General features: G+C 42.7%; 1 protein-coding gene and 1 long non-coding RNA gene across 7 annotated transcripts; one reads left to right on the top strand and one right to left on the bottom strand.

Moving 5' to 3' along the window:
- Positions 1-29,827: 29,827 nt before the first annotated feature.
- On the bottom strand, positions 29,828-64,283 carry LOC146174001 (venom metalloproteinase Antarease-like). The gene is made up of 14 exons (XM_084583581.1): positions 64,108-64,283; positions 61,500-61,672; positions 56,212-56,301; positions 50,080-50,203; positions 47,132-47,176; positions 46,951-47,069; positions 46,678-46,749; positions 46,458-46,591; positions 46,339-46,388; positions 43,862-43,970; positions 41,055-41,207; positions 36,834-36,984; positions 33,497-33,616; positions 29,828-29,948 (listed from the first exon to the last, which is right to left on the bottom strand). The coding sequence occupies exons 1-14, from the start codon at positions 64,190-64,192 to the stop codon at positions 29,880-29,882; spliced, it is 1,494 nt and encodes a 497-aa protein (XP_084439707.1). The 5' UTR covers positions 64,193-64,283; the 3' UTR covers positions 29,828-29,879.
- On the top strand, positions 40,927-118,746 carry LOC146174000 (uncharacterized). Of its 6 annotated transcripts, none has more exons than XR_014701827.1 (6): positions 40,927-41,045; positions 41,127-41,215; positions 58,836-58,920; positions 65,723-65,882; positions 66,419-66,507; positions 118,599-118,745. It is a non-coding gene; the product is annotated as an uncharacterized LOC146174000 (long non-coding RNA). The 6 variants fall into 6 exon arrangements; XR_014701828.1 differs by lacking the exon at positions 118,599-118,745 and adding an exon at positions 76,602-77,373; XR_014701831.1 differs by lacking the exon at positions 118,599-118,745 and adding an exon at positions 68,887-70,410.
- The last annotated feature ends 14,818 nt before the right edge of the window (positions 118,747-133,564 follow it).

Here is a 133,564-nt window from a genome sequence, read left to right as displayed (position 1 = left end):
GTCATACCATCTGAGTAATAGCGGGGCTCAACTCGCACCGTCGCCTTGCGCGGTGGCAGTTACCGCCTGACGTCTGCTCCTCTCACCAGTGGCGCTGCGCTCTGCGTGACGTCATACCATCTATGTAAGAGCGGGGGCTCACCGTCGCCTTCTGCTCCTCTCGTCAAGCCATGAGATGCCGCCATGTGATGCCATGAGATGCCGCCATGAGATGCCGCAAAGCGCTTAGGCAGGCTGCAAAGAGGAAGCAAAAGCGAGCCACAGACACAGAAGAGCGAGAAGAACGGCTTTCCAAGCGACGAGCGCAAGAAGCAGCTAGGTTTGAATAAACGATGAAACGAGAAACCTGTGTGCATTGTCATTCTGTCTGTGTGTGTTTATCTAAATAAAACCATACCTAAACATAGTACAGTCAAGCGTCACCATAGCCATAACAGCAAACATAACAGGAGCATCACCATGGCGAATATAGCACAGCCAAGCATCACCACAAGCGGTACAATAGTAGTGCCACGTATTGCTTTGCAATCACCAGGCTTAACTAAGCTAAGCCACAGCCATTTTTTGTTTACCTATTCTTATTTGCTATTGTGATAGAAGTGCCCTCGCATGGTACTATTTACTTGCTGTAAAAGGGATGTAACTCGTTCAATCGTTATTGGACTTTACTTTCACTGTATCCCTTAACTTATGGTGAGAAAAATAGAAAATGTTATAATTACTATCAATTATACTGATCATGTGGAAAAGACAAAGCCCGTTCAGTTGTTAGCTGCATTAGTAGCAGCGTACGGATACAGCTTAGGTGCACTCAGCACATAAAAATGACGACTTCCCTTTAGACGCCGTTTGTCTGTCCCTGATTAGCACCCCTTGGACATTGTGTGGGAGTGTATTGCGTTCCATGAAAAATATCTACACAACCACAGCTCCTCATTTCAGAGGTTGTTTGATTTGGCGGAGAATGTCAAATCGTAAGGCGCCAGAAAGACCCAATTGTTTCGAAATCACGACTCTGGTAAAGGCCTAAGAGCATGCGCGCATGTCATCGGGTTGTAAGGTACGTTATATTAGTTTTGCAGTGTTCAGTAGTTGTTTTGAAAGGGCCTGTAACCCCAACAATATCAAAGCGCCTGGTGTTACATAATGTTCAACATAAATGCCCTGTCGCGTATCTGGCATGTTGCGAGAAGCTTGCGCACACCTCCGCGAGAAAGGCACCCTTTTCGTGCCCTGGCCCTTTACCAACGCCGCAATGAAGTTGACGTAGCTGAAGATTTTGTAAAATGGTTGTGGGCCCAAACCAGGCACAGTTACCAATTTCAGAGGTTTTTGCACCACCTTCGCCCAATGATCAATACGACGTGCCCTTTACAATAACTGAATTAGACGCCGCTCTTGCTTCCTGTCGGCATTCATCTGCACCTGGTACTGACGGGATTACTTATTCAACCTTATCGAACCTAGGCAAGGATGGCAGAACTGCACTACTTAATTATTTTAATGATATATGGGCTTCCAGTACTGTTCCTGAACACTGGAAAATTAGCCGCCTGGTTGCTCTTTTGAAGCCTGGAAAGCCTCCTCTCGAACTTACCTCATACCGGCCAGTTGCCCTAGCAAGCTGTGTTGGAAAAGTTATGGAGCGCATGGTGCTGGCAAGACTTGAGTGGTATCTAGAAAGTAATGATCTTTATCCGAATATGATGACTAGATTTCGCCGCGGACGCTCTTCCATTGACAGCGTCATCGACCTTGTGGCGACAGTAGAACACGAAAAGCGTCACCGTCGACTAGTAGCTGCTGCATATTTAGATATAAAGGGAGCTTACGACAACGTCCTCCATGAAGCTATTCTTGATGGACTTGACGACGTGGGAGTTGGTGGCCGGCTGTACTTGTGGATTGTAAGCTATCTCAGCGGCCGCTCTGTTTACATGACTACGCCTGAAGGAGATATTACCCACTTTCAGGTCGGTCGTGGAGTTCCACAGAGAGGAGTTCTCAGCCCAACTTTATTTAACGTTGCGCTAATTGGCCTGGTGAGTGAACTGCCAACTAACATCCACATAAGTGCATATGCTGACGACATCTGCATCTGGGCCTCTGGTTCGACGTGCCCACAACTACGTGCGAGACTGCAACGAGCTGTGTCATCAACATCGATGTACTTACGGCGTCAGGGTTTATTTTTAGCGGCAGAAAAGTGTGCAGTGATCGCGTTTACGGGAAAATATGTCAGCCGCTACCCGATTACCCTTCATGGAGTCGTAATACCATACGTCTCCAGGCACAGATTCTTGGGAGTAATTATTGACCACCGACTATCTTGGTTAAAACATATTGCTATGGTGAAGTAGAGGCTAATTAATTTTTGCCATGTACTTCGTTACATAGCTGGCATAAAATGGGGTCCAACTGAGCGCTCCTTAATACGGCTTTACGAGGCTCTGTTTGTTGGCTACATCCGGTACAGTCTCCCAGTACTCTCTAGTATGAGCATTTCCTGCTTGCGGACTTTAGAGAGCGTGCAATCGCAGGCACTGAAAATATGCCTTGGACTGCCCAGATGCACCTCTAACAAAGGTACAATTGAAGAGGCACACGCTCTCCCAATGTCCATATACTTGTCACACGAACCACTTCGTGTATATTTACGAGCACTTACAAGACACCGTTTTCACCCACTCAGCAAGATTCTGGATGAGAGGCCGGACTGCAGTTTTACAAGTGCACTCCGCTGCCATCAGTCGCAAGTACCGACAGGATATGCCCTCCCATATCGTCCCACCCAACCACCATGGACGATGGATAAACCTTTGGTGCACCTTCGTGTTCCCGGCATACTAAAGAAATGAATGGTACCAATTAGTGGACTCAAACAACTTACTCTGGCACACATCTGGTCAGAATATTCCAGTTATATTCACGTATACACCGATGGATCTGTGTCAGCCCAGGCATCCGCTGCAGCTGTGGTCATACCAGCTCAGAAAACGACTCCGCATTTCCTTTTGGGACATACCTCTACATCAACCGCTGCCGAACTTGTAGCCATTCGGGAATCCATTCGCTATATATGTGGGGACCCACCTCAAAAATGGTGTATATTCACGGACTCGAAGACTGCATTACAAATTTTGGAAAACTTCTTACGCCACACTGCCTATCAGTCCCTGGCTCTAAACATTATGGAGCTCATCACATCTGCCCAGCTGCAAGGCCACATGATAATGTTTCAATGGATTCCTGCCCACTGCGGCCTCCATGGGAATGAGCAGGCCGATGTTGAAGCGAAAATCGCACTCATCAATGGCTTCCAAGCAGCTGTGCCTTTTTCAATAGCGGATATGACGTGTCTTCTAAAGAGTTATATGATTATTGCTACAGCAGCTTACTGGGCTCAACCAGACGCCCGACACATCCGTCTAAGAAGGCTCGATCGAACATTTAAATTTAATGTTCCGCGTGATATTCCGCGTCATCAGACATGCTTGATACATTGACTTCGTTTAAACGTGGCTTTCACGCGCAAGTACTTACATTTAATTGGACAGATGGACTCACCGGAATGTTTAGCTTGTGGCGTCCCAGAGACTGTGGACCATGTATTATTGGTGTGCCCAGAGTATGCGAACGAAAGAAATGTGCTAGCTGCTTCCTTGAAGCGTTTAGACAAGAGGCCTCTGTCGCAGGAACTGCTGCTGGGCGCTTGGCAGGACAATGGCAAGGGCGTCCAGGCAGTGCGCGCTCTTTGCCGTTATTTGAGCGCCAGCGGACTTGATTCACGTTTGTAAAGCAAGCTATATATATATTTCATATGCCTTCTCCCACATCGTCACCCATCATGACCTTCTTTCTTCTCTCCTTCCCCTTCCCCAGTGCAGAGTAGCAGGCCAGATTTGAATTATTCGGGCCAACCTCTCTGCCTTTTCCTTTCAATAAATCCATCTATCTAACATAAATGCATGGGCGAGACTGACGATACTCGTTTTGAAATTAGTGCACAGTGCGCCAAACTTCACGGCATTCAGCATTTGGTCCGTCGCTTAAAGCACGTAAAATGTGTATACCTACGGACAAGCAGGAAGATGCCACAAGGTATGAGATTTTAATTTTTGTGAATTTGTTCACGAGAAGGGGCATTCTTACTAGCGTTAAAGGAAAGTATTCCTCCCCAGAAGGGTGCTGCAGGCAAAGAAATTTTCCTTCCAGGTATTTGAGCACATGTGCTTTACTTAAAATTTAGAGAGAGAGAGAGAGAGAGAGCGAAACGACTTTTACTGCCAAAAGAGTGGGATCATTAAAGCATGTCGGCCTGGCGTGGCCTCGCGTTGGTGCAGGCCAAAAACGATTGGTGAAATCTCATCTGAGGAATGCATCTGCAGGAAATACAGTGCCGTAAGAAGGGCCGCACGAACACATGTAAGGAAATTTGAAGTGAAAATTTGTCCAAAGATTCGGCGAAGAAAGCCTCCTGTGAGGTCGTTCCCTTCAGCAAGCCACCACAGCGCATGGTGGTCACTGATTGTACGCATTAGTTGGGTTATGATGGCCGGAGTGGCGCAAATTTTATTTTACCTAACTGATTCACACACTTTTTTCCTGTCAATGCCAATTAGCCTCTTCCTTCGAGAGGAAGCAGCCTGCGTAATCGCTGACTCACTCCGTTTCATTCTTATTGGGCGATGAAGCTGTCTGAACCCAGGCAGCCTTCGCCAATATGGATCTCCGAATGAGTGTCCTTCTCGAAGACAGCGAGGACAGCTATTGGATGCACACAGCGTGGAAGTTCCGTCAAATCTTCAGTTTGCGGCATTCCGCTAAGGTAGCTAACGTTTTCTGATATCTCGTTAATCATCAGCTCGCGATTGCGAGAGAAATCCACGGAATTTTGATACAAGACGCAGACATCTATAATCCCCAGGCCGCTTTCATGTAATCAGGTTGCGTAAATAATACAATATAGAGAATTGTTTTGCAAACAAAATTCCTCGAGAAACGTGGCGCGTGTCCCAGCATTGTAGCGGTGGTCTTGAAGTATTTCTATATTAGCCTGCTTGGCGTGTTAGAGACTTGTGATCACTCTTGATTGCAGCAGATATGATGTTCTTTTACCATGATAAACATTTGCATGCATGTCACGCACGTTGTGGGAATGTTTTCTTTACATGTACTGCTTGTTCATTTGGTGACACGATGATCATGAATATAGGATGGAGAAAAGCGTTCTGCGTAATGAAAGTGACCAGAGTAAATATAGAGAATACTGACAACTCACAAGCATGGATTTCAGAAAGCAAATATAAAATAACAGAGGTGTCGTCGCCTAAGTCACAGTATATTTGTTTGCCACCTTGTCGCAAAGCCGATTTTGTTCACAGGTAGCTACAAAGAAGAAAAGGTACGGGTTCAGGCCCCCAAAACTTCCAGGAATGACGCTAAAATGTCATGTCCACAATAGGTCGGAATTATGGCGCTGCCAAAGACCTCCATTATGAGGCATACTTTTCGATACAGTACTACCAAATAGCTTTGTTATATTTTGTATGGAAATGGTGACGAGAATTCTCTAACCTTTCAATAAATAAACAAACTGCTGGTTGAAGAACATCCTGTGCGTGTATCGAAAGCTAAATGTGCCGTAGGATGCCAACAGGTTGTGTTTTTCAATAAAGATAGCTTAAAATCACAAGCTTTACAAAAACACACTCGCGGTTATACTGCTTGTTAAGGGGCAATTCATTCTTCTTCAGAACAATTCTGATTAAACTTTTACCTGTGTATAAATGCACTTGTGAAGAAACGCGATATTAACACAATATTCTGGACAACATCATGTCGCAGTATCTTGAGAGCCACCGATGTAGGTCTGCATGAGACATATCATGCAACGACAAGAAGGGGTGAGGCTCAACAGTCGCTTTAAGGGATAGCCACATGTAGCAAAGTTAAGTGCAGTTTAAGTAATAGAATGGTCCTTTTATGCCAGCGCCAATATCGAGAAACGTTGAGGGAGTAGGAAAACATGACGGCTGTTTGTCACGACTATAATTAAGCTACTACTCTGTGTTCGCTTCCTCATATATCCTCTCACAACAAAACGGACAGGTACACCCTTACTCTGTTTGACATTATTTGGCATGAGATGCATTTGCGCCATTAAAACCTACCATCATCATCGTTAAAGTAACATCTTACTTGCGGTCTTTTTCCTCAGAGGAGATCAATGGCCAAAGCCAATATAAAAGGTCGTAATAAACCTGGTTAATCCTTGACATATGTCGAATTTGCTATGCTTTGTCATACCAGTGAAGCTGAGTCCCCACGAAACGTCGAAGTACTATTCTTACCTTGCGAGGCTTTGAAAGTCTTTCACCTATACCCAGAGAACTCGGGAGTTTTGGTCAGTTCAGTACAGCGTCGGCTCAACTAACCGCACGTGTTCATTCAGTTCAGTCGTTCAGTCGTGTCCGACTCTTCGTGACCCTATAGACCATGTCACGCCACGCACGGATCACTGCCTTGTCGTGGCGGAGGGGATTGCGAAACTCGATGAAGTCGTGAGCTCTGCTGTGTAGGGCCACCCAAGATAGACAGGTCACGGCAGAGAGTTCTGACAAAATGTGATTCACTGGAGAAGGTAATGGCAACCCACTCCAGTATTTCCTGCCAAGAAAACCCTATGGCCAGACACGTGTTCATTACGCTTCATAAAAATAGCTGCAGGCTAAGATGCGATAATCCGCGATAGTTCATGTCTCATGACTCGCATCCAAACATGCCTAATTTCAACTGCGCCAAATAAAGCTATAATCATCGCAAACTTCAACTTCAACTCATTCATGCCATCACAATGTGAAGCTTTATTAGATAACCCAAACTTCAGTGCAGTAGTTAGCCGTAATATTTTAATTCCGCACAAATTGTAATCTTCAAAATTTGTTTAGATCTTTATTATTCGTTCGCTCGCAAACCTGGAGAGGTAAACTATATTTCACGCTCATGCTAGGCCAGCTGGGCGCATTTCAGCAACTGGCCTCTAGCATCAGATGCTTCACCGACATTCCCAGATAGATGGCGAAGTATACACATATCATGAGCACGTGATTCGCAGCTGTGTCTTATTAGTTACAGTGCGCATCTTATCAGTTCCAAGTGGGCGCAGCACGCGGCTGCCTGTTTCAACCCAGTCGAAGCGCTAAAACGGTATACTCTACGACTTCAGTACATAACAAGGAAGCCAAGTAGACATAATTGAATCCAGAGCTCTCTAGTTAATAGTTCAACGGAAAAGGTATTGCTGTGTGCTAAACTCCATACGCAAAAATACCTACGAAGAGTTTGTTCTGTACTTTACAGCAACACGTGCCGACGGTACCCCAGCTAGTGGCCACCGCTGAATTAGAATTGCTGAAGAAGATAAAGGGCCTGCTTAAACTACGAGCCAAAGTACTTGTTTGTGTTTATTACGTTGATGGTCGGGACGTTTACTCTAGTTTAGGAGAAACTACTGCGGCACCGCCATCTGGATTCTATCATTGTTTCCTCCTCTACGCGTGGGTCGAGAACACTCAGATTATTTGTCAAGATTTTACTTTGTCAACACTGTTTTGGTTCTCACGCCTACCTTCAGCTCCGTAAAGCATGATACGTTAAAAAAGCGTAGCACAGTGAGCACTTTTGGAGTTCATCCAGAGATCTTTGTTGCTAGCAAAGTATTGCAGCCCTAGTGGTGCTTTTGTGTGCGGCGATTCGACTGAAAAACAATAAGTTATAATTACGTTGTTTTTGCTTGCCAGAATCCCAAAGAGAAGGCAGTAGTGGGTAAAAAAAACCTGCAAATGGGGGTAGTCGCTACGTCATTGGTCATGTGTTGCCTGAATTTTCGGGATGACTAGCTCTTTTTTACATATAGGGACTTATTTGCCTTTGCGCTTCGCTTAATGTTTCAGCAAACCCCTAGAGTGACGATCGTGAACATTAAAATCGTTGCCGTGATGACCATGTTAGATAGCAAAACTGTAATGCGCTCTAATATAAGCTGCAATGAAAACGCAGGCATGTTGTTATTTTAGATGTGTTGTATACGCCCAGGATGGTAGAGTGTTCTCAATCCGTCTTTTTCACTATTCGAAAGGTAACTAAGGAATTGAAGAGATCACAGCGAAATAGATGAATGTATTTGAAACCGTAGTAGCTTACATGAGAGACAATTGATCGAAGAACACTCTAAAATAACCGATGAAGGTCATCTTTATCGGCTTCACCCGGTGGGCATATTTCAGTTCAGGAAGCTGACGAAGAGAATCGGCGAATAACGATGAGCGTTAAACCGACAGGACATAGCTCGCGTGTGCTATATAGCGCTCTATGGCGCGTCCGTGAAGGCGCCTTGATTCGATATGTCCAGTCCACGCCCCAACCTAGAGGCGCGACCCGACTTATCTCAAAACGGTCTAGAGGTCATTGCAAAACAAACAGAATGAACTTTTGCACCGAATCCTGCAGCTAAGGCTCACTGCCTTCGATCATGGCCAGCTGCATTAAAATAAAAGCAAGCAACAAGAACATGCCCTACACACCATGGTTGTCCTCTGTGATCTTTCTACAGCACAACGCCCCAAAGCTGTCAACTGGCCTACTAATGAACTTACACTTAGGATATTGCTTGAGCGGCCGGGCCGTAGTGATGGCGAAATGTTAAGGGTACAGAAGTTCACATTCGCGATCTGAAACCCAACAAGTCGACGGCCGAATGCCAACACGAGACGAGCAGGCCTAGCGTTCGGCGGCGTACAGGGATTTTGCAGAAGTCCTGCGTACGTCGACCAGCAACGCTCAGCGCTTGTGATATATATTCTGCAACTTTATCGAACCTCGGTTTGAAAAATTATCACACCTCAACAGGAGGCTCATATGCGCTGAAACTGCGCAGAAAACTTGCGCGTTGTTGTCCTCTTCTTTACCGGGTAAGTTTGACCATGGTGCTTACTTGGATTGGCCGCGCATGATGAGAAACCAGAACCATCTGCGACGAGTCTGAGGAGCAAAAGACACAAACATCAATTTTCTGCCGAAGGGCAGCGTAGGAGCCATCTAGCACCATTGCAAGAATGTGCAATGCTTGACTCGGCGCTTTTGAACCTCAGTGCTTTCCTCCGGCGACGCCAGATGACACCACAGCTGCCTTTTGCTAGAAAACCTGCGCTGGCGTTTTTTTTTTTTGCTATTCAGTCTCGTCGCAGACGGTTCTGGTTTCCCATCATGCGCGGCAAACCCAAGCAAGCACCATGGTCATTGTGTAGAACAGCGCGAAAAACACGACAGGGACGAACGAAGACAACAAGACGAGCGCTGACTTTCAACTGACAAGTTTATTGCATGCCTGCATCCATATATATGAACACGTTCACACAATAAAAGAAACAAGAACAACTAAACAAACACCGAAAAGTGTAAGAATGCAATCGAACCATGTGTCATCCAGATTTTCACAACGCATCATTTTCTCGTGTTCATAAACCTTACTTCACGTTCCGATAAAGCTATAGACGGGCTGCTGATACAAGTTTCCTTTATCCTGTTGATTTCTTTTGCTTCTAAAATCTCCCGTACTGTCTGGTCATTATGCCGATTGATTATTTTTGCTTCCTGTAGAAATGGCTTGCAAGCGTCGCTTTTACAGTCCCTGTAGTGTATGCCCATAGTTTCTTTTACCGTACCAAAAACATTATTGTGATGCTCCATTAGTCTTTCGTTAATACAACGCCCCGTCTGTCCGATATAATGTTTTCCACAAGACAGTGGAACAGAGTATACAACCCCCTTCTGGCAACCCACATAAGGGTCTTTGTGTTTTATGGTACAGCCCTGACCTATGCCTCTCGTGCCATTAACTTTTTTACACATTTTCCCTAATTTATCTGGAGCCGAAAGGACAACTTTTACACCTGCCCGATTTCCTATACGTTTGAGTCTATTCGAGAGGTTATGGATATACGGAATGACCGCTATCTTTTCTTTCGTCCGCTGATTCGTGGATACGCTCTCCAGGCTCGCCTGAGAAGATTTTATACTTGATAAAATAGTCTCCGCTACCGATACCAATAGCTGCTTGGGATATCCTGCGTTTTGACACACGTAATTCATTGTGTTCTACACAATGAATTACCAACATGCCCAAGCTTCTGTTTTAACACCATGGTCAAACTTACCTCGTAAAAAAGGGGACAAGAACTCGCCAAGCATTGTGCGCAGGTTCCGCGCAAATGAGCCTCCGGTTGAGGCTGGAGAATGTTTCAAACGGGAGTCCGATAAAGTTGCAGAAGACTGTAATATATATATACATTTATCTACAAAGCACTCAGACAAAACTAGGTGCTGATCTGCTACGCGACGATGCAATTCGCTCGAGCAACGAAGAAAACCAGCCTCAGTTCTTAAACAGCTCATCGTGAATTGGCGATTGCTTGTATAGTTCTTAAAATTCGATAAAATGAAATGTTTGAACCTTTTTACGATATATAACACTCCGAGTTTAACAGGTAACAGAGTGGGAGAAACTATATATTTTCCCTCATTTGTAGGAAACAAAAGCTGCAGTATGGCTGCTAAAGGAGCCTAGAAAAGTTTGACGCTCTAATTAGAAGCAATATACACAGCCCGAGGAATGTGCCAACAGATAGTTTGAGCACCGACAAGAAACAAACAAGTGTCAAGCACCTTTCAGTGAATAATGCGCTTAAAACGAAAATGCGCGCTTTATTATTATCACATAGAAAATCTGAGTGCCTGCCACCATTTTCTCTGTCCTGATTGAATACTCAATTAGTGAATAAGAGGTTCTCGATACATTTGGGTCTTGTGAATTCAGTATGAGACAGAAAACGGTGGAGTGTGTACGTTCAAGACAAATCATGCTTAGTACTTAATGCCCACGGTAACAGTCGCGTGGCGCATGATGTGCTTTAACTCGGCGTCGTTTTGGGTGCCCCATCCAGTACAAATTCGGGCGCCAGCGTTCTTAGTAGGAGAGATGCAAGTAATTAATTTGGTAGTTTGCCTTGGTCGCATCACCATACCCGCTGACCTGGACATGTCGTGATCGGCCATATCGGGTGCCTCCTCTCGGGTAATTAATTTGGTAGTGGGCGTTGGTTACGTCACCATACCCGCTGACCTGGACATGTCGTGATCGGCCATATCGGGTTCCTCCTTTCGGGTGATAATTAGGCTCGGTAGTCTTGGATGCTGAGTCTGACACACGTCATATTTTATCCCATAGGAACACACTCCTATGGCTTCAACAAAGCTGAGGTTTGTATCGATGTCTGGTGAACTGGCATATTTTGTGTTATCTTTCGGCTGTAGGCTAGGATGTATTTGTGAAGATAATGCAGGCACAAATAAGTGATTAGCGATTAATGGTGATGCAAAGTGTGTTAACGTGAACAAGGATCCGCAATAACCGATCATTACGTTTTCGCCAAGGTCGCCGACGCTGTCGATCGCCCACGCAGCGGCAGCGGATTGAAGTTCACCGTTCTGTCCAACGGGAGATTGCATTTAGGCAGCTGATTGGCGGTTGGGGGAAGTCCTTTCAATGGTGGAAAAGTAACACCTATCAATAATAGCCTTATATAAGCCCGTATCTTCGTTATTATAGATAGTTGCGTTCGTATTGAACACATAAAAGTCTTGAGCCAATTACCACGGTATGTTTATTTGGAGGGTCATGTAGAACCATTTATTTTTGTTATTGTTTTTCAATAGATACGGATAATTGTATTAGAATGGTGTACAGAACCAACAACAATGTTGTAGAGAGAGCATAAAAACGAACGACGGAAAAACCGGAGGAAAACCAGGCGAAATAAAGTTTTGCTACCGTACCGGTGGAATGGGAAACAATTGTATGACCGCAGTGGCGCCCGTAAAAATAGCAAGCTAAGGCTATCACCCGATGTTAACTGCGCCCTTGTGTTCAAAAGAATGTTCCTGAATTTTTAAATCTTCTACAAGTATTATGCAATGCATCCAAGATTTTTTGTACAATCGAAAGATATGGTATCGTATACACAAATGATTCTAGTTTAACAGATTCCAACACTACGGGGTCAAGAATTTGGCGTCCGGTTAATTTAATGCGTACCATTTTCGATAAATCCGTTTTATTTATGAAGAAAAATTTAAGCTGTGCCGTAAGCCCTTCGGGCTTGTTGTTCAAGCCACATAAATTGAACTTTCCTGACGCAAATCAATCAAATTGCTGTGTTTAAAATTGTTTTTTTCTTTATTGCTTGGTCTTGACAAATTGCATTTCACGGGAAAAAAAATCAACAGAAGTCACTCAAATGTTATTTACATAAGCTATTTACATATGACACACTAAAATTTACGCATACACAACAATGGCTCTATAGCCTTGAGAGCCACTGGGGAGGTTCTGCTACAGATTTCTGGATTGCCAAACACCTGTCCACGCTTTACCGACAATACGTTCTGGCAGGCCCTGCATCTTTATCGCAGTGGTAACCCACCATTCTGGAGCGCCATATACAGTGGAGGCCCATGAGCATAATTAAATCAAATGGTACCCCATCCTCACTTTCTACGCATAAGTACCGAATGCCATGCGGGTCTAGCGGAAAATCGTTCATTAGCGTTCTTTGCAATGCATCCCAAAAATGCAGTCCTTCCCAACTGAGTAAAAAAAACATGATATATGGCTTCTGGCTTCCTGCACATTAAACAGTGTGATCGCCAGGGTAGGAATAATCCCTTTTTCTCCAAAAATGTTTTTACCGGCAAGGCTCTGGTGTGCAATTCAAAAAGAAGGTTTTTACTCCTGGCATCGCCTGGAACCTTTTATTCTTTTTAAACATCTGCACTTGTTGGGCCTCCATCGTACAAAGCCCTGTAAAAAGGCACAGGGAACATAATGTAATATAATGCATGATACAATTTCTTTCGTTTTACTGTAGTCAAATAATCACTTGAAGATCGCGCTGAAAGGAACCGAACACTTGCTACGACTTCTCTATAAAATCCCTTAATCCCTGCGGAAAAATCTTCAGTTAAAACAACGTACTCCGGTAGCTGCCGCCTCAGTCTGACTCGGCATACGGTGTGTAAGAAAGGGTCGGTCGTGTCTCTAAAAAAAAAAAAAAAAAAAAAAAAAACGGATGACCAGCTGTTCCAAAAACAGGTTGCCCAATCCTAGCCCACCATCTTTTACTCGTCTGAACAAGTTAGTCTGGCTGCAGCGCTCCCAGTGTTGAAAATTGTACAAAACGAAATCTTTCTTTTTCTCTCTTTGATGCTTTCCTTTCTTTTGCTGCTTATTTTTTCTTTCATGTTGGCGCCCCAAAAACCCACTTGAACCACTTGATACAACCCACTTGGCTTTCCTTTAGGAGACGTCATTCCCGTTTCTAGATTGTAAAACAAAAGCATTTAAAGGCTATAAAAAAAAAATTTTGAAAATAGCGCTTTGTATCAGAACCTGTGCAGAAGGCATTCTCTGTGCAATATTCATCATGATAAGATTCTCGAATACATTAAATCCTTGAACATTGTTAAACTCCACTTCTTTCCGAATATGACTCGACTTCACCATAGAGAAACGCAAGACAAAAAGAAAAATAGCTAAGGAGAACTAAATTGATTGTGCCTAATAATTATTAAAAAGTTTATTTACCACGAGACGATTTGCCACATGTAATGCCCGCCAAGAGAACCTAGACGCATAATGGCTGATCATGAAATTAAAATCTTTCTTTAACAAGAACCTCTTCCGCTGGTAATATCCGTCTTGCACACGGTTGTGATGATGACTAGTCCGTACCTGAGGTTAACCACATTCATAGCGAAAAGACTTTCGTAGTATGCTTCTTGTTCAGAACCATTATTTTATACAATCAATTAGTGCGTAGCAATTACAGGACAACCTTATTGATCTTCTTGTTTTCCCATGCCCCTTTCAAAACTCTCAAAGTAGCTCAGGTAGAGTGCTGACATCTTAACGATTCCAATAAACGTTCGAGATAAGCGAATCCGAAATTGATGATCTCATAACTAGCTCATTTTCTGTGCATATTGTTAAATGAGGAATGTGGCTTCACTACCTCATTCATGGTAAAAATAAGATAATTAAGCACTTTTCAATAGGCACTAAACTGCGGTGTGACACCGTTGTAGATGAGTACGTGGAATTCCGATTATACAACGTCAGGTGAGCGGTAGTATTCCAAACTCAAAGCTAACAATAGCATTGTTTTAATTAATGTCCTCGGCTGCAATTCAATACCGCGGTTCAATTTTTGACTCCACTACCGCCCAACAACAGCCAAGCCGATTCACGTGTCATAACATCACAAACAAAATTCACCACCGAAATAAACTTGCGACTATAATGTGTTATGCAATTAATGTGATAGTTTACAGGAAAACATTAACAGACGGAAGAAAGCAGCATTGTACGATAAGAAAAGTATCAGCTAATTCCCTATGATATTGACTTCAGTTCGACTAACTATTCGTTTTTTTTTTTTACATTCCAGCAGACCTTGCACATTAGAAATTCTCTGCCATGTCTTCAAAATTTTGGTTCTGCATCTTTCACAGAACACATTTTGGTCCTACAGCCCTTTTCTGATATGTGCGCGTTCTTGCTGAAAAGAATACAGCACCTTTGGGCAAAGATCGTAACACATGAATTACTGAGAGAAAACATTTGCGATATATATTGATATCAGACATTCCGAGCCCTAGTTACTCGACTTGAAATTTAAAATTAAGAAAACAGAGGCCGCGTGATATATCTTCATTTGTTTAATAAGGAATGAAAACAATATAGAAGAGAAAGATGTTTTGCGAACAACAATACACATGATGACCCTTAATAGTAAATGTATGAGCTCATGTTCAAGTGGTCGTGAGAGGCCTGCATTTTCTGAAAGCAGAAAGTAATTCGATCAGTTTTGATATTTATTAAATGTTTACCCCAGTTAAGTTATTCAAACCTGCCTGAGGCGCACTGTAGAAGCAATTTCTCGAATATTTGCAACGTTAAGTCTACAAACGTAGCGTAACTTTTCGCTGCGCCGCTAGTCTTGACTTCTTTGGTTCTCGTTATTGTTTTTTTTTCTATTATGTCTAGCTAATACTCATGGCTCTGTCAGATAAGGCATGGTTGCTTTGCAGAATAATGTCTGTTCATAACGTTTGCTATATCTATTCGTGTGTATGACAAAATGGGGGGACATTTTTTGTGAAGCGCTATATTTATATAACGCTCTTTGGGACCGGCGTGCTGTCACTTGCTTAACGCAGCTGATCCTAATATTTTTTTTTTTTCAATAGGCATGTTTCAGATATTTTATCTGAATCAGAGCACAAAGAATATGTACTACTATACGGGGCACAAAATATACTTTCATTTTCTGCTTAATAGGCCCTGGGCGAAGAAACCGGAGAGTAAAAAAAAACAACTGCATATGAACGTTACGAATCTTTATGTGTATAGACTCGTACTTTTCATGAAGTTAAATAGATACTGCTTCAATTTTAACTTTATGATCAATATCACCCTCCTCTTGATTATCCCATTGAAGGAAAATGATCTCCCATATCGCTCCAATGGAAGCAAGTCATCTTGGACGCGCAGAAACCTATTCCGCTCAACACATATACCCTCGTAGCTTAAATTGTACTGTCCCCTACAACGTGTGCCTCCTCTTGGAACTCAGTCGGTTACCTATACTCTAAATGTCATTCGAAAATCCCCACCACCTTTTACTGAGGAGGCCATAACATAGCGTCTCGTAATATTTTTATCCTAGTGTAATTGCAGACTTCTTCAGCCTATAGGAAATGCGCCCGTCCACAAAGACATTCAGTAAGACGGTGTTCATGCCGCTTTCGCCGGTCAATCTCTGGGGAGTGTATAGCAAAAATAGGAAGTTACTTTTTGTTTCATCTTTTTGTGAGCCTATTTTTTTTTTTGCTAAAAAAAGAAATGTACTGTTCCCACAAAATAATTTTACAAGAACCAGACGTGGTGACTTTTTTCTGTATCATTTAATAACGTCTGTCTTTTATAGGTTATAAAGGCGACCAATGTCCTTTCGGGCAACAAACCCTGGTACCAGACTTCGCGGGGCATTTCGCCTCGTAGATTTTAAGCTGGACAATTCGAGAGCAAAGTTCACTTGCCCGCCACTAGGAACAGCCATTGATATTTTCCAATGAGGTCATTCCTTTGACCAGTCGTTTATTTCTCATTCTGATCTCTATTTCCAATGAACTTTCACGTCACTAAATGTTCTTATAAAAAGACAGCTAACTTTCTACGTCAGTATATTGCCGTTGCCTTTTTGCGCCTGAAGCACTTGAAAATGATAGGTTTCGGCGCTCTTTTTTTTTTCGTACATCCTGCGACACTCTCAGTGTTAGGCTTAGAGCATCCACTGTGCAGTGAATTTGTACATTTTATTAAAAAAGTGCAATTTCTTGTAAGACTAGTAAAATTCTTCATCGAATATTGTCTTATTTGACACAGCCGAAAGTGTGCCCAGGTAATGATGGCGTTAATTCTTGGTCTTCAGGCATTCATTCAGGTGTTCCAATGTTGTACCTAAACTACCTATGCCTTCCTTCAAAAACTAAAAAAAGAAAATGGCTTGATGCACAGGAGTTATAAATACTGGAAAGGGTAGAAGAGCGTGCAAACCAATAAACCCTGTGATTTTTTTCTTCAACTGCTAATAGTCGCTCAGCCTCTGATCATAACCTCGGTAATTCAGATTTGAACCAGATAGGTTCTCGATTGTAAATAATCAAAATCGATGGCAAAAGCAGTTAAGTGTTTGGCTTATGCAGGCTGTGACTAAAAACATTCCGACAAAGATGCAGCAGTATTACTCTTGCCTCGGGAACAGATCCCACGCTCCGGCAATATCTAAAAAGGCTGGAGACAATAGTAAAGTTAGGAGGAAAAAGCCTCTTGGACTTGGTGAGGGCGAGACCTTATCTTTACAGCCGAACAAGGATTGTGCTTATACTAGTACTAATAATACAGACACAATATCCTCGCCGCTAGCGCAGCTTGGTCTCCAACCGTTCGCTTTAATCACCAAACGAGTTGGCTAAAGCGATTTTAATAGAAAGCTTCAGACTCGAAAAGAGGCATGTGTGCCAAGAATTGTCGTACCTTAAAAGCATGGCCGCCAAGCTTTTCTTCCTCCGCGCCATCACTTCGATAAGTTCTACGTATTTCCAGCGGTACATGGCAAAGTTAATGAAGAGTAAAAATTTGCTTAACATTGCATACATTACAAAAAATATCTCGTTAGGTATCGAGAAGGTGCCTGCTACTGTATGATAAAGCAACCGAGGAGACACAGCAGAAGTTGCAGTTACCTGGCCTCTTATTTAGAATAAGCTAGCTTTTAGATTTCGCGGTGGCGTCAGCGCCGTCGGCCTCGTAATCAGTTCCGCCCCCTTTCAGCCCCCCCAGCTCGAGCCGGGACTTTGGCAACCTGAGCATCGCGGGAAGAGGTAGGGGGGAGGGGACACTCAGCGACGACAATGGGGGCAGGAGCGCGCGCCACAACCGAAGAACACGAACACGAAGAACAACCGATTATATTCTTTGCCGGCAGAGGCGGAGAAGCGCTATACAAGCAGCAAAAACAAGGCCTGGGGCCAATTGTGGCACCGATCATCAGCTTCTTGTTGCCAAAATTAAGCTTCGATTGAGGAAAACGCAGAAAACTAGAAGGCCTTTCAGGTATGATCTGGATCAAATTCCATTAGAATATGCTGTGGAAGTGAGGAATCGATTTCAAGAATTAGATCTAGAAGACAGAAAACCTGAAGAGATGTGGACTGATGTTCGTGATATAATACAAGACGTTGCTACTAAGGTAGTTGCAAAGCAAAATAAATGCAAGAAAGCAAACTGGTTATCTGAAGAGGTTTGGAAATAGCTGAGGAAAGGAAGATGGCAAACGTTATGGGGGAAAGAAGAAGATACAAGGTCCTCAATGCGCATTTTCAGAAAATAGCAAGGAGAGATAAGAATGCCTTCCAGAACATACAGTGCCAAGCAGTTGAGGACAACAGCCAATTAGGGAACACAATAGCTCTGTAAAAGACAATCAAAGATATCAAAGGAAGCTTGTGTGCTAAGCTGAGCGTGATAAAGGACAAAAGAGGCGAGGACCTCACTGAAGCCTCAGAGATAAAGAAGAGGTGGCAGGAATACACAGAAGAACTGGGCAAGAAGGACCCGGATGTGTAAACCCAACATAAGATGGTTGTGAGTACTGATCTCGAGCCGGGCATCCTGAGGAGTGAAGTTGAATGGGCCTTAGCCAGCCTTGCTAAGAACAAAGCCAGCGGAATTGATTGCATTCCAGCTGAGTTGCTTCAAAAACCTCCACCATGGCGCTGTTAACATTCTGAATACATGATGTCAGAAGATTTGGACAACTCTGCAGTAGCCACAGTATTCGAGGAGGTCAGTTTACCTCTCCATTCCAAAGAAAGACAGTGGCAAAGATTGTTCCAACTACCGCACGATCACGCTTATTTCACATGCTAGCAAGGTGATGTTGAAAATTCTCACAGGTAGGCTGCAGCCGTATGTGGATCGGGAGCTTCAGGACGTGCAAGCTGGGTTTCGCAAGGGCAGTGAAACTAGAGCCCAAATTGCCAACGTTCGCTGGATCATGGAAAAGCAAGTTACAGAAACCCATCTACTTCTGCTTTATTTATTATGCGAAAGCGTTTCACTGCATAGATCACAGCAGATTGTGGCAAGCTCTCCAAGAGATGGGAGTTCCAATTTACCTCATCTGTCTCCTCAGGAACCTGTATGAAGGGCAAGAGGCCACAGTTCGAACTGGGCACGGTCTTACTGATTGGTTTCCGATTGAGAAAGGAGTGAGGCAAGGCTGCATACTGTCGCCCTGCCTATTTAACCTATATGCAGTGTGCATCATGAGGAAGGCCGGTCTGGACGAGTCTTCAGCTGGAGTGAAGTATGCTGGAAAACTTATCAACAACCTTAGATATGCGAATGATACCACTTTATTGGCAAAACGTGAAGTGGAACTCAAGAGGCATCTGATGTGCGTACAAGAAGAGAGTGAGAAGTTAGGGCTTAAACTGAACCTTAAAAAGACAAAGATCATGGCGTCTTGCCATATCAAGTCCTGGAGCACCAAGGGACAAGAAGTGGAAGCTGTAATAGATTTTCTCTTCTTGGGCTCCAAGATTACCCCGGAAGACGACTGCAGCCATAAAATTGGGAGACGCCTGCTTATGGGAAAGAGAGCCATGGTTAGCCTTGACCGCCTAGTAAAGAGCAGAGACATTAGTCTGCGAACCACGATCCGTATAACCCGTGCTATGGTCTTTCCAGTTGTGATGTATGGATGCGAGAGTCGGACTGTGAAGAAGGCTGACCGCCGAAGAATTGACGCGCTAGAATTGTGGTGCTGGCGGAGACTCTTGAGAGTTTCTCGGACTGTTAGAAGATCAAATCAGTCGATATTGTCGACCATAAACCCTGACTGCTCAATGGAGGGTCAAATTCTAAATTTAATGCTCAGCCACTTTGGTCATCTGATGAGAAGAGAGGAGTTGCTGGAGAAAGATTTGATGTTGGGAAAGGTTGAGGATCGCCGGAGAAGGGGTAGGCAGCGAACGCGATGGTTAGATAGCATCCTGGATGCGCTGCAGATGAAGTTATGTTGGGCTAGGAAGATAGAGACCGGAAAGCGTGGCGTGACATTTAAAATGCATCCTTGAGGCACACCATTCTCTTTAGTGAAAGGCCTCGAGAGGGTTGAGCCCAGACGTACATTGAACGAGCGGTTTGACAGGAAATCGTTTAGACAGTCAACATTTTGACGCGGATCCTAAATCTGCTAGGTCACGCAGAATACCAAACCTCCAAGTTGTATCATATGCCTTCTCTATGTCTAAAAAAACGGTGAGGCAATGCTGTTTGTGTATAAATGCTTCTCGAATTGTATTTTCAAGCCCAACGAGATGATCTGTTGTTGAGCAGGCTTTTTTACACCCACACTGATTAATGTCGAGAAGTTTTGCGTGATTCCAGAATAAAAGTTAGCCTAATGTTTAATATACTCTCAAAAGATTTAGGAAGTAAGGGCTATGGCCCTGTAGCTAGAAGGGGGGGTAGGCGGCTTTCCTAGTTTAAGGAATGGAACTATAACGGCTCTCTTTCAAGCATCGGGTAGCTTTCGTAGTGCTAATATTTTGTTAAAAAATTTCAAATGTGCTTCTACTGCGGAATCAGAAAGGTGCGCCAGCATTTCATAGTGTATTTTGTCAGGTCCTGGGGCTGTCTTTTTTCCAGCAGAGAGTACTGTACTTATTTCATTGGCTGTAAATTTTCTCTTATAAGGTTCTTTTGTGCCACCACTTGTTGGGAATCTATATTTATCGGCCATACTTTTATATTTTAAGAACGCTGTGTATAGTGGGATGAACTAGAATAGTAGCAAAGTGTTCCCCCAGTATATTTGCTTGTTCCATTAGAGTGGTTCGAATACCAGGTGTTGTTAGTAGGGGGATTGTAAAAGGTGAAAATTTGCCATTTAGTTTCTGAACCTGCACCCACTTTTTTTTTATGTAGTTGAACTGTTTATGGAGGTTACATATCTTTGCCACGAGTCCTTTTCAGCATTTCGTTGGATGTAGCCTGCTTTTGCTCTTGCTTTTTTAAAATTGACAAAGCTTTCATAGGTTGAGTATCTGCGGAACACTCCCCAGGCTTTATTTTGTTGTTGTTTTGCTTTCCTACAATGTGAAGAATACCAGACCTTATAGCCTTGATGTACTATTCCCGAGGACTGTGGGATTGCAAATCCTGCGGCCGTAAGTATACGATCTGTAAACTTTAAATTTTATTCATCAATTGACAGATTTTCGGAAAATGCTTCATGTAACCCGGCGTTTTCTCTGAGCATTGCCGAATCGGCTAGATGTAGCCTCCAGCGCTGTGGTTTTGATGGCATGACTGCAGGTGATGATGATAGGTTAATTACTAATTGTAGATGATCACTCCTGTAAGGATTATTTAAAATATCCCAATTAAAATCGTTAAAACCTGAGGGTGAACAAAAACATAAATCTAAAACACTCATTTTTCCTGTGCTCGGTAAACAGTAGGTCGGTTTGCCGGTGTTTAATAAACAGACAATGTTATATAACATAGCATCTTCTATAATCTGTCCTCATGGATCACTTTTCTGACTTCCCCAAAAGGGGGAATGCGCGTTAAAATGTCCAACTAACACGTATGGCTCTGGTAGTTGATTAAGGAGATCTTCAAGGTCATTAAGAGTTACAGTCCGGTGTGGCTCAATATAAACACAGCATACCGTTATTGCTTTGAAAGCAAGTAAGATGTCTGCCACCACTTCAAACCGAGTGTTACGTTTGTGTTCGTTTGTTGGAACCTTATTTTTTTCAATGATTGCAACAGCACCTGAGAGCTCGCTGGCTTGCTCTCGGTCCCGGTGAAAAACTATATTTGTTCAGTATATTTGAATGTTTTGACCGAAATTGGTTTCCTGTAGACACTGCGCTACAGGCGAGAGTGAAGCGAGAATATCTTTTATATTGCTGTATCTTTTTAGAAGTCCTCTACAGTTCCATTGGACAAGGAACGCCATCTTTAGAGGAATGTAACGAGACTAGGTATTCTCTGGCCTGGTGATTCGGGCCTTTTCCTTTGTACTTTGCTCCGAGGAGCTCCGACGCCTGTCTGATCTTGACGGCCCCGAATGATCACTGTTCGCTGTGTCCATTGCGTCCTCGGACGTGCTGGACGATTTTGCTGAACGCACAGACACATTTGAGTTAGGCCTCGCCATGATTGGAGAGACCTTGAGGCCGGCTGACCTAGAGGTCTGCGCAGCCTTCTTTGGGGGTGGTGGAGTAGCACTAGCTCCTTCACTTGGGGGCAGACGGCCCTGTCCAAGGCTCACCGTGCGTGGCCTGGGCAGGTGTCAAAGGCTACTGCGATGCGGCCCCCTGTTGCGTCACCGCACAGTATGAAGGATTCTGAGAAGAGGTGCGCTTGTTTCGCGCTTCCCTGTAAAGAAGGTTTTCTTCGACTTTCAATGTGAGAATATCCTTTTCTTGTTTCCAGGTAGGGCAGAGTAAGCTACATGGCTGCCCTCACAGTGTATGCAACGAGGTGTTTCAACTTCACAGTTTTCTGCACGATGCTCGCGTGAAGCACACTTAACGCAGGTGAGTTGGCCTCGGCAGGTCTGCGAGCCATGGCCATACTTCTGACACTTAAAACAGATACGGGGGTTTAGTATGTATGGTTTTAGTTTTATATTTGTTTAGCCCACCTGTACATCTTAGACTGCAATCAAGCAAAGGATCAAGCAGGGTTTCGGAAACGGTACTCTACTATCGATCATATCCATACCATCAATCAGGTGATAGAAAAATGCGCGGAATATAACCAGCCCTTATACATAGCATTCATTGATTACGAAAAAGCATTTGACTCAGTTGAAACCTCGGCGGTGATGCAGGCATTGCGAAATCAGGGGGTAGACGAGCCGTACGTGAATGTGCTGGAAGATATATATAGTGGCTGCACAGCAACCATAGTTCTGCATAAAGAAAGTAACAAAATTTTCATAAAGAAAGGTGTTAGGCAAGGAGACACAATCTCCCCAGTACTATTCACAGCTTGTTTAGAGGAAGTATTCAGAGACTTGGAATGGGAGCAATTAGGGATAAGGCTAGATGGAGAATACCTCAGTAATCTGCGATTTGCTGATGACATTGCCTTGCTAAGCAACTCGGGAGATGAACTGCAAATAATGATTGATGACCAAGACAGGAAAAGTAGAAAGGTAGGCTTGAAAATCAATATGCAGAAGACTAAGGTAATGTTCAACAGCCTCGGGAAGGAACAGGAGTTTACATTAGGTAGCGAAATACTGGAAGTAGTAGGCGAATATATCTACTTAGGACAGGTAGTAACCGCAGATCCGGACCATGAAAAGGAAATAACAAGAAGAATAAGATTGGGATGGAGCGCATTTGGCAAGCACTCGCAGATTATGACTAGCAGCTTACCGGTATCGCTCAAGAGGAAAGTATACAACAGTTGCATCTTGCCTGTACTCACCTATGGGGCTGAAACGTGGAGGCTAACCAAGAGAGTTCTACTTAAGTTGAGGACAACCCAGAGGGCTATGGAACGAAAAATGGTAGGGGTAACATTAAGAGATAGAAAGCGTGCAGAGTGGGTCAGAGAAATAACTCAAGTTAACGACATTCTAGTGGAAATTAAGAAGAAGAAATGGACATGGGCAGGACATGTAGTGCGAAGAGAGGATAACCGATGGTCGCTGAGGGTAACAAACTGGATTCCAAGGGAAGGAAAGCGTAGCAGGGGGCGGCAGAAAGTTAGGTGGGCGGATGAGATTAAGAAGTTCGCAGGGGTCAAGTGGATGCAGCTAGCACAGAACCGGGTTAAGTGGAGAGATATGGGAGAGGCCTTCGCCCTGCAGTGGGTATAATCAGGCTGATGATGATGATGATGACATCTTGGGGCAGTGGGCTCGATGAGAAGGTAAGGACTATGTGCTTGGTCGTTGTCTCTTTGTTATCTCGTCTGATTTTGATTCTATAAACCTGAGTGACATTCTGGTCTTTTAGTCCTTCAAGCAGTTCTTCTTCGCTCAAGTATCTTAGGTCATAGTCAAAAATGACTCCACGCACTGTGTTCATTGGACGGTGTTGGGAGATTGTTACTGGGCAGTTTTCAAAGGATGTCACTTTTGAGAGTTTCTCGAACTGATGAATATACAGAACTTCCAAAGGAGGTCGCCGTTCGGTAGATTTTTCACTTTGTACCCTTGGCCAATTGCCTCGGTGCCAATTGCCTCGGTTAGTGTCTTGGTGACCAGAAATGGTGAAATTAGTCTAGCTGATTTTTTGTTGTCTGCACTATGGATAACGTGGAAACGTGGAAAGTTGGTGGCATTTTTTGGGAAAAACTTCGCTGTTTCACTGGTGCGCCCCAGTTTTCGGGAGCGATCATTTGAAGGTAGAGGAGAAGCCATAAAAATAATGTCTGTTCGGCCAGGGTGGCGGCCACCCACCTTAGAGCCCAACAAGGGGACGGAACAGGAGCTTGTAAGGTCCTGCTCACGCCAGCCGTACACCCCGACTATAACCAAATATGGCGTAGCTCAGGGTGGTTAGGCACACAAGGGTAACCCTCGCCGCCTGGAAGTAGGAAGAAACGAAGAAGGTAAGAGAAGACAGGACAGTTGTAAGAAAGGGGATAGGAAGGTGAAACATGGAGGGGAGGACAGAGAAAGGCGACTGCCGATTTCCCCCGGATGGGTCAGCCTGGAGGTGTCGTCTGTGGGAAGCGTGGGCCGAAGTGGTGTGTTACCTCCACCGAGGGGCCTAAAAGTCCAAGCACTCGGAATCGGCTCAACCACCAGGATCCCCTTTTCCCCAGACACGACGATGCCACGCACGGCTAAGCGTGGGTGCCCGGGGTCCGTGATGTCGCACAAAACGCACAAACACCTGCTTTAACAGATGCCCCCTGCGGGGGATTTTCGCGTTGAGTTGGCGAAGCCGTTCAATGCATTTTAGGCAACCTGGTTACTTGCGTCGTAGGAACTGATCCTTGCAATTGCGCACATACGCAGGACAATGAGACAACTTTTGTACGTGAAATCACAAAAGTCGAAATAGTATAGGTGTCAAGAAATAAGCACAAGCAGTACCTTGTATGTTGATGTTTAAATATACGGAGCCAAGCCTGTATTTTTTTGCATCTGTACTTGCTTACTTCTTAGTACGTAATGAATGACTCGATGCGGACTTGAAAATACGGTTAGCGATTTTTCTGATCAAAAAGGATGACACGAAATGCCCTTGGTAACTTTACACCGATGGCGATTCTACCAGCTGTCTCAACGTGAAAAATGTTCTTTGTTAGGATGCGAAGTTTCCTCAATAAGGCTAATGTTTTGACACTGATAGGAATTGGCTTCTGCAAAAGCACTAAGGATGCCGTGTAATAACCCCCTAAAATTTGTGTTGTAGGTTCAACGCTGTATTCATCAAGACAGCGCCTGCTGCACCTCCTACTATTAGGGTGGTTGGACAAGAAAATCTGATCTCACCCGCCCCAAAATGTTGTAGGCTTGTAGTCCCTTTTTAAATTCCTACAAACTCTGGGGATTCATTCTCGTACCCCTTACGTCCATCACATTCGTCTTTTTGGAGTACAACTCCCGCGCCGATTAACATTTATTCTCGTCTATGTCTGGTAAAATAATATTATCTGGTTCTTGTTTCGCTATCACTTTCCAATATTTACTTATATAAAGGCACAAATGTTTTGTTTTTTTCACACTTTACTGCGTTGTCGTATATTTTCTCAAATACTCATATAATTGGAACATTTTGTTATTTTTCACTGTTCTTGCTCTCAAGGAAGTGCTGATAGGACTGAGCTCTTGTCCAACTTACTCTGGATAGATACTGCTAAAAAGCCATCCTTTCTTGCATTTCACTTCTATCACTGCTTAATGAACTAATTCACCCAAATGTAAACATAGAGAGTACAAGCTACAATAGCTTACTTCATTACTTCGCGAAGCTTCCCTCTATTTGTTGTTTATGCATCATGCATGTGTAATCGTATGCTTAAAAATAGATGCTTTACAACTGGGGTTTTGTTGCTCGTAATGTTATTTAATACTTTTTCTGAGCGAACTTCGTTTTCTTGTATACGTTTTGTCACGTTTGCCGCTTCCTTTTTTTTTTACATATTTTGCCTTTGATATCGAGATACACACACCATCAAATGCCACTGTTCATTTGCTTTCAAGCTGTTCAGAACTTTTCTCCATCGTTAATCGACTTTATTCCCCCCCCCCCCCTTTCATCAGCGCGCGGGGAGGAAAATAAACGATGGTATTCTTAATATTTATATTATGTGCGAGAGCCTGCCAATACGATTATTTAATTATTCTTCTTTTATATAGTTACTACTTAGTTGTGGTTGGGATCCGCGGTTACGTGCCATAACTGGATATATTTAGCACTTCGACAGTGGTGGAACATCGCTTAGGGCTGAAGACTATTGAGCCGGGAAATCCGGCTTGAATCCAGGCTGCGTGGCCATCCTTATTAGAGCTCTCGTCACTTCAAGAACTGTGTTCACCCAGTTGACGAACCATTTTGAGGCGACCACTGCAATGCCACTCATGAGCCTGATTCCTTTTGAGACTTCGAGTCTCCTAAAATGATCACACCTTTACCTCTGTCAACACTTCACCAGCTGTCATCAACTATTACTCCTTTGGAAACTACTCATCAATATTTATAGAAAACAATCTTAAGCCTACATTCACTTTGCCTCTACACGTATTTCTACATGCATCGCAGTTTAGCTCTACCGTTCCTTAAAAACCACATTTTCGGATAACCGCAGATTACTAAGGTGTTCCTTATTGCGTGTGGTCCTCAACGGTTCCCAGTAAATGTGCTGTATAAAATATTCAAACATTTTTGAATAACACCATTTATACCGCATATCGCTTTGTATATATTGAAGGAGAGATAAAGCAATATGTGTCAATCACCATACCATTTTATCGTTCCTTTACTGAAGTATTCCAAGAGTGCCACTGTATTATTAAACTGTGCTATGAAAGCGCTTTATTAGTCTGTTTCATCAACACAGCAGTATTTTCCCTATAAATCTCATTGCTAGTCGTGCATCTTAGAAAATTTTTCAGCTCCACATGGCAACGTGTACAGACGGTGTTTTACAAGTTTATCTTAATATCTCATAATACATATCCTGGACTTCAACACTGAAACTATGGTGGGATTGTCATGCGAGAAGCCGCAGTACCTTCAACTTATCATGCGACCGGCAGAGAAACAGAAAGAGGTGGTTGAAAGAGAGTTAAGTGGCTAAGGTGCAGAAAGAACACAAGAAAGAAAACGAAAACATATGAACACTCCCAAACACGAGCGTTGAGTCGCAACTAGTTGCTACCAGTGCTTGTTTGTGAGAATTTAATTCTATTCATTATGTTTAATCACCAACTTAGCTAACAACTCTCATATGCGAGCCACCTTTTATCGGATCAAAGTCAGCAGATAACGATATCGTACCTCTGCTACTCAACATGCAAACAAGCGGTCGAGTGTTATCAGCCTGGCACTAGGAGTGTGTAAAATGAATTCAGGCATGCACCAGTCGTATGAAAAGAGAGTTATTTCGGAAAATACTGATTGTCCTTGAAGCTCACTATTCATAGTCACATGAGCTACATGTACTAAGTTAGTAATCTTTTTTAGACCCGCTCCACTGCAAAAAGAAATTAACAGAGTAAGGTGTTCATGACAGCCTTAAAATGTACAGATTTGTTTTTGTTTGAGACCTGTTTTGTGTCGCTGTATCTCGAGCCGACTCCGATACAACTTAGTATTATTACCGATTACATCGCATATGAAGTTCTCCCTCTTCTCAATTGTTGGAGTAAAAATTCAGATACCGATTACATCCCATATGAAGTTCTCCCATTTCTCAATTGTCGGAGTGAAAACTCAGATATTCGTTATGCTGTATCCTGAAAATACAAAAATATCAAATGATACCATGTAATAATATATCGAATGATATAGATACTTTTTTCAGCCTACCTAGCATTCAGCCATGTAGTGGTCTCTACATAATATGCTAATATTTCGGATCGAAGCATGCGTTTATTTGTGACACATGAACTGCAATTTCCTGTTCTTTATTGAGGTTCCAGATAGTTTTCCGAAGAACAACTTGATTCTTACAAAGGTAATTATGACATGGATGCCCAGATTCGTCCCCCGGTTTTTAGTTTATATCCCCTCTTGCCCTTGCTATGTCGCACACCATAAGAGGATTCTCTTCTCAATGCCCAATGCCTCGCTGGTCAGTGGCGCTGTTCACAAATAGCGGGAGTAACCTATTTCAATGAAACTGAGTGCCTTTGCCCAACCGAAAATCTGTAAAAGTGCATCAGGAATACCAAAATGTTTTGTTCTTTTTCTTTTTGCAGTCAACTTTTAAATAGTTACCATTGCCACGTCACCAGTTCCTTCTGCAGTGTTTTTCCACAGTCTCTCGTTCTGTACTGCTCTTCTGTTGTAACTACACAAACGCGTAGTGATACTACAAGGCTTTCTGCACTCACAATAGGTTTACGACAAAGAAGCGCACAGAAATGTCGTTGTCTCAACAGAAACTCTCCAGCACAATTTTGTCTTTCAGTACGGAGTTTCGTACAAAGCTACAAAGCTTTCTTTTGTAGCGACACGGCCGTGCTTAAGAGGATGCCAGTGAGTAATCACCCTACTTTTCGAACTCTGTGTAGTATTTTGGTTTGGTTCGTGTTATGCAGGCCAACATTCTAAAGCACCTCAGGCTATGAGAGGTGGTGCATTGGAGTTTCAGGAAATTTCCACCATGTAGAGCCTTTAACGTTCACTTAGATCACGCACTCTCTTTGTGGAATTCTGACCAGCTTGCGAACTACCGCTTAAAATCCCTGGACCCTGACCTGAAGTTACGTCTTCCACCTGGCCTACCCCGACGCGAAGAAACTTTGCTTTGCCGCCTGTGGGTTGGTGTAGCATTCACAAACTCGTATTCTTTAATGAGAGGCATGGCAACAAACAGCACTGCGTGTACAAACTGTAGATGCCACGAGTCTATAGGCCACATTCTTTGTGAGTGCCCCACATACCGTGAGGAAATACAGTGTCTGTGCCGTACGCTGGAGCATCTAGATGGACACCCAGTGAGTGAAATTAAGATTTTAGGTCCCTGGCCACGGCGATCGTCCGCGGTGAAGGCCTCCCAGGCACTGCTCCGCTTTATGAAAAGCACAGGCCTAATCGAAAGGCTATGAGTTTGCTGTTATGTTAAGCATATGACTGTGACGTAATGTGATGTGGCATGTCTGTGATGTGACTGTACTAACTTCAACCATCCCTGTCTCACATCCACTCACCCGCTTCCCCCATTGCAGGGTAGCAAACCGGTTGTTTTACGAGTTAACCTCCGTTACATTCTTCCTCATCTTCCTCCTCCTCCTGCTTCACACACCATACAGCCACCTTGTTTTTCACCTCTATCGAAAAGCGGCTGCCACTGCCACGATTCAATCCCGCGTCTTCGGGCAGAGCATTCTAGCACAATAACCACTGCGCCACTACGGTGGTGTGTAGTCATTTTGTTTTGGAACTTCACACCTCCATCAGATGGCTCATTTTTGGCAGCCATTTTTCCTCTTAAAATCAATATTCTCAAATAACCGTTCTTCATGAAGTGTTATTTGTGGTCTCATACCGTTTCGACACCTAATCAACATTCGGCAGCTATATTAATTCCAGGAATGGCATTCGAGCCGAAGTGGGCCTCTAATTGCTTTCCCCAAACGCAGGATACAGCCCGTAAGCTAAGCAGGCACGCGTCATTTTCTCAAAATTTTGAGATCGACAAATAAACATTTTTAATTTCAAATATTCAACAGCTGGATCTGCAGTAAATTATACCGTGTGATTCGGAAACATAGGCCTGTAAGTATAAGAAATATGCACATGATTAGAAAGAAATATTTATGAGCACTGACATACACGGACCATTTGAGATACACATTTTAATTTTATTCATGAAATATGTAACCATACTATATACATATATATATATATATATATATATATATATATATATATATATATATATATATATATATATATTTGAAAAGGCGTTTATATCAGCCCTATTTTCGCGGCTTGTAACTCGAGTATCTCAGCCTGTTAGCCACGCAGTCTCCATTCAGGCATCGTTTCTGAAACACAATTAGAAACAAGTTTTGTTGAAGCAAAACTAGAAACGCTTACAATGCCGCAAATATACAAATATTGTAAATACTAAATTTCTTTAAATGCCTGTTAAGTGATGGAAATTGGTCCAGACTTTATGGATGTATTGCAACAAAAGGACTGGATTCCTTGCTATAAACAGTGGAAGAACTATAAAGTTATCATAAATGAAACGCACGTGAGGAAACAATATTATGATTTCAAATTTCAACCATAAAACCGCCATTTACAAATGCAAGAAAACATAACAAGCGCTTGAAACGTTTTGCTATGCAACGACTAAGTGTCATATAATATTAAGTGGTATATCAGTGACCAGTAGTTCGGATCCGCTAAAGTTTTCTTTGTGCCGAAAATGGATTTTTGCTATCTATCTAACGCACTGTCACAAAGTGTGGTAATAATTTCATAATTTAAACTTAGTATTTAATGATGGCATGTTAGACCTTGCTTTGTTGCTTCTTTGGTACAGTACTAAAATCTCATTGCTTCGGTATGGCAGTTACAAATAGTCTGCTCCAGCGAGTTCATCTTTGCAACTGAGACACTAAGCAGCATTCTTAATTCGTTTATGACTGGCTTTTATTGGTTCACGCCCTTCCTATAAACCTAGAAGGATATTACACTGTTTCTATTTTCGCTAAAATGTTAGGACAGGTTTATCAGGCTTTTCCTTGTTATTTCGAAACAAATCTTGACACACAGCACAAAACCTATAATCCCAACAGCTGTAAGCTTTAAATACATATTATGCTATTCACATGAAGAGTAACCGCTCCGCGCTTTGATCATATAAGTTATATGCCAATCCCTGCTTTTGATGTAAAGATTAGTTTCGAGTAACCATTATGGAACATGAAAATGTGTGCGTAGCAAAGTTTAATGAAAGGTCGAACAAGTGGTAGTATTTATTAAAATCCAATTTCTTTCTTACTTTGAACCTAAAGATGCTAATTTCGTATGCATTAAATATGAGGAACACTTAAGCACCGCCTTTTGAAGGGTATCGCGTGATAGCGTAGGCTACCAGCCCTCATATAAAGCTCCGCTTTAACCAAGCCGTATGAAATTGCCTGCGTGGCCTGGAGGTGATGTGATTACAATGGCCCTGGCATGCTGATTCTGATGTTCACCCTCTCACATGAAAGGAGAGAACCGAGTTGGCAGCTCTTGCAAAGATAATGTCCACAACCGTACGTCCAGCCGCGGCCATGAGAACTGCCAGCTTCTACCTGCCAGCGCTATGCTTATGGTTTTTCGCTGACAACACCAACGCTGGCAGGCGGCCGCCGACGTCGGAGTTTGGTGAACAGGTTCTTCATCGCTATCACGTTAAGAAGTGTCATGAAATATGCGTATGCATACTAAATAGCAATGGTTGTGTAACACTAGCTATGTGTAACACGCACGTAATGAAACACTGTTATATTTGAAATCTCAACCATAAAACCGCTGTGTACAAATGCTAGAAAACGCAACAAGCGCTCGAAACGTTTTGCTATGCAACGATTGAGTGTCATGTAATATTAAGTGGTATATCAGTGACCAGTAGTTGGGATCCGTTGAAGTTTTCTTTGTGCTGAAAAAGATTTCTGCTATATTTACATTTAAATCACATCAGGCAACAAAATACATGTTATTCACTTCTTGTGTATTCGAACCCGCAAGTGTGATACGAGAGGACTCGCTACTAGAAACATATTTCGTTAATGTATCTTTAACGTTAATGTATCTTTAAAGAGGGTGTCGGGCTTTGTCAAGTCGTACCTAAGCGGCCTTTACCCGTCACTCCCTTTTCTCCTTGAGAGAACAAATCAAATTTTGATTGATTGATTGACTAATTGATTGATTGATTGATTGATTGATTGATTGAAGTTCTAGCTTTCCCTCATTTATTCTGATATGGCCCTTAGTTTGAACGTTGTAATGTAGGCAAACAAGCTTAACCAGTTCGCTTCCTTCCTACGCTGAAAAATATCCTTAGCAAGGGTGATGTGGCAAACCTCAGGTCATCAACTATATCCTGAGCAATCAGTCGCCAAATATGAGATTTTATGTTAGGCATTTTCTCAGTTCTACGCCTTTGAGCGTTTATAGCATTACTGTCGCAATCAATTCCGTAACGCCTAAATACTTAAAATTGGTTCGGTTTAGCTGGTTTAGCGTCCCAAAGAGGCTCATGCGTGACAGATGCCGTAGTGGAGCGCTCCTGAAATTTCTTCAATGTGAGGTTCTTTAACGTGCGCTGACAGCTCCTCGCTGCTTAGAAAGCCGCCGCCGAGGCCTGTATGCTTCGATTATTTATTTATTTATTGTGGAACAGATGATTCTCATAGATATAGAGCGCCTTCACCGAATGTCATCTGAATTCCCACTTGCGAAAGACACAGTCATGGCGTCTGCTCTCTAACATCAGTAAATAAACCAGCGTTACTTGTACCTTGATGCCAACGTTTCAACTAGTTTATTTCAAAAGCGATTTAAATCTTCTTCACTGACTTATTCGAAAAAAATATTTCAGGAATATTTTTTCCAATCAAATATCTCTGAGAGCTTGAGAAATACTGCATATTGGTCTACTGGAATGGGAACGTGAATTCTTATTTTTGAAGAAATTGAACGCTTTATATTTCTAAACGCCAAGTTTTTGCTGAGATAATAGCATTCCAAATTTTTTACTTCTTTGGTCTTATCCTTGTCTTGGGTCTATTATTATCCACGTAGGGAGTCGTTTTGCTTAAAGCAATGGAAATTCGCCTGTTCAGGCTTCCATTCCCACGTGGTGCTCCACTGGAGAGCAGGGCGGGAGCGGGGAGGGGTAAATATCAACACAGAACAGACCAGTTGGGTAGACTCGTGGCAGTGGGGATCGAACGCTCGACATCCTGATGCCGCTTAGAGCATTTCAAATCAACACAAACTTGGTTATACATCTGGACCCTTTCTCACCGGAAGAGTAAGCCCTCCATTCACCTTCACAGTATTTCCGTTCTACCGAAGAAATTATTGCATCTGATACTTAGCTGTAATTTGTTTTCATATGAGCTTCTCTGAAGTGGGGTTAATAGGTACGTAGCATAGGCAGCATTCGAAACCAATCGATAGTCTTTTTGGACTTACATTGATACAACGCATTCTTGTGGCCTTGTGGTAGAGCATCCGCCTCGCATTCGGGAGGTACGGGGTTCGATCCCCAGTACCGCCGGGTACCCACCGGTTTCCAATGGGTACAAGATTTCCCCCGGCCTGGTGCTCGGCTCTTCTGGGGTGAAATGCTTGGGAAAAGGGGCCATGAACCAAACATGTTGGTTCCATTCTCTAAATGCCATTCTCTAAATATTTTTTATTCTTCTTGCTTGTGGGCGCCTAGGCGACAATTTTGTTTTCCTTCAAATCATACCGCCTTCGTGTTTTACGTAGTATTAGTGTTAAGAAAAAGGACCTCACTTCCGCGGCAATCGGTCCTGCGGTCTGGATAAAACTGAAACAGAAAGAAGGCTTTCAAGCAACTTACTCCGCCATTGGCTTTGCATGGAGAATTGTCTGGCATCAGAGCCGGCAGTGAAGTATTATAGCCGTAAACGCTTGCTGGCATGAAACATTGAGCGAGGCACCTTTCTTCGCCGTTGGCTTCCTGAAACAAATAACACCACTCTTGCTGCTAGCAATAGGAATAAAATATTTCAACACCTCCGGATATAGGAAAGAAATCATATTTCCGTAATTTACGGTTAATTTGAGACCCATTTACTTCGGGAACGTGCTACCTGTAAATAAGTATGAGCCTTATCTACTACGAAAACGATGCGGTTATGTGTGATATATTAACTTTTATGCTGCTCATAGAAGAGAAAGGCGTGAGCGTTATGTACAAATATAGTTGCAAAGCTTAGTCACTAGAAGCCGAGGGTTGTATTGGTGTGCGGTCGCATTGACAGCAACAATTGGAAAGCTACTTCAGTGAAAGAGAGCATAAAACTAGGCAGAGGGTTTGATGTGTAAAGCACTGCCTGTATTCAGAGCCAACAACTCAGTGCACTTCATTCTAATATAAGATTGGTTGTGCTTGCTACTAATGGAATACAGAAATTTGTTTTTATTCCAAATGCATACATTATGGAATAAAAACTCTTCAGTGCATCTTACTAAAGGCCTTGAAATGCCTGACAAGCTTATATCATCCTGCGAAAGCTAAGCTAAGTGCAAGTGACTATCATTTTCTCGCTTTTATGACAGATTTTTAACGGTATTCAACAGGGTATGCACTGAAACCTCTTTACGCTTCTCTCCTTCGGCAGTCGTTCAAACCAGACTCAAACAATTATGCGTCTACACGATAAAAATCAATGAACACCTTTAAAAATCTTCCAAACTGCAGATAGTGTTGTTGGGCAGTCAGCATGCATTGTTATGCGAATGGCTTTTTATTAATAGAGTTTTTTATGGCAGATAGCTGTGCAGCCCATTTATTCCTGCCAGCGTTCAAAACCAAAGCGTCAACTACCGCTACCTAGCTCACCTGTGGATAAATGGAAGTGCCACAGATAATATTGTGATCGGTAATGATTCATCTTAAATATGAACAGACCTGGCAGTAGTCGATGTCTGGATTAGAAAAAAAATTATAATCGTGATTGCAAGGATGTGCGATGATGACCAAAAGTCTCCCGTGTAATTCATATCAGCCACGTGAAAGGACACAATATACACCATGACTTATTGCGTGCATAGGTGGCTGGACGATTGCTCGTGCTGCTGATAATGTATTAAAAAAAAAGAAGAAATAAATTTTAGACCCGATGAATCAGGTGTGATGGACACTACAACCTCTTCTCTGCGCTAAAATGATCGTGTAAAATCTACTTTGGTTGCAATATGTACTCTAATGCATCAAGCATCAGAGCACATATGAAGAGCAGAAAGACATGATATAGTAAATAATATTTTGATGAAACTTTAGAAGTTTTGGAAGTTAATACTAATTGAAGGGAAGCAAGAAAATAAGAGGACATTATATGTATTATTGATTGCCGATAGAAAAACCACGATGTCCCATGGTACATAGACGCAAATTAATACAGTAGCAGGTAAGCTAGCTTTTTGCTCCAGTAATACGCACTCCTGACACAAATTTATATTTGTAGATCCAATCATTCATATGTTATCAATTGCTCATGGCGACGGCCATCACTAATATTATTTTTCAAAATGTATCAGTTATTTATTTAAAATCATTTTCTCCCAATATGTGCCCGGCATAAACAAAAAAGCCCTAATATTTTGCAATCACGGCAGCTATTTGTACTACCATCAAAAGGAGTAATCACCGGACTTAAGTCAAATGAGATACAAAGCAGCGGCATCTTTATATCGCCGATTCCTTTCCAAACTACCGCCAGCATTACAGTGTTATTTCGCTATGATAAATGGCGATCGAATTGAATTAAAATAGTTTTTTTCGTAGTCTCAGTTAGTCTGAACATAAAGAACACTTGCGGCGAAGGGCAATACAATGTGTACCGTACCCCTCTGGTACATTCAGATACAAGACTGCTCCTTTGCGGAGGAAATCGCAAGCTTTCTCTGCCAGATTAAATTTTTTTCAGGATTTTCTGCCTGCTTATTCGCAACTCTTGGCTTTCAGCAAATTCCTCAAGCGCCGTCCATCAGTCTATCATCTGTATGCTGGTTAGAGAGCTCGGAGCCTCTCGCAGCGTTTACCGCTTGCTGTATATGGAGCCGATTTCGCCATTTATTTTGAAGCGAAAGCTTCACTACGCTAGCTGCTGCACGTTTCACGTACGGCTCAGTTTGGCCTTGAGCCGACTTTGAGCACCCTGTTTTGCGGTGCGCGGACTGCTCGCTGCCCGGTTTTTCGCAGGTGTGATGTACGGAGTGGGCGCCGCTCCATTCTCCTGCTGCTGTTTTGCTTCTTCTCCTGCATAGCACACCTGCTTCTTCGCACACCTGTCAAACTTCATTCTCACCAGTACATCAGCACTTAGCGTGCTTCACCGCGAATGCGCTGTACTCTTCCGCTCATCCTCCGCAACGGGAGATATAAGCCGAAAAGGACGTGCTTGCTTGTGAATGAGTATATACATTCAAAAAATTGCGGCGATCTTTTCGTGATATGCCATGGGTGCCTTCTGTCCTCACTTGACGCTATGTAAGCAGTCGGCGCATGCCATCGCAAGAACTATTTGGCAAATTTTCACTCAATGAATGGAAAAAAGCATAACGCATTCTGGTAGTACTGCTGGGAGCGAAATCTTGGCGTGGAAATTGACAGGTAAATGAAAGCTACGACTTTCACAGTACTGAAAAAGGGGAGGGGGGCGGAATCTCCTCTTTCGAGCGTGGCTTGAGAGTAACGTAATTACCGAATGATCCGCGGTAATAAAATTGTTTTTTTTTTTTATTTCAAATTTCTAGCGCAGTCAGCTTGCGTCACTCATCAGAGCCTAGTAAGGAAATGGATTTTTCACACTGGAGGCGCTGACATTAGCAGAGTACCAGTGTTGTTTTTTTTGTTATATAATTTTCGGTCACTCGTTTTGTGTATACAATTATTGCGATTAATGCAAGTGGTCGGTCTATATTTGCGTTATAATACACTGTGATATTTTATTTGATACGGATTTTGATATTATGCCATAACATTTTATGGTCCACATTTTCTAATATATGACACATAAGGCACGTAAGCTTTTTGGCAGGTTTAGCAATAGGTTATGCCTGGAAATTGAGCGCAATTTTGATTATTGAGTGTACGATTCACACTAAATCTGCCCAAAATATAAGATAAGATAAAAACATAACAGCCTATTTTTGTCCTAACAAATACTTACTGCCATAAAACGTGTGCCCGAGACTGTGGGAAATGCCAGCTTACAAACTCTGTCTCTGCTGAGCATATCACCAGGAAATTTCTTATCGAAGTATTTCGATCGTATTTTCCTTTTCGTGGTCTTGATGCGTAGGCATGCTCCTTGAGTAGACCTACGAAAGTACAGTACACTTCTATTAACAGACGCCGGGAAATATACATTATAGGGCACAACCCTCTTTGCGAAGCTATACAGCCCATTCAATTCATTGCATCATAACAGCAGTGAAAAAAATGAATTCACTTCATCAAACGGAAGACCCTTTCGTTGCCACAAAGTAGCCATAAATCTCTCTGAATGAACCTGGATGAAGGTCAGCCTTAGCCAGCAGCTTGGCGATTGAACAGACGCTTCCCACGCACTCTTCCCATCTAGGGCGTATTATACCATCTATCATGCTTTCACTCGACAAAAATGCGAGACTTTGTCTGCGGCGACAGTGAGCTCACCACGTCCTACACGATTGCGTAATGCTGAACACCGGTATCAAGACCGTAATACAATCGAAGCGGTATTCATGCACATCGTTCAGCTTTTCTCTCCGGGTGCACACAGGCTGAACCTTGGCTTGGATCACTACGTCAAGCACTTTCGCTTCCGATTGCAGCCATTTTCCTGAGCGATGAGTTTAGGAGAAATCCAGAAGTGTATTAGAAAGAGCCGGTAGCAATAAATAAATCTCGATACTCCTTCCGAGAGAAACATTCATTGCAAACCCGAAAAGATGTTCAAAAAAAGGAGGGAAGCAACTACATTAGAATGTGTTTTTTTTTTCCTTTCTGACTCTCTGTCGGAAACCATGTCCATTAATTTCTACTTCTACTTTTTCTATATATTTGCATTTAAGTCCATGTCTAATCTCTTGTCTTTCTTCCTAGTAGCCTTGATAACTGACCGTGCAAGGACTCAAACCTTGCGACAGTTAGGGCCTTCTCTGTATAACATCTATCACAATATAGCATATTTTATTATTGCTGTGTTTGCAATTTAATTCGGTCAAAAGGGATGGTATGTTTTGTTTCTCAGCCGGAAACTGATGTGAATTTTTTTTTTTTGCCACAGGAATACTATATAGAGCAGGAATTAGAAATCCCAAAGGAATATCAATAAACAATACGCACTTATTTCTGTATTTGCCACTAGAGTAATCAGATTACTGGAGCCGTTTCTAAGACATACACAGTTATACTATTGGCTGTGGTTTAGCTCTGGGTACATCTAGTTGAATTGCGAAATTAACGGCTTCATGACTGCGCTTGTTTTTGCAGCTCGTGGTTAAGCGTTTGGTTTAGCCCTGTTGTAAGACAAGAGAAGGAGGAGGAGGAGGAAGATGAGGAGGAAAGGCAGGGAGGTTAACCAATAAAAGAAACCGGTTTGCTACCCTGCACTGGGGGAGAGGGGATGAGTGGATATAAGAGTTGAGAGAGGGATAGTTGAAGTTAGTACAGTCACATAACAGACACACCACATCACGTGACGTCACAGTCATGTCATAGCACACTCATAGTCTTTCGATTAGGCCTGTGGTTCTCATAAAGCGGAGCAGAAAACAAGACAAATTGTTCAGGTAAAGACTATGTTTTTATCCTTTACACCGATGATGACGCTGCTATGATCAGTGAAGTAGTGAGACCTCGTTTCACTCTTCTGACGACGTGCTTTGTATCTGCCGAGGCTCTCTGTAAAACCAAGTATAAACTGCTTCCCTAATATGAGGTTGTTTCAGATTGGTGCTGGCTCAACTCGAGTAGAAACCGCTCCTCTGCCGCTTGAACGAAGGTGGAGTTCTTTCCTTTAATAAAGTATCCCGTCGCGATAACTAACTCTTTTTCAGTTCGGTTAGGCATTCAGGTAGCCAGAATATCCAACGCAGTTTCAACGCTGGCCTGGGGAGATATGTGCACCCTGGTTACTACGATGAGCTGAAAGAACCAGCCCACATATAAATCTCCGCTTAAGGAAGCCGTATTAACGAGCCTTAGCGTTCTATAGGGGTAACGCGAATACCCCGGTCATGGCAGGCCAATTCTGACACAACCGTCCCATGTGAAACGAGGGACCCAAGTTGGCAGCTCCTGCCTTTAGCGGCTACGGCATACGAGCATACGCGACGAGCCGGGCTGGCTAGCGTATTGTTCCTTTCTCAACAATATTTGTTTCACAAGGAATAAAAAGGCATATATATTATGCCAGCGTCTGACATTTTAGAACACTCTAACCTCTTTAAGCCCTTGCGGTAAATGCTTCATTGCTAAATTTTGAATGAAACTGAGCAGCAAAACGTAAAAACAAAGAAGCTAAACGAGTGCTTACATAGGTATATCCGTATAATCGTTTACAGTTCCGTAACTGAACACTGTTGACAGGTTTGTTCTGTAGCGAGAACTATACTACGCCAGCCACTTCGCCGTGGTCGCACTGACCATGAGCCGTTGCCTAGCAACCGCCTCAGCTGGCGGTGCCGCTGGGCGTGGCCTAAGGACAACGTGAATGTAAGGGTCTTGGCAGGCTCATTGTGATATCACTCTCCCTTATGAAAGGAAGGAGAGGCCCGAGTTAGCAGTTCGTGCCAAACGTAATGTCAGTGCTCAGCGATGTCAGCTGCCAGCTACCGCCTCCCACGTAACGAAAGGTTTAAGAACCGCTTACTTCCATGATTACCCAAAAGCTAAACGACAGCTAATTTCAAACTAAACTAGTCACGAACTAGTACTAATTAGTCATTAGTGAAAACTAGTAATGAGTAATGACTAGTCATTACACATGACATCCTTATATGGTTGCGTCATCGGATGTTACGTCATCGTGTAGTTCATGCGTGCATGGCTAATAATCATAAGTGACATCATTATAACACGTCATATTCGGTCATGACGTCACGACTGGTGATGACGTCCCCTAGCGAAGTTTAACCCCGCCGGGCGTTCGACCCAGAAGTCTGGGCGGCACCAATCAATTGGCACTTCCTCTAACGCCGTGCCACACAGCATATAGAAGCAGACTCAGAGCGGCAGACATCAGCGGCGTTTCAAATTCGTTTACAGGAAAGCAAAGGCGCAGTATCGGTCACAATTGTCCCCGAACCCTTTAAGGGAAAGGAAAAGGAGAAAGTTGGGATAACAGACGCTTTCGTCTCATAGCACTGTAAAGGTGAAAAATTCCATTTATGGCATAAATAAGGGTGGAATCGTAATAATAATAATAATAATAATAATAATAATAATAATAATAATAATAATAATAATAATAATAATAATAATAATAATAATAATAATAATAATAATAATAATAATAATATGTGCAAAGGCCACGTACGTTTTCAGGCCAAACCTAAGCGTAGCCATGCAGACAGCTCTCGCGTAACTCCAGGTTTAACCACGAGCTAAACCACAACTAATATTTGTTTCTTTTTTATCATCTGCCTCTTCCAGTCAGTCGTCCACCGACTTTAGTGGTGTTCCTTCTTTCTGCCTCTATTATCATTGGTCCGAAGTAAATTCTGCAATATTATATGTTTAACAGATTATCTCTCGGGAGAAGGGGAAGATGTATACTAGCCTTGTTTTCTGATATTGATCACTGGGAAACCCCCAGACCAGTTCGCAAGAGGTCAAGCACTCATTAAAAGCAGAGTGGGCATGCAACAACATCCGGAATCCAATATAGCACCTCCTAAAGGACAGGTGAATGCTCTACCACAAATCTACCGCTTTGCTTTGGTACTTGAACATGAGGGGCGCCTTTTGGAAAAATCTGAACGAAGGCAAGGGTTTCACAGATCTATCTACATCCTTCTAACGCCCTAATGTCTTTTATATTCCATATTATTAACTGGAAGGCTCCGAGAGGGTCAAAGCGACAGCACTTTAACACTATTTGTGAATTGTTACGGCGTTTCAGGCTTATTTATTATAGGTGTGGTTCCACTACATGAACATTCGCGCTATGTAACCTTTTCTATCATTTTTGTCTTCCAAAGCAAGACTTTTTGTGTGCTTATATGCGTGTATTGGATCGGTGTCTGTGCTGTAATCTGCCGAGAATTCTCTGCTTTCAGTTTAATGTCCCACTAACCTCGCAAATGCATCTGCACTGCTAGAGGAATTATCGCACATTCTCCAAGTCCTGATACTCTTCAGAAGCTCCTGGCGGGCTCCTCAGTAAACGAGTCAGGTAACTTACCACACCAGCCAGGTGATCATCTCGTTACAGCAGTGAGAAAATTTCATACTCCTACTGTCTTCTTCTTTGTAGCTCATGATGAAGCCATTGTTCCAAGGACAGTTGACAGCTGTAAAGGAGCCAGAGGACGTGCCATCGTGGGGGCAGCCTAGCCTATTACGGTGAGGAAAACATAGGGCATTGATGAAGTAACAAATACGAATAAATTCAATTTTCAAGCCTTCGCTATGCTTACGGAAGTACCTCAACTATATGCATATGAATGCGCTCAACATCTTCACCACCGCGTGGCTACACATTGGGACTAGTTAAAGCAAGAAATGTGATATATAGGGCAATCTTCATTAGATAAATGTTGACAAACATGGTAAATTTTTCAAGGCCTAAATGTAGCTCTGCAGTGCAGGTACTATGCGCGCAGTTGTCAGCCTGACATCTAGGACGTACTGTACGGTCACCATACATACCTAAAGCGTCATGAGCCGCGGTGCCGGAGGTGCCACGGCGGGATTATGACGGTGGTATGTACAAATGAAAGAAAAAGATTCATGGAAGGCTCGCGATATTATCTTTTCTTCTAGTTGGGTACCTAAGTTCATTTCGACGCTAAAAGGGAATACGGAGAAGGAAAAAATAGCTCGTTCCTTTCTCTAATCCGAATTGTGTACCATCTGGATGCCCCTGATTAAAACCAATTAACGTTTTCAATCAGTGCCTCTTTCAAATTATACAGCGAGAAACAAGAGATTATTAGAGGAGAAATACAGCAGACATTTTGTTTCACGTCGTTAATTGCTTATAATTCATTCTTTGCGAGATGTTCTTTCCTACCTCAAAATTAGCACAACAATGTAAAAAAAAAAGTAGTGAGTAAGTAGAGAAACGATCCTACAGACGATATAGACGCGAACTTTAAGCAAATGATATCAGTGAACGATTCGGTAAGATTTTCAGTTTGAGAGCCAGATGCAACGGGTGCTTAATGAAGAATGTAGCGAACCCATTACAAACTCTCTATTAAGCGATCTTATTTTGCCGCATATCATGGCGATTGATTTGCAACGAAGATACAGTCCTATAAGAAACGAGTGTTGACGTTAAAAAAACACCCGGCGCCACTAAAGTGAACGGTGCTCTATTTACATTCGTAGAAGTTTGAGAGATATTAAACCAACTGCGGTGTGATCATAAAAAATGTTCTCAGGTAGCGAAACATTTGGCTGACGTTGCTCTGTCCGCTCTATACTGGTAGAATTGCAACCTTTAGTTTTTATTCTTGCGATGCACTCATATTGAAATAACACGCCCTCATTCCCGACAATTTCTCTCCTTCCATGCATTTGTAAATGTCAAATGTCATGGTTTCCACAATTACAAGGCGATTAGTTTTGTCTTATTCTATGCTTTCGAATGATGTAAATTTATGGCCGTTTCTGTTTCTTCCCGAAAATAATTCATTCGTGACAAAGACGAATTAGTAACTAAATGCATTAAGAATTTACTAAGCCGATTCTATTCTTGTTTCATTTTAATTAAGCCTCAATCTAAGTGCTATCATATAGTTTTCCATTTTAGCGCCACAAAAAAGTGATGCACATTCTCATACTGCTTTCTCAATTTATATAGCTTGCCCCTTCCAAAGCTAAGTTATATAAAGAGCCTTATAATGCTTTCATTCGGTATACTCCTCTGAAGCGTTGTTCAACGTCTGTATTGGTCTGAAGAAGCTGGTTGTTGCTACAAAAAATCAATCAATCTCTAACAATACACTTTTTTTGAGAATATGCAAAATGACATCCTTGCAAATACAATCTTCATCATTCTTGTTTTATTTTCATCAGCGTGTCTCGTTCCACCTGCCTACTTTTTTCGAGAAATCCGGGATGCTCTATACACCGCTCCTGTCAATCCGCGTATTTTTATTCTCATAATTAGTCCTTATATGCAGCAACACCGTAGACAACAACTTGAGCTAAATACGTTTCAAATGCTGTCGTCTTGATTAATTCATCTTCCTCTACACTCTTGCGCTTTTCCGTCTGAACAATAGAAAACTCATTTCAGTGGTTCAATCTCCCTTGATAAAAGTTAAATGTGATTAAAATTTGATAACAAAGGTCATGATAGAAGGTTTAGCCGCATATAGTGTAGGCCCTAAGGTCTCGCATCAGTGTTGAAAAGCAAGCCTTGTATTTAGAACCTTTGTTTCAGTGTCTGTAAAATCCCACATTTATAATTATGAAGCGAATAATAAGGCATTGAAGGTTAGGACCACTTCACAAATAAATTTTAGGACATTCGAGAATCGTCTAATGTATCATTGTTTTTCTAAAAAATAACGCGAAAATTACACGTTTTCAATTAGAACTAGCATACATCCCCGGAAAGATCGCAAGTGTTAAACACCGATGGCTCGCAAAAATATGGGCACCTCTCTGGCCTACTTTTCCTTTTCTTCCTGACATCTCACCAATAATACCGCAGGATGGCACTTCTGAAAGTGTAAATTCATAATAGTTTTTTATTTATGTGAGCAGATAACTCGTAGGACTACATCATTAGCAGCAATTGCAGCCCTCGTTTTTTTTTTTGCCGTTTAAAAGCTTATATTATTACTTGAACGTCAAAAATTAAATTTTTTCACTGTAGTCTTTGCGGCTGTATGAAGTATACGTTATTTATTTCAGCACGCTATTTTTACGTCTCCTGCTTAATATATCCAGTCTAGTTCATAGATATTATTCCGCATAATCTGGTTGCAAAATATGTTTGGAATGAAACAATAACACAGTAAATTAGATACTTACAGGTGTCCAACTTCGTGTGTCAATATTCGGACTCCACGGAAAGTTCCAACGGTATCTTCACCATAACCAACCTTTTGTTTCCCGCAAGCTCCTCCTATATACGCGTAGCCTGATGGAAAAAAAAAGATGGCAGTTTTTGGTACCAAGTGCGCGGTACAGAAAAATCATGTATACGTTCTCTCAGCAAAAGAACAATTCCTGATAATGCATTCCCAAATAATTTCGCAATATTATTGTCACTGAAGTGTGAATAAACTATTATTCCTGTTTTATTCGCGAGTTGGTAACTCTAGTTTACTGGTTGACGCCTTCAAACAGCGAATAAGATTTTAAAATTAACTAACTATAATGTCTTCATGACGTCAGAAAAGTTGCGCCATCTAATTTTTTCCAGGCATCAATTTCAGGCAACTTATCGTGGCGCACAGCCCGCCGCGTTATTTTAACGATGCATGGATGAAGGGGGATGTTGAGAGAAAGTACACCGAGTATATTAAAGACACAGTATCATTCGCTTACCAAGATACTTTGTTGGGCGAGTTGGTACTTATTCATTATTAATATAAACAGTATTATTCGCATTCGCAGCTAACCCATTTTAGTCAAGGGAAAAAGCACGGCACTCGTGTACTTCACCATGTCAGTGACTATTAAAGGCAATAAGTGGATGAACGTTTCGGAGCATTCTGTTCTGCCGTTCCTTATAGCTAATAGCCTATGGTAAATCGAAACATGATTACCAACCAGATAATGAAATAACGTTATTGAAATTTTTTTGAAATTGACATTTAAAGTTTTTTCAAGTGTGAAACAAACCTTCTTTGTTGAGAAAACTGGTCGCGAAATTATTTCTTCTTTGGGTGCATTTTCGGGCGGATTTTATCGCAACAATTTCTCTCATTCTCACTGTGATTAACTCCTCGCGCAACCTTTCGGATGCACTTAATGAAGATCTCGGAGCATCATGCCCTGCCTCTGTGGCTTAACAGTTATGGTGGTACGACTTGCTGAACCAGAGGACTCCGGGATCTGATCCCAGTTGTGGCGGCAGCTTTTCGATGTAGGCGTAACACCACGCGCCCCCGCAGTTTCAGATGGAACTGTACGTTATAAAACGGCTGGTGGACTGAATTCCTAGAACCGTAGGAATTCCTAGAATTCCTACGCCGTCCGTCATAGCCTCTTTGGGACAATAATTTTTATAAACCTAACGAAACCAATCTCAAACCATCACTTTTTGCCTGCGAATAGGGCAGTTGTTGATACACCGGTGATTATTTTCGGGAGTTTTTTATTCCGTAAAGTCAATTTATTTCGCGTTTATTCTCCTCAATTTCAATGCCCTAAGCTACCAAAACCTGCGAGCTTTACCTTTACACAATGTTACTTCCAGGAAGGCCACGCTCAAAAACCTTACCGAACATGGAAATTTACATACCTTTAGAAAAAGCTGTGAATGAGAGCCCCTAGACCACAATACCGATGTCTGAGTTAAAAAGTTTAGGCAGATCTTTTTACTAGTGCTCGCTGCCCCTAATCACTACAATACCACGAAAGCATCTCGCACTTATTTCCCGCTATGTATCGGGAATTAAACCATTGTAAAGGAACCATTGCACCCTGAATGGAGTACGCCTTTGGTTGTTTCTAACGTAAGCCAGTTTTACTCCTCCTCTTTCTTCGTCCCCAAGAAGGAACAAGAACTCAGAACAAATACAGTGAGGATTTCATAATAATTCGTATTTCGCAAAATCACAAATGAAGGACACTGTCGTTAATATTTCTTAGGGCACCTTAATTTCTTATCTTAGTTAAGTTAAAGTTAAAGTTAAATTGGTTCACAGGAAGGGAAAGGCGCAGTAACTGTCACACTTGCTCTGTGGACACCCGAACCGCGCCGTAAGGGAAGGGAGGAAGGTGGGAGTGAAAGTGGAAAGAGAGAAAGAGGAGCCGCAGTGGAGGGCTACGGAGTAATTTCGACCACCTGGGGATCTTTAACGTGCGCTGACATCGCACAGCACACGGACACCACTTCGTTTCGCCTCCATCGCGGCGGCTGCGTTTCGATGGAGGCGAAACGAAGTGGCGTCCGTGTGCTGTGCGATGTCAGCGCACGTTAAAGATCCCCAGGTGGTCGAAATTACTCCGTAGCCCTCCACTACGGCTCCTCTTTCTCTCTTTCCACTTTCACTCCCACCTTCCTCCCTTCCCAATTTTAGTATTTGATTATGAGTGAAAAGCACAACTTAGCGGATTGCAATATATTCTTTTTTATAGTCATAGCCAACGCTCTGACTTGGGTCTCAGAAGCATAGCAAGGCTGAAGGACAATTAAGAAGCATTAAACATCTGGTGCCCGTAAGAATAAAACAAAAAATATAACGTGCGGCATTGGAAGGGCTAGTCTTGCTCATATCGTTCCCAGATAAGCATGTCTTCTATATTTCTCTGAAAAATGCAGTAAAAATGCACCTTACCCATGAGGCCATTGTTCCAGCCGTAGTACCCCCACTCAGCCATATCAAGCCTGCAATGAACGCGAAATAAAATGCATAAATAAATGAACATTGGCACTCCTGTTTGCTTCTATACACACCCTGTGACTAGGTAAACACCGTCGTAATCTTTGTATTTGTTCGGATTTGCATTAACGTAGTCTTTCCACTGACTGAGCGTTCGCAGGGCCAAAACGAAGTTTCCAGAGCGCTGCAAGAAAGTTTCTACCTGTGCCTGCAAACGAAAAGTTAACATTATTATAAGGTTTCCTTTCGCAAATTTAAGATGCCTAATAACTAAGAAATAAAGCCTTTACTTACAGTCATTATCTCCAGACAACGAAACTTGAGTCGAACCCTTGGACTGGAAACCGTCATGTACCTGACATTAACCTAATAGGGACAGGAGTGGTGAAAAATTTATCATTTGTTACATGTAGTAATCTATAGGATTCTCGAGACAGGCATCATTTCACTGTGCGAGAGATAACGTCAACCGAAAAAGAAATGTCAAATCTTTTCTTTTGTACAGTTACGAAAAACAAGAGCGGGGTGCAATCATGACAATGTGAAAAACAACCCACTGGTACTTACAGAATTCAAGGTGATCATCATGTACTTCATAAGAGTTTCCTTTGATGTAAACTGCGCTCTAAATGTGCTGTCGACTGCAATGAGCATTTCAGGGTATACAGTTTCGGGCACGGCGTTACCTGGAAAGGGGAAAAGGTGTAATGCCTAAAACGGGACATAAATAACACATTTATTTTTTTACCTTGGCGTTCGGTAATATTCCTGAACCGTGTGTTCACTTGCACACCTAAAACAAAGACGAGAGAGGAAGACGATTGTATCTTATTTCAACATTTACTTTTGTCGGGTCACTGCATGTAAATATTGAGTGCAACACTTCAAACCTCGTTAAACGTTAACATGCAAAACAATTGACCGCGCTGCTGTGTCCAAGGTTGAATGTTCTTTTCAAATCCTGACGGGTTTTGAGATCAAACACGTTTTAAATGCGCCGGTGTCCCTACGTAGGTGTTTACCTTAATGAAAAGTGGGGTGGGTAATTAGAAGATGAGTCTATCTACCTCGCCGTTATGACAGGACAAAACATAAACAGTATTATTTGTTCGGACCTCTGCCCTACCCAACAGCCTGTAGTACAAAAATGTAGGAATTTATGCTGAAATTTCAGAGCCGTATTTAAACGTGATATTGTTGTCACCGTTAAAAAAAAATAACAACCCAAAAATAAAAATAAAAACCAAACATGACTTTTCGGCTAGTCCGTATGGAAGCCTAAATGTTATTTTTTTTACGTTGCTGTTTTTGGTCGGCGTCAAATATGCACGTTTAAATCCATGCCGACCAGAAGAGCTTTCGTTAAAATCTCGATTTCTTTACAGATGTATTTATTCCATAATGACTAATTATGCTGTCATTATGCTTTGTGATAAATTATGCTCATTACGCATGCGGTAAGGCGAAATGCAGTTGCAGATTATAGCATTGGAAAGTCATTGAAATATATTAGCTCTTCGTGCTTAATGCACCGTGCCGATGTCCAAGCACGTCTAATGATTCAAGGAAGTCAGAATTACTCTTCAACTTCCACTACAGCCTCACCGAGTTCAGGCGACTAGGGAAATTCTATACTGTTCCAATAATGCGCAGCCTGTTTTCCTAATTTTTCTGTTCCTCAAATTAATTTTCTGCACGCTGGCTTGAGGGCGCTGAAATGGTTCCTGCGATTGACGCTATATATATAAAAAAGAATTTATAACACTTGCAACACATTGTAGTTGTACAGGCATGTCGCTCCCACTGATCTCATCAAAATTGAGTTAAATTACATATTTCCGGTCAAGGCAAAGACAATAAGAAACATTATGTTCGACACGTAAACTTCGCTTCGAATTTTCTGACACGTAATTCTATGATAGCATAGGCTAGCCCTCAGATATAAAACATCATTTAAACCAAGTCATTGGAACCTGCCTCTGTGGTCTAGTGCTAAGAGAATCCATGGTTCCTAGCAGGCAGTCTCTCACACCACCCTCTCTTAAATAATGCGCGGATCGAGTTGGCGGCTCCTGCCAAACATATGTCAGGAAAGCGTACGGCCAGTCACGGCGAGTCTATGTCAGCTGCCAGCTACAGCCTGTCAGAGCCATGATGGTGATGATTCGTTTAAAACCCGACGCGACGGTGGATTTTGTGGTGAACTCAGCATTCAATGCTGTAGCGTTAAAATGTACACTTTGAGCACTTTCATTAAAGCCCAAGTAGTGCTGACGTGCTCTACATGTTATCCCCCGAAGGCTCCTCTACATTATGTTACCAAAAGTATCCACTCTAACCCGGCCTTCAAGTGACATTTCTTATTGAAGCATCCATGATCGTTTTCAACTTTAGCTCCTTTATAGTTTCCGGCACGTGTGAAAAGTATACCGAACATGCGAAACTTGCCGCTCCTATGCCTTCCCTACTTCGATATAGCTTTTTTGTGGTCGCAGTCGCGATGCATCGAGGGGTCGGTGACAACGTCCAAAGTTGTGGACACGCCCTATGTCGCCTACGGTATTTATTGGATTTTGAACACAGCACTGGAGGTATCAGAAATTTTATTAGAACAGCAGCTCAGACTGTCTAAGGAGAACTTACACATTCCATACTTCGCTCCATTACCTCCTATCTGGCGCTGCCTAGGGCTAATTAGGGGAACCTACATTTTTGTTCCATATCATCTCACGTACATTTCTCGCTTTTTTTACGAATAAACTTTTAGTCTTGGTGGCGTTCTCACGCAAATATGGGGCAGTTGCTTAGGGACCGCTTTCATTACATACTGTGATAATTTAATTGTGCTACCAAAAAGAGTTTGGAAAGTAATGTTTGTATAACATCATTATACCAATAACGTTTTTCGCAGAAGTTCTATGGATATTGTTTGTGGATTTTAACTTTCTAAAAGCATGGTTTTGCTCTCAATTATGTTACCAAACCTTTTTATACCCATTCTTATTTTAACCTAATTAAAACAAAACCCATACGCTTTAGATTTAGAAAACGACACAGTTTTATGCCCTCGAACATCCCCCGCTTAATCGATGCTTAGGCCATTCTCATTAACCTGCGGAAACCCATCATATATTATCCAATCTTTCCCCCACAATTACAAGTTGTTCCGGAATGATGAACCGGTTTGCATAAATTATAAGCTTATTATTCTTAAAATACATTTCCCATTATGAAATTTTTATTTCAGAAAATGATATAGCGTAGCATTCAAACGTTCTTTTGTAAATGGCGCCAAACAGCAAGTCTGAATGTGTCCAGAAATATCTTAGGAAAATGAAAACAAAAATGTCAGCCTTATTTTCTCAATTGCGGCATATATCTGTCTAAACTTTGTAAAGAGCCCTCACGCGTTCTCTCCTCAAATAGCATTCACTCGACGAACGAGCTTGGGTTGGCGCTAATACGCAACCTTTATTAATATCACTGCGCTTCGTATAACTCGTGGTCACTGCAACATATGAGGATCTGTTCTAAGTACCAAATGATGTAGAGCATGTGAAGTTTTATGATTTGCTAGGCGCATATGTGTACTTTAAATATTGCCCTCCTCTCGAGTCAGTCAATGTAGACTAGCTGTTTATTTTCTTCCAAATACTTGGCAACTGTTTTACTCATTTATTTGTCTTTAATACGTACCTTTTGCTCCAAACGGTGAGGCTTCTTCCTTGTATTCGTAAAGAACATGTGGAACATGTCCTTTTATCGTTCTTTCCTGCCCCTTCAATGGCCTTATTCTCAACTGTGGTCCGAGGACACCTTCCTATTATTAAAGATAAATTGTCTCCTTAACCATAGGGACATTATGCCGTTCGATTGGTAAACGTTGTTGCCACAGATTACATTTTTCAGACGTTGCTTCTACTTTCATAACGGACACGTCGCAATAGCACTATTTATGTCCTACTTTCAATCATTTTATGTTCCCTCATCTTTAAATTTCGTAACACTGAAAAAAGGTTGGGTTGCGAGAAGCTTGCCAAAACAGGCAAGGGTATATATGTACGAAATGGCAGTGTTTATAGGGCGAGATAGATAGGAGAAAGTTTTAAATCCGTTTTCAATTTTTAATGGCGCGTGTCCATGATACGTGCCACGTAGCGCTGCCTATGGAATAAGTTTTGCACTAGCTCAAAGCATAATATAAAGTTCGAAATGCTGGGACATTTTAAGACAATGTTATCTTTGACTAGGTAGCGATTTATCGATACTGGTTACTTAACTTAAATGCTTTTGCTGGCAGAAAAACGCAATTTGTGAATGAAAATCATGTTGTAGTCAAACGCTACAGGCGGTAAATCCCAGCGGCTGCGTTTTGATGGAGGGGAAACGGAGAGACGTTCATGTTCTGTTCGAAGTGAGGGCACGTTTAAGATCCACAAATCGTCGAAACTACTCTGTAGTCCTGCACTACGGCTCCCCTTTCTCTCTTTCCAAATTCCATCCCATCTTCCTTCCTTCCCATAAAGCGAGGTGCAGGAGTCCACAGTAAAAGCGTTACCGATACGACGCCTTTTCTTTCCTTCAAACAAATAATTAATAATAATAATAATAATAATAATAATAATAATAATAATAATAATAATAATAATAATAATAATAATAATAATAATAATAATAATAATAATAATAATAATAATAATAATAATAATAATATTATTATTATTATTATTATTATTATTATTATTATTATTATTATTATTATTATTATTATTATTATTATTATTATTATTAAATCCCGCGTCAGACGAGTTTACTGGGTGAAGTAGGTTTTTCTATTGTCTGTTGAGATTCATAATAGGCGCACGAAAAAAAATGTGCTGTGTTTTCTGAGACTGATCCGGGGCAGCGCATTGGAGGCCGCAGAGTCCCAAGGGATCCCTGCTGACCTTCCCTAAGCAGTGCAACCATTCTTTAGGTTGGTTAACCTATTTCGGGAGTAAATAAAGAGCTTATCATCGTGCTCATGCATCTTCCTTAACTAACAATATCATGAAGGAGCAACTGCAATGTACGGCTAAATTTTCATTTTTCTCTACCGGTTTTTTTATTAAACTTCCGCAATATAGATCACTTATATATTACATATATAAGTGATATATTTTCTTTTTTGTTCTTTAGCTTGCTGCATGGACTTTATTACAACTTCCCCAGTGTCAGTTTCGCCTTCTAGTTCCACCAGTATGCACATCATGCCGTTAAATTCCATGGGCACTCAGGACTTGCAATGCTGCACTAAGTCGTACAACAGATCTTTTCTACCAGCTGCAATTCAAGAGTAGAACCCGATTCCTAAACATGTTGTAAAAGAATGCTATCCTAGTAGATTGAAATATAATCCCGCCGTGTCAACTTATATGATCAATTCTTGCCTCCCCCTTATTTTCATTACAGTGTCTCTGTCAGTTGAAGAGGTATTTTGTACTTGCGCCTCAATGTCTATGCTTCGCTTCAATACTGTCTAAAAGAACTTTTAGACGGGCTAGATGGTTTTCAGCTTCAGACTGCAGTGTCGTACACGTGTACTGAGGATGAGTGCCTATTATCATTATGGATAGGCAGTCGAAGGCTTCAAGGATGATGCAGAATCAGCAATAGGGAATGTAAAACGAAAACAGCATCTGTGATGAGCGACTTCAACGTCCGGGTAGGCAAAAAACAGGATAGAGTAGGTGAATATGGAAGTGACATTAAAATAGCTGGGGAGAGTTAATATTTGAGTACGCAAAAGGCATTAAATTAAAACTCAGGAAAACCTTTTTGAACATACGGAAGGCCTCGAAATTAAATACAGAAGAGCGTTATTCTAGATACTGAAAAAAAAAATGAAACACTTCATATTACAATCTATCCCCGGCATTGTGACGAATGTAGAGGTACAGGTGAGGCGCGATGAAGTGACGACTTTATGGCGCAGTATCAACTATGTCTACATTTAATTCGAGAACAAAACAGTTTGTAGGGAAGAAGTTCACGAAAGCATCAGCAGTGAGGGGAATCCAGAAAAATTCAGTATCTCGCTATAAAACAGATATACAGTTTAACCGATTAAAGCACACAATTGTAGAAGTAATGGATGATAATTTCAGACCCACGATAGATGTATGTAGTTGAATAAGAAAGGAGAGTACTGGCGCGCTATGTAAGCAGACGGAATATTTCAGAAATGGCAAAGACTGAAAGCTGCAACCCAAGGCACAGGAGAGAAATGGAAGAGCTACAAAATCTAATCAATAGGGGCAAAGTGTCTGACCTAAAGAAATATTTGATGGAAAAAGTCGAATATATTCTAAAGAGCGTTGGCAGTCTGAAAGCAGTGAAATAGGAATTTGGGCATAGACAAAAATCTTAGGTGGGCACTAAGGGACTAGTAATCTACTCCCTAGTAATCTAGGACTGGTAAGGGAATAGTAGTGTATGAAATAAGGGACATGGTAATCAAAGTATCGCAGGAGTTCATCTCTGACCTGCTCATTAGCAGTAGTAGTCAGAATAAAAGTGCAATTGGCAGTAGCGAAGAACAAGCAGACATTCCGCCAGTAACAAAGGAAGGAACCAGTAAAGCTGCAGAAACTGTGAAAATGGAGAAAGCAGCTGGGGGAAGATCAGGTCACTACAGATTTGTTGAAGGACAGGGGGAGGTCGCGTCATTCATCAGCTTGCTATATTCATTACATACAAAGTATTTACTAAGACAGTCGATTACAGAATCAGGACAACCTTACACTTCAATCAAGCAAGCAATGGATCAAGCAGTATTTTTAAAAAGGTACTCTATCATCTATCATACTCATATCATCCAGGTGACATAAACATGCTCGGAATATATTCAGCCTCTCTACATGGCATCATTGATTACAGGAAAGCATTTGACTAGGTCGAAAACTAAGCTGTCTTAGAGGCATTGTAAAATAAGGGTTTTAAATGAGCCATATTTGAAAGAAGTGAAAGATATCTAAGGTTGCTACACAACAACAATAGTTGTTCGTAAAGTAAATAAAAAAGTTTGTAAAGAAAGCTGTCAGGTAAGGAGACAGGAACTCTAGAGTAATATTCGCAGGTAACCTACAGGAAGTATTCAGACATTTGGAATGTAAACTGTTAGAAATAAATGTGGATGCAGAATCAATCAGTAATCTGTGATTCGCTGATGACGTTGTCTTGCTAAGTAACTCAAGGCAAAACTTCGAAAAATGATTAAGGACCTAGGCAGGAAAAGCAGAAAGATAGGCATAAAGTTTTATATGCAGAAGAATATGCTAGCTTTTAAGATGTGGAAAACCAGTTTCCTCCCCCTTCGCCGAGACCGACCACCACCCCCCCAACGAGCTTCATGGCAGCGCCGGCTGGGAGAGGAGGTAAATACCTCCCCTTGGGGGAAGGAGACCAGCGATGGGTGCGCCACCAAGACGTCTACGCGGGTTTCGCGAGAAGACGGGATGAGATTCTGGATCCAGCCGGCAGCGAGAGCGGTGGTCTCCCGCCGCCTCTCCCGGCAAATGCCGAGGGATAGCGGGCACGGACTACGCTGCGCACACGGGAGGACCCGTCGTGCACGACCGCCCATTTTCTGGCTCCCAACGGCGAAGCGACCGGTAAATACCGCACGCTCTCGCCGCCTCCCGCGGCAAACGCCGTGGTATGGCTTCGTCCGAAGAATGCGGCGCGCACGGGAGATCCCGGCCGCCATATTCACGGCGCGTTAAATGTCCGCCGCCGAAATCGCACCCCCATTCCCCAGCCGGTGAGTCAAAAGTCCTTCTTACGTAGCCTTGCCCTTCCAAGGCATGCTCTGTATTATTTGCAAGTGCAATAAATAGCATTGGAGTATTAACTATGTGTCTTCTCCGTCCTTTGTCTCCTTTGTTCCCTCCGCGGGTCGCCAGCGAGAACGTTGCACCTGCGGAGTAGGAGCGGGGCGGAAGACCGTCCCCCCTCATACCCCCACAAAGGCCGCGGAAAAAAACAGCAGTTTATAATACGAAGCGAAATACTGGATGTTGTAGGCGAATATATTTATTTAAGACAGGAGGTAAGCGCAGAGCAGGATAATGAATTGGGAATAACTTATAGGAGGAATTGGAATGGATGCATTTGTCATTACTCGTAAATGATGACTTGCAGCTTATCGGCATTGCTCAAGAGGAAATTATATAATAGTTGCATGTTATCGGCACTCACGTGTGGAGATGAAATGCAGAGGCTAACGAAAAGGGCTCAATTTAACTTGAGGGAAAAGGCGACATCTATGAATCGGAAAGTGTTGTGTTTTTAAGTGATAACAGGAATACAGAGTAGGATTGAGAAAAAACTTGTTTTAAGGAAAATGAAATGGACATCAAGAAAAATTGAAAATCGGCAGGACTAGTAGTGAGGAAAGAAGATAACTAATGGGCTCTAATGTTAGCTATTTGGGTTCTAAAGAAAGTCACCTCATTTTCCTGTGTCAGCCGCTGCTGAGCCATCTCAGCCTTTCCCTTGTGTCAAAGCTCGCTCACCTCACAACCGTAGGTCTCGCTGACCTCGGACGCTTCTTTCTCAGTTCCAAACTGTTTAAAGGAAGCCTTGTGATTTCATGACCTAAAAGATTGTTAAATGTTGCTACTCCCGCAGCTAGTTGCATAATACAAGGCCTATAGATGGCAAACCTCATTTTATGAAAATTCGCTCTGGCCTCGAGAGGAGCATAGAGGAAGCACATTCCCGCATTCCTCTTACAATCATATTTTACCACAGGTTATTCATCACCGAAAGCAAGCTGAACGAAGTGTCTCTCTCCTACAACATTTGTACCTTCCTGCCCCACTTTCCACCTTATGCAACAGCTCTCGCTCCTCTCTAGCATCATCCCCTCCGACAATTTCAAGCTCCTCCTCTTGCGCGTTCCTTCGCTCTCACATTGAGCTGCCGCTTCCACATTATTCAACGTCAGGCTACTTCACATTGCAGTGCCCTCATAGTACGCATCATTTGGCCTTTTCATAGCCAGCTAATTCCATTGCAGCTGCCCTCAAGGTTCTTCCCTGGCGGCTCCACTATAGTTGCAAATTTCCTCTCTCTTTCCATAGACCATTCACCAAGCCACCTCGCAACACGAGGTATCTCATCCTCTACGGCTCTTCGTTCTTCTTTACTTGGTGAAACGCATTTCCTTCTCTACCCTGCGCACCTCCGGTTCTCTAAACCTGCACATTTATTGTACCACTTCTCCCCCTCCCCCCCCCCCCCCCACACACACCCACTTAAGCAATTCAGCCATCTGTTGGCTCTCGCCAAGGTTGTTTTTTTTGCGCTTGATGGTGAGCAATTCCACCCAAGTAACTGCGATAAAAATATGCTTTCATGGGATAAGTAGCTTAAGAAGGTAAACGCCTACCACAAGACCTCTGCTGGCTAGCAACTGCGTTTAAGCTAAAAAGATCTTATTCTGATAGCTGATGCAGCTACAGTGACTTCGCGCGCTATTTCATCTATAATGGTTTGTACTACATTATCGTGTTTCCTAACAACTCATGTTTTTAGCGCAGTTACTTCCCCAGAATCGCCGTCGACCCTTACGTTTTCTTCCCCTGCGTATATGTGAAGAGGGCATCTCTGTCCAATTACTCTGGCACCTGCAATATCTGGCAAGTAGGAAGCCTTAATTCTTTATCGCAAAATAATGGTCGCATAAAAGCCAGATACTGTTTTGTGGTATAATGACCTAAAAATAGCCCCCAGATATTCTAGTATAAATTTCCGAAAAGTTCAACCAAAAACCCCACTTCGTACCACTTGTAATCCGTTCTCTTCAGAAACCATTACAGACGCAAAAGATCGAGCATCATGGTACAGGTCTTCCTCGAGTACTTCGCCGTCAAGCTGAAACGAAACAAAAAAAATATTTGTTTTTATTAGGGCACGTATGCATTACAAGAAGTAGTGAACTCCATAGAACGGATGACTAGTATGCTTCTCAATAACTATTGTTGTCAGACGAAAGCAACTGTTTGATATATAGGTATTCTTTCCCTCTATATATAGATATATAGGTACAGGTATTCAATATCTATAGCAGAAAGGACGAGACATGCAAGGAAGCACAAAATGCATCTCTGTGCTGCGTCTATTCTCACCTGTCCATTCATGCGTAGAAGAAACACAAAGACACGAATGGAAATATATAGACACATAAATGAAGATAGAGCAGCCCTGTAGTTCTCATGTAATATTTTCTGCTCCGCTAGCGAGTTCAGATTGAGACAATAAAGCTTCACTGGTAAGAGTGGATGCGCTTTTGTCTTTGCACAGCGCTCTGCGGCCGGCAAGCATTTCTGAATAAATTCTACACCATATTATCACATCTGTTTTTGTAACTTGTGTAATAAGATGACTGACGTGTGCCGTTTCTCTGATCGCTTGAAAGTTCTATTAAGACTCTAGGAATGTCTTTTCAAAATACTACATTTGATACAATCTGATTAGTGCCAGCTCTGCACGCGAACAGTTCAAGCTTTTTGAGCACGCTCTGAGTTCCAGGGCACCCTGGTTAGGTGATGTGGTTTGCATACTACCAACACGCACACGATCCGCGTCGACAGTTAACTCTAAAATGATATTAACATCAATGACACCCTTTCCTGTAAACCACAGCATTAACATTCGCCCATTGACATTGGTGCTTGAGGTCCCTCGTTATCTGAACAGAGGACTGATATCGAGTTATCAGCTTCTCTTTTATGTCTGCAATGCTGTCCAAGTATTGTTTGCAGGCCCTTTTTACTCGACACGAGAACAGGGCTTGAAATTGTTATAAGCTTTTACATACCACGGGTTTAGGAAAGTGAAAATTCGAAATGAGGAAAAAGAACACATGCGAATTGGATTTAAATATGAGCCGCTCGGAGAATTTCCCGAGTGCATTAACCGCTAAGTCAAGCCAAGCGCAAAAATCGCTGACGGCATTGCTTCTTTATCGTAACCTCGTTCTTTTGGCGATAATTTTTTGAAGCATTTGAACTTTCATCAACATCCAGGTGTCTTTGAAGAGTTTGAACTTTTTTGGTAAGCTGGTAAGCGGTAATTTTCTACACCGTGAATTTTGCAGCTTTTCTCAATATTTTCTAATTGTTTAATTATAGCCGTTCTGCATAGTCTCACAACGTAGGAATTTTACTGCGCACTGAGCTGCCTGGCGCATTAGTCTGTGGTATAAGGCCTTAACTACGCCTGTGTCCTGTGGAGCAGAAATGCTGTTAAGTATCGAGAAAGTTACATAATCTGTAAACGCTCAAACATTCGACACGCGAACGTAAATTTGGTTGCGTCAAATTAAGAAATTCGATACCGAAAGAAACTAAAGAAGTGGGCCAAGTTCAGTTCAGTTCAGTCGTTCAGTGTGCTCGGCTCTTCGTGCCCTATGTACCATATCACGCCATGCTTTGCGCTCTCTCACTATCTTCCTAACATCACATAACTTCGTCTGCACCGCCTCGAGGATGCCATCTCATCACCGTGTTCGCTGCCTACCCCTTCTCCGGTGACCCTCAAACTTTCCCAACATCAAATCTTTCTCCAGCGACTCCTCTCTTCTCATCAGATGACCAAAGTAGCTGAGCTTTAACTTTAGAATTTGACCCTCCAATGAGCAGTCAGGGTTTATGGTCGACAATATCGACTGATTTGATCTTCTGGCTGTCCAAGGAACTCTCAAGAGTCTTCGCCGGCACCACAATTCAAGCGCGTCAATTCTTCGACGGTCAGCCTTCGTTACAGTCCATCTGTCGCATCCATACATCACAAATAGAAGTGGGCCAAACCTGGCCTTAGATTGTCATTTTGTTTCTTTTTTCCAAATTATGTACTTCACTGCTGGCTAGCATCTAAAACATGTTTACGTAGCCGTTTTCAATTGTCCGTCGTACCCGCGCCTCGGCAATACATGATTCGACACCCATAACTTCGCCAGATGCCGCCTCTTCCGCTTCGTCGGCCCCCAGGTGTTCTTGATACCTGATTGTTTGGTCTTCACGACATCAATGGCGCTGAGATAACTTATTTGCAGGCCGACATTCCCTCCGCGGAGCTAGGGGACCTATTGCTGATGCAACAGAAGCGACGCCTGGTGCCTGCGGTAGTTTCAATTTCAGCCTTTTTTAGAGTGTGCCAGTCGCCATGCACCAGAAATAGCACAGTGTGTATTTGCGAAACAGTACTCATGAGTTTGTTCCGATGAGATCCTAATGAATAACTGCTTTTGAATCACAGCGGCGGGTAAAGAAACGTTTTCAACTTCGAATCTACGTCTCAGAAATGTGTTGTAAAGCGAAAAAGTGACGTAATAGTTCCAAAGTGCTGTACTATCAGATTTCGCTGTGATGAAAATTATAATTAAGAAGTTGTTATTGTCGCTCTAGCGTGCGCTGAAGGGAAGCGGGCACCTTCGATTTCAAGCACTATCAGACACAACAGGCATCGAGACCCTGTCTTGAACTCACCGAGGTGTGTACTTTATTACGTTAGTAAAAAAAACTGCTTTTTCTTCAAACATGAATTTAATACCAATAAGACGTACTTTTTCTCTGATTAAAGCGGACATACTCGTACATCCACCAGGGCGCGCGAACTTATACAGTTCTTCGTAGCACTTCCGACATATTTATCACATTATATTCCAAACAAAACTGTTAACAGTTGAGATGGCTCAGTCAGCAGATATGGTTCTGGTGCTCGCGCTTTTTTAGCTCTCATTTTCGTTCAAGTTAAAAGAAGCAGAAAAGATCTGTTGGTAAGCTCAGCTCAGCCTAGTTATGCAGGGCGGAACTCGTTTAAGTATGCTTATACACAATATTTGTGCTTAGTTCAAACTGTATCGCGCATTCATGGTACCGCGAGGTGAGCGAGTGGTGGCAGCAATCCACTTAGCACATGCAGCGGAGAGGCACCGCTATTCACATGGTATGACGGGACGAATACACCTTCCCTGCTCCGCTTGTAGGACAGACGTTCGCTGCCAGATGTCGTTAGGATTTGGCACGAAGAAGCAGAGCTACCGTTCTCAAAGCATCGGCACGTATAATGTTTTTTTTATTCCACCTGGTCAAAAGGTTGGCCCAAGGCCCATGCGTCCATTGTAGTTTTCCCATTTAATTCTAGATCAACGTTGCCCCTATGATTATATTTGTTATCTGCCGTTTAATAAGTTTTGTCGTTTTGGTATTTGCATTGATATTCGTAATTCGCCTGTCTTCCAGAATCCCGACCGTAGCTTATGGGGTTCAATTATTTTGTGCTTGCACTGATGAGTTTCAGTGAAAAATCATTTTTGACAAAGATAGTAACTGACTACTAACACACTAATAAAAGTGTCACTCGTATAACCACTGTGTCCATGTCGAGGCAACGTCAAAATTATATTACTTTAAGGATACTTCATGCTACGAGTATCTGCAATATAAATAGTTATACTGACACACCAAATATGCCTATTGGACAAGAGGCCACCGTCGGAGGAGCTGCTGCTGGGCGCTTGACAGGACAAAGGGAAGGGTGTCCAGACAGTGCGGGCAGTGCGGGCTCTTCGCCGTTTTTTGTACGCCACTGGACTTGAATCACGCTTGTAAAGCCGTGCCTGTATATATATTTCATATGCCTTCTCCCACATCTTCACCCATCATGATCTTTCTTCTCCCATTCTCTTTCCCCAATGCACAGTAGCCGGCCAGATTTTATTCATTCCGGCCTACCTCTCTGCCTTCCCTTCCAATAAATTCATCTATCTATTTATGGTTGGCTAGAACGTAAACAAACGATTTAAGTATGTGTTAGAAAGGTCAGTATCAAAAAAACTGTTTGATAAATGTATGTACTATACATACACGCCATTTATACCTTGGCACAATGGTGTAGTGATAATAAAAAAAAATCTTAATAGAAGCTGCACTTCATTGTTCATGTTTACATATTAAAACTGCATCCGCAAAGAATTTTGTTATCCTTCATAAACTTATACTCTGCAAATTACAGAGATACATCTGCGCTTCTTCTGAAACTGCGTCTTTCAGCCAGGAGGACGTTATGTGAAGCTGTGAGCAAATGTGGTATGCAACAGACAGTAGGTGACAAAGTTCGGGAAAAGGGCATAAAAATTCCATTTAGCGACAGTAGAAGCGGGGCACCGCTATGATTTTCCCAATGTTATGTTGTACGCTTGCTCTCGACTGTACACGTTAGAAGGTTGTGCTTACAATATTTCTTAAAATAGCAGTCTGCGTTTTCATTTTTATTTTACTGCCAAAATTATACTATATTTGAAGATTGCGCTTATCAAAGGTGTGGTTTAATTGAAATATTTTCAAGGGCAGTGTATTTCTGAATATCGGTCGAAAAAGAAAGCAGGCGCGAGCTCGTTCTGTTAGGTTTTCGGCACGCACATTTTTAAACGTTGCCATATTTGGTATGCAATAAATACGGATTCTGTGTACTTCCTAATGGTGAAAAAATTGACATCATTTTGGAGGCTCTAGGGCGCGCAACGGGGTTATTGTGTAATTTTCACTGATGAAAAGCCAATTCAGGAAGTTCTGGAATGCTCATTTTTGGAATTCCACAATTCAAAGACCGATGCCGTTAAAGAAAAACAAGAGCATTGTAAGACATGCGCTTGTCAATAACTTTTACAGCTTTACATTTCGGATGTAATAACAAATCTAGCACTAACATATAAAATGATGGGGATAATTGTTACCATTATTTCAGGGTCTGTTATGAACATGACTACCGCCTTGGACTAATTAAATTTACAGAAACCGCACAGATGTATCCCCGGTTGTTATTCACATATAGAAATAAAACGCTTATGGCAATCACCCTTTATATGTGCCTCGCATATCTACCGAAGAAGTTTTAAAGATGCTTGAAATATTCCGTCAGGTCTTAGCTCAAACATTTTATGCGCCTTTTCTAACGTCGGGGAATAATATAGCAGTAACTGTAGTCACCTCCGAAGCAGCACACACTATTTTGTATGTCAAATAATTAAAGGCAAAGGAATCGCAAAAGAGCACAAATGCATTTCTTACGTATGTATGTTGCATCACATGTCCTTCGTAGGTTCGCAGCAAAAAATCCTTCTCTACAACAGAACTCTTTTCCAAGTTGAGGGTCAGATCATCGGTAATTTTGACAACTTTAGCCCCATTGTCACCGCGACTCTCCACCATCACCGGAAAAATAATTGTTTCTTCATGCGATACTGCAAGAAAAAAACTGGACGTTACAATTTTGTACACTGTTGTGTAAAAGATACAGGCATATCTGCTACAAGCAGAAAAAAGCTTACTAGATATATAGCACTACAACTTCAGGTGAAAACCCAAAAAGCACCATGTTTCATAAAAGTGACCTGCAAAGTGACCTTGGTAGCTTTTAATTGGGACTTCGCCTGCCTAGTAGCAAATCTCATTTAGTACGGTTCGCTAAGGTGAACTGCTCCATGGCTCCATGACATCTTATGAAAACATCACTATATGTAGACGTCACTAATTATGCACAGTATGTACCGACGATTTGTATTTCACAATAAAATTGAACTTTTTGGTTCATATTCAAGTCATGTATCTGTTATTTTCTGTCCAGCATAATGGCACTGGACTAATTAAAGTTATTCGTACCGTTAAACAAATAGATATGTATTCACCTTAACGTCGCAGTGTTGATTTATATAGGGTCGCATAATTTATGTCAACCACTATTGCCCTTGGCTGATTATAGCTCCGAAATATTAGCATCAGTTTCTTAATCTGATAAAAATTGATCATTTGAGCTTCAATATTAAGTTAGTTTTTTCGATACATTTATTTGACTGAGTTTCATTTACAAATTAAAAGTCCTAGTTAAATACAGAAGATTGCTAACATTGAACAAAGATTTAACTGTGTGTAAATGTGATATTTCAGCGAGTTTATACACACTCGTCACAACTGATGCTCGAGAAAATCAGTATGCCTTTTTGAAGAAGAGCAACACAGCTTCGACAAGGACGCTGGGACCTGCGTGTGTCTTCCTTCCGTCCTTGTCTAAGACGGGCTACTATCGTTCAAAATCGTATATAATGGCTGAACTGAGATGGGATATACAGGACACAAACACTGACTAAAAAATAATTGAATAGTTGTTTAGAACAAGTATTTGTGAATATATGTACATAAATAGAATAATCATTCAGGTAATAATAAAACTGCGACATAGTGAAACAAGAAATGAATGCTATATGGAGCTAGTATATCGTATTTTCTCGTCATTTAATGTCATGGAAGCACTGCTGACCTAGTGTTCGCCATGATAACTGAACTAATATGCTTTCATTTATTCGGGCGTCACCTCGTCTTGAAGAGGAAAAACGCAGCAAATATTTTTGTACATCTGTGAGCAGTTGCGTGTTTTGCATAAAAACTTTATGCTTGGAAGCCGGCCATTTTGTCTCGCTGGCTTTCATTTTTCCTTTCCTTTTCGCCTTTAATTTCACTTGCCACAATGAGCGCCAGCCTTGAAATATGATCATTTTTACTCGTAATCGCATGTTTCATTAACCTCTGGTTAAGCAGCTGCCAATATGTACAACGTAAACTTCACGTCATGTGAACGGTGTTTGTTATATCACGTGTTCTTCACAACGGACGGAAGGCGACACATGTCATAGCTGCCAAGCATCTTTCTTTGTGCCTTGTACCTGCTTAACGTTTTTGCACATGGAGCTCAGTTTTCTCCGAGCAGAAAATACGACGTCGATTATATAGGTAGCAGCAACTGTTTTAAGCCCATGTGACGTACCATACGATTAAGGGACCACAGCAGGTCTTGTTATCTTCTGTCCCACATTGTGCTAGCCACTCGTGGCAAATTTTGTACGTATTTGGGTGAGTGCACAAGTTTATGTGCAGGATGTCATATTGAATGGCTCATACTTCTGCCCAAATTGACGGTAATTCGTTTGCACTGGTAACGATCTCAAAACTCAGCGGCGTCGGTTGGAACGCTTTCCTTCGATGGCTGCCAATCAGAATCAGTGATGTTGCTGGCCGCGCTGAAACTACATTTGGAAACCATGAACGTGCCAAACAGTTGTACCACAATTGCCAGGTTTGCAGAAACTCACGTGTTTTGCAGTGATCGATGTAAACATGAAAAAAGGATGTACGAAAAAAAGCATAAAAATGAATGTAATAAAATCTTTGAAATTGAAAACTGTTTTAAGTGAATGTGATCACTCCTTGGAAACTTGGTCGCCTCTGTCGCTAAAAAAAGGCAAAAGGGCATGCCAGCAGCTTAGAATACAGGCATGCGAATATTACAAACTGTGCCACCATAGATTAAGGCTGTTATATTTTTTATATATAAGTGTCACTAATCAAAGAACAGGTGCAATCAAGATAATATTATCTACGTCAAGGTCTTCTATATTACTTGGAGCAACAATGGCTTTCTCAAACAGTGTTAATAATGTGATAGATTACTATAGGACCACTGGCAAATTCCTTCGCTCGAAACACATATCTTCAAGTTCAGTCTGCTAGAAATAAAAAAGATGAGCAATTTTGGTCCAAAAAACTCTTGCTAAGACCCTAGAGGACAGCCTTTATATATTTACTATTATTTTTAGTTTGCACAGAAATACAAAAAGCAACTTACATGGAGTGCAATCGGCCCGGTATAAAAAATAAATATATGTAATCATCAGTAAACACGAATACCCAGAAGAGGGTTGCAAGAGCATAGTTGGCTCTCTTCTGCTGCTGTGGTGGATGGAACACTAAGTTTAACGGAAAAAAAGCTTTATGTGAAAGTTTGTTGGGCAGTATTCAAATTTCAGTCAGCTTTTTTCACTGAGCTTAAATATCATACGTTTGTTTTTCAATATGCACGAGCACTCCAAGCGAGAGCCGTTCAGCAAAGAGCATTTACGACCACCTTTTTAATGTGATATATGGGCTTTGACTCGACTCTTTCGTTTTTCTTGAGTACCGTAGTTAATGCAAGCATCTGCCGAAGGTTGAAGAGGACGTCAATATATGTTATTTTAATCTACACAAAGTGAATGAAACTCTGCCCGGTATTTAACATTATATGTATATATATATATATATATATATATATATATGTGTGTGTGTGTGTGTGTGTGTGTGTGTGTGTGTGTGTGTGTGTGTGTGTGTGTGTGTGTGTGTGTGTGTGTGTGTGTGTGTGTGTGTGTGTGTGTGTGTGTGTGTGTGTGTGTGTGTGTGTGTGTGTGTGTGTGTGTGTGTGTGTGTGTGTGTGTGTGTGTGTGTGTGTGTGTGTGTGTGTGTGTGTGTGTGTGTGTGTGTGTGTGTGTGTGTGTGTGTGTGTGTGTGTGTGTGTGTGTGTGTGTGTGTGTGTGTGTGTGTGTGTGTGTGTGTGTGTGTGTGTGTGTGTGTGTGTGTGTGTGTGTGTTTGTGTGTGTGTGTGTGTGCGGTATTCTCTCAAATTTTTCGTTCGGGCAGAAGCTTTCGCATCTGCTTGATCGAAAGAAAATATATGCTCACAATATCATGCAATCACAAAATCATACAAAAATGTACAACATTAAGGCATAATTTTTCCACAACAAATGTTTTCCAGTTTTGGCTAAGCGCCTTATAAAGGTCGTGGCGATATTGCGCGTTGCATTCCGTACACAATGAACATAATTAAATCACTTTGCTTAAAACCACGCATAGGAGGAAGTACTGCGTATCATCATCATCATCATCATCATCATCAGCCTGACTATACCCACTGAAGGGCTAAGGCCTCTCCCACACTTCTCCACTTAACCCGGTACTGTGGTTAACCACTGCGTATACCACCTCATATTGTGTCAGTGTGGGCTCCACCATCCCCACAAATATTTTAATATGCTGTCAACATCTACTTCATGTTTTTCCACGCTTACAAACGCTGTTAACAGAGAGATTTAGAGCAGCGCAATCCGCGATCCGCTACAGTGATCCACCACCGCGCTTCCATATACCCAGATCCCCCCCTCCCCCCCCACGCCGAGAGATGGCGCCACATGCTTGATGTCGGCCCACAGACCTGGCATGCCTGGATCAACTTGAGCGTGCGCATCGCCTACACGCAGTGGCTCACGGTGGCGGATCGCGGATCAAGATATAGTAAATGTCGTTAAAAATGCCCTCAGCGCAGCTTGCTTTTCCTTCTTGCTTGCACAATTTTCGATGCTATGAAATGTAGGTAATACATTCGCGCCTAAAATAAATCAACTCACTTCTCGATCTCTATCTTACAGCTTCTAGGGTCTGCGTTGTGTGCAAACTTATTGTCAAGCCCAAACGCACTTCTATGTGGCAGCATAATATTCGCAAATGTTTGATAAAAATCGCAGGATGGTTTGTTCTTCAGTGTTTCTACAAAACGAACTACATACCAAGAGACTGAGAGATGCTTTGGTAAGGTTTCTCCTTTACGTGTAGCGTAAATAATTGAGGTGCATTTGGGGCAGCGTAGAAGCGGAAAGCATTATATCAACACATTTTGTATTTTTTTTCTAATGTGTCACTGGTATTTGTACGACAGCTACACAACATAGCGCTTGGGGTGTGGGAGTTGCTGTGGGTTCCGTGTGGGGCGTGTTCTTCCTTTTGTGCGTCATCTTGTTTTTGCGCCCTCTTATGTTACAGTCAATAAAATGCAACTAAAGTGATCACACATTCCACACATATTTTTTCACCTATTATCGTTCGACCGATTGCCAGACTTCTGCAAGCACATTGTAGAGGAAACGTTTTAAAGCAATTTTATCGGGCACATTAAGGCACCTTATAAGCATCTTATAGGGTGTAAGATATGCACTTAATAATTATTATAAGATGTTTTATTTTTCCTTTTACTTTGTGCTGCAAAAGAAGTTTACTCTTACGGTATCAGCATGATGTCTTCTATTGTAAGCAAATTTTCCAAGAGACGGTGCCTCCCTTTGGCACAGAGCCTGGCAGAGTTGGCTCTGGAGGCTACGTTTGCGTAATGAAGCGCGAACAATTCAGGCACATCATGTATGGGGCTGGCAGAGAGGCGGTGAGTACTTGTTTTCTTCTGCACGTCCTTATCAAAGCGACGATTCTAGACCTCTTTAAACAAAGCAGTGTTTAATGTACTCTGGCCGTTACTTTTAAAGGTTAACCATTTTGTGCATAGGAAGAGCTCTCCGAAAATTCGGCACGGGGCAGCAGGCGCACGTTCTCAATTTCCAATGACTTTGATATTTATATAAGCTTTTGTTATTTCACTTCAAAGCCTACACATTTGGAACAATTAGCCCAGTTAGCTTGCATGTTGGCTCATTTTATTCTTCCTTTACCACGTGTGATAGTCTCGTAACTTTGTTGATGCTGTTAGTCTTTTAATTCAGTGGAACGTTTAGTTCACTGCATGTGCCATCGACACCATCCTACAAAATCTCTGATGCTGCAGGGCAGGAGGGGCTCTGAATTCCTGTGAGGTTAATGTGCCGGCAGCCTTTAAAATAACGTAACCATTGATTCTCAATAATGTATTCAAGAAGCTAGTAAGATACGTTAAGTGCACTAGATATTGGAGTAGGCTATTGGAGCCTAATGAATCTGTCAGTGTGACTGCTTGCCGGCAATCAGCTAGCCCATTATAACGTGAGAACCGAAAGGACTTGATGTTCCACTCTGTTCGAGTGATCACTCTGTGTGGCCTTCGTAGATGCTGAGAAGTGGGCTAGCTCGTGTTTATGGCAACTAGCCAGTATACCATATGGCTTTCATGACTTCGCTTTTTGCTAATGATCATCGTCATGGATAACAATTAACGACGTCATCTTTAACTAGTAAGAACATGTTCTTCTGCTATGTATGATAACTCGTCCTTGATAAATGATGTTGTGATGGCACTGATTAGTAGAAACTGCTTCATCATATTTAGAAGGCAACCTTGTCTAGCCACAGCCACGACATATATTTTTTTGCGAGTCATCTCTATGATGAGATCACATGCGGCAATATGAAAGGGTAACGTCATTAATTGCTAGTTACAACATACGACACACGTGATTAACCTCATGTTTTTCAGCAATCACACCAGCCCTCTTACTGATTTTGCAATCGCGTGACTGGGACGTTTCGTGATAAATTTTACGAATAGCTTCCGTGATAATATCTAGCCGACAATCTCGCATCTCGTGAGTAATATAAGCCATTTGCCTTACATCTGACTCACGAGCCTTTATTTCCTCTTCCACAGCTAGATGATATAAAAGAAAAATAAAACAGCTGCGTGAATATGGTAGTCTATAGCTGTCAGGCGACGTGACAGGACAGTCATTGGTGGGCTGATTGTGTGAAATTTGTGCGACGCCTAAACTGTGGCCATCATACAGGGACTGGAATCTCGGGAAATTACTTTTTATTATTCGTGAGCGGAAACCGGAACCCAGAAATCCGGAATCCTAAGTCGGAACGGGCCTTGAGGCCTGTTCGGGCAGCTTGATAAAGCCGGCGTTTATGTGAAAGAGCATTTCACATTCTGTGCGCACGATAAGATTAATGACAATAAGTGCACAGATTCAGAAAGAATCATTAAACGAGAAAAAATTACATGGATGCGAATAAGGTGGAAGCCGCGGACTGTAGCCATAATAATGTCCTGTAGTAGCTGTAAAGACTCTGTCCTTGAGATAGCGACATGTTCCTCTAACAAGATGCCTCCACAGAAAGATTTCATAACAAACATGCCAAGGAGCAGAACAAATGAAGATCATACTTTAGGTGAAAACAAAAGAAACTCTAGGTCCTCATCTATAGGTTCCTCTTGTTAAAAGGACTTCTTTTCCAAACTTTTCCAAACAGATGACAGGTCATCACATTGCAAATGTAGACATTTTTTTCACCTTATGAGCCGGACAATGCGTCAAATGGAAAAAAAGCGAAAACTGCCTGCCTTCCGCAAAAACTTTAAAAGGATCTTTGCGAACTACATAAAAAAGTTACCCTTCATTGTACTGTGCGCATCGGTCAAGAGAACGTGCGTCATTGGTTTCTATGACCCCATGCCAGAAAGTCAAAGTTACTTGAAGGTAAAGCAATAACGTCGAAGCCAACTTATGACAGCAGATTAAATGTTGCGTGCTCATCAGCTCTCGATACACAATAAGTGGTGATGGGGTCCCGACTGCAAGAACTCAACCTTTATTTTAGATTTATGCAAGATTTTACGAACGATATTTTAATTGATGCTATATAGCATCAGGGGAAATACGCGGACAAGCCACACTACATTTCACTAGCATTTTATTAAAGATCTGCTACACAGGTTTAAAATGACGAGTTTAGTTCATCACCCGTAAATGATGTTTAAGTAACCATATTAGCCACTTACAGTGGAACAGGTAAATGTTTGGAAGCCTGCACCATATCAGCATTTTTTTTGCAGGTGCCTAATAACTTTTCCTGAGTTTATTAGGTTGCTACTGACTTGCAGGCAGTATGTGCCAAAAATGTTCTACTGAATAAAGTCTTTATTCAACTTTTATCTAACGATAATCAAACTGTGAATCAATCATTAAATATATTTCCGTTACCAACCCTTGTGTTCAAAGATAAGATGTCCTAACGCTGTTGAATACTTGCCTTTACTCAACCCATCGAATCGAACTGAATTCATGAAAAACATTATGTTCTATCACTTCCGCAATTCTGCCTACACACTCCACGAGGCAGATTAAAAGGGCTCTAACTTCCTTAAATTCGGTGTTTGCTGCTCTCAAAAGCCTGTTGCTTCTGGCAGCAGCAATAAACAGAGAAACTCGGGAAACTGGACCTATATGGTAGTACGCAGGATACCCAGGTATTCCGGATAATTACCTTTTTATAGGCAGATCGCTTCGCTATGTCCCAAACGCGAGACCTCGTATAAATATTTCAAAAACACCGTTCCTGCGCGAATGCAGATCAATGATTAAAGCATTAGATTGCTAATTGCTTTATAGTGTCGTCAAACATTGCTGTGACTTTTATTAACCAAAAATAAATTTATAACAAATGAAATCAAAAGGAGGGTACGAAAATCGAGCAAATTTTTACACCTCATTCGTGCATTTGTTCTGTAGATTCAATGACATCCCGGCATGCATTCATACTTGAGCACTGATTCAATGAGTTCGTGGTTTCTGGTTTCACATCCTGTTATATTAAAGAATTTCTTATTTTTTTTTATAAAAATCAAGGTTATATTTTTTCGAGTTTATAAAATATAATAGTATACTACAAGAGAAGTGCTACAATACAAGGAAAAATAAAAAAGACAGAACATAACTGAAGAAAAGGGTAGAACGTCTGCTCATACTAAGAAAGGATATCCTATGTCGACTACGGCGAGAAAGCAATTCGCAGTTTTGGAAGCATTTTGTTTTGCTATTTAGGATGGGAATGATGACAAATTCGATGGTGTGCTACATCAGGAATTAGAACGAGTACGCAAAGTGTATCCCGAATCTTTGAAACTAAGTGTCACGAAAAAGAATTGTTGTAATGGAAAGAGAGAGCGAGCATCCTTTAATCAAAAGCAGACAATTTAGCCTAGCTTTTAGAATTTGTGCATATGATACCCTGAGTAGAAAGGGGAATTGATGAGATAAAGACCGAATAATACAGCTGCTTAAAATAAAATACCCAAATTTGGGAAGAGAGCGATTAACGCCTTTAATGCGCACTAAGATACATCGCCGAGAATGTCAATGAGATGCATAGTACAACAAATGAGGTCACAAAGCTCACGGCGTGAAAAATGCGTGAGCGTGGCCTGTAAGGTGAAACTATAGCTTAACAAGATGTCCAATCAATTTGAAGTTAGCAAACACGAAGTACATGTCATGTGTATGTTGCCTAGGAAAGGCCAAGGGTCCTAAAACAGTGTTCAGTGTTAGAAGCACTCAGGCGCGCTGCTTCGCGCAGATTTCCTCGCCATCTGAAAACTATATATCATCTACTTTGCCTTAGTTAGGCATTCACAAAATACTTGCGATATGTTTTTTTTTTTTTTTTTTTTCAGTCAAGCGAACCAACCCCATTGCGACAAGTGGGGCGGGATCGGAAGGGTTAAACACAAAGTTCATGTCATGTGTATGTTGCCTAGGACAGGCCAAGGGTCCTAAAATAGTGTCCAGTATATAACAAACAAATATAAAACAATATATTACGAACCACTAAGGCGCGCTGCTCCGCCCAAATTCCACAGTACACAATTATAAGCAGGGCACTAAAGCAGGACATATTTAACAATTTCGATCACGCCCCACTTGTCGCAATGGGGTCGGTTCTTTTCTTTACAAGCAATTGTTTTGGTATACTGGCGCGCATAAGTTTTCATGAAGATAGGCCGAATGTATCTGGAGTGAAGGTAGCCTTTACGGGCAGCTTCATCTGTTTGGTGGGAGTGCCTCAGATAGTATCCACTGAAATTTTATCCAATGGACTGCGGCAATACCCAAATAACTCAGATATCTGATGTCATGGAAAACGAATCTGATGAATTCTGGCGCTGCATTGTCAATGACATACACGACAGATCACGACAAGACGTCCAAAGTGGTGATGCACACACTATCCACTGGCTATTTATTAGTGGTATGCAGAAGAAGAAACAAGAAAAACAAGGTTACAATAGGAAAAGGAACAAAACTTGTAAAACAGGCGAAGAAAATAGGCGCATGTTTCTAATCTTTAATTATAGATGTGGTTTTATTGTTCCTTCACTATTTTTTCGCTGAATATTTCTCCAAGTCTTCTTCATCTTCTTGTTGTACCGTTGCTTTTCTTCATCATGAAATGTTTTATTTATTCATCATATGTTTAATAAGTATTCATTTGGTAGTTTGCGCATCACCAGCGTGGTAGTATTGTTCGTGTCTCTTGTGTATGTCATGGACAATGCAGCACTAAAAGTGATAAGGTTCGTGTAACCAACTAGCCCGCACGCAAGTTCTACCAAGGAAAAGGCGTTGATTAGTTTTCTTGAGCAGGCGGAAGAGAGTTTGCAAAGATGCTTTACAGTCGGCAAGGTTACCCTTCGGACAGGGGTTCGGGGCATGATATAGGAAACAGCTTGCTAAATGCGTAAACATTGGATGCAGATTATGTCTTTCGCTGCAACCGGTAAGAAATGACTTGCTTCATCAGGGCACTTAATGCTCACAAAAAATGCCTTGAGTAGTTTAACTGTCGGTGAACATATGGGTGCGCTACGTATATTTCTCTGTGAAAAAGGTGAAAGTAGAGAAGCACTGCCAGTAGCAAAGAAACAAAGAGCATACGTATATTGTACATTCTAGACTGCTTTCCTGTACCATTTCAAAGTGAAAGTCGTAATTTTGTTGCCCACCAAAATAATTACAATAACTCATGCATCTGGAGAACCAGAGACAGGCACAAGCAGATGCATTATGTTATCTCCTATCCATCTTCAATGTCTAGGAAGCGCAATAAATTTCTATGGCGATGATGTTGTGAAACTAATAAGAAAGACGCTACACATAGCAACATTCGGTCATCTAAACTCAGCATTTTATTTCCTTACTATATATATGCCCTTCCAATTCACCTCATCTGTCTCCTCATGAACCTGTATGAAGGGCAAGAGGCCACAGTCAGAACTGGGCATGGTCTTACTGATTGGCTTCCGACCGAGAAAGGAGTGAGGCAAGGCTGCATACTGTCGCCCTGCCTATTTAACCTACATGCAGAGTGCATCATGAGGAAGGCCGGTCTGGACGAGTCTTCAGCTGGAGTGAAGATTGCTGGAAAACGTATAAACAAACTAAGATATGCGGATGATACCACTTTAATGGCAGAAAGTGAAGTGGAACTCAAGAGCCTTCTGATGCGCGTACAAGAAGAGAGTGAGAAGTTTGGGCTTAAACTGAACGTTAAAAAGACAAAGATCATGACGTCTTGCCCTATCAAGTCCTGGAGCATCAATGAACAAGAAGTGGAAGCTGTGACAGATTTTCTGTTCTTGGGCTCCAAGATTACCTCGGAAGGAGACTGCAGCCATGAAATTAGGAGACGCCTGCTTCTGGGAAAGAGAGCAATGGTTAGCCTTGACCTCCTAGTAAAGAGCAGAGATATTAGTCTGCCAACCAAGATCCGTATAACTCGTGCTATGGTCTTTCCAGTTGTGATGTATGGATGCGAGAGTTGGACTGTGAAAAAGGCTGACCGCCGAAGGATTGACGCGTTTGAATTGTGGTGCTGGCGAAGACTCTTGAGAGTGCCTGAACTGCCAGAAGATCAAATCAGTCAATATTGTCGACCATAAACCCTGACTGCTCATTGAACGGTCAAATTCTAAAGTTAAAGCTCAGCTACTTTGGTCATCTGATAAGAAGAGAGGAGTCGCTGGAGAAAGATTTGATGTTGGGAAAGGCTGAGGGTCGCCGGAGAAGGGGTAGGCAGCGAACGCGATGGTTAGATGGCATCCTCGAGGCACTGCAGATGAAGTTATGTGATGTTAGGAAGATAGTGAGAGACCTGAATGCGTGGCGTGACATGGTCCATAGGGTCACGAAGAGTCGGACACGACTGAACGACTGAACTGAACTGATATATATGCCCGAAAATGAAAACAATGTCAACGCGAATTTTATATGATTTGATGAGAAATGGTTACCCAAGAAGCTTTGTGGCAAACACAAAAAAGAAACTTCTACAGTGACCGCCGCCACCTTCTGACGTTTCCGATGCCTCTAAGCCAAAACGCGTAAGCATCCCTTACATCCCACAGACCAGTGAAGCGCTTGATCGGGTATTCCAAAAGTACGGCGTGCAAGTTGCCCACGTTCTAACGAGCAAACTTAGGCACGAGCTTGTCAATGTGAAAGACCCCCTTCCCCTTAAGAAGTATCCTGAGGCCGTGTAGATTTCGTGCGCAGATTGCGATCGCAGTTATATCAGGAATCAGGCAACTGGTGCAAACCGATACAGCAGCACAAAAATGATATGGCGAAAGGACACAGTGCTACTAACGCTCTGGCCGAATTTGTGCAAGAAACTGGACACGCCATCAATTAGGACGAGGCACGTGTGCTTGCCAGAGAACGGATCGCGTCTAGACGTTTGTATCTAGAGCCTTTGATGATTCAGACCACTCATGGCACACTCAATCGGACGCAAGGGTATCTACCACCTGATTATGCAAGATCATTACAATGCATTTTAAAGAAGCTATAAACGCATGTTTTATGTCTGGTTTTCCTTTTGTGAACAAGGAAGCCATAGGGCTTCCGAAACGTCATTACGTTTTTACTAAACTTTGACATGGTCAGTGACACTATAATTTCGTTGTATTTTATAGGCCGACCGTATTGGCTCGCCACAGGAGAAACCACCAGCGCCAAACATCACCGGCATTTCGAAGCGCAAAGGGAGGTCTGACTTAGTTCCAGAAATCGATTCCTCCGTAGAAAAGAGATCTTGGCTATTTGGCTCCACATTACAGTAGCAGCTTTCTGTTATTTTCCTGGTTTCGGGCTGATTTATATCCATGCTTTATCCGTTTTAATTGTTTGGTTCTTTATTTGTTCTTAGTCGCTTGCTTAATTCAACATTTTAAAAGTACGCTATCGTAAGCAAACTTTCTGAAAGACGTACTCTCTCATATTATCTTCCTTGTGATCATCCAGTGGTGAATTCCTCCAGCACAACAACTGCAAGAATTTCGGTCGCCGCAAATTGTTTCTTTATTAAATCGATGATTTATTATAGGCCCGATCAACCACCTACAGACAACAAAGGGATAGAACGTGTTTTGAGAGGTGGTTTGTAAATTCTGTTTTGATTCACGCGTGAAATTTATTCAGTCATTTCACATGAGTTTTGGCTTTTTAGCTAAACTTAAATTTCTAGGTTCAATCCATGCAACAGAGGAAATCGGATGTGTGCAGCATCGAGCGTCACTCCTAAAGCACATCGCTCACGTCGATCACGAAGCATATACACGTTTCTCCATCAGATGACCGATATCCAGGCTTATCTGGAAACTCGAGATGCATGGTCATCAAAGCATTTAGTTCGGAAGAGGCCTCCTATATAATGAATCAGACACCTGATATTTTGTCTCATTTGAAAGAGCAACCGATATATCTGACAAAATGAGCCCTGCCCTCTCACATTTGCCCTAATAGACGTGAGTAACCCCACACATCGGATTCGAACTGACATAGAAACTGGCTCTAGTTGTCAGTTCATCGATAACGATGTCTACAATGCTTGACCTAGTCGCTAACATCACCTTGTATTTTTAAGGCCTGATAGAAGCATCTTTATGTTTCTCAAACATGGCTTACGCAAGAACAACGCGCAATATCGGAATGGTCATGCATCAGATGCGATATATGACGTGGCCACTTCTTAGTATGAAAACATTTTGGACGCAGCAAGAAGAAAAATGTTTCAGCAGTACAAATTGCAGGCATCATTTACATGTCGCAGTACGTACTTTGCTAGGCTTGCAATTCACTCCATGCTGCGCAGTGATATAGGCATCACGTGGTGGAGTAATTTAACATCCAGTATTTTTATTTCTATTTTGACAAAATATTTCAAGGAAACACGTACGCACAGTAATGAATGTATTGAAGTTGCCACAACTTCGCGACAATGTCTAGGCAATTTAGATTATTGGCGCTGTATACAGATACGACAAATTGTCCCAGGCCATTTATCATCAGCTTCCCGTGATGTATGACGCGCATTTATTAAATATTTACTTTTAGCCAACTTCAGGTTAGTAACGTCGTATACCTTCTTGCCTACCTTAACTTTCATTTTTTCAAGTGTAGAAATTGCACTCGTCAATTAACGATCGCCCATTAAACATGCTGAACATATTCGTACTGACCTCTAGAGACCCCCAATGTCCCGAATCGTCATAAAGGATGATCGGTGCTTAAGACGAAAGCATTTTTTGGCGTATCAGTGGCGCATACAGACCGTGTCAGCCAAAAATGTGTGTGCACGAAGTTGAGGAAGAATCTATATTTCGGCCAAGAATTGATATACTGTCCTTCTGCTCCTTAGCCGAGCATTGAAACGACTATGTCATGAAGGATGATCGGTGCTTAAGACGAAAGCATTTTTTGGCTTATCAGTGGCGCATACAGACAGTGTCAGCCAAAAATGTGTGTGCACGAAGTTGAGGAAGAATCTATATTTCGGCCAGGAATTGAAATACTTTCCTTCTGCTCCTTAGCCGAGCATTGAAACGACTATGTCATAAAGAATGATCGGTGCTTAAGACGAAAGCATTTTTTAGCTTATCAGTGGCGCATACAGATGGTGTCAGCCAAAAATGTGTGTGCACGAAGTTGAGGAAGTATCTATATTTCGGCCAGGAATTGAAATACTGTCCTTCTGCTTCTTAGCCGAGCTTTGAAACGACTATGTTGAGCAGCCTTCTCCTAGATATACTTTTGCAAATGCCCTTGTCAAACATAAGACGCCGGAGGGCACTGATGAAAACGGTAACAGTGGAAGTAGAAAAGATGTAGGTAAATGTGGAGAAGACACCAAACCTGTCTCAGAGTACAGTTTATTGCGCGCAATGAATGCGTTTCGAAATCTTCGCATGCCAATTTGAAAGCAAAAAAAAACTGAATCTCCCGTTTGTCAGACGCGTTACGCCATCTTGCGAGGTTGACAGAAAACGCCATATTACAGCGGTCCCGTGCGGCAGAGAGAAAAAAATGAGATAAAGAGAGTAAGGCTTTCGCATTTTCAGCTCATAAGTAATCTTAGCAGCACTACTGTAATTTTTTGGAAGTAGTTCTCAGAAAACATTATGCTAAAGGAGTTTGTTGTTTCCACACTATGTTAGAAAACATATTATTCGTGCTACATTCAAAGATTCTTCGTGCAATACTCTGTGTCATATTGCAACTTTTAGCTTGGCATGCTTAAAGTGTAGCCTCGACACAAATAATTCACTTCCGACTAAGATTCTGGCATGTGTGAATTCTCAAGGGTACGTCACCTGATATGAGGCTATCAGTGGATATTTGAATGGTTAGCAATGTGTAAATATTTTTTTACTCGAGCATATGTTTCATGTTGTTAGCGAAATAATGCATTCTTCATTGGACTTTCTTGTTGCAGGCTCTTCTTCGGTCCCAAGTATAAAAGCGTACAGCAAAATTAAATGAGCTGTAGCCATCTATTATGGCTTGTAATAACGCGTACACTCGCAGGGAAGAAGTCGCAGCAAGCGATACGGTGAAATTGTGCAGTAGAAAGTGTACACTTCTAAATCCTCATGACTCGGATATATTTGTTAAAACCACTCTTTCCCTACATACACAGAGGTTTTTAATAAGACTTCGGCACGTTGTCATACTTATTAGCGCGCTGGCATGCTGCGCTGGGTGGTAGACCTTGTTCGGTCGGAATAGTTTCCGTCGTTAAACGTGGATTCGCCCTCAGGTATGAGCTCCATAAAGGACCGTTTAGTACGATTTCTTTTCCGACCCATGCCTGGTGTGTACGGCATATAAGCACCATAGCGGACCTGCTCGCCGGCATCGATATCGACTCATACCGGTCCGTCTGTATTAAGATCCATACGGGACATTGCCTGAGCAATATGTTCTCCAAACCGGACCGGTTCATCCTGTCTCAGACCCCTACGTGACATGGCGATGGTTGTTCCCGTTTTACCTCCTTACTGGACTGTGCTATACAGTTTGAGTATAAGCCTGCGTAATCTTATTAAGGATGGGTCACGCCGGTATGAGATTTATACAGGACCATACATGTCCGCTAAAAGATTAATTGGTGCAATAGCGGATGCATAAATGGCTGACGTGAGCGATCAACGGGTGTAAGAGGAACAAGTTGTTTTCAAAACAATTTAATACATTCATATAAAATATGTACTATGCGTTCAATCTCTGCTGGATCATCAATTTGCATATTGGACTGAAATGGGCGACCAGTTGTCACCGCACAAGCGTGCTTGCGACTTCGGCACTTATGTTTTTTTATATATAGAAAATAAGGATTAATAATAAGTATATTTAAATAATGGCTGGTACAGCCCATTGAGGCAACCGTGGTTCGAGTGGGTGTCTCACCCTCACATCACCGACTAACAAATTACTTGAAGAGAAAATGAAGTGAGTGGCTTAGGCTACAATTGAAAACATGAAAATTTTCTTAAGGGATACTGGAACATGGTAATATGCCGCCTAAATATTCACCGCTGGCTGAATACAAACCCCATATAAAGCCTACGCAATGCCATACGGCGTAACATATTGGCTAAGTCGAAACAGCGCAATGAATTAAACAAAACAACACACCAATAGCCGCCGATCGATGGACCAGTGTGACAAAAATGTGTTACAGCATTTTTACCTTATGATACGTTGAGCCGTGTTCTGCATTTTGCGCTAATTTTTGCTCCAAACCGTCGTCCATTCCGATGCTTCCTGAAGTGTTTGCATACAACCAATGTTTACTTCGAAATAATACAGTGCCTCGCAGCTTTGTGTGGCTGCTGTGAAACTGAAAATTTCAGCGGGAGCTCCCTGTTTAGTCGCAGTTATAAGGGCGGCAGCAGAGCTTTAGCAAACCTCCAGCGCTGTAAACATTTATATGTAAAGAGTGTTTGTGTGCATCCTGTGCTACGTAGAGCCATCCAGGTTATCAATGCCAGGTTCCAAGAGGTGCCAAAGAGCTGCCGTAATAAAAGAGCTGTAATCGCTAAAACCGTGGTGGTAGTTTCCGCACATGAAAATAAAAATTCTAACGCAGAAAAATGTGGCGGACTTAAGATTGAAATGTAATTAGTGTTGCTTTAGCTGTCTGCATTGTCCATTTTTATAATAATATATGAACTACTTCCATAACACCCATGAGCCGTATTTGACTGATATAAAAGGCTGAAATAATTTGTATTTTTAAGGTTTAAGTGTGCGAAAGCCAGTGAAATATTGGCTCGGCAAGTTTCATAACTTGTAAATATGTGACATTATCTTGATTAATGGGTTCTCTGAATAGCCGAGCGTCAACGTTTGCGTGCCGCACCGCCATCCTCCTTCTCCATTTAATATCAAAATCTAGAGAGGCATGGGGGAAAAATTCTAAAGTTTCTCATCACAATGTGTCTGGCTGGAGTTCGAGAATGCTCAAATTCTTTGTGTCATCTTTTTATTGTTCGGTATTTTTAAGTATTGCAGCTAATTTACTGCATCAATTACCCAGGATTATTTTTTGCCCGGTGATCACGAACACCAGGGCTCGATTATACCAGGTAGTAATAAGCCTCGTTGTGGTATCAAGCGCGATACTGTGACCATAATCTGGTATGGCGCTGGCATGCTGAGCGTCATCAGCATTTGTTTTCTTAGGGATGCATTATTTCAAAAAACGATAACTTGTCATGTGATTGCCATAATGTACAAACTCTCGAATACTTTATTGGTACCACAATAAGGGTGCTGATGATGTAGTGTTCTTTACTTAACAATCTCAATATTTGAGCCCCATTCTTCAATATTTTACCTTGATGGTTGGTATTCTCGATACTTTATTTTCACACCTTTACAGTCCCCGTTTATGCAGAATCTCCGGAAAAGATAGGGAACAGAATATATCACAAACGCCTTGAAAAATCAAGCAGCATAATAATTATTCTTAAATGACAAAAACACCCCCACATCAAAATAATAAATCCTTCATTGTGCTGCTGACGACTGAAAGCTCCACATTCTTCTGTCAAAATTGGTGCATAATAGCTACAAAAAATTCGATGCATTTGTTTCATGTACATAATAGTAAAATATCAAGTTAGGCTATTGGTTGCAATATTCTGTATTACTTTCTTTCCTCTTCTTTAATTTATATGACAAAATATTTCGACTCGAAGGACGGGGGAAAAACAAGCACTCACACAGCACTAGTTTCACTTCATTTTTATTTTAAGAATGCGACGTCATTTTGTGCTGGTACTTGAAATGCCTGTGCATTCGCCGAATAAAGTTAAGTAAGCATGCAGTGCTCGCATTGCACTGCACCAAGCTGGGGCCGCAGCGATGACGTCCGCGAGGGAATGATTCCTTCAAGGGTAGGAACCAGCGCCACGGAATATATAACACCACGAAAAGTTTTTAGGTATGCCATGACCATCGAGGTGGCTTTGACACAGATTGACGGATTGATTATCAAACAGCGGGTGCGGATAGCTGCGGAGACCTCGGCAAATAAAAAAGCATCACAAAAGGTGTAGCGCTTGAATTGTCTTTTTGGTATCAGTCCGTCAGTTTGTTTCCGTGGAGAACCATACCAGGCATGGGGATCCGTATTTCAAGCTTGAACGAGACAAAAGCAGACAAAATTGTTGGTCAGCTAGATATCGCATCCCTGCCTAGTAATTCAAAAAGGTCCCGGGACGCTGTTGCTGATGCCATCAACGCGCTATACCATGCCGCCTAGTTTGGGCGGTACATATATTGAGCACAGGTGCTTGAAGCCGTCGTCAGTCAAGTTCTAGCGCTGGTCTGCCAACGCGCTGTGAAGATTTTGTTGACGCCTACGACATACGACCCTACCACGTCCTGAGTGGTTCATTCAGCGGGAGCTCACAGATATGTCTGTTTTTTTTTTTTCAGGTGAGCAGAGGTCTATTTACACACCCCAACCGTTTTCATATACAGAAAAATCGAAAACGAACACTCTCCAAATTAAACCCTAGGTGTTCAGTCATTCCAGTGGAATCAGGAAATGCGTTTTTGTACTTCTTCCAAATGAGACCGTTGGTGAGATTCGGTCAGCGACCCTACGATCAGCTGACAAACGCCGAAGGGAATGCAGCACCGTTGAACCAAAAAGCAAAGTGCGACAGAAAGCTGCTTTGAGCGTACAGAATGGCGGACTCAAGCACAGCTAACCGAGCAAGGACAGTATGAAGATGTTTAAAAACAATGCGCGCTCGTGTCGCATATTGGTTAGAAGGCATCCTTTTCATTTTCACTTGGAATACCACGCCATCATTCGCTAACAATAAAAATATATGATGACGCGAACAGCTCAAAATGCCCGTTCAGTAAAATACGAAAGCGCCAAGGAATTTGCTTTCACAATGGCGTACATAGCTGCACAACGGGGACTAGCTGCAAAAATGATGCATGCCTGAAGGAATTGCACAAGGACAGTGCTTGGAAACATTTCCTTTGTAAACAGCAAGGCATTGTTTATCTGTTTCCAGGTCGGCAGGAGCAAAAAAAAAAACCGCTAGTGTTGACGTTGCAGAACTTGACTATCGAGCGTTATTTATCGGGGTATCAACGGGACAATACGTCTGCTTCTCCATACCACGTAACTTCTTTGTTAATGGAGGTTTTGTAACGTTCTATCATTTTATTCTGAATCAACCCATGTCAAATGTGAGCGTGGTCTGGGCCAATTTTGATGTCACCATCGTGTTTCCAATAATCTAACTAAGACGAGCATCCATTTTCTTCCTAATGAGCCGAATTCGAATTTTAGGCGTGACCTGGGCCAACTTGGTCGCGGCCCAAGCAAAAGTTTCAATGGCTAATGTGTTCGCTATAGTCGCATAAGGCTGGAAGTGTGTGTTGGTCCAAACCAGCAGAGGGCGAATTGTTTTTTTTTGGGGGGGGGGGGGGCAGAGCTAAATTTCGGCTTAGTCCTGACTACACTTTAGTGCCACCATCATGTCCGTCACAGTAGAGTAAGGCTATCGATATTTTCTACTTATGGTGACATGGCCAGAGCACCACCCATGCCACAACAATGACGTATGTGACTAATGACTTCGTTCCTTCGTTAGAGGCCAAATGGGCATCTGTTGACAGACGGGAACAGTAGCAGTAAAGGTAATTCTCTCAAAGGTTTGCTTTGTTCAGTTTCTAGAGTTTAAACTACCAAACCTGCTCGGGCTATAAAACGGGCACATCGGATGGCTTCGGAAGTTTCGACCTCAGTTACTTAACTGGCAGACATAACACACCACACGGGCACATTGCTTTTCGCCTCCATCCAAAAGCGGATGCCGTAAACGGGATTCAAATCCGCATTCGCGGGAACAGCAGTGAACTGCTGTAAACACGGGACCGCCTGGACGGGGCAGGCGCAAAACTTCCAGCAATCCTTGTTCACACCTTGCTTTGGAGGAAATATTCAAAGGCTTGGAATGGGAGCAGTTAGGGCAAGGGGGTACGAAGAATACATAAAAATCTCCAATTCGCTGTTGGCATGGCCTTCCTACGTAGCCCAAAGGATGAACTGAAAGGAATGATGATGATCTAGAAAGGATAAGCGCAAAGGTAGGCATAAAAAAATTAATATGCTGAAGATGAAGGTAATGTTCAACAGTCTCGAGAAGGAACAATACATTACAAGATATAGCGGTAAACTAGAAGTGGTAGATGAATATGTCTGCTTAGAATAGGTAGTGACTGCTAATCTGAACCATGAAAAAGAAATAACTAGGACAATAAGATTGAGAATGAGCTTATTTGACAAGTATTCGAGTATTATGACTAACAGCTTGCCTGTATCGCTCAACAGGAAAGTAATAACGGGTCCATCTTAGCTGTGCTCACATATGGGGCGGAAACATAGAGTCTAACGACAAGGGTTCTGCTTAGGTTCAAGACTACACAGAGTTAAGGAAAAGCAAGTGGTAAGTGCAACGTGAAGTAATTACGTGCAGTGTGAGTCATAGAAATACCTATAGTTAACGACATTCTAGTAGAAACTAAGAAAAAGAAATGTGCATGGCAAGGGTGCGTAGTACGAAGACAAGATCAAAAGGGTAAAAAAGGGTAACGAAGTGTATACCAAAACAAGAAAGTCAGTTGGGTGGATGAGTATTAGAAGTACATAGGGGTCAAGGGGATGCATCCACCACAAAACTGGCTCAATTGGAAGAATTAGGCGTTCGAACCGGAGTGGTTATAGTTCGGCTGATGATGATAAATCCTTGTTAGGAGAGGCATGTAAGTTAGCAGTTGTAATTTGACAACAGTCTCAGCTCGTCTATATTAATACGACTGTGAAAACTCTATAATTCAGAGCATGGCGACGTTAGCTGCGCCGCCGAAGGCGACTCGTCCTCTGCCTAACTCCTGGTCCCATCAAGGCGGGCACCAGGTCGTCCGTCTGCAGGCTGAAATAGAAATCGCGAGAACATTTTAGGAAAGACCGAGAGGGCACGCTCACCCGCTTCCTCGTTTTCGTGTGCGACGCCGGCCCTGTTCTCCGGAATTCTTGAATAAGGGCCGCGTAGAACGTAATTTACAGAAAATGCGAGTACATTCTGGCGCCGGGGGGAGCCGAGCAGAATTTCTTGCTTCCAGCAAGGTTTACGCTGCCTCTCCCTCAGCCCCCCTCCGCGCCTCTCTAATTCTGGAAATTTTCACCCACGTTACTCAAGAGCGTTTACACCGCGATAGTTGTTTTTTAGTCAGACTTGGACGGCGGAAGCAGGCAGGTACTAGAATAGAAGAAATAGTGAAGAACGAGCCTCCAGCCAATTTATGGCGCGCCTTGAAGAAGCGAGGGGCAGCACAGAAGAAAATGAAGGAACATATTTTGCACAGATACTGTGACTCCGAACAGGAGTGACACCGCTTTGGGAATTCATGATCACTGAGATTGTTAAACATGTCAGAGAAGATGAGTGTCTTGCGTTTCTCCTCAATCGAAAAGTGGCTGCTGCGGCCAGGATTTATACCTCGTACTTATGTTCAGCAGCCGAGCGCCTAACACACAAGCACAGCAGCGAAGCAAGTTCGAAGAAATGTCAGTTTTATTATTTTTCCAGGAGACACCGTTTATCTCATTATTTTTATTCTGTAAAATAATCATTTAGAAAGCTTTTTTGACAAGATTTGTGTTCCCCAATTCTTATATCGTAAAGTTAAGTCATTTGCGGGCTGAAACTATTTAAGCTCTCAAACTCTACATCGCTTGTGATAAGCATTTAGCTACAGATAATTTCTTAGACTATTGCTAATAATGACTATACCATACAGAATGAGCAGTTCTATCTTTATCTTATACATCTACCGGTGTGACACTGTTTCGGAAAATTCATCAAACGCGTCACATAATGCAAGACAGAGAAAGATCAATAAGTCATGCAATATCAACATACACCATGTGATGCGTTACAAGGTGAGTTGTCAGGGAGAAATGTATACCGCCACGTAGCAGAGCCGAAGACATATGCTGGCATGAAACATCGGGCGTGACACTGCGCAACTCCGTAAGAGTCCTGCAAAAAGATACACATTAGCAGCGCTTTGCAGACAACGTGTGCAAATTTTTCCTTCTAATACACATCCGGAATGTTTTTCCTGGCACACATTTTGGCTTCTCTAAACCAGAATTCGTGGGAATACTGTACTTCAACATCCTGTTAGAAATGCTGCGTTGCAACTGCACGACATTCATATTTCAGCGATGCTGAAAGCAGTTTAGTGTGTATGAAGATCATCCATGGGCGCCACAATGACGTGAAATGCTTAGATAGAATAGTTTCTTTCTCTCCTTTAGGCACAATCGTTTCCATAAATGAATATTGATGAGTATAAAAATGCTTGACATTAGGGACGTTAGTCTGGCTTCAAAAACAAAATGAATTCAATTTGAAGAAGAAGGCAGTAGAATTTTAACGAGCATTAGTGTGCTTCACGGCTCGCTTCAAAAGGGACACAGTTTTATATTGACAGAAATAAGCGATGATAGCGGTTTTCTTTTAAACACGTTATAACAGGTGCTTTTTCTCGCACTCCCAAATTCCTGTTCCACATTTGTTCTATCGCACCTCATTTTGGAACACCCCTAACTCTGCCGCATTTATTTTTCACGAACGTACTGCACTAAGAGAACGCCGCCATTGGCTAAATATTGTTACTGAGCGGTATTCGCTGGCCGTGCTGACGAAAAAGAAGTGCGACAGACTCCCAGAAGAAGAAGACGCAGACGAGTGCTGTGCTGTGCGAGTGCTGTTCCCACGAATTCTTGTTTTGTTTCCTTTGCTCTACCCCTCAAATCATTTTTTTTATGCAAGTATACTTCAAAAATTTTCTTTGCTACGCAATTCTTGGCCGATCCCCCTCTGTGGGTATGTGCCATAAGTTATTTGGACAACAACAACAACACCAGCGAGTGCTGTGCTGTCATCATCCTCAGTGGTGTGGACAACTGCCTTACTGTGAATATTTCCCGTAACATCTTTTGGTGGAGGTCAATCTTTCGATCCCCGTCACAAGCCGGATCTCCGCAGCAGCCGACGCATTATTATCACCAGTTTGACTACTGACACCGCTACATCTACTGCCGCCGCACCTGCTGTCGTCATGGCCCATCCCCGTGACCCCGGAACCTTCTGTGGGACCGACGACGTTGATGTCGACGACTGGCTGTCTCTATACGAATGAGTCAGCAAGCACAACAGGTGGGATCCCACACTTATGCTTGCTAATATCATTTTTTACTTGACTGGGACAGCGCGGGTGTGGTTTGAGACCCATGAAGAGGACCTCACATCTTGGGACATCTGTAAGCAGAAGCTACACGACCTCTTCGGAAAGCCCATTCGAAAAAGGCGCTCGCTTCTCGCGCGCAAACGTCTACAGAGTCTTACATCACTTAGATACAGGACGTCCTATCCATGTGCCGCAAAGTCGACCACGCCATGCCTGAGGAGGATAAAGTCGGTCACATAGTAAAAGGCATTGCCGACGATGCTTTCAACCTCCTTTTATGCAGGGATTGTTCCACCGTGGACTCTGTACTACAAGTGTGGCGACGTTTCGAACAAGCGAAACAGAGACGCATATCGCATCGTTTCGACCGTCTACCGAACACGGTTGCCAGCTCTTCCTGTGTCGATCTTCCGCCTCCTCGACCGCCAACTAATGACACTACTTTGACCCGCATCGTCCGCCAAGAGCTCGAGGCAATGACTCCTGCAGCTTCACTCTCGCCTACCCCCGACAATACCTTGGCTACAATATCACTCTTTCAGGCTGTTGTTCGCCAAGAGGTTGCCAATATGGGTCTTCCTTCCACCTGCCGCACCGACACCGTGGATTCAGGACCTGCCCCTCCAGTAATTGCAGCTGCCTCACCTACCGCCGGTTTCTCGCCCCGATATCGGTGCCGCAATCCGAATGAGTGGCGTCCCATGACAATCGTCCCATCTGCTTTACTTGTTCACGCGTTGGCCACATTTCCCGTCACTGCCGTAGCCGTTGGTACACGCCATCTCGTCAATTCACCTACGTCGACCGCCGCGGAGACTATGCCCCTCGCTATAACTCACCTCACCTCGCCCCGACCAGACCACTGTTGATCCCGGTGTCCCTGCTCGTGATGCCAACCGTTCAACATCCCCGCAGACCCGACGCTCGCGTTCTCCTCTTCCTCGCCGCCGTTTGTCCCCGTCTTATTGAAGCCACATACCGGAAAACTAGCCAATGCAGCTCCCGGAGGTGACGCTGCATTTGTGATCCGGACTGAAAAACCTCTGCTGACCCCTGCCCTACAAAATAATCGCATCGACGTCCTTGTGGATGGTGTTCCCGTTTCTGCTCTCATTGATACCGGCGCCCAACTATCCGTTCTCAGCTCCTCATTTCGCCGTCGCCTCAAAAACGTCCTTACTCCAGCCGTCTCGCCCACAGTTCGCGTTGCCAATGGAAGCCCTACTGCCGTGGTTGGCATGTGCACAGCGCGAGTTACCATTGGTGGTCGTAATGCTCCAGTGTTGTTCACCGTCCTCCAAGAATGCCCCCACGACGTTATCCTTGGCATTGACTTTTTAACAGCCCACTCTGCCCTGATTGACTGCTCTACCGGCCTACTTCGCTTGGACCTTCCGCTCTGCTCTGAAGACCCCTCCTGCTCACCCCGCCTTCGATCAGCACAGTTCTGCCGCCTTCCTCCTGAAGCTGCCGTCTACATCCCTATGTCACTATTCCCATCCGTCCCAGACGGCGACTATCTCGCGTGTCCTATTACTGATGTCATCTTGCAGCGGCACGTCACCCTTTCTCATCTGATTGTGCATATCTCCCAGAACCGTACCACCCTCCCGGTCCTTAACCTCAGCCTATCAACTCAGGTTCTGCCCGAGGGAATTTCACTAGCAGAGCTGTCGCCGATGACCGATTGTGCCATTTCAGCTCTGACTACCGATAATCCAAATGCCGTCCCTGCAACACCTCCCTCGTCCTCTACATCGCGCACTGATCCTGTTAAAAGCATGATTGCAGCTGATCTCCAGGCTGAATTCGCCGCAGAGTTAAAACAGCTTTTGCTCACCTACAGTGACCTTTTTGACTTCGGTACCCGCCCATTGGGTCAAACCACAGTTTTCAGTCACCGCATTGACACCGGTGATGCCAGTCCTATTCACAGGCGGCCCTATCATGTTTCGCTTGCCGAGCGACGCGTCATCCAAACAGAGGTCGACAAAATGTTGGCGAACGACATAATTGAGCCTTCCAGCAGCCCCTGGGCATCCCCTGTTGTGTTGGTCAAAAATAAAGATAACAGTTGGAGATTCTGCGTTGACTATCGTCATCTAAATAAGATAACCAGAAAAGATGTGTATCCTCTTCCGCGTATAGACGACGCGCTTGATACTTTGCACGGAGCCAGTTACTTTTCGTCCATCGACCTTCGTTCCGGCTACTGGCAGATCTCTGTCGACGAGAGAGACCGTGAAAAAACAGCGTTCATCACCCCTGACGGCCTTTATCAATTCAAAGTCATGCCTTTTGGCCTTTGCAATGCCGCAGCAACCTTCGAACGTATGATGGACTCTTTGCTCCGAGGCTTCAAGTGGACCACTTGTTTGTGTTATCTTGACGATGTAATAGTTTTCTCGTCTACATTTGAAAGCCATGTTTGTCGCCTTTCTACAATACTAGCGCTTTTTCGCCGCGCGGGACTGCAACTAAACTCCAAAAAGTGCAGCTTTGGTCACCGACAAATCAAAGTCCTTGGTCACTTGGTCAGCTGCCGGCGTTCAGCCTGACCCAGACAAGATTCGTGCCGTCAGCGACTTTCCCACTCCACGTTCATCTAGCGATGTTCGAAGCTTTATTGGCCTATGTTCTTATTTCCGACGATTCGTCCCGAATTTCGCAGCGCTAGCTCGTCCTCTCACCAAACTCCTAAAGAAAGACGTTTCATTCTCCTGGGGGCCTGAACAAGTTGCAGCTTTCTCGGAACTTATTGCTGCTCTCACAACTCCACCCGTCTTGGCCCATTTCAACCCATCTGCCAATACTGAACTCCGCACCGACGCAAGTGGCCATGGCATTGGAGCTATACTTGCCCAGCGACAACACGGCCACACAAGGGTGATTGCATATGCCAGCCGCCTCTTATTTACGTCCGAACAAAATTACTCTATCACAGAGCGAGAGTGCCTGGCACTTGTTTGGGCTATTACAAAATTCCGCCCTTATTTGTTTGGCCGGCACTTTACTGTTATAACAGACCATCATGCCTTGTGTTGGCTTTCCTCCCTCAAAGATCCTACAGGCCGTTTGGGGCGCTGGGCGCTTCGATTAGAAGAGTATACATTTTCCGTCGTGTAAAAGTCCGGCCGGCTTCACCAAGATGCAGACTGCTTGTCTCGTCATCCCGTCGACTCCCCTAGCCCTACCGACTCTGAAGATGACGCATGTGTCTTGTCTGTGTCGGCCTTTTCTAACATTGCCGACGAACAACACTTAGATCCTTTGCTCCATTCCATTATCCTCCGTCTGACCTGCGACCGACCTGATCCATCTCTTGTCTTATATGTACTCCCTATGCCGACGCAATATGTGACCAGACGGCGCAGACCTTTTGCTCGTCGTTCCTGAACATCTGCGTTCCACCATCCTTGACTAGTTTCATGATGCTCCAACAGCTGGCCACCTGGGTGTCTCTCGCACATACGACAGCCTGCGCCGACGCTTCTACTTGCCGGGGCTCTATCGCTCCGTCCAACAATAGATTGCCGCATGTGAATTGTGTCAGCGTCGAACGAAACCCACAATTTTGCCTTCAGGCCATTTGCAGCCGATCCCCATACCCACTGACCCGTTTTCCCGTGTAGGTGTTGACCTTCTTGGGCCCTTTCCTGTTTCAGCCTCAGGGAACAAATGGATCGCCGTCGCCACCGATTATGCTACGCGGTATGTTATTACCAGAGCCATCCCGACCAGCTGCGCCACAGACGTCGCTGATTTCCTTCTAGAAAACGTGATTCTACATCATGGTGCCCCTCGTGAACTACTAACTGACCGTGGCCGCTGCTTTCTGTCGCGAGTGGTTGAGGAAATTCTCCGTTCGTGCTCCGTCAGTCACAAATTCACCACAGCCTATCACCCCCAGACCTACGGCCTCACGGAACGCCTAAACCGTACCCTCACAGACATGCTGTCCATGTATATGTGTCTGACGACTACCGGGATTGGGACGTTCATTTACCCTTTGTGACATTCGCCTGCAATTCATCAGTCCATTCTACCGCTGGATACTCCCCATTTTATCTGTTATTTGGCCGACACCCGTTACTGCCCTTCGACACCTCACTACCCGCGGCAGACGCCACCAGTACTTACGCCAGGGATGCCGTAGCCCGCGCTCATGATGCTCGCCGGATAGCTCATGCCAGGCTCTCTGCATCCCAAGACTCTCAAAAATTCGGTACGACAGTCGCCACCGTAATGTCCACTAAGTCCTGGGTCACTCGTCTTGCTGTGGCTCCCGTGCCGTCGCGTGGGCTTGTGTGAAAAACTTTTGCCCCGGTACACAGGCCCTTACCGAGTTTTGCAGCCCGTGACAGACGTCACATACGAAGTTGAATCTGTGCCTCCGAAATCCTCGTCCAGAGCGCCATGCTCTGAAATAGTGGATGTGTCCCGCTTAAAGCCCTATTATGCACGTTCTGTTTCACAAACGTAGAACGCACCGGGACTGTGCTTTTCCCGAGGGGGGGTAGTGTTACTGAGTGGTATTCGCTGGCCGTGCTGACGAAAAAGAAGTGCGACAGACTCCCAGAAGAAGAAGACGCAGACGAGTGCTGTGCTGTGATCATCCTCAGTGGTGTGGACAACTGCCTTACTGTGAATATTTCCCGTAACAATATTCTTGTCGAGCCGCAATCTGTGAGCAAACGCATTGTTACTGAGCGATATAAGCACATCAACATAGAGTAAGCGTTTTATGACAACACGCGTTTATGACAAGAAGCCCACATCTATACAGACTTCAGCCGCCGTAAAACAACTGAAGAGTGCCAGAGACACTATGTGTAACCCAGGGTATCCAGGCACTCAATAAAAAGCAAAGGTACGCATCCAGATACACTGGATCCAAGATGATGCTCACAACACTGAGCAGAAAAATGTTGACCACCTCGCACACGAAGTTCCAAACACTAATGGACCCCCACCAGGTTTCCTTTTGTTGCCCGCTCCGCTATTCCTATCTTAGCACCCTCTTTAAGCAAACATATACGTGCTCTCAATCCCCCGTTCACTTTGCACACCCCCCCCCCGCTCATAACGCGATTGGAGGAGGTTTCCCTTAGAATGATAAGATCTGGGGAGGCCCTTGCCCCGTCGGTGACATGCCGTTGGGAATCTGAAGAAGACATCGGACCCACCACATTTCCAAAATGTTCCACACTAGCTGCAGAAGTGGATATTCACCACCAGCCGTGGACTTGTGCAGATACAAGGGCATCAAGGATAAAGATTGTGCAGAAACTGGGACTAACCGCAACAAGGAAAGAGTACTTTTCCAAATGGCTCACCGACAACAATGAGAGCAGAAGCCTTCTTCGATTCCTAACGGAAAATAATTTACACGGGTTTTTATAATATGCCTTATGGCAGGCTTGCGGAATAAAAAAAAATGTCTTAATGAACTTCGTTCTCTTCAATTCCTGATTTTCTTTTCTGGGCCAGAGGGTTAACAGGAATGTGATCGCACTGCCCACTACAAGCTCATTACCATTACTAGTGGCGGCGTCTACTTCAACAAAGGGGCAACTTTTTTACCCCTTTGCTCGGTCAACATGTTTGTCTTGCACTCGGCCTCTGTCCTCCTCTATGTTGCCCGTCTCCATGGCCTACACGCAGTACGGATTGCGTTCCTGGTTTGATGTTTCTCCAAGTTGTTTCTGCACATGTATATTTCTAATCTAATGGGCATGGTGTACAGGTAAAGGGTTGTTTGAAAGTCTTTTACTGCACAATCTCTGAACCCTAAAACCACCGTCCCTCTCCGCCCTCCTCCCTTCGTCGCATTCATAAGAAGCACCCATATGTAAATTACGATACATATCGCTACCTTGAAACCACATGTAAAAAGAAAGTATTTAACGCTGCCATTCACTAACCAGTGAGAAGAATGGTTCTGCTTAGATCACTGCGCTGTGTATAGCAAATCATCGATGACTGACGTGCACATCGTTAGCGCAGATTTTGAAATAACAGCTCAGCTGTACTAATTCTTTAAGGTGTCGTAAATATGTTGGAAACCCACTAAAATAGATGTGGCGTGTAATAGATATATTACTGCATGTTATGAGCGGGATTTGTGCATACCGAAACATCGAGGTTGAACAGCGACCATTTTCATTTGGTAGTTTTGTAAGCTATACAGACATTTTTTTCCCTAATCACTCCTTTCCTATCCTACGTCCATGCAGCATTACCCACCAGAATAGTCCCCCGTCCGCCAATCGCGCATTCAGCTCAAGGCTGTCTCAATAAACCGCCCTTATTTTGATACTTTATTCCTGAAACTGTAAATGACCTTCACGTGTATTGGAGTGGCATTGAGGACACTGATACAGCCAGGTAGCTCACAATGGAAGACAGAGAAAGAAGTGCTAGGATGCCCTTCCCTCCGTCCCCGCTTTAAATAAATATTTGCTTTCTTCCACTGCCAAGTGAACGGGAGAGGTTGATATTGCAAGTGAACCTTCATTTTTTTTTCATTTTAGCTCGGGGCCTTATAACCCTATGTAATTTTGTTAACCTTATTCCCCGTGGCTACGGATGTGCCCAAGTACAATTCTTGCCGGCGTTACACGAGGTCATCCATCGACAGATGCACTTTCTTGTGATATTGCATACTGTGGGTTATTTGCACATGTTGCTATACAGGAGGTGGCACGTCTTAACCAGGCAGTGTGTTGCTATCGGCGGACACTTCAGCGCGGGGGTGGAAGGGATAACTCGTTATTTCACTTGCTTGAGTACAGATGCATCAAATACGAACGGAGCACGCGAGTGGTGGTCGCACTGGTTAAAAGCGCTTTTCAGAACGCTATACTAGCAGAAGCGAAGCTATAAACCGGCCGCGTTGGAATCACCACCTGACAAATCTCCATTACTTGATGCTCGCCTTATCAAGTGTACGAAATAAGCCGCGCTGCTTCATCACTGGTCTCCCGGGCTACGTGTATGCAATGCATGTACTCTGTCGTTTTCATGCGTTTCCTTTTTCGTTTCTGGCTCTTGTCTTCTGGGCGCCCTCGTTCATTCAATTGCGAGCGCTATACCAAAAGCGTCTGAACATCAATTGGAATACTGTTATTGGTAAGGATACCTTTTGGTAGTTCATTAGCTCAAAATGTATTTGATCGGGAAGGCGAAAATATGAGGAGTATATTATTTCGCAGAAAACGAGCTACAAAACTTACAGCTAAAAAGTGCGTTTCGGGAACGTTCGGAAAGGCACGCTTGCATATTTGATCCCGGCTTGCAACATCTCCGGGTAGCTCTCTTGGGAACTGTCGTTTCTTTATTTTCCTATTCGAATTTTTTCCCGGAGGCACCATCCAGCTTCTGACCTGAAAAAAGTGTGTTTTTAAGACATGAAACAAAGCATAAGCCCGTAAAGGTAAAATGGAGTCTATAGAAATTAAGTGCAGGAACCCCCAACGTCACTCTATCTTGATGCGACAGGCGACGTAGTGGAGGAATCCTAATATTTTGATCTAAAAGTAAACTGACCACGTGACTGCACGATCGGTTTAGCAACAACATTTCTGGCGCTTGCTTACTCGGTCTCTGCAAGAATGAGTTGGGTGCCGGTTCAAATGCGTAACGCTTCAGCTCAGAAATCAAGTTTGCAGTATCGACGCCTAACATAGTTCACGCTTGGTTAACTACGTTTTAACAATATTAACTTCCACTATTTTTGTTCATCACTTAGCACAAACGTAACTTATTGTTGCTGAACTTAGTTGAAATTATATTTAGCCCTTTTTAACGGAATCATAAAGTGGGTGTGTTGACCAGAATGCACCTCGAAGCAGGACGAGGCCAAAGAACTGATTTTCAGAAGCTGCAATCCCGAAGCACGAACCTTCCAGAAGGTCCCTTTGCTCGCTTATAGATTACTATCTTTGTTTACCTGACGCACTTCCAACAAATAATAGCGAATTTCATTTCAGTACATTAGACATTAGAAAGTAGGTGAGAATCGCATTCTAGAACCCAAACTAGATGCTAGTATTCCAACAAATGTGTACTCTTTATTTATTCTTTTTAGCGTAGGCTTTAGATTTTATTTTGCTTTGTGTTATTTTCGCGGGAGCCAAGCGACACATTGTTGCAGCTCACAGGTTGAATGACAGCCTAAACCGTTTACTAAATAGTAACCTTGCAGAGAGGTATATGTGCAATACAGTCATGTCACATAAAAAGTATTGGAATAAATTATATCGAATTCTTGCCTAAAACGCGCAGGCACTCCAGTTCGTATTCGCAACTGCTTCACCACTCGGTCCCCATAATTCTAGCTGAATCAAGGCGACAAAGTAGCGACGCTGCGTATCTCCCAGGTTGGTGCACGGTTCTAATTATTGCGAGTCGAGTGTTTGCGGAACGTTCCGCGCTGAATACCTGGTCGATGTTGAACACAAGTTTATTTATCTTACACCATGTCCCTGCTTAATGTTCCCGGAAACCGGTCCTATGTATACTATTTCTTGTTTGTTTCCATGTTCAACGTAAATGGTACATTCTTCAAACAGTGATATCATTGAATGACAATTTAACCATTCTAGCAAAGGGTCACTTCCTAATACCACTGCTGGCGCTTGTGGGCACATTTTTATTGTTATTTGTGAAAAAATGCCGGTACAGTTATTATGTCTTTCTCGAGTTTAATGCGTTCTTCTTCGCTTTGCTAAGCCAGTAGAACAGAAGCGCTACTTAGACAGAGTTGTATCACCTTAATAAGCATTCTTGAAAATTTTCAACCTTCAAACTTTACAAAATGACGTAATTTGAGTGTTCCGGCACGCAGTTTAAAGACTCATTACTAAATGATAAGGGATTTCTGCATATCTTCAGGGACAGAAGTTTCAATTGACCGTACGTACGTAAGATTGAGGTAATGTTAATTTGAGCTATCAGCATATATATCTCACATTTCATACTTTATTATGTTCAGCCTCTTTATGTTCTTGCCAAGTTGATAATTATTTATTACATTCTTAATACATATTTAATACACTTTTGCGTTTCTTAAAAGTTGCAGTAATGGACAATATTAGCACCAAAAATGTTCAAACATAGCCAGTCTAGTTTATTTCCTTAATGTTCCTAATATGGCAAGAAATAATTGGACATTCACCATTTTTGGATGTTGGCATGGCCATTCATTAAAGACGAAACATATTTCTGAGTAGGAGAAGTTGGTTACTGAAACCATTTTTCGTATATCGAGAGATTCCTCCATTAGCACATCCGGAGATCATCCCCCGGGGCGCTTATATTTTCTGCATTTTACTCTTCAAACGCAGTCCACCGGTTCTCGTTGAAGTAATAATTACTCCGCACTAGCGATGGACAAGCTATAGTACTTGTAAAATATATTGCTACGCTGTGAAGAATGGATCAATATAATCAATATGCCTGAAGCATATTCTGCAATATGTAACTGTTGACTCGCAGTACTTGTCAGATTTCAATACATTTGGTTTTGCAGCCTTGGCTGTTCGTTGTGAACCCCGCACCAGCTTTAGAGATCGCACACCAAATTTTACACTTTGAAAAATGTATCCTGATGACACAAAATCCTCTATGAAAATTTGCCGTATGTATGTATGTATGTATGTATGTATGTATGTATGTATGTATGTATGTATGTATGTATGTATGTATGTATGTATGTATGTATGTATGTATGTATGTATGTATGTATGTATGTATGTATGTATGTATGTATGTATGTATGTATGTATGTATGTATGTATGTATGTATGTATGTATGTATGTATGTATGTATGTATGTATGTATGTATGTATGTATGTATGTATGTATGTATGTATGTATGTACAGTCGACGTCACCCATGTGTAGAGCACCCAGTCGACAAACTTTCCTGCATAAAAACAAATACCTCGTCGCCGTTTCTACTTTTTACAAGGAATGCTGGGACGGAAGAAGATCCACACAGGCTGTGAAAAAGATGAGCATGAGCACTTTGTCCGCAAATCGTGGACTGATTTTTAATTTCAGTTTTTATTGCGGGATGAACACTGCCCGAGCGCTCCACACAAGGGTGACGTCAACTGTACGTATTTATGTATGTATGACCAGCTGCAACAAAAAATGTTAGTACAAGTGACTCATGGACGGAGCAGGGAAATTGAAACGCCATGCCTTTGTTGCCTTACACGCCAAAAACGATAGTTCCAAGCATGGTGCATTTTGTAAAGCAGCTGTGGCGGGCAGACAGCAGCCAATTTGTGAGTTCGCGACGATGACTCATAACAGGGACCGTATATTAAATATTTCATTCCTTATAGGCAGAATTATGCCCCGACGTTGCTACACGCATGGTTTACTTTTCTTTTTGGCGTTGCGAGTAGCCGTATGATTATTTATGTAGTCTGTCGTCCTTTCATTTATTAACCTATTTAGTAAAAGCATTGGCTTAAGTCCGTTACGTGGTTGTGGAAGTACAGAAATTGGAGAAATAGTGCTGCCATGCTCAAAGCCAGTCATGCAAAGCAAATAGGTTAGGCATGGCACCAGTACAAAGCAACAAATTATTAAAAACCATCAGGATGTCCCCCCCCCCATCTGTCGACACACAAAAAAATAAAAAAATAAAACATACATTACAGCTATGAGCAAATGCAGATGTTGAAAATAGGCACAGCAACGTAAATTTGTTGGCTGTCTTTTTCGTGTTGCTGAAAAAATGTAAGTCACTGGTGATCCAAATTTATTTAGTGTTCACTCTTTGTATTGCATGTGGCAGAGAGTCCCACAGTTTTCTTGGTCTTGAACAAAATCGAGTACTTTGTGTATCATTTCGTACTGACATGGGTTGAACTTGGTCATTGCGGCTGCTTATGAACGTTTGAGAAATGTAATGCAATGCAATATTTTGTGCACAAGTTGAATGAGTTGATGCGAATCGGATTGATGAATTTTATTCTTCTGAAATTTGTGCGTTGTGAAAGCGGAGATAAGTTACATATCTCAAGCATTTATTTACTTAATTGGGTGACCAATATTCGATAAGGTAAACTTCGCTCTTATTTGAACTTTTGTTAGTTTCTGTCTGGTTCTTTTTGAACAGATCCCACACGATGTTCCCGTACAGTAAACTAGACGCACAAAAGTCAAATATGTGGCTCATTTCATTTTTCGCGAGCGAGTGCCAGAATGTGGTTTAGATGAATAGGCTGTTATTTATGTGTGCGTTCTAGCTTAGATCCCCAGATATGTTACACCGAAGTACTTAATGTGTAAAGCACAGCGTACGTGCTTATCACCTATGTTTTAATCGAGAGAGCAGGTATTGTTATTCTTATGTGTCACACACGTACATAGTCAAAGCAGTTTATTTTCGTTTTCAATTTGTGCAATAGTCACTAAACATTGGTACTATGGTCCATAAGTCAATCTTGTGGGTCAGGCTGGCTACTCTGGTGTAAATTAAGAAGTCGTCTGCAAAACATTGAACCTTGATATCAGAGTCAATCCTGTCGGCGATGTTAACTATATAAGTTAGCAACAAAATTGGCCCCAGTGCACATCCCTGAGGAAATCCGAAAATAACAAGTAAAACATTGGATTTTCAACAATCCACCCTTCCATTCATTTGATAATTTCGATGTTAGCGTCGAGATTAAGCAGTTGTGTCAATCAGATGAATGTGTGAAACGGCGTAGAACATTCTGCAACAAATCTAAGCCTATCAAGCCTTTCTCATATGAAAAGCGAAAAATCACGTGTGGTTGGGAGAATTGTGTACCTGTTTAATGCTTGAGGAAACCTATGCCGATTGAAAACAATAGCGGCATTCAGAAAGTTGTTACACTTTTTCATATTACAGTTTCCATAATCTTGCAGCATGGAGAAGTAATTGAAACAAGCCTGTTATTTTTGACGCGTGGTTTGTCACCAGGCATGTAGATAGGAATTACCCTTGCGGTTAGCCAATCACATGGCAATTTGTGTTGCTGCACGGATGCTTCAAAGTTGATGTAGAGATGCTTGAATACCCATTCCGCACGCCATATGGAAACATCATTTGCAGTACCATATGGAGCGCTATGTCTTTCTATCAGTAACGGTCAATGTCCTGTCAAAAGCCACAAACTGCAGGGCCTAAGTCTCTGGATGGCAAAAGCTTAAAATCAAGGGAAGTTCGCACGAGTATTTTCAGAGCGACATAGGATGCCGCCAAACATCGAGGCGATGACGGCTCAAGTACTGACCCCAGTACAAACGCGCAGGATTACGAGGATCATGAGTTACTGATGGTGATGATGATGCTTCGATGAGTTGAAAAATAAACTTGTCTCTGATATGCGCAGATTCCGGTGCAGTGTGGTGTGTTTATGCGAACAGCCTATGACAGTTCACTACTCAGCAAACTGTGGGTCTTAGGAAGAGACTAGAATAACGAAAATACCATTGTACGCGCTATCTGCTCAGAAAAAGAGAGAGATAGAGTCATCTGCGCAGAGACGTTGGCGCATGATGATAAGCAAAGCATAAGCTTTCAATTAAGATGCAAACTTTCTCTGTTTTTTTCTATCGGCCCCGCCCACTTTGAAAAAGGAATATGCATGACAGTCTGGGTATCAGCGAGCACGGTAAACATACAGAGCGTATAGAAATTTTGCTGCCTCGGTTATGAGACAGCTTACTCAGTTATTTATTTAGGTATTTATTTATGAATACCTCAATGGCCCCATTAAAGGGGTATTATATTAGGGAGTTGTACATTCAGCACATGAAATCTTTGATTGATTATCTGGATGTTGGTGGGTGGGTGATGTCCACGATGGCATCTGGCAGATCATTCCAATCCCTTGTGGTCTTGACAAAGAATGTGATAAATGCGCAGATGTCCGGACAGGGGGAGGGTAGACAGCCTTCCTATGTTTTGTGCGGTCAGAGATGCGGTGGGCGGGGTTGATAATTGAGTTCAAGAAAAAATGGTAGTAAAATGTATTAAACAAGCACAGTCTAGCCATCTTTCGGCGGTTAGCTAAGATTGGCAGGTTAACATTGCATTTTAGTTTAGAGATACTAACGTTATGGGAATAGGCTGAGAAAATGAATAGAACAGTGCTATTTTGTACTGCTTCGAGAGTAGTTTAAAGGTTTTTGTGATGAGGGTCCTGTTTGGCGGAAGCGCATTCTAGTTTGGGGCAAATAAGGATTCAATAAGCCAAAGAGTTTACTGATAGGGGTGCTTGACGCAAGGTTCGACGAAAATAACCGAGAAGACGATCTGCCTTGTTAGTGACATGAGTTACGTGAGAAGACCGGCAAGATCGCGTGTTAAGTGGATACCCAAATATTTGTATGTTGTTACTGGAGTGATTTAAGCGTCACTGATAACATAGCACGAAGATGGTTGGGAATAACGTCGATGGAATGATGAGAGAGATGTTTTCTTCAAATTCAAGGACATCAACCTTGTTTTACACCACATGAGTAGTTAATGTTAGTCATAACCGGGGCAGTAAAATTGCAATACGCTGCTCTGTGGTTACCATGCTCGCTGATATCGAGAATGTCATGCATATTCTTTTTTCAAAGTGGATGGGGCGGTTGAAAAGAACAACACGGGAAGTCTGCACCTTAATTGATAGCTTGCGCTTTGCTTATGATCATGTGCCAACGTTCTTGCGCAGATGAGTGTATATCTCTCTTTTTTTAGCAGATGGAGCGTACAGTGGTATTTTCGTTATCCTAGTCTCTCCCTAGAACTCAGTCACGTTAGTCATTTGTGCTAATCGTTTTTAGTCGCAGCCGTACGCATGTATGTATATATGTAAATACATGTGAGTACATATGTTAGGAGCTAACTTACGTGACCATCTTGCTGATCATTTTACTGCAACATTTCGAGAACTTCATGCTCTTGCTGTCATGTTCGGCGTAGCTCATAAGATATCCGTCACTATAAGGGCAAGCCGTGGAAGAAAACTGCTTGTAGGCATAGCCATCGTGAGGACAACCAAGCCTAAGAAATGAAAAGAAAAAAGAACGGCACCCATAGCGTGTGAGCTAAAAATGACATTACAAAACTTCGTCTCACTAAGTCCAATATCACACCAATTTAAAGCTCGAATTATGTCGGCACTCTTTCGAACGTTTAAGCGCTTTAACGTATAAAAGATGTAAAACCAATTGAACTAACTTGGAATAAAAATATTGTTTTTAAATGTTGTATTTCCTCAATATCTCTCTTTTTTTTTTTATGGCTGCCACACTCATTTTCTGTAAGACAAGGCATGTATAACACTGATCGGCTTCCTTTTTTTACCACCGCTGAGGAGCGATAAGGTTTCTTAAAAATTTCAGTTTTTTGTGAAAAAGCGGAATTTTGTGATCAGTTGCAACATTCATCAAAGTTGTAAATAGCTAACACCAGATGTAAATGTAACCAAGCAAATCACAGAAGAGTTTACAGGAATTGATGAATGTAAAGTAGAAAAGAAAACTGATCAGAAATTTTAGAATGAATGACACTCTGCCAGTAGTGTATAAACCAACGGCGGCGACAGCAATCAGTTCATACCTCACTCACGGCATGTTTTTGTGGTTCCTTGTTTCGTTTTCAGTTCTAATTTTCCATCATTGTAATAAATACAAAAAAGGACTGCTTCGTATTTCTTTGTATTTTTTCTTTCTTCTGGAGTTATTTGTGCCAGAGGGGTTCTGGTGTTACTCGTACAGTATAGATCTAGCACTGCAATATCCAGGAAAGGAATATTTATGAATATACTTTCGTCTCCATTAAATTTTTTCATTACGTTACACTCATCATATAATTCCGTGAATTCTTATCTGAAAGCTGTGTGATCAAAAAAAGGATGGCCTATCTGAAAACGGATTAGGTTTGAAATAATTTGAAGCATTGATATATGTTTTATTTTTATTGGATTGCAGCTCCACTGTGCTTATTAAGGAGATATATTTCTTCTTTTGTAGTGAACATTTAAAGGCACTGAACACTGATCAAAAGTTGTAACGGCAATAATGAAGAAATCAGAATATCGTAATTTTTAAAGTATAGATCTAGCCCTAAAATGTCCATGATACGAATATTTATGATTTTTATTATTCTCTGCTAAATTTCTGCACGTTTTTACCGAATCGCTGCAGAATCGACTAGAGGAACACCGGACACTATCTCTTTGACCGAAAAAAATTTGTCGCTTTAAATACAATATACTGTTTCGTAATATATTATACGTATGTATACAAGTAATAAACATTTTGAAGACTTACACTTTCTGTCATCCCATTCTCTCTAATTTGACTGGCAGAACTGCCGAATAGTTATATACTCGTGTTTACGCACAGAGGGTACCATTTTTCTCCGTCCACTAGAAAAGTAACTTTTTTTATTAGCATAAATATGCACTTTGCAACCGATCTTTTCACAACACACCCTGCCTGATTCCGAATATGCTCTCAACATAATACTGTGAGGATAGGAGGAGGAGGAAGAACATTTATTTCCGCCGAATATGGCGCGGAAGCCACCTCCGGGTCCGCACGCAGGCGTCCAGGGAGGCAGTCTGTCGCACCGCGGCAAGAGGACAACCGGCCCCGTCTAGGAGAAGAGGTCTTCAGCCTCGGCCGCCAGGCGGACGGCGAATCGCTGAATTTTTTCGTCGGATCTTCTTAGCGTGGTCTCCCATTCATCACTAGTTTTAATCGCGTTGCGCCTGGGGCACGAACGCATCTCCATATTATGTGGTCTAATGTTGCCACGTGACCGCAAAATTTACAAATTTAGGTTTCTGCATCGTCCCTCTTCCGTCCTCTGGCACCCGTCCAACTCCTCCACAGGGGCGAAAAGAAATTTCGAGCTTGGAGGTTTCTCCAGTCGTACGATTCCTTTTTACTCAGGAATCTATCCGGTGGCGGATATATCCTCCGGTCTTTCTTCAGATTGTCGGTCACATCCCTAAACGTACCAATACATTATTTGCTCTTAGATGTTGTGGTGGCGTCCGCAGCACCCCGAGGTAGCGAGGAGCGGGCGAGCATGTGGGCAGCCTCGTTGCCGGCGAGACCGGCGTGTGCTGGGGTCCAGATTATGGTCACGCTTTCGGCGAGAGACGACTCGTTCAGAATTTTTGCAGCACGATTGCTGACTCTACCCTTGCTAAAATTCCTAACCGCCGCTTTGCTATCGCTGATGACGTGTTTCACGCCTGGTCATGCAATGGCAATGGCTATTACAATCTCCTCCGCCTCTACCGGCGGTAGATCTTGGTTTATTTAGATTCCTATGGCGATCCCGGTGTCTGGCGATCCCGAGGTTACGTCGCCTTCTTTCCCGATCGCTGCATCGGTGTAGGTGACTGATCCCGGTGGGAGTTTGTCCAATTTGTGAGCGAGGTGCTTAGCTCTGCTTTTCCTCCTCCCCTCGTCGTGTACTGGGTGAATGTTCTTCGATATGGGCGAGACGTATTGATGCTTTCTGATTTCTCGATCTATGCTTTCTCTGACACTTTCGCCTTCCCCGGGCGCTAGCAGGTTTACCCAGTCGAGGATTTGTCTACCCTCCGCCGTTCCTGCGAGTCGCTATCTCTGGGACAGCCTGACCGCCGCAGCTAGCTCTTTCCACTCATTATGCAACCTCATTTTCTCTAGAATGTCGTTAGAAGTAGTTATGGGGAGTCCTAGAGCGCACTTCGTGCATCTCTTAATTATGGTGTTTAATTCGCGTTCTCTGTTTAATTATTAGGACTTAAGTAATAATGAGGTGTGGCGTCCGTGTGCTGTGCGATGTCAGCGCACGTTAAAGATGCCCAGGTGGTCGAAATTACTCCTTAGCTCTCCACTACGGCTCCCCTTTCTCTCCTTCCTCTTTCACTCTCACCTTCCTCCCTTCCTTTACTTTGCGGTTCAGGTGCCCACAAAGCAAGTGTGACAGATACCGCGCCTTTCCCATCCTGGGAACCAACCAACCAACCAACCAACCAACCAAGTAATAAACAGGTTTTTACCTCCGTAATAAAACACAATCACGCTTCTTGTTACTTTCTTGGATACTAGAATAAAAAATGCCTTCCACTTTAACTGTTTTGCTCTTCACATCAATAAACAATTCGAATAATAAGGAAGATCATTTATAAGAACTCAAATCCCCAAAACATGATAATGCACTTCTTGTAAGTAAGATGAAATTCTTTCGTGTTTGAAGGTCAGCTACACACAAGAAAATTTTATGCATAATTTTTAGGCATATCAATACCCGTAACCTAATTATTGTGATTTCTTGTCCTAATTTTACAATTGTTGCTGCTAAACATTTTACGAATTATGACAAAGCGTAATATTAGCATGTTCACGTGCTTCCTTACATATGTGCGATTTCGTGCGCACCTGCTCGCACTCCTTTGTAGGTTCCGGCCTTGTCCTCACCAATGGCAACCTTTTCATAGCCGCACGCTCCTCCGACATAAGAAACGCCTAGAGGAATAAAACAGATTGTTTCATTTTAACAATTTAATCTAAACATTGCACTTCTCTTGCCTCTAGATTGCCGAAACTTTTTAAGACTAGCATCATTACCAATACGCACCGTAAAATGTATAAATTACATATTTTTCACAACTCATCATTTGCGTAAAAATGGTAATTATTTGGAGTTCATCGCTTGGGCTAATATCCAAAAAAGGGACAGCAAAGAAACATGTATCAGAGATAAAGCAATCGCTCAATCTCCGCTTCTTTTCGTGTCTTTTTGTTTTACTTTGAGTGCAGCGATACACAACGCACATTGAACGATGGATGGATGGATGGGAAAACATTTATTTCATCGGATTTAAAAGGTTCAGTTTGATTGCTGGCCGCGCCAGATGGCTGCCAGTTGCGTCCTGTCGGCGATCTCTTCGGCCCACTCAGTGACCCGATCCTGGATGGCCGGGTCCGAGCAGCGCAGCACGGCCTCCCACACCTCCAGAGATGGAGCTGGCAGCAAATCGGCGGGTGGCGGATAGGCCGCGCACCCCTATGTAATGTTGTCTAAAGTAACGTCGACGCCACACTCTTTGCATTCAGGGTCAACCTGCTCTTTGAATATATATGAATAAACTTTGGGGCAGGGGAAGGAGCGGGTTTGTAGCTGGCGCCAGAGTATCTCCTGGGCCTTGCTTAATGACTTGTGTGGTGGAGGGAAGATGCGCCTTCCCAGGCTAAAATGGCGAGTTATGTCATGGAACGAGAGCAAGCCCTCCCTCGCGCCCGCGGGAAGCGATGTGCTCACCGCCCGGCCGGCGAAACCTCGGGCATATTCGTGAGCCTTCTCGTTCCCGGGATTGCCCGAGTGAGCCGGAACCCATACCAGTTCTATCGTCCTACCAGGGACTGGACGGTAGCTTTTAAGGATATTCCTGGCGGCAGCCGACAGACGGCCGCTCCCGAAATTCCGTACGGCTGTTTTGGAATCACTGACTATAACATCTGCTTCGGTAAAAGCGATAGCCAGCGCGATGGCTGCTTCCTCTGCAGCCTCGGAGGTTCTGGTGCGCACAGTAGCTGAAGCTAAGATTTTGGTAGGCGTGGACTCACGGGCGCCAGTCACCGCACAAATCGCGAAACCGCGGTCCATCTCTTCATATTCGGCCGCATCTACGTAAGCAACCGAATGGTTTCTTTGTGTTTGGTGTGTAGTGCACGTGCGCGTGCTAGTCGCCTGCCTTCGTGGTGAATGGGGTGCATATTCTTGGGGAGGGGCTTGATAACAAGCTCCTTCCTGATTGCTGTGGGTATTTGGTTGGGATCGTCTGCCATGGGTTCGGCATTGATGCCTAGCCTCAGCAAGACAAGCCTCCCGGATTTGGTGCGCGCCAGTCTGGAGTACTGCGCTATTAAATGCGCTTCCTTGAGTTTAGCAAGTGTGTTGTGCATTCCAAGAGCTAAGAGCCTATCGGTTGAGGTGTTACTCTGCAGTAATGTGATGTTTTTCAAAAAGAGGGGGAAACGTTACCAGAGCACTGCAAAATCTACATTGGAGAAATCCGAAAACCTGAGCGTTGCTGCTCGCAAACGGTACATCGCGCTTCGCCTTTTTAAACACAACCACCGTTTCTTTGAACGCATCAGAGCTCACCGGAACTCTATCATAGGCTTACAGGAAATCGAAGGCGGAATCTGTCACTCGCGGAATATCGCTAACACATCTCACGGAAAAGTTTCGCCTACGCGATATTTATCACATAAGGCTCGAAACGCTTTTCGCCTTATAGGGGATCCACAGGAAGGGAAAGGCGGAATAATTGTCGCACTTGTTTCTTAGGACACAAGTGTTTTGGGGTACAATCGAGTTCACACGCCGGCGCCTGGATTTTCGCGTAATGAGGCTTATAAGCATTCGCTTTAAAAATCAGACGCTAACTTCGCCGTAGTTTGGATTCTTTGCGCGGTTTAGCGTCCCAAAGCGTCTCGGGCTATGTGGGAACCGTAATGTAGGGCTCCGTAAATTTAGAAAAGAGAATTAGTTTGCTTGCATTCACATATACGAACACACGGGTACCATTGCTTTTGCCGTCATCAAAAAGTGGCTCCCGAAGCTTGCTTCTGATCCCGCATCCAGTATTTATAAAGCCGAGCTAACTAACCACTCAGCACTAGCGTAAGGTCGTTCCGGCTCCGAATATTGTGAATTTATTACGTTGTTATTCTAATAGGCAACACAAACTATTATATCGGCAGTTTTTACACATTTTTATTAAATAAAGACAATGGAAGAGCCCGCAGTGCCAGGTTATTAGTGAGTTCATTTCTCGGCGATCGCTCAAGGAGATGTCATTAGCAAATGAAAGTTACTGGAACGATTTAAATGTGGTGTAGTGTGCTAGTCTAAGGTTAGAGCCACTGGCATACACCGCTTACTGGTGCGCCCCAGGGCGAAGAAGTTTGCCCTTCGCTTGGTGGTTGCCCATGCTTGCACTCCGCTACAAGTTCATTCTGAGCAAGCGATCCACCTGAGCTTCCTGAATAAACCCACCCCTACAATTGGTAGAGATGCTGGGATATTCACACCCATTTGAAACTCCGAAGACGTACATTGCTCGCTGCGTCCACCTAGCCGGACAAGCCCACCTTGACTTCGTCGCCCGCCCAACCACAGTCCTATGATCTGGTGTCCTACGGCAGAGCAACCCATGCCTCGGCAGTTGCAAGGCCGACAAAGTTGTCGATGATTGGTTCTCAACGTATGGGTGCGTCAGCACCTACAAGAAATGGGATCACACTATCAAGATGAGTAATGCAGCATTTATCTAGCTGATGTGGCGGCCCCTGGTTTCCTAACCATGAGGCAAACCTTCGATCTTCGTCCGCATTTAAGAAGAATTTTGTGGAAGTGTTCGGCCTCCCTGCAGTTCACAAGCAGAACAACGCTTGCGAGAGCACGCTCAGCAAGCCGAAGAGACCTTCACCAGTTATACTGAAGACATTGTTGACGTGGTTAAGCTTGTCAACCCACTAATGTCTGAATCTGATGAGATCAATACCGTCCTGAAAGGTAGTGCTGACGACGCGTTTGAAATGCTGTTGGCGAAAAATCCTGCCACCGTCAGTCACGTCATTAAACTTTGCCGCAGCTATGACGAGCTCTGTCAGCATTGCGATTCTACCCTCCGATCCGGTGTTTGCGATGACACTATCTCCCCACTGGCCCACGGCGGTTATCTCCTTCCGAAGAAAATCATTTTATTCGACAAAAAAAAAACCTTCATTCGTGAAGAAGTTGTCCGCCAGCTCTTCCTGATTCATCGATTACAAGAGACTGGTCGCCTTATTCCTGACATGGCTCCATCCTTGGCCTCTACCATACGGCGTGTTGAACAAATCCACGTCGCTGACATCCTGCCGCCAAGCTCCATGCTGCTGCAAGTTAACGGCACCTTTGAGGTACGCCTAAGTTGCAGCCAGGCCGCTACTGTCATCCGCATCTGTTTCCTACGAGTCAGTTCCTTCCTTCCACCTGCGGCCTTTGGTTGAGCCTCGAATATCCCTGTTTCAAAGCTACGGCAAACCCCCACGAACCCTTGACGCACTGCAGACAACCGGCCAATTTGCTAAGCTTGCTGGCTGCCGGGCTATGTCACATGCCTTTGCCACCAACGCTTGTTACTTTCTCGTCTTCATCTCTGGACCTACTCCTACGGTACCGAGCCAGTCGCGGCGAGAACTCCGCTTAGTTACGACTCTGTATCCCACGACTATAAAACGTATACCACTCGCCGATTATCTTCCCCTCGTCGCCATTCATCGCCTGCGGATCAATGACATTCTACCTGCGTTGTTGAGGGCAACTAACACTCGCAGTTCCCGGGGCAAGGCTCCGCTTGATTCTAACTCTTCAAGTCCTCCGTGTGCTGCAGCTAACTTCCTTGAAGTGTTTGTCGAAGATGTCGCAGTACTCGCTCTTGTCGGCACGGGTGCTGCGACATCCGTTATCAGTTTAGCCCTTTGCCGCCGACTTCATAAAACGACCACCGCGCTTTCCGACGATGCATGAATAGACAGTGGTTACTTGAATAGAGTTGAAGTTGCAGTTCAAGACATTATACTTACCTTGAATTGTTCGATCCCAACCACGTCCGGTCCAGGCGGCTAAATCAAATCTGAAAGTTTCAGCTTATACTGTGTTCACACGCATCAAAATAAAGCTTTTGTCGCTGCTGCATCCTTACCAAGTAGTACGATATACACCGTCGAACTCGCCATACTTCTCGTGGTGCTGGTTAACATAGTCTCGAAAATTTCGAAGTGTTGGGAGGGTGCCAGCCACGTTTTCGTTAATATGGAAAATATATGATTCCTCTACGACCTGAAAAGAGACATTTTCTCAGAAGTGTCGAGGAAAGCCAGAGCCAAAACATATCTTGTGAGATTACCGAAAGCTTTTCAAGGGCGCGAAGCTTGAGTTTCACAGATGGTTGTGACACAGTTAGGTACCTAACGTTCATCTGAAAGAAAAGTTTGTTATTGCTTAAATAGTTGTCTGATTCATTCACACAGAATGTAAGGCATGCGTGAATTTTGCAATTGAAACCGTTACATTTCTCGAGTCCTAATGTCCGGATTCATATGCAAAACATACTAGTTTTCCAAACATACATTAAAAGAAAACGTGGTTCCACTTACAAAACGGCAAAAAAAAAATGAATGAAATGCTATACGGAGTTGAAGCAAAATACTTACAGAATTAGCAGTTATTATGATGTATCTCAAGAGATTGTCATCAGAAGTAAACTGTGCTTGAAATTTGGTATCAACGACAAATAATAGCTCCGGACATATAACGTCAGGTATCTGGAAACCTTTATAAAAAGAAAAAAATAGGCGAACATTTAGATATTCGTTCGCATAAGTGTATTTTTCTACATGCTTAATTACCATTTCTTAATAATTGTGTTCATTAGCTGACTCTTGATCATTAAAGCAATGTCTTAAATGCTTTTATCTTGAGGGTCATCTCGTGTTATAAAGAAGGATTTTAAGAAATTCTTATGAACGCTCTTGAGTGGCCTGCCAAATCCTGCCTTACTGGCAACGCAAATGCCCTGGTGGGTTCGATTCTCCCCTCCCCCTTCCGCCTCAAGTAAGGAGCCCAATTTCTCTCGAGTGGTGGGATGCCGAGCTGGTCAGCTGGGACCCGAATATTCAACTACGGACAATCGAGTGGGACAGAGGCCGCTGCCCGCCATGGCCTAGCTGCCATCTGGCCAGTCTATTATATCAACCTGCATGTCATGTGGCTCCTGACCTAAGAAAAACCGCCGTCTAACCAGTACTGGCCTCTAAGGTCACAAACTACCACGTAAAAGAGTACAACCGTGATCATTCGCTTCCAACACCGCCAGCGCCTGCTTTTTTGCTAAAGTGGCTGCTTTTCCCAATGAGATTAAAATTCAAACGGTTACAATGGTGGCACATAAAAATGAACAGTTCACTTACCCTGTTGCTAGTCTTGCCTTGCAGTAATGTTTCCAGCTTTTGTTTCTGAGGGGACGCCTAGCGGTAAACGGGAAAATACGCTTTAATGCATACTTCTTTCAAGTGACTCCCCTCCCCCATCAGAAGCTGCACCTAAAAAAAAATAGGCATAGTCGTCTAGACAGCGGAGGTAAACTGTAAAACATAACAGTGTGAATAGGAGAAACGTTCCGTAAAAAAGAAATCTCAAGCTTCATCTAGCTCTCATGATTTCAAGATTGGAATTAATGGAGCTTTAGGTTAGTTGGTAACAGGAGTTCGCCACCGATCCGTGTTATTTTCCTTTGTTACAGGCAAATCTAATGCAAATAATTTATTTTCCTTCCAACCGAACCTGCCAGACTACAGACAAGGAAAACTGTGGCATGGAGTCGAAAATAAGTGCAAGATATTGCTGCAACTTTCCTCTATTGCGGAATTTGTTATAATCAGTCACTTCAAAAATCTTGTGTCAGGCATTTGCGATTATGAAGGCCGCAAAATGCGCGCAACGGAGAGTACACAATTACGAATGACGTTTCACGATAAGATTTCGTTGAGCAGTAACGATACTCGCACATTCTAGCAGAAACTCAATCTTTGAAGTTAACTAAATTTTTCACATTTACGAGCGCCGTCAGGACAGAACAAAAAGAGACGGGAGATTCAGTCAGAGGTGAGCGTCATACCAGTAGGCGACAGTACAAGTGGCACAGCCGACCTTAAAGCGTTAGAGCCGTAGTTCAGAGATTATTCCTACCGCTCTCTCTCGCCACGCTTCGAACTCAAAGCAAAGTGTTTCCAAACGTGTTGAGAGGTGAGCTAGTGGTTGCTCACGTTAGATGAAACAGCTCAAAGGAAAAGGGACATAGACAGAAAGACAGAATATGACACAAACACAGTGCTGTGATTGTGCCCTCTTATACCTATCCTTTTGTCCTTTGCGCTGCTTCATACAATACGTCTAAACATGTTCTGCCATGGATCAGCTTTTTTGTATAGCATGGAGGCTAATAGAGGGCTCACTGCGCTCTGACGGAATTATTATCATGTGCGGTGATGAGGACAACAATGGGTGACATGAATTCTGTAAAGCTAATCAATGAACGAGAGTATCTTGGCCAAGACAACGAAAGAGTGTGAGGAACAGATTCAGTTTGCGCAAAGCATAGATGACGTCAGCGAGAAGCCGAAAAAAAAGTTATATTATTTCAGAAAGCACGTATTCATGTAAAAGAATAGAAAGACATTACACCAGTCCTTGATTATACGACCTAATATTTCTGTATATTCAGGCAGTTTAATGCGCCTTACACACACAAGAGAAAGGTTTCTTACACTGTCGCGTTGAAATGTGTAGGAAGTCAGAAGCTTACTTTTGCGCATATATGAAGATAGAAAACAGCAGCACTGAGGAAATAATTGATATCTTTAGTCTGGCTTAATGATCGGGTGTTGTTAGTCGAGTTACATTTCTACCTGTAAGGTGAGTCATAACGAAATATTAAAAACATCCCAGGCGAATTACCTTGGTGAAAGCAAAAGCAAATGAGGTATACTAGCACATCGTAGTAGTGTTCACTGTCGTTTTTAATATAAACGTTCATTAGCATTTGTTGCCCAAAAAATATATCGAAAACCGCTTGATATAACTGTAAAGGTCTCTTTTCCAAAGCTGTAAGAATGGGCCCTCATAGCCCAAAAATGGAGTTTCCGAATCGCGATTTCTGCATACAAGGTTGCAGGGTAATTACAATATGTATTTTGGACGTTGACAAGAAAACCTTTAAGTGCGTTCATCGGCGCTACCCTTAGCATCGGTGTAGAAAATGCAGCCTATATATTTCATTAACACTCGAAATAAAAAACGCTGCCTATTCCATTTTCTCTCTCTCTCTTTTGTACATCACTTCATCATCATCATCAGCAGCAGCGGCAGCAGTAACAGCCGGCCTATACCCACTGCAGAGTGAAGGCTCCTCCCTTATTGCAATTAACCCGGTCTTGTGCTAGCTGCATCCACTTGATCCCTGCAAAATTCTTAACCTCATCCACCCATCTAACTTTATGCCGCCCCTTGATACGCTTTTCTTCTTTTGGAACACAGTTTGTTACCCCAAGCGACCATCGGTTATCCTCTCTTCGCACTACCTGTCCTGTCCATGCCCATTTCTTCTTGATTTCCATTACACTTGCAGTAACTTGAGTTATTTCTCTGACCTTGACAGAATATGAATTATTCTGCCTAATAAATATTTCGAGCTAAGCACCCCCCTGAAGTTGTAGAGTAAAAATTTGTGATATGTTTGCTATGTTCCTGAGCAGGAGTTTGAAACAAATATTGTAAATGTATTATTTTACTTTTAAGAAAAATTTTTTAAATTAGTCAGATTTCGCTATAAAAAACCTGATGTGAGCTCACCTTTCGAACATATTTGACCCAATGTCCCGCATAGGCTTAGCTACAGGACCTAACCACCGCTCCTGAATTTTCAGGTGGAAGTTGTTGTACGGGACCAACGAGGTATAGAAGCTCATCGTTTTCGAATTTTCCTTTTACTTTGAGCACAGGGCAATTTTAGGTTTGTCGTGGAGTTTACAGTTATGCGACAGCACGCCTGGCTCTCCTAAACAGGTACGAATATTTGGCTGCCAGAACTAACGTTACCTTAGTGTGGGCGTTTCGTTAGCTACATAAAAACATTTCTAATACGAAATAGGTTTCACTGAATGTCTCCGTCGTTTATAATACTACTGGAGACTCCATCACGCCTACTTCTTCATCAGCGTACCTAATGCATAGGTAGATTTCGTTATATACCACTAGACTTTGTAGCGCCAATCAACCCCGAGAGTAAATAACTAGAATATATTTCAGATAATGATGCATTTGCTTATACACTATACTTTCCAGCGTATATAAAATGTAACCTGTGTAAACCACAACTTCTATGGAAGGCTTCTCCGCAGTTCGAGACCACCCTGTGAATCTGAGTATGCAACGTTCTGAAATTTTGACAAAATGCAGAAATGGCAATTTTTCAGTTTTTGTTAAAGAGCGCAGTACGCTCTACCAAATCTTCGAAGATGCCTTAAGATATCGCAAACAAAAATTATACTTCCTCTGGCTTTTTACGATATGAAAGCCATAGGTTTACTGCCACACTGTGCAAATTGAGAACGCTTCCAGGGTTCCAGGGAAAAAAATTGTAGTGCAAAAGCACTCACTTGCCCACAACCTCCGACAAGAAATCGTGTCCATTTTCTTCTTGTTTTTTATGTGTTCCTCTGATTGGCTAGGCTGTTTCGTCAGATCCCATCTACGTGACCTTGCGCGGTTTATTCAAACTCAGGCCGGTACAACGATTCCCCGCGCAAGTCTCGTCGACATACATGGATGAAACTATGGCTGACCACTGACTAACCATTGAATATTGCAGAGCTTTCACAGTAGTAAAACCCATGGGAGCAGATTCAAACACTGGAGTTCGAATCTGGGTACCCGCGGGCTCAGTAGCCGAGTGTCGTAACCACTGAATCAAATCGACAGTTGCTTCCTATCGTTATCAAATGGTTTAAAAAGTTTAAATGTCGGTAATATAATGTTGAGTCTCCCAGATGGCTCTACTGGGACGGTGAATCTAAGGTGCGTCAATGCCAGCGCCGCCATTCAAGGTGGTGACACCCTTTGGCATGCGCCACGCCACTTCTTTCTCCGCACTCTCCTCTTGGGACGACTTGTTTCGTGCCGTTGCAGTGGAGTGCGCGAAGCGGTTGTGGTGTGAGCCGGGTGCTGGGAGGTTGAACTGTGTTCAGTCGTGAAAAATAGCTTGTCAGGCTATTGTGTTCTATTTTGTGCTGGCTCGGCAAAAAAAAAAAAGGCGCCAGATGTTTCCGTTTACCACGGGATGAGAGACGGATAAAAGTATGGGAGGAAGACTGGACAGCGAATGGCAACGCAAAGATCAAGCGAGCTAAGTCCAATACCTGTACTGATTTTATGCATGAATAAAATTTTGTTTGAGCGAATAGGCGCATATCAATTGTGTAAAGATGTATAGCGCAGACACAAGCCAATAGAAAAATGGCAACACATATACACAAACGCTTGCGTATGTGTCCGTGTCCTCTTCCTTGCGATCTGTATTTCTTCATGCTTGAGCGTTTTACAAGACATTTTTGTAATCGTCGAACGCATTTACCCACTACCGTTTGGAATGCCATTATCTCACGCCGCTTCACCAGTCTGCTTGTAAGCACGAGCATTGTGCCGTTTTGGCTATATCAATCTAGCACTGTGTGCAGCAGAGATTTTGGTTTGCCTTCTTCAACATTGAAGCAGGTCGAAGCATAGTTATCAACGTGAATATCGTAGGCGCTGCATCCCATTCTCTGGCATCGGGACTAGCGCGCTATACGTTTTATGTGTAAGTTTTGAATTTTAAGCGCGTGTATTTTCGATATACGCGCCTGACTGAAACGAAAAACATGGTTGTTGATCTGTAGAAATAGATGCAACAGAAGCCCGTTACATGCTATGCCCCTTATAAACTTACTCATGTCTGACAGTAGGAAATACATGGCTTTATAATACAGTCAGTCGTCAAAATGCCCGTATTGAACATCCGAGATGGCGAAAGAGTAACTGCTTACCAAATGCAATATGATAATTTTCTCTGAGAACTGAGCGTGCTAACATACAATAGATATTTTCACATTTTTTAGCAAAAAGTATCTCAGGGTTGCGAGTATATATGTAAAAAAAAGTTATAAGCCTGAGCCTGCTAGCGCAAGCGTGTGCTGAACAAGAAACCCAGCCAACGCTCAATAGCCCACCGTATATGCGCTCGCACCAATTTGGCGCCGTCGAAGGCGGTTTATCCACCCTGTACGGTGGAGGGCTACATCGAGGCACCCTAGGTGAATCCAGTTTTCTTCACGATCAAGGGCCCAGTTGGACCATAGCTGATCGCTGATGCCATGATTAAATCTCTGCAATTTTACGCCGCGACTCTAATATGGCGCCAAATATACAGCTGAACGCGCAGTGCACCATGCCTATATAGCCAGATAAACTTTGTATTAGGCAGGCTTGTACCACGTGGTATGTGCCTGTCAGGCTGACAGTGCCTTAGTTACTATAACACAACCAAAGTGGGAGGGATGGTAGGCATCCCTGTCGAGCTGGGACCTCGAGGACCAGCGAGACCTCGTGGAAAGAGTGAGGATGGCGACTTTAGCAAACGGAATCCTCCCGGAATCCTTCATGTTTTTTTAAACGTTTTCTTCATCATCATTAGGCAAGCACATCGTGTAAAAACTGCCATAATACCTCTTTAATACAACTAATACAAAAAGGCTATTCGGTTTGCCAGGCATAACCGTTGGCAATTATGTTTCTTACCTTGTGCACTGCGATATGTGATATCATCCTTAACTTCGTAGATAATATGTGGTACGCTTCCATCCAGCCTCCTTTCTTGTCCCGTTAGCGGCTTTATTCGCAACTCTGGTCCAAGTAATCCTTCCTGTATATATCAACATATGATCGACATCAAGTAGCCGCTATCAGTGTGCTTAGTTAAAGCTTCTGATTAAAAAATAAATATAGTACCCGTTTTTACAGGACTTAAAAAAAATACTGATGAAATGATGATGATTGATGAAGGTCGATGTGGTGGAAAAATAGTGCCATTTATGCCCGCAAATGTTTATTCTAAAAGCTAGCAGCAGTGACGCAGTCCTCCCTTGTATCGGACAGCTGTGCGGTGCTCATAAGCACGGTTCGTATTGCAGATTTTTTGGGTGTACTATTCAGACAATATATTATATTTTATCATGCAACATCCGGCGTTGGTTACGTTGTGGCATATGCAAATTGAACCTTAAGAAAACCGAGAATTACTCTGTGACAGAAATGAAATGCTTGACCATTGTTTAGGCGCTTCCCAAATTTCGGCCACACTTGTATGGGCACCCATTCTATGTTTTTACAGACCACTACGCTTTGTGTTGGTTGTCTTCACTGAAAGAACCCCACCGGCTTTCTCGCCCGCTGGTCGTTTACACTGCTAGAGTATGATACCCAAGTCATCAATCGCACATGGCGCAAGCACTCAGACGCAGACGCTTTATCGCGCACGCCGGTGTCGCTTGACGTCCCGCTGTCCCCTGCCTCCAGCTCACCTGTCTTCCTTGTCAATCTGCGACATGCCATCCGAACAGCTCAAGAACTCGTAGCTAACATCATTTATTCATCTTTTCATGATGTCGTCATTTTCGTCTGTCCCTTGAGCCCTTCATCAAGTGCAGCATTTCACCCTTTATGACCATCTCCTCTATCGATGCAACTATATGCCAGATGGCCGTAAGTGACTGCTCATCTTAACTTGCCACCTCTGTAGTAATACCTGCGCATTTTCTCATAACGATCTCCAGTGGGGCCATGTGAGTGTATTCAAAATTTATGAATGTTTGCGACAGCGCCTTTACTGACGCGGTGTTTATATCTTCGTCAGTAGATGTGTGCGTACGTGCATCGATTGCGAGCATCGCAAGCCTTCTCCCACCCGCCGGCTCCACTACAGCCTCTGCCGTGCCCAGACCGGCCATTTGATCGTGTCGGCATTTATTTGTAGATACCTCTGCCACATACATCCACCGAGAAGGGAATCGTTGGATCGACATGATCAGCGATCACCTTACTCTCTACGTGCAAGCAGCAGCACGTCTGGATCCCACAGCACCCATTATCGCGTCCTTTCTTTTATACACCACATCACTTTGCTTCACGCCCCTCTCCCTCCCCCCCCCCCCCCCCCGTGAACACCTAAACGATCGAGGCAAACCTCTCTGGTCTACGATTGTTGAAGTGCTCCTACACAAATGTCAAACTATCCGCCGGATTGCCAGGCTTACCACACTGAAACCAACAGCCTCAAAGAGCATTTCAGTTGATTACTAGACGACATATTGTCCACGTATATCGTCACCGATCACTCCAAATGGCACAGCATTCTCCCATTTGTAACATAGCCTGCAACACCGCTTTTCAAGCATCTGCCGGATTTTCACCATTTTTTCTTCGTATAACCGTGAACCTTCGTCTCCACTCGACACCATCCTCACCTACCATCCTAACAACTCAGTATTCCTCGCTTTCAGCAGTTGGCATGCCCGCCGAAGACTGCCGCCAGCTTGCTCGTCCACTTACTTCGGAATAGTAAGCCCAGAAGCAAGCGCAAAGCGACAGCAGTCACACTGCTCACAAGTTGTTTCCCGTTGCACACTCTGGGTCTGGGTCCCATCGACACCGCGTGGTCTGTCCAGTACATTTATCTCAAAATACCACGGACCTTATCTTGTGCTACAAGAGACATCTGTCAAATGCCTATTTGAACCAATAGCGTGCTTTCAGCGACCTTGCCAGCGTGGACGCGAGATCAGTCACGTCGACCGTTTTAAGCCCTATTTCGACCCGCTATGCTTTCGTCTCCTTGAGCCGCCAGGATGTTTCCTCTTTTCTGCGGGGGCTAGAATGTAAAGACGTTACGCTTATGCAGATAGATGGCTGATAGAGAGAAAGAGGGAGTGTTTTTATGGAGTAGCTGCCTACAAGTTAAGCTATGACCGTTGGGGTCTGTCCTCTACAAGTGCCTCAACTCCCGCTTAATAGAGCCGCAGCCCATATAGTATTGTTCCGATGAAATTCCTCGTCCACGATCGGGACGATCGCTCGGTGGCCCCGGGTCATGTTACGACGAGAAAGGAAAGCGTGGGCAGTGGTGTGGGCAGGAGCGCTCGCGCGAAGCCCGCTAACATTTTCATTAAACGTCATCTCACTGTCATCGAACACCTTCTCTCCGTCTTCTGTTCTCCTGTTTTCAGCGGTTGCCGCCACATAATAGAATATGCATCTTCCTGGTGCTCACTTAAAAGATAGAAAGATGGAGGCTACCAGCAAGGAATAGCCTTCATATATGGCCAAAACAGCTAGCTGTGGAGGAGAGGAAAAGAATATTGCTAAGAAGCAAGCAGCAAACATAGGGTTGTGAAAAAGGCCAGATGTGATGATATTCTAGATTATGTGAAGAGAAGGGAATTGGCATGCGCAGGGGGTGCAGTGGAAAAAAAATAATGAATCATGGCTAAGGCTGATTGCAGAGATTCGGAGACGTACAGGCCGCGTCGGAGGCGGAAGGTGGTGGGAGGGAAGGGCCGAATAGAAAAGAGTGTTTTCGGAAATTAGAGGCCGCGACTACCACAACTGGGATATGTGGATAAATATGTCAGAAGGCTTTTCGTGACAGGTGGTGCAGTCACGATGAAGAGAATTGTGGTTCTAAAGCATAACCACATTAAATGCAGGATTATGCCAGTGGCTGTTTAATAAGTAAAAAAGTACTTTCTTTTCTGCGCATTTAGCAGTACGCTGCGGTTTATAAAATATGCCACCCCAAGTTATCTTTCAGATAATATGGAGTCTATGAACGTTTTTGTTTTCGTTGCTAGACGCGTAATACCCATTTTCGCAACAACAGGATAATGACAAGACTTCTCAAGATCGCAACAACAGGATAATGACAAGACTTCTCAAGATCATAGAGTTATGGTTTCGTGAGGAAAGTCATCGTTGTAGAAATGGCGCAATTTTTTTCTTACGCTACCGTAGGCAAATGTACAGCCGTTCTTTAATGTTATGCACAAAGTAAAGTGACGGCGTCTCTCAATTTTCCCGTATTGTTTGAAGCCTCCTATGCAACGGAACTGGCTGCTACAATCGCCCCTCTGACATAAAGGCATCTTACTTGGCTCCAATAGTTAGTTATGTGCCCAACTAAGATAAGTAGTCGCTTTTGCAAACTGCTCACCACTTTTAAACCATTTTCCTCGGAAACCATTATGGAAGCAAAGTGCCGAGAGTCATGGTAGAGGTGTTCTTCCAATGCGTCACCGTCCAACTGCAATAAAAGAAAATTTTTCTGTTACCCGAAGAAACAAGATACCTGTAAAAACCACCCCACAGAAACTTTTTCCAGTCTGTAAAAAATCGCTCTCTTTATTTCTTTTACAGTAATAAGATAAATAGGGTGTTCTGCTTGACTATTTCATCCTGCTCCTTACTATTTTGAACCTCAGGCGCCTATAAAATTGCCTACGTCTGCTACATCTTAACAAACGCATATTCTATCAAAGAGCCTACAGCCGAGAGGATTGTATTTTAGGCTCTTGGCCACCTGTGCGTATCTGTCGTCTGAGAAACAGCTAACGTAAGAATGATAGTTACACCTCCTAGGACGTGAACAGGCGCCTTAGCACCCACGAGGTGTACTCATAAAGCGTACATGCCTTTTGGCCAAGCAGTTTAGCCACCTTCTTCACGACACTTTAAGTGAAACAAAATGAGGCTCACTGCAAGTTAACACTGGCACAGACTCTAGCGTAAGAAGCAGACAAGACTGTGATCCTTATTTAAAAACTGCGATGCTATTCATCAAGGCAATAAATTATGCGCATGCGAAAATGAAAATACTGAACGGCCAAACATTTCAAACAGGCTACAGAAACAAACAGCGAGTAAAAATCCAATCGGCTATTTCACGACCTCCATGCTTTATGCATTCGTGCTCAGCTCTACCTGGTCACCAGAGCTCGCAAGCTGTCGAAAGTTAGTGGTGCCCTGGACGGGGGGCGCCAAGTGCTCGTCAGCCTCGGCTAAAGTGGCCAAGGTAAAAGATCCCGATGTGTTTACCAAGTTTTACTCACTTAGATTAATTTCTATCCATCTGGCCGAAAACTACGGCTAAGTCCCTCTTGTCCCTCTGAAATCTATTACACTTCTTTACATCCATAGATTGAACTCAATTAAATAAAATGTCTAGGCCATGCAGAAGCAGATGTTAGACTAATACGGAAAACACGGAGATCAATAACTTGACGTTTGTACAAAGGCACGGACATAGTGTCCCCCGCAGTTGCTGCGGACAAGAATAGGCGCTGCATGGTTGCTGTCTACGTCGGTTAATCTTATATTATGTCGAAGCGAGAATAGGTGGAGACCAAGTTTCATAGCTTAGCAATTAACAACCAAAAACTTTTTGGAACTTGCCTATGGCACGCATACCTCTGTTTATCAAAATTGCACCGGTTAGGCTGTGGAAAGAACGTATACGTTTTGTGTACACTTTAAGCATGCCGCTTTCCAGCTGACGTAATATCAGTGGAGGTACTCTGTATACACGATGTTAAATCAGCCAGTCACAAGACGTAATTATGAGGTCCTGGAAAATGCGTATAGTCGTGTGCAGTGGTAGCTGGAGCCTGCAAGATATATAAATATTTGATACGGAGGGTTGTTTTGTCTCTTTATTACCAAGACATATTCCCTAAACAAGTGAACATGAAGCATTTTCTTTGACGTCTATAAAAACATTGCACAACGAGTTGCATAATTGCTGTGAGAATTTTCAATATCTTCAAATATGACGTGACAGTAAAGAAGGTCACACGCTTAGTAACGCAAGATCCTTACAAGCGTATGTCGCATCAAGGGTCCTTCATATGACCGTAACAAGAATTCTTTGTCTAAAATAGAGCTTTTTTCCAGGTGCAGAGGGAGTGCTTCCGTAATCTTGAGAACCTTAGCATCATTATCACTGCGACCCTGAATAAGGGTCGGGAACACAAGCGTTTGTCCAAGGGGCACTGAAATAAAAATTAAACATCTCTTGTGTACCTTCGTCTCGCTGAATTTCGCTCAATGAAATGGCTCAACTGTGCCATTAGAGGCAGCAGTACTTCTGTAATTGTCGTTGATTTCATTATTGATTGTAAAGCGACAATACTAGTATTTCCCCGCAAGGAGAAGGTAGGGGTAAAAATCTTGACTATAGCCTTAAATATCATATATTTCTAAACACCGAGAAATGCATCACTCAAGTTTATTACACTTCTGTCAAAAGGCAAGCCATTTTATGCGTTATTACACGGTGGCTGAGTACGCAAAACGTGCCCAAGATGCGTTACTGATACCAGATATCATGTTTGGCTCATCATAGCCAGACTTGCGTATGCACCATAAAACCGCTTAGTACTGAGTACCTAGCAATAATCGTTAATTATAGGCTTTCTGGGACATGAACATGGTTCATTTGTAGCAATGATACCAATTTAGGCGCCAAACTAAAAAGAGAGGGATAATGTGAGCTGTTATGCTGTGTACCTAATAACGATAAAAACATGACTTTCCGTTGCGCTTTCTAAACGCGTACTAAATCTCATTATGCGTTCACGTTTTGTTTGCAAGACTGCTCTTTATTGAGAAAAGTAATCAACCATACGATATTTCAGTTTTTCAACTTCAGTTTAGCGCGCTACAGTACCACATAAACTCGATGCGAACACAATGGCACAGGGTTTGCAAAGTATCTAACAATCTGCTGCCACATTTTTATATAAATTTTGTCTATGCCCAAACAATTCTTCCAACGGAAGAATTTGTTACTCTTAGTAATTAATTACAATATTCTGTGTTTTTAACTAAATGAGGCACAAATTTATAATATCACTTCTGACAATGATACACGTTTATCTATAGTGCACGAAACCGTTTCTTTCTATCATTACCTGGAAACGTCAAGATGTAGCGTTCAAAAAGCTGTCAATGCATGTCTAGTCCTAGTGCCACAACAGTTACAGCGAATCGTGAAATCTGTCATTGACGCTACCAGATTGTTTGTCTCTAGGATAACGTATGAAGCTAAAGCAAGGCTACTTCGAATAGTTTCAAGAAGTTTCTTGTAATCGAAAGAATATAACGGGGTTTATATAAACTACAATTGAGGCAACCTATATGATTGTTATATACTGTCGCGTTGGGTTGACACTGACACAAACAATCAATATTTTGTATACCTCCTCTGTCCAGAGTGGATGTTGTTGCTTCCTATATAATCTTTGAATAACAATTGTTTTCATAGATGCCTGCATATTGACCTGCGCTGCAATCGCTACTTCCAGCATAAACAACGTTACATTTCCGACTCCATGGAACTAGTTGACACGATGATACCAAGGAAAATGTTCATGAAAGTTGATAGCTGATAACAAAGCCTAAACATTCGTGGCTCTCGAGAACAATGTCTACTTTTTCCCGGCTTCACTCGTAACGGAGAAAATCAAAAAGGAAACCTGTTTGAACTATTTATCGCGTAGTGATATCTTTTTCAAACGAGGAAAGCCGCCCTCTGCATTAATCTTTTTCAAACGAGGAAAGCCGCCCTCTGCATTACCCTCGAAAATAGTGAAATGTGATGGCGTGTTATCCCAAAGAAGTGAAGTGCCGGCGGGTAATGATTATTGAAGTCGTGGCTTTGGGTTACGGTACGATCAGTTGCATAATAGGATATGCCGAGTTATATATCCCGAAGGTGATTCATTAAAAGCAGCACCAAGGTAAGAAAAATTAAGAACTGGTAGAAATGAAAAACGAAATGAAAAGCCGCCTTGAAAGAATACATCAAAACAGAATTCAAACAGGGGAATTACTACTTGCAAGTAACATATTTGAAACATAAGTACCACTATTCCACCAAAATAACGTCAAAATAGCGAGTTAGTATTTCCCCTGCCTTTAGCTAAGATACAAAATTTTGACGACTGTTTCTTACTTTTTACACCAATGTTTCATCTTTCATTTTCAATTCAATTCTCCTTGTATATGTTTTACACGTTAAATTATAACATAATAATACAACTACAATACACTAGAGTGAGGAGTGCAAACCTCAGCAATACCTCAAACTGGATGGAAACGTCGCCTCCATTTCTCGGCTCCACCTCCGATGCAATGTCTTAGAGAATAATACACACCCAAGGGACGAGGACGAAGAAAGACGATGTAAACTGTGCTTTACTGAAATATTAAGTGTACATCGTCTTTCTTCGTCCTCGTCCCCTGGCTGGTTATTATTCTCTAAGACAATGCACCAACTGGCCCAGATTTAAACCCTCCTCCTATGCAATGACGTTCTAGTTATCGTATTCCAGATGACAGTGAAGAAAATAGGCTAGAGATGATCCGAATACTTCCAACCTAGCATGTGCAATTACAATTTTTTTTATCAGCTCAAACCAAAACGGTTCAAGCATTGTTTTCTGTGTTAAGGTAATTTTCACAAAAAATTACAAGTCATTTTTGTGATGGTTGTAGAGCATTTCACGCAATAGCATTTTATAATCTTCATACTAAGATGTAAATTATTCGGATGACATCAAAATCATAGGGGGTATTTTTGCAATGTTCAAACACAGTAAGTCAATCAGTACATGAACAGGTAATGGGATCACATGGTAATATTTATTGTAAATAAGATATGTGCAAATGTGCTTAGTTTATGTAACAGTGACTGGTAGCTAAAGTTGCCTCCAATATATAGTGATTCGGTATCATCTCAAACATTCTTCGTTTCTTTATATAAATTCTCGTTCTTGGAATATCGAGCCTCTAGGGTTGGCCATAGTATATGTGATGTATTTAAAAACACCGCTTTTAATTCATAATTAACCAATAGCGCCAGCTGATGCAGGAAGTACTTACCGGAAATTGAAATTCATGGGTGATGTAACCTGAGGTATTGATTTGTGACTGAAAACTGTTGCTTATATCTGGCTGACGTAGCAGTATTATACAATTTCATGGCAAGATATCAGTATGAAATATAACACTGTAATGTTAATATTCAGAGCTATCAACAGTGCAACACTCCGGAGCTGGTAATAAAACATTACTGAAAATAGTACCCTCTCCGGCATTAGTTAAGAACAGATTCCTCTCAGTGTGCTATATTTATTCACCGGTTTGTCCCTGCTGGGAAAACTCACTTGAAACGACTTGGTAAGAATATTGTGAACAGTCTATTTTTTTCTGATAAATATGTCACTTGAATTGGATATATAGGCGTCAATATATAGTGTGGCCTAACATAAACACACTCGTGTATGATTCTCATTCGCCAAATATTTTCGATCATTGGATACGCAGTTTCTTACAAGAGTAAATACTTTGCGAGCTATATACTACGCAGGCGTATTCGTGACATCAGGCTCCCATCATGAGAGAGAGTTCTATGCCGGGAAGAGCACCTAAAATAAAAACTCTCTAGGCCTAAGCCTTTTCGAACGTTGCTGAGATATATCCGCTAGATGTAAAACTAGCGCGTTATTTGTGCAATCATGCACCGCAATGAAAATTTGATTAACAAGTTGTAGTACTTACTTGTGGCGCTCTCAGGTCCTAGAACTATAATAGATGTCAGCACAGTCCAGCTCCAGCTCAAATTTTTGAAAGGTGCTTGCATATTTAGTGGAAGTTCTTTGCTGAGTTTCAGAGGGTATAGTTAGTGGTTAATATAGCATAGAAACATTCACAGAGAATAAAGTGCTTGCTATTCACGGTAGGCTAGAAATAATCATTTCAAATACTCGAGAAGCTGTCGCGGAGCAACTATTCTCTCCCGTAAACGAACTCCCAGCGTCTTCTTGGTTACTCTGTTACTCCTATTGATCTTACCTCTCTCTATTCGAGAATACAAACAATATTCGCTACAAAACTCACTTGTATTATTCACGAGTTCCACAGGCGACGTCGTCGCAGTTCTGTTTCCAGAAAGTTTAAATCCTTATATTGCGAAGTTATTGACTCATTGCTACCTTAGGATTCATTTATGGATGTTTACTTAACATCTCATGAACACAGCGAGCGTAAGCTTCCTTTTAGATCGCAAGCACTCTGAAGTAAAAGGGCGAACACCAGCGGTTGGAAAACAAGGCTGTCATTCTGAGAATGACTTTTGCAACCTCTTTGCTCCGAGTTAGATGACGCGAGCTCACCCTTTTAGAGATTCGGATGGATGGGCTTTTTTTCAAAACACAGCAAAATGTTTTCTGCAAACGATAGAATGCTATTGCCTCCGAAAGCTAAATAATGTCAGCTAAAATAGCGCTTTAGTAGCGCTATTCCTGCCATCATCGCCGCATTCGATAAAGAAATAGTGACGTGGATCAGAAGTCGCAAGTGCTATTTCTACCTGAACAATGGTTAGTATTCTATGTTATCTCACAATAAAGTCGACCTATAGGAATTACTATACATTAAAATGGCGCAAGGAGACGAACATTAGAAAGAAGATGGATAGAAATAGCGCCTACTACCAACTGAGTTTATTGCGGAAGACATCACTTTCTATACACCCCTGCACATTAGAGATAGAGCATTGCTAATCCTCCACTTCCCTGCGTTTGAGTCCTTGGGACGCTCTATTGTATAGCATGAACGAATGAGCCCTACGGTAAGTACTGCTATACGAATTACGCCGTAAAGGAGCCGTTTAACCCACTTCCATCCCAGACTAGTTCTGAACTATGCGGTACCGCCATGGAACGCAACCTGTCCCTACACTGTTTAAAAATATATAAATTGTTGCAATCTCGGGTTCAGCATCACGTCAGGGTCTTGGCGCGCCATTTTATTCATTCCTGTAAGTAAGGTGCCGGCGAGCAACACATCACTCTCGAACAAATTTCTGAGGTACTCCAAATTTAGGTGCATGTTTCTGGCAGGTCATTTGTTCACACTGACAACAGTGTTAAATATATTTCTTTTTTGTTGAAGCATACTGGCTGCAGTTGTTGCATTCCCCGTGAACGCAAACACTTAGTCCTCAATGCTTTCATTTCGCTCGAAAAAAGCAGTGATGGCGCCGCTGCAAACAAATATAGCCTTGCTTTTTTCCGAAGTAAATGGAAAGTATTAGCGTTTTGAAGCAAGATATTTGGATTTATTGCTGGCTCAGTTACAGTCTTAAGAACCCCGGTATTTCATTCATAAACATCTCTTTGAAGAATTCCGTTTCTTAAAATATATCTCTGACAAACGCGTGAATACCGGTGCATTTTTCAAGCACATGTGTTTTTTTATATAGAGCTCCGTCATCAAGCTACCGACATCGTAACCGGTTATTTCAAAGTATAAGGGCAAGCAGCAAGCACCGTGATGAGGGCTGTAATAGAAATTTATTTGCTCTAGATTGCAGAAAACACTCCTTAACTCGCAAATCCCCACCTTTTTGCACCTATTGCCTCTGTGTGTATTACAAAATGTGTTTAACAAACCTCAAAACTATCTTCCAGTTAGCGTCAACCATTGAGCACAATACACGCGGCAGATGTTGTGATTCCGGCAGGGGCGCGTGACAAAAATTCAGGCAGAATTTATTCCTTAACTTGGAAGACGTTTGAGGAACCTGTTCATTTAAACAAGCAATGCCGAGTGACGCTCCTGTACTACAGGACGCATTAGTAAATTATTACATGCAGCCGCAGGCGGCATCAAATGTAGCGGCCATGTGTGCGTTCGGTTGATATAGTCACCTGACTATACCAACTGACAACTGAGAATCATAGCTATGAATATCGACACATGCCGTAGAGGAGAAAATTTGTTACAATTTTCGTTCTCAGACCATTTGCCAGCATTATGCTGGATATGTGAGAGTAAAGCTTCTTTCTTACTATGCAAAGGGGTGTACGGGCCGACTGCCTTTGGCGCACATTCCACCTGTATCGTCATGACGCCTACTCATAGTGGTCAAGGAGATTTTAAAAAGCGCGTCTTATTATACAACAGGAAATCTGCAATCAGCTTCTGGTGCCCTCATCAGAGCCTACACTTATAATTATTGGTAACTACAAAACCTAACTAGGAAAATGTTCTTCTTTCATCGCCTGCTACTTTTTCGAGCTATTTTTTACCCATAAACAAACTCTTCTTTAGTACCTCAATCGGTAATGCAAGTATGACAGACAAATCATAAAATAAGAATTGTTTCAATCAGTTTATCTGCTCTGTATTTACCGACGATGATGTTGAGAAAACCGCATTTCGCCTTCTATGATGACCAACCCCTTATTATATGATATGTGAATATTTAACTAATAGGTTCTACCACGCTGTCTGAACATTGATACAAAAAATGTAAAGGAGTTGTCGAAATACCAAAAACGTTGAGGCACGCAAATGTGGCTCTAAACATTTTTCCTTTATACCAAAGTCCTATAATACATCTAATGGTCATGAAGCTCCCGTGGAGGTTAGGTTCGAAGGAAAAACCCGCGGGGGGGGCGGTGCCGCTGATCGAGGGACAGCGTACAGTCGGCCGCTGGCGTTGGCATACGGTGCGGTTGCACGTTAAACTCATAATTTCACGTGCGTGTTGTTATATTCTGCCCTTATTACATTCTGCGAAATTGAAGCTGAGGTTATGTATTCTGCTGCTGTGTGATCGTAGTCAACTTGACATTTATACGAAGGTGCTGCCATCCTATCTACATCTTGCTACTTATCCCTGACCATCTCGCTTCTGCGCGGAGATTTGTCATTCTTATAATAGGACACTGATATATTCCGGAAGGGTGCTCAGCGCTTATTGACCCACAACGTACGAGTCTCCCTGAGTGCAGTGAACAGTAAGGCAAAGGCCGTGTTAGCAGAGAGCATTCTTTGGATTCGTACTGCGCGTTTCCTTGCCCGGCTTGCTCATGTGGTCTACCTAACTGGGCACATGGTTAACGGTAGGTAGTTTTACTTTGCCGCACTCTGACCACTCTCCGTCTTGGAAGTTTCATGAATGGTGCATAACTAAGCGTCTGAGAGCTAGCCTACGAACGTGCAAAAACATCCTACTGGTTGCTTGCTGTCCGCGGCATTCAGGCGCTCGCCTTTGGGAAGTACAGTGTATTCGATCCTTTTTGCGATACTTGCGCAGCAGATAGCATTTTTTTATTGCTAATTTTTGTGCTTACCAATGTACATTTGTGCGGGCATTATTTTATCACTTTGCCGGCAGGAGTTCACTATTTGTGAAGGTAAAATGCTACACTATTATATGGCGTCGCCAAATTCTCAGACCCTAATACAGTAACACCATTCTGAATCTAGATGTACTTAGGTACACGTTTCAGCCCCGTGCCGCGGTGTTTGCCACGGCAATGTTAATTATTTTTTCTACTTAGCTGCCGCTTCCATCGGCTGTGTATATGCGTAAAATAGAAAAAAAAAACATCTAGCGCCTCATTACAGATTGAATAATGTTTTACACACTCTCACGTGGTGGTGATGACGGATCACTTACGAAAACGGCGAATAGACTCGAAAGAAACATTTTGTTGGGCTGAGGAGCACCCGCAAACAAACGCAAGCAATAGAGTGCTTGGTGGCCGTTGATGATGAATTCCTGCCTCTCCCGGTGGTGGTGAAATACGCTGTGGCATTCACTGTATTTCCTGCCACCTCCCTCTAAAATGCCTTTCGACACTGAGTCTACCTATATGAATTAATAAACAAAAGCTATCAATGTTCCGCCACTGATGGGTAAGCATTAATATGAGATGGCTTTCTCAAAGCCTTTATTTTTACCAGAGTGAAAAACATAGAGCAGAAATTTTAAAATATATAAATCTGGCTCCACTTTGGAGATGGCCGACGGCGTGGTTTTGTCATCGTTAAACACAGAGGAAGCTCTTCGAAGGCCTTCGCTAGCGGCATGCAACTGTTTGGCCGGTTTCTGAAAGACACTCATTTTTCCCATACGCTGCGAGCCCTTTGTCCCAATGATGTCCTAATGCTGAAATATTTCTCACGAAATCGCAAGGCTGCGGAGTGAAATTAGAGGTCAGCAATCTAGTTTCTGTGGATGGCGCGTCTACACTTTTGTGGGAGAACGGAAAACAAGAAAAGGAGACCTTTCCGTCGTAAGTCCCAGAGCGGTAGCTGCAGCCCATCACACAACAAGCGAACAGTACCGTTCATAGAATGCATAGGCTTTGCAAAAATAAGCTCCTGTGGGCACTTCGACACTGCGCCAATTAAACCGTCGCAAAGTAAAAATGCTACAGCCGCCTTCTCAATGCGTCGCTTTCGGCGAAGTTAGGCAGCCGCCCCCTCCTCTTCCCACGAACTGTTGCACATTGATTTACACCAGCGCCGCTCTACGGCCGTTTTAGGAAGCGTGCCAAGCTCCTCCGTAGAGTGACGGGGAAGCTTCACGATCATAAAGTGTTATGGAAGGACTCTGCTTATACTTAGAAAATCCTTCTCTAATGCATCAATTCTAAGTGGTTGGAAATCTTTCTCGTATATTTATTTTCACGTTCACAGATACTTCATTTTTGACGTCTTCAAGGCATGCTCAAAACCAAAGCGGCCCAAGACCAGAACACTCTGGAACGCTTGAAACCGATTCGACCAAGGCATCTCATGGCACTTCAAGCTGGCTACTATCATTTCACTAACTGTGCCCTGCGGACAATATCCTGCATATTGCTTAAGTTATAAATGCCAATCAGCACATAGATCAATATTGCATTCTTAACTAATTATGGACAGGAAGATAGCTAGGGAGGAGGAGGAAAGGCAGGGATGTTAACCAAAAAGGCTTCAGTTTGGCTACCATTCAGTAGGGAAAAGGAATAAGGCGAATAAAGAGGGAAAAAGAAAGGAGACGTGAAGCACAGTCACATTTAGGCGCTTAAGCCGGTGGCTGTTAGATAACTAAACAGTGCCCTGTATGCCTTGAAGGCCGTCGACTGTATGCACACGAAGGGGTGAATCATGCACGACGGGAGAACGCTGTAAGTATGAAAGAAAGCTGTATAGTCCGTATAGTAGAAGCAAATGGCATCCGTAGCAAGTACCCATAGAAAGGGGGCAAAACAGCTCTCGCTGCACTTCAAAGCTCAGGACTTGTCTGTGATTTTTCGAAGCTCGGAAGCACAAGTGCCTTCATCAGTACTATGGTCATATTACAAGAAGGCAGAAGAACAAATAAATTTCGTATCCGCCTAAGCAGCCGTAATGTAAGCGAAAGTTGGCCATGCAAAAACGCATCGTTACGAATTGCCTCTCTAATCTCGTGCTCAAAGCACAAAGTGCCATCTACAATCTTGTTGCTTACCTTTGCTTCGTTAAACGCAATCGGTATAAATATGAACTAGTTTTCGTCGTCCGTCAGATAGAATTTTACGTTGCTAATGTTTATGGTCAGAACCATGACAGCGCTGACTTAAAGCGATTCAAATTAGCACATGGTACAGCAAACCAAGTTTTTGTTTTATGTTAACATCAGAGCCCGTGAACTGGAAATTAGTTGAATTTATCCTGCTTGAATATAGGCATAGGGAAGCCAAATTCCGGTATGGACAATGTCAATACAGCCATGATGAATCAGAGCAAGTCACAGTATAACAAATTATAGCAAAGCAGGGCTATAGCAGTCCCGATAGCAGTCGATAATGAAGTGCATAATAATCGAAGTCCAAATATAAGCAAAATACATCGTGCTAGACTAGCAGGACTTTACCATTAAAGAAAGTCCTGGCTGTTGTCCATTATTCTGACTAATACCCCAAGTTATAAAATGGCGACATATACTACGCAAAGCTAAATAATAGAAAAAAAGTGGTTATGGAGCTATATTGCTGAACGCGAGGAAGGGGATCCAATCACGGCCTCAGCTGCCACTTTTTCTTGGAGGCGTGGACAGACGTTCGTGTAATTCAAATCAAAGTTTCTTTATTCAGCACTACACATGAGGCTTGGAGTGTGATGAGGAAGCCAGGGGCAAGTTTGGCATAAATATGCCATCTGCTCTTTAGAATGGCAGGAGCAACGACATCACACCATGAAGGAACATATACTTGAGATAATGTTTAAGGAGAAAAAGAAAATGATGAATACGGATACTGTTATATGCATTGACATGTTCTAATAATAGAATAAAGTAAGAAGTTGAGAAGCCATTGAGTATACTAGATTAAATTTTTTTTCACCAAAGTGTAAGCGAGCAACATATTTCAAGCAATAAAGACAGAAGGAGGCAAAGACTAGAGACAGTGCAGAAAAGAAAACCAGAATACAACATGCGCTCTGAAAACATTAGATACATCATTAAAACAGCAGCATATCAAAACAAAGTAACACAAACCGTCGTTCAAACTGAACGCGAATATGCAATGCATTGAATTTTACATGGACGAGGGGAAAGTGATTCAACGTTATTATCTAAGAGGTATAATTTGTTTAGCATATTAGGTTACCGGGACTTTATCTCCTCTCTATAACTGGACGCGCTGAATGGCAGAAGCCAAGGCAGGGTATGTCGCAGCTGAGTGATACTCCCATTTGATCTTTGTCATGTATTGCACTAGTAGTATTCTAAGGGCTGTTTTCAACTTGATATGTTTATTTTCAGTGCATACTTGTACAATCGATTAACTATGCGATGCCAGTGCACATTGAGTAGCTCAGGCACTCACAATTTCCGGAGCCATTCATTACTGCATCCCCATAGCCTGAGTCGCTTTAGGACGTTAAACCCTGTAAAGCCAACAATTTAGAAACTATAATCCAGAAAGCATCGAAATTCAATGCCATGCTAAATATGATTTCCAACCGCAAGTCGATACCCTCATCTTTGACCAAGCGATCAAGGTACAATCAAGTGTTAGGCATAACCGACTGGCTAATTCTGAGTGACACTGGGTGCAGATACATATCGTCATTACAATAGGTGGAGGGTTTCTATTCAAGTGTTAATTACTTCAGGCACAGTACTATAAAGCATGTATGATTCTAATTTTAACAAATCCTGCTATCTAGGCATATTGTTTTCCTGCAATACTTGTTCCGACTTGCCTTCGCTGAATTAGAGTATCTTCCTCTACACATAATCAACGAAGAATGTGTGAATTGTGTAAGCACGTACAAATAAAATCAAATTTTCATCAAACAATCTAACTTTTGGTCAAGAAATGTACTCAGTAAGAGAAAAAGATTCATAAAGATTCCAAAACACTTTTCGTGCAAAAACGTTACTGCATGACAAAGGCTGTAAAAGTGGTTAAAGTCACGATCGTTGGTAGGTGGTAAGTGATATTACCGCACATTATTATGTTCTTTCAGTAATGTTACAAAAACACATCTCATGGTACAAATGGCAGCCTTGCTGACTCTGGCTTCACCGCTAAGATGAGAAGCTGTGATCACAGACTTTTATAACAGGACCCTAGGATCCCGAGTTATAAATAGTGCCCTTATGCCACGAGGCACGTACGTAGGGCTTATCTGAAGCGTGGCTTAATATCTGTCACTAAGAGCAACTTGGCAGGGCGATGCTTCGTGACCCGTTTCTGCCACCTAACTGGATTTAGCCACCTCTCATTTGTTTTTCTCTACCAAAGCAATGTGTATATGACTTCAACAGTTACATCTTCATTTCAGTGGTCGGGGCAGTAGCGCAGCGCTCACGTCGGCGTGAACAATGGGCAAGAAAACAACGACAACGTCATCTTCATTCATCATATAACGGGATGAGTCTTACGACTGTTACGGGCAAGTGTTGCAAAGAGGCCTACCTTCAGCGAAAAGCTGAAGACCGTTTGGCAAAGCCTTCACCTGCGATGGCACATTTTCGCGTCAACTACAGTCCTTTGCACGAGCAATAACTATCACGCTAAAATAAGTGTAATCTGTGCTGCCACTGAATGGAATGGAACCGTTTGACATCTGTTATTACTACCAAGTCTGACACAACTAAATTTCAAGTGCTAATTAGCACTTCAATAATATCTGACAGAACGTTGTCCCGGCGAGCATATCTACTCTATCCATATTATGTGGTTTTGCCCCCTCTATTAAGAACTTACGGATTTTTTTATTCTTCTTTATGCTTCGCGGTTTTATGGTGTTTCCCTGTTCAGTTTGTTTTAGCAATTTACTTTCCCTCATTGTTTTTGTCATTGTACTTCTGTTCTTGTATTAACATTTCTGTTCCAATGTTAAGTTGGGACTTGTGCCTTTTGCCTTTTGCCTTTCCTCCTTACCCTCGAAAGAGGGCCTTTAAAGGTACTTTGAATAAATAACGAAATAAATGTAAACAAACTTTAACTAAGCTAAAAAGAGCTTTTACTCGATAATTCGAGTCACCGGTGTTAAAAATTGGCCAATTTTTTTCTGCAGTGCGCCTTAGCACCTTATATTAGAGTATATTCTCACTCTGCGCATTAGTCCTCGCGCAGTCAGGCATCTATTTGCCTACGACGGCTGTGGTGTTACGTTCATCCGGAGGACTATAAAATCGGTGTCACAACAGCAATAAATAATCAAAATAATGATTTAAATTTTCTGCATCCAATGGAGATTACCGGTGCAATAAAACCATTTCCTACACATATTGAAGGCAAGTGAAGCATGCTACTCTTACTCCATGCAGGTATTTTTATACAGCTTTGTTAAAGCGTAGCTTTATATCAGGGGTCGTAGCCTACGCTATCGCGTCATACCCTTGAAGGCTAACTTAAATGTCCTCGGTCATTTTTTCAGAAGCTTTACGTTTCAGTCAGGTTAGTAGTTGAGTTTGGTGTCGATATTAAAAAATATTACTGACCAATTAGGTGCCATCTTGAAACCCCAAATTTTGAAGTGCAAGTAGACTTTATTGCTTTTAGAAAACGGTATAGACGAGCAGGCGGTCAGAATCGAAATGATCAAGCAAAAGTACTGAGAAAACGGAACAGGAAAATTGTCTGCATTACCACGGGCCTCAACAGCTAAACGCAACACTGTTAGAAGGAGTCCTCATCAACATGGTTAAATTATCCAACACGTAAAACTGCTGTTTGAGCGTTTATACGGTTAGGTATTATCCAAGGTTTTTTTCCCATCACGGCTATGTTTCGGAATTTTCCATACCTGCCGGACTATAATATCTGTCACCCACTGAAGAGATGTCTGCACCCTTTGTTCCAACTACAATAATCAGCCATGCCTTCTATGTAGCGCTCTGCCTAGTCTAAAACGGGCATAGCACTCATTCTTGTTTAAGTTAGTTTAACCCATGATCTGGGATTTACTAATAGTTCACCTATGACATTGAAACTCGTTTAAGGAAACAATGCTTGAAAGGCGTATCTTGCGGATTTTTGTTTTTTGTGGCAGTTGTACAAGTCAATCGAGCGCTGGACCTGTATTGAGAGCAGCATCTTGCCACGTCTCCAACAGTCAGATAATTTCCTTAGGATACTCATAACAATGAATTTGGATATTACAAAGTTGCCTAAATGCTCAAATTGATCTCAGTTAACCTCGCCCTGGCAAATGCATAATCTGGATGGCAGTGGCAGTATATAAAAATCTGGTTTCCTACTTCTGCTGATTATTTAGGATTCATATAAACATATCTTGGGCAGGCATTTTGGTATAGTCTCTTAGGAGTTTATGGTGTACAACTTCAACTTCTTTTTCCAGCTAAATCTGTCTTCATGAAGCGATGGTCTCCTTTGTGTATGTACAATGTGATAAAGGCTTTTTGTTTATTCTGGGTTTGGTTTTTATTCTGTGCTGTCACTTCTCCTTTGCTCATTGAAGCTTATAGTTGTATTTTTCTATCTATATATGAACCAACGACAGCTGCTAAGTGCTTTTTAACGTTTTTTCCTTGGAAGTGGAACATAAGAGAGGGAATAATTTTGTGCACTAAACATGGTAACGATTTTTTAGCCTTTTTAAAAGAGGAAAGCTCCTCTCTACTTTTTGGCGTTAAGTTTGTAAACGAAAATGCCAAACAAGGCTTGTTCGCTTTGGGTTTAAAGATCACCCGAATGATGTTCTAGTAAAGATATCTAAAAGGTTAAGCACTCGGCCTGCTGCGATCGAGAGCCATGTGTCGCATGGACAGGCACTCAGGCAACCTTTTATTGTACTAAAAAGTTTCCAATATTTACGTCCCAATTCCAAAGGTTATATATAAAACAGAGAGACTCCCAAGTAAGGCAACAATCTGTAACATTGACGTCATGTAAGCGTGTGTATACCGCCCTTTTAAATTATGCTCCATCATTAGCTCCCTACATGCGATGTCGCTCTCTTCTCTTGCCGGACGTTTCCTGAAGCGCAAGCGCATGCGACATTAATGTTTGTTCCATTTTAGTTTTATTTGCGAAGCTTTCTTGATACCTCTTAACGCGATCAAACCTGTCTGCCAGCCACGTCTTGTTAGCTAGGCCCTACCGTGTAGTACGTGACATCACCATGGCCTGCGTACAATCGGCGCACTTGCTAATGCCATGCCTCGTGGCTTCATGACGTAGCAGTCAACGGTTACCAGTCACTGCTTTGACTGGGCAAGCGACCCTTTGAAATTATTTTTGTGGTAATCAGAAAACTCTAATATAATCAGCGCAGTTTTTGTTATCTGAAAATTTTACATCCTCGACTGTTCTTAGTGATGATGATTGTAATGCTCTCGGATTTTACATTCTTGGTTTGCCTTTTCCTTCATGTTTGTTTTAGTAAGGAATATTCACTACAGATATTTCAGAGGCATTACGTCTAAATTCCAAGGATTTTAGTGCTGGTATATAACGGAAGAAAATGCCCAAAACGCTATGTGTTTGTAATTCACCTGCCAGGTTTGCATTACTAAGAAAGCATGAAAATTGCTATGAATCCACACGCATCTC

The sequence above is a fragment of the Amblyomma maculatum genome, chromosome 11 (assembly GCF_055883805.1).
Source record: "Amblyomma maculatum isolate TAMU_Amacu chromosome 11, ASM5588380v1, whole genome shotgun sequence".
Lineage (NCBI taxonomy): Eukaryota > Metazoa > Arthropoda > Arachnida > Ixodida > Ixodidae > Amblyomma > Amblyomma maculatum.
Note: the sequence above shows the minus strand (reverse complement) of the source record. Positions and strands in the feature narration are given on the sequence as shown.

Excerpts from the sequence above, each read along its gene's own strand:
- LOC146174001 (XM_084583581.1), bottom strand. The coding sequence starts at position 64,192 with ATGCTCTTGCAACCCTCTTCTGGGTATTCGTGTTTACTGATGATTACA. Across the intron at positions 56,302-61,499 it reads ATGTGATGCAACATACATAC|CTTGACGGCGAAGTACTCGA; the intron begins GTAAGAAATGCA and ends GTTTCGTTTCAG. Across the intron at positions 46,592-46,677 it reads GTTGTCTGGAGATAATGACT|GCACAGGTAGAAACTTTCTT; the intron begins GTAAGTAAAGGC and ends TTTCGTTTGCAG.